Source organism: Chlorocebus sabaeus, chromosome 7 (genome assembly GCF_047675955.1).
Source record: "Chlorocebus sabaeus isolate Y175 chromosome 7, mChlSab1.0.hap1, whole genome shotgun sequence".
Classification (NCBI taxonomy): Eukaryota; Metazoa; Chordata; class Mammalia; order Primates; family Cercopithecidae; genus Chlorocebus; species Chlorocebus sabaeus.
In genome coordinates this window covers 71,376,074-71,520,252 of record NC_132910.1, presented here as the reverse complement: position 1 = coordinate 71,520,252, position 144,179 = coordinate 71,376,074, and the positions used below count along the sequence as shown (strand labels likewise).

Here is a 144,179-nt window from a genome sequence, read left to right as displayed (position 1 = left end):
GTGGAGAGAAACACTACATGTTATGTCCAAATTTCAACTTTTGTCTTCCCAGCTAGCAGGCATGAATCAAGCTTCCCTTTGTTTATCTTCTACAATCTTGTGTTCAGTTACTGTCACTATTAAAGATAAATTTTTATTTTAACTGTGGAGATTATCTTCTTCATTGTTATGGTTTTGTTCCTGTTCATAAAACTATGTTGTTATTAATTGAATGATTATTTTCATGCGACATTGACTTAGAACATAAATATTGAAGGACATCACCTCTCATTTCCATAGCAACAAATTAAAAGTAAATACTAGTCATTTAAGCATTTCTTTCTTTGATGCTTTGGCACATACTAACACAACATCTCTCTGATCTTCCCTGGGTAGAGTAAGAATCAAGAACAAATGTCCTTGTCTACAGAACAACTGGAAAAGCTGCTTGGTTGGAGCCCTTAGTAGGTTTGGGAAAGGAGTGAAGTGAGGTTATAAATTTGGTTGGAGCCAGATTTTGAAGGAGTTTAGTTTGTCAGTAGTAAGTAAACATTGGAGGATTTCGAGCATGGGAGTAACATGAGAGAATGATATTCATAGAAAATTCACCCAGCAGTTGTTTGCAGTACACAATTAGAAAAGTGAGAAAGGGATGTCTGGGAAGGTCCATCATTCTGCATGTATCTAGGTGAGGCAAAGGACAAGAATGTTACTTCAGTAAATAATTTAACAAATTCACTGGACTCTCCCAAATATTTATTTCTTACTTTTGAAAAAGTTCTCCAAACTCTAGACTTGAGTGTGACTTTACATTTTAAAAATCCATGACTTTTAATTTTTTTCATATTTATTACCAAAAATATGATCAAATCAAACAACATACAGTTATCTTACTGGAAAGTTTTGGTGACTTTTTGTTTTTTTAACTTACATAGTTAGGAAACATGTTTGGCGGGGGGAAATGCTGTTTCTAAAAGAAATTATTATTTCCATGTCCAAGAAGATAATCAATGCCTAAATATTTTAATGCATGTTATTCTTTAAGCTGTTAAAAGGCTCATCTAGAAGGACCCAAGGTTATATCTTATTTATCTATGCATCATCTGCACCCACATAGTTCTGAAACACAGAAGGCATACAATAAATAGTGTATACTGAATGAATGAAATAAATATGCCCATCTTGTAATGTCTCCAAATATCATTGATTTGGCAATTTGACAACCTATACCACACTCTGTAAATATGTGTAAAGATGTATATACGGCGTCACCCACATGACTTTAGGTATGGGGTTGGGCTTTAAGTTTCTATTGACTTCTAAGGCTTTACGAATTTATAATTCAAATTAACTATAATACTAGTGCATCATACAGGGCTTATATGGATCCACTATATATTATATTTTTCAATAATGAAACATGATTTTTAGAAAAGTTCACAAAAATACTTGAAGGAATAATTTCTGCTTTATATCATGGTATTCTATTCTTTTGGGAACGCTAAATGTTTTCCACAGGATACAAGATATTTTTTTAAAAGAAATAGTGACTTTTTGCATGTCAGAATGATTCAAATATTACCGAAATGAAATAGGACAAAAATGTGTCATTCATTTTATGTTATGTTAACTTCACATTAATTAAAGAATGCATGGTAGTTCACCAAGCAGGAGTCCCATTATAGAAGAACACAACAGTATTTTGACTGCTTCAAGAGCATCAATGAGACACACATGCATCCAAATAATGCTAAAATTAAAACTGGCATTCAAGGAAAACTAATTTAAAAAGCACAAAGACTTGGTTTAGTCCAACTCTGTTCAATTTTTCCATATGAAGAGACACAGGTCTGTTGTTTCTCCACTTTGAACAACTCACCACGATGGCTTTGCGTAATTAAATTGCTATATGGCAATTGTTTACTCTGACTTTCCTCTAAAATAAAACTGATGGGTTTTGTTTGAAGCGACCCAGATGCATGTTACTTGTGCTTATTCAGCTATACACATTCACATATGACTGCACTTAATGATGATGCCAGTTTGCTGAGTTTCTTCACAGAAAAGATGGTTTGCCAAATTACTGTTGTTAAAGACTTTACAATCAAACACTCAATTCTGCCTCTGCATATTAGAGTCTCCAAGCCCAGCTTTAGTCCTAATCTCATTAGAAACTATCATACTAAAAGGTCTTTCATAGTTCTGTTCATCACACACTTCTAGGGATAAAGAAAGTGTTCCAACTAACTTCTTATATTCAAAGGATATGATGCTTTAATGTCCTAGGCAGCATTTTCTTTTCTCACGGCAAAGTTTTTCTTCCTTTCCTCTTCCAGATTCTCTTCCTTCTCCTCCTATTCCAACCTTCCTTCCTCCTTTTCCCTCTCCTCTACATTCCCCTCCTTCACCTCCCTCTCTTCCTCGGTCTCCTCTTCTTTTACAACTTTTAAGAAATATTTTCACCTTTGTTTGGTACAGTGGAAGCACACCAATACATAGTTATCACTTCTCAACACAGCCCTGGAGAGACCCTGCACAGCGCAAGTCAAATCCTATCATACCTTTGCCTGAAAACCTCAGAGGCCCCTTCTTACTCTGAGAAAAGGCATGGTTTATGAAGCAGTCTAAAGGAACACTCTTTCCCTAGAGATTGATGATCCACTCTCTCAGGTCCTTCAGTTCTTTCTTTAATACTGCCTTTTTAGTAGAATATCCCCTGATAATGTTATTTAGAAATGCAGTCCTAGCAATGCTTCCTCATTTCTTTCCCCATGTAAATTTCTCTCTAACTCTAACCATAATTTAATCTGCTATATTCATATATCAATTATTTCATTTGTCTTTCCCCCTGATTTTGAATGTAATTTCCACAAGTATACAGTAAATATTTGAATTAATAAGTGCATTAATATTCACCCCAAAACAATAGAAAGAGTATAAAAATATTTTTCACATTTTAATCCTATCAAGTAAAGTATACATACCCTGATGTTGTGTTCGATACAACACCCCCCAACACACACACACACATACACACACACACACTCACTCACTCACATACACAATTTATCCACTTTGGGCCATTTAAGAGCTGCACCAATTTTGCCTTTTATATTATGTTTCTTATGTGCTGACTTTAGAATTTAGTCTCACATTAAATTGTCTCCACTATAATATGTTTCAACACCTAACAATCATTAAAAGAATGAAACAATTTAAATGCTTTCAATGTAAAAATTATAATGTGTGGTGCTCAATTTAAGTGCACTAATTTCAGAATCAGTAGTATTGGTAAGATTAGGAAGCAGTCATTATAGGGATAGTGTATCAAAATAAGTATGTATATGTATATATGAACATGTGCGTGCAAAATTGGGTCAAATTTAGTAAAAGTAACCTTATCGACAGCTTATACAAAAGAAATTGATTCTTTCATTTCCTGTGTCTCTTTGAGGGTAACTAAAGTTAATTCTTGAATTTTTAATAAGAAACTATAATGACAGGATCTATAATTCCCTTCTTTCTCTTTTACACAAACCTTATCAAGTCTCATGGCTTCAATTATCACCTCTATTTGTATAATTCCCCAATCTATTTCTTTAATCTTGACCGCTCTCATGAACTCCAGTAACACATTTCTAATTGCCTACAGGGCATTTCCATCTGGGAACCAGTGTATCACTGCAAACTTAGCAGAATCCATGCTTACCCCACACCTATCTCCTCCTCCATTTACTGAAAAAGAAAGAAAGGAAGAAAGAAAGGTGTGTCCTGATTTACTTACATTTATTTTGGACTGAAACATCTCTCTCCTTTACAAATACTTTTAAATTTCAACAAATTTTTCCTGAGTAATTATTCCTGTAGCTCTTATTCCCCTCTAACATTCATTTGTACATATTCTCATCCTTATCTTCTCTGCCTATATTGTTATAATCATTGGTAACTATTTTGCTTTTCTTCTCTTAACTACCACCAAAAGTTGAGTCCAATTTATTTTTTAAAAACGCATGGCTTTAATCATGCCAATTTTGTGATCAGAATTTACACAAATATATTCTTGGAAAAACTCTTGATTCTATGGGAAAAATTAAAAACGTTCCAAACTAATCGCTTTCTAGTATTAAACAAAAACTGTTTTTCCGGCCCGCGTGTTATTGATATTGTTCCCTGAGTATATCTAGTTATTGTACTTCCCGTTTTGCATTGCTTCTTTTATAAACTGCTTGGTTCCTACCCAACTTTCCAGGTTGTAATGAACCGTTATTTCTGCTGTGAAGTCTTCCCTGGTCATCCTGGCCCATGATAATCTCAATCTCTCAGGATAGCTGGGCCTAGTTCTGAATCTGTCATTGGCTATGTGACCTTCGATGTAACATTCTGCATATCTGCAGGAGAGAGAGAGTTGGGTTACATTATATCTCATTTTTTACCATACAAAATTAGACACATTTACTATATATTTTGTTTATTTAATTCTCTTGCATTTGACTATTTCTTGACCATTTCTGTTTGATATTTAATAATTTAATTTTCCCAAATTGTAAGTTCACTAGCGATAGAGATAACATAATTACATTTCTATCTTAGCACTGTAATTATACATGCAGAATTAAGGCAAATTTTTAAAAAGTTTTGAATTAGTACAATTTCAGAATGCCAGCTGCCATACTTGATAAGCTTCAATAACATTAGTTGATCATTAATTGACCTACTGATTCCATGATACTGAATCTACTGGGAGCCAGATCTCTGAAGCGCTTAATAGTTATGATTCCTGAGGCACAGATACTCGGGAAAAACTTTGCTGAATTACAGGGAAAGTTTGGCCAGGACAGAAAAGGGTAGTATTGGAAATGAAGTGGTTACTTTTTCCTTTATAACTTATTTTCTCAACATGACTAACCTACATATTCAACAGTTTGTCCATGTTGTCTCTCTCCCTTTTGTCAATTTCTTCATTCCCCTGCCTCTCATTCCTTCCTTTATTTACCTTTTCTGATTGCTACTTTTATGCACAGCTGTTTCTTTAAACTAGAGTTATTATAAGCTGTAAGTAGACTCATACTAGCCAGTATTTTGAGAAAGCTATTTCTTCTGCAGAATGATAGAACAGATAGATGCTTGCCAGCATTGTTGAATTACTGTAGTTTTAAGAAATTTATTCACTTAAATGTTCCTTTACTGAGCACGTACTACACACAGGGCAAGGTTTTAAAAGCACAAATATAATGATGCTTCAACCTTGTCCTCAGGGATCCTATCTGGTAGCGGAGTCCTCAGATCTATAGATCTATAGTCACTAGCTCTACAACAAGCAATACATCTATGTAAGCAGAGGCAAAATACCATGAGGTTTTAAAGGAGACAATGATTATAAACAAATGGGAACATTTTTAAAAGCCTTTATGAAAGACTGGTAGAATTTTGATGGGGCAAGGGAGTGGAAAGGTTGTTAGAAGTGGGAGGAAAAGCTCAGAGGAAAGGCAAGAGGAGGTTGACGTGACATATTGTAGGGAGCGTTGGATCTAGAATAGGCTGGAAATGCAATCGAATTTACAAAGACATTTTTAGCAGGGGTCACATCCTCAGTCATACTTTTGGTACTTTCTCTAGATTCTAAATCATTTTGAGATCGATGTTCATGCCAGGGTCTCACAGGTTATTTGCAGGAATTTATACTGTTTCCCTCTATGCCCCAACGAAATCATTCTTTCCAGTATAAGCTACTTTTTCGGCTTGTTTGGAGTTCTCACTAAGTATAAAGGAATTTCTGAGTTCACAAGCTAATGCTGTTTGCTGGGTTCTCTTTTTAAATTTTAAATAGTTTTGTTTAAAAACAAAGTGCATATAGTGAAGAAAACACAGAATAAGTTGAGGTTTTGTTTTCAGCTCCATCTGATTGCTACTGTCATCCCTATTTGCATCAACATGCTCTGTATGTCAGCTGGGGTGCTGGGAAAGAAACTTATTTAAAGTTAATACGCTTTAAAAGACAATAAAAGCCTCAGAGATGGGGGAAATAATGCTTTTTTGGTGTAAAGTATGATTCAATGTGTTCACAATTGTGTTAAAAAAGACAATTATAGGCATAAAATTTTCTTTGCAATCTCAGTTCTTAAAAAGAGAATGAAGTTAAAGGACGACTGATGTGTTCTTAGTGCATTTCTATAGCTGTATCTTAATTTTTGGAATGTCTCGCGAAGATTCATAAAACAGCTTCAGTGACATCATCGAAAGCTGCCCCTTTACAATTTTTCTGATCCTTTCCACATTGCCTCTAAAACCTATGATGAAAAGTTCTTCCTCTTTTTAGGGAATTTTGTTCACAGAATGCTATCTGGACACACATGGAAAAAAAATAGATGAGAAAGTCCCCCATCGTTTTTTGTTTGTTTGGTTTTTTTTTAATAAATTGCAATTTGATAATCCTTTACTTGTTTCTCTACCTGCTTTCTCATTAGCCAAGTAAAATGACAATACTTCTGCACTTTGGAAGTTTGTGGAAAGACTCTAATTCAGAATTTTTCTGTTTTAAAATGTATAGAAGGAGATAGTTATGTTAATTATCTTTGAAACATACTGATAATGAACATAATCTACCCATCACCAATACAGGAAGTCTCAAATGAGAATTAGATAGTGGATATTTCAAATTTAAACAATTCAGTGGACTCTTAACCTTCCTGATTTCATCTGAAAATCCTGCTTCCCATTGTGTTCTTAATTTGATCCCATTGCTTATGACATTTTTGGCTTCAAGTGTGGCTTTATGGTTTGGATGAGCTGCTAAACTTGGCACTGAATACGTTACAGAAATAAAGAGGAAAAATCTTTTTTTTCTCCTTTGGATCAAGGGAGTCTGAAAAAGCATAAATATATTATGGTAATATATGTGCGTAAATTTGTGAAAGAAAATATTTAATATTTATTTGTTTTCAATGTGTTTCTATGGAAAGGAGTAGAGACATCTCATTTTATTCATTTGCTTTGTTAATGTGGAGAAACACTGACCCAACAACAGCCGATATATAAAAATGGGAACATAAGGAGAAGAATGAAGCAAAGGTTTCACACTGCGTTTCATACCTATCTACCGAGCTGGCATTCCTCAGCTAATGTTCCATTTTAGAAAGCATACAGAGGAAGATGCATTTTCCCCTTTGAGTCATGATGGCAGAAGTCTTATCGGCCACTATGTGCTGCTTGACTCTTACTTAAACTGTAAGATGCTTTCCATTGTGTCCTGTTTAACTGTGTATAGATAGACTGAATGCCCAAAGAACATACACCGCAGAGTATAAGCTCTCTGTAAACGTATGTGCAAATTGTAGAATCACAGGATTGTTCTTCTCTGTGTGGAATCCCTGTGATGGGTATAGATATGTTCTATAAGCTCAATATAATGCGAACCTGAAGCAAGTTGATTCTTTCCTTCAATGAAAAGAATTTAAAAAATTCTTTGATAATGTAAGCAAATAAAACTTTAGGAGAATAAATAGTGAAAAATGTTTAAAATAAAATAGAAACTTTTGGGGGTATATTTCTATAATAAAAATGTTAAACACTACGTTACTCAACTATCTCTCTCCATAGGCAGATAATTTGATAGACGCACACATTATATGGAATATGAAATAACACTAATTTACTAAAGTTGCTTGTTTCCACTCCAATATACATTTTTGGGATCTGGCTAAGGAAAAGTTGAGTTGGCATATTTGGGTTCCGTTGGATGGGCTTATGTGGTTTGCAGTTACCTCTTTGTGGGTTATTTCTGTCAAGGTTTTACATGCTAGTAAGTGGTAGAGTTAAGATTTAAGTCTGTGTGTTTCAAGACGTTAACCTTACCCTTATGCTATACGACCTTTCATACTTTTGGTGCTCGATCCCCAGGGTTGAAATTTTTATTTATTTATTTATTCATTTATTTACTTTTAATTTACAAATAGTAATTTTATATTTGTGTGATGTAATGTGAAGTTTTGATATTTGTATACATTGTAGAGAGATTCAATCAATTGGATTCAATCCATCACCTTACCAATTTATCATTTTTGTGTGTGTGGTGATAATGTTAAAAATGTATCCTTTTAGCAATTTTGAAATACATAATACATTATTATTAACTGTGGTCATCATGCCTGATAATAGATCACTAGAACTTATTCCTCCACTATTACTGAAACTTTGTACCTTTTGATCAAGATCTCTCTTTCCCCATCCCTACTATATAGATAGATATATCATCCTACATCCCTACTATGTATATAGTTCATAACATAACGTAACAATCTTTATGTTAGCCACATCGTAACCACAAGGAAAAATATTACAGCAGATACACAAATGAGAAAGAGAAAAAAACAAAACAAACAAAACTTAGCAACACAGAAAACCACCAAACCATAGAAGATAAAACAAGAAAGGAGAAAATGGAAAAAAAAAAAAGTCTGCAAAACCACCAAAAAACAATTAACCAAAAGGTAGGAGTGAGTCCTAACTTATCAATAATAACCTTGTAGGTAAATGGATTAAATTATCTCATTAAAAGACAGAATGGCTAAAAAAGCAAACAAATTTAAAAAAAAATTGAGTGCTAACTATATGACTCACCTTACTGCTTACTGTTAAAGACAAACATAAATTGAAAGTGAAGGAATGAAAAAAGTTACTCCATGCAAACAGAAACCAAAAGCAAACAGGGGTAGCAACATATGCCTGATAAAATAGACTTTAAATAAACAATTGTAAAACGAGACAAAGAAGATTGTTATATAATCATAAAGGAATCAACTCAACAAGAGAATATAATAATTGTAAGTGTATATGCACCCAAACTGGAGCACCCATTATATAAGGCAAGTATTAATAGAGCTAAAGAGAGAGAGGTAGACTACAATACAATGATAGAAGGGAACTTCAACACCCCACTTTCAACAATGTACAGATCATCTAGACAGAAATTCAAAGAAACATTGAAGGCTGGGAGCAGTGGCTCACACCTGTAATCCCAGCACTTTGGGAGGTCCGAGGAGGCTGGATTACAAGGTTAGGAGTTTGAGACCAGCCTGACCAACATGGTGAAACCTCATCTCTACTAAAAATACAAAAATTAGCTGGGTGTGGTGGTGCAGGCCTGTAATCCCAGCTACTCAGGAGGCTGAGGCCGGAGAATCGCTTGAACCCAGGAGGCGGAGGTTGCAGTGAGCCGAGATCATGCCACCACACTCCAACCTGGGTGACAGAGCAAGACTCTGTTTCCAAGAAAAAAAAAAAAAGAAAAGAAACACGACTTAAACTGCACTTTATACCAAATGCAACCTAACAGACATCTACAGAACATTTCATCCGACAGCTGCAGAATACACATTCATCTCAACGGCACATTGGACACTCTCCAGGACAGAGAGAATGTCAGGCCACAAAATAAGTCTTAACAAATTTAAGAAGGTAGAGAATTACATTCAGTATTTTTTTAGACTACAATAGCATAAAACTAGAAATCAACAAGAAAAACTTTGGAAACCTTACAAATACATGGAAATTAAAAAACATGCTCCCAAGTCTATCAATTGGCCAATGAATAAATTTAAAGAGAAATTTAAAAATTCTTTAAGATGAATGAGAATGGAGACACATCATATCGAAAACTATGGAGCACAGCTCTAAGAGGGAAGTTCATAGCAATAAATGCTTGTATCAAAAAAGAAAGATTTCTAACAAACAACCTAACCATGCACCTCAAGAAAATTAAAAAAAATTAAATCCAAAATTGGTAGAAGAAAGGCAATAATAAAGCTCAGAGCAAAAATAAATGAGATGGAGACTGAAAAAAACAATTCAGAAGATCAACGAAATGAATAATTGGGTTTTAAAAACTGAACAAAATCAACAAACCTTTAGCTAGACTAAGGTTAAAGAGAAAAGACTCAAATAAATAAGAGATTAAGAAAAGATATACAACTGATATCACAGAAACTTATATATATACATATATATCTATATCAAATGCCTATGCTATATATAAATATATGTGCATATGTACATATGTATATATATTTATTTATATATGTATATATACATATATCTATATCAAATGCCTATTCTATATATAAATATATACATATGTATTTATGTATATATACACATACATATGTATGAATTAAAATCTAGGAATATGCTATATGTATATATTTATATATAGAATAGGCATTTATATATAGCACAGGCATTATATATAGCATAGGTATTTGATTTTTTTTAAGGCAGATATTCTATCCTTAGCCCTGTGACAGCATTTGACACTACTTTTCACCTCCATCTCTGGCTCCATCTCTGGCTCCAAAACTTTATTGAGCCTTACTGAGCTTGCTGCTCATTGTTGCCCTGGCTGTGCACTATACTCTGTAAATTCGACTGCCAGCCTTTGCTAGACAAGATCTTTGCTCATGCTCTTCTCTCAGTCTTAAATGGGTTTAACTACTCATGGTGGTACTGGTCTTTGCTAATCACTTCAGATTTGCCAAGAAGTACTGATATCAACAACAACAACCTAAAACTCTGAAAACAAGTTAAAAAGACTCATCTATTGAAAGAGTTTTAACAATTAGTTACAATACTTGAAAACTTGAAGTGCTCCCAACTCTTAACCTCTCCCATATGACAGAACTTTGAAAGATGTATTCCCAATTATGACAGCAATCCTAAATATTTACCTGTGACTGACAATAAAGAGTTGTGATGGTGTAGGAAACTTTACTAAATTATCAGTAATAAAACATAGTTTTTGATGAATTGTGCTATTATAAAAATGAAGTCTTTTAAACTCTTTACAGAAAAAGACATGAAAAATAATTGTCATGTGAAGAGGTAAAGAGTATGCAGGCAAAAAAATAAGAAAAAATATTAGAAAACACTGTTAGGTAATTAATTTAAATTGATGTATGTTAGTTTTCTGAACATGTCAGCTTTTAAAAATGGGTAAATGTGATATTTTATCATTCTAAAGAAAAATTTACTCTGTACCTGTTTACATTAATGTTACATATTCTGTTTCTCAAAGAGAGCTTTCAAAATTGCAATACGTTCTGACTCCACAAAATTTAGATCTGTCCTTAGATAGGTGCTGTTTTATCCACACTGCAGAGAGAAAGAGATAAATACAGAGTAATACTATGTAAAATAACTTTTCCAAGGTTATGCAGCTAGGAAGAGGCTGAGCAGAGACATATTTAACCCAATCAGTATGACTCTATATTCTGAGCTATAAACCAGGAATCCGAGACTTGTCAATTTTGACTGTACATTCAAATCTCTAGGGCAGCTTAAAAATACCAATGCCTGGGCCCCATCTCTGACCAATGAAATCATAATCTCTTGGGATCTGAACCTTGGTATTTTGTTAAAGCTCCCCAGGTGATTCTAATGTTTAGCCAAGTGTGAGACTCACTGCATTAAACCTATCTTATCAACAAAAGGTGTCGGCTTTTATGATGGAACTTTAAACATTTTTAAGGCAGTTATGCTATATGAGCAGTCTGACTGCAGAAAGCTGTGCCAACAAAATTTTCAAGGAATTTGTAATATCTTCCTTGGTTTGCGTCCCTATAGCCCTCTAATCCTCACAGCTGGCATTACTTAGTGTCCATATGCAAGCTCTGTTCCATCCAGGTTATGGGACCAACATTGTTCTCAGAAGCTAAAGAAACAGATCTTTGTCATTAGTCACATAGCATCCATTATCTGTAGCCAATCCACCTTTTACTCTCTGCCCTAGTAGTCTGTAATCACATTTAGTAATTATTTAGTTTTACATTTGCTTCCACTTGACCAACTTACCACAATTGTTGCTTACTATTTACTTTTTCAATATTACCTTTGATATTCATCAAATTATTTCATATGTCATCTTTATGTCATTTTACTTCCTGGATTCTTTATATAAATACGTAAGTGTATATCTCACAAGATAGTTTATCTTCAGTGTATGTGTTGTTTTTGTGTCAGTGTATGTGTTGTTTTTGTTGAATTATCTTGGAAATCAAAGATTAGAGTTCATTTTAGATTGAAAAGTAAAGATGAATATTTTAAATATGTGATGAAAAGCTAGTAAAAATATTGCAAAATTATTAGGAAGAAATGTGTGTTAACTTATAAAATATATGTCTTTTTCGTTTACAGATACAAGGGATTGCTCCTTGCTAGGTACCTATGTCCCTCTCTACTCTTTGCTGTAGTCAGCACTATGCTAAACATCTTTTTCGCTTTAGATGTGTAGATGTGATTGTGTTACACTATTTACAATATCCTACATAGAAGAGGAAGTGAAAAATTAAAAAAAAAAAAAACTTACCAGGATTTCAACCTTTTTTTTCTTCTCAGTAGTATTTAAAAACATGAATGAACAATCTTTGTGTCCTCATCAACAGCATAATGCTGAACACCTATTAGGATTTCAAAAGACATAGCTGAACTTGCCATAGTGGTCTGTGATCTTTCCTGTCACCTGGCCCAGTCAGAGGAACTTCTTGCCTCATGTCAGGAGCACATGTGGCATCACTGGAGACATTCACGGTAATTCCAGGGTGTGAATTGATATTTGCCAGGGTATCATATTCCTGCTGAGCTAGTACCTATTTACTTCTCTTTGCTTTTCTACTTGGTTCTGATCTCTATTTGACGCATTTATTTCATATTTCATATACACACAACACTGGATCATTAGTCTTAAAAGCCATGTACTTGAAATTCTTGCCAACTTCGATGTAGGTATACCACTAATGTGCTTCAGCACCGAGAGTACAACAAGCAAAGAGGAAGAGAAAACCCAGGAGTGTTATGCTAATTGAGCTCCTTGTCTTTGGAAGAAAACACCAGGAGGGGGGATAGAATATTTACTTGCAATAACAGACACATGACAAGTACTTAATTATTTTATTGATTATGAATTGCATTATAGCTGGCCTGATTGGTCACCAATTGACTTAACATCAAAGAGAGAAAAGCTGATGGCAAGTATGACTTTTAGGGCAAGATAATTAATTCGTTCTAGCTCTAAAGAATACTACAAAAACTGTAAGTGGAAAAAATAGTTATTTGGCCATGTTATTTTGTGTAATTCACTTGGACAACTGACTGATATTAGCTGTGTGACATTTATTAGCATCAGAGGTGAAATCAGATTTAGTGAAATCAGAGGAAAATTTATATCTTTTGTTTACTCTTTTTCTTGACATATATAACCTTAATAAAATATAACATTAAAAAATTATTTTAGTTTTCATTATTCCTGGAGTTCAGAAGAACAGGTAAAGATAGGGACTCTGGAGAAGTGGACTGGTCCTCAGGGCAGAGCAGGCTGGTGAGGCGGTTACTGATCATGGAACAGAGGATGATTAAAAAGAGAGATTCTGACATTAAGAGCCAATATGCAGTCTAACCAGCTTCTTCGCAACTGGCTAGAAAGGGGAACAGGATTTAGGTAGAAGGCAAAATGTCAGAGAAAGCATGAAAACCAACCAGAGGATGAGTATGAAAGCAGAAGGATGCAGATAGGGTACGTGCAGATTCCTGGGGCCTCTTGAGTCCAGCTGTGTCAGGAACCTGCCTATTCAGCTGTGAAATAGAACACTGAAGGGCGCCCAGTGAGCTTGAACTTCATGTCTGTGGAACAGATCCTTCTTATCATAGCCTTTTCTAGGTTAGAAAATGACAATTCAGGGAAGTTTGTTTGTTCTTCAGATCACATGGCTAGTTAATGGGAATTCTAGTATTCTAACTTAAGTCTCCAGATTTTCTCCTGAGATTTCACTGTGATTTGCATATGTCTGTTGTCTCGGTCTTAAGTGTTACTCTTCTTATTCCTCCACGTTGGCCTCAGACTTATTCTAAAAACCAGGACTGATCATAGTAATTCATAATTTAAAACAATTTATGGTTTCCCATAATAGAGTTTAAATTTCTTCACATAGCCCACAAAGTCTTCTGATGATCTGGCTTTTGCTACCTATGCAGCCTCCCTTCCTACACATGCCCCAGCTTGTCCTCTGTGATCAAGATCTCCATCTCTTTCATCTCTAGCACAGCACCCTGCTTGTTAATAAGGTCACGGAAAATACATGGCTGTATCTACTACTGCACTTATAGTGTTGAAGATAGATACTGCTTGGATGACATTCACTCATCTGAATATTATCTTTCCTTTACATCACAATCTCCAAGCACTTTGTGTAGATTATCAAAGCCTCACAAAATCCTATGGAGGTGTGTAGATATCCAACAAATAACTACTAAAATGAGTAAATAAAGAAGCGTAAACTTTATGTTCATTTTTTCTATGTATAATATTGTCTCATTGGAGAACATTCATCCTCAAAAGTAAGGACTTCAAGTGAGAGTTAATCTCTAAGTAATAAATACATTTTTATCGGGAGGGTTGTACCCCAAATACTCTACTTTGAACGTAATTCCTGTAAGATGCATTTTTCTCAAGGCAGATTATCGACTGCTTATATTTTCCCAGGACAAATGTGCTCTTAAGAGCCTATCTTAATTGAGCAATTGATTAATTAGCACTTTTCTACTTTCACCAGGGAGTGAGAATTTAGAGGGTATTACTGTGCTAATAAGCTCACACCTTTCCTATTTTAAACTGTTTTCAATTTTGGGAATACAAATCCCTAAGACAAGAAAAATAAATTTGAAATCTTTTCATCCATACAAAATGCAAAGTAGGTCACCCCACCTGTTTCTACTTGACTAGCACATTTGCTAAGGAGCAAGACATTTTCCTCTGATGTTTCTGTTTCAAATCTACCACGTGTTGAGTGGGGAATTTAATATCATAATATATAAAGTAGCAAAGAGCACCAAGTCACAGACAGATTAAAAAAGAGTTAAAAGGTCTATCTTAGTCCATTTTGTGCTGCTATGCCAGAACACCTGAGATTCTAATTTCTAATGAACAGGAATTTACTGGCTCACAGTTCTGCAAGCTGGGAAGTCTAAAGTGTAAGGTGAGGCGCTTGCAGTTTTGGTGTCTAGAGAGGCTGTTTCCCTCTTCCAAGAAGGCACCTTGCACACGCATTCCCATATGGCAGAAGGCAGAAAGGTAAGCGAGTCCACTCCTTAAAGCCCTTCTCTGCCTTCATGTCCTAGACACCTCCCACTAAAACCTACTTCCCTACACTGTTGCATTGGGTCTTAAGTTTCCAACACGTGAATTTGGGGAAACACATGTAAGCTATAGCAAGGCCCAAGTCTCTTTTCCTTGTTTGATAAATCTCTTTTAACTTCCTTATTTGACAATTCTCAAATGTATGTATGCTCATTAATAATAACAAATTGTTGTAATTTCTATTATGATTTTTAAAAATTTGTTCCAGATATCACTCTTCAAGATAACACTCTCTAGGAGAGCCCTGACTAGGGAAATGTTATGTTCGGGTGTGTGAGTCAGATGAGACATTACGAGGATGTGAACCCAAAATGTATAAAATAGAAGAAATTTGTTATTCACAGGTACCAGAGAGGTTACGGGTGTTTATGGGAGACTGAGGGGAAGTCTAGAAGTGACAGAGAGCTCAACCAGCAGGTGGGAAGAGAGACAGTCAGGACCTGTGGGACTATGCCTTTATTAAAGTCCATGGGTGTTATCCCTTAGACCGCCTGAAGGTTTGTGGATTGTATATATTTAGTATTCAAATAAATAAATATATATAAATGATATATAAAGAAAACACACATGAAGGGGAAACTTATGTACTGAGTCTTATGTTGACCATTGAGTTTCACTGTAGTCAGCAATTGTGGAGTGTGTTGGGTTTCAGGTGTGGGATGAGGAACAAATGGCATATCGCAAACAACCACAGAGAGAGGTAAAGTTTTAACTAAGCCAGAGATGATGGAGTATAACTGGGTTTCAAACCCCTTCTGTCAAGCTTAAAAATGGATGCCAAAAGCAGCAATTACATAAACAAATTTATGGCACCAATTGAAGTATAAGTGGTGAAAAGTTGCATGTTCATAGATAGCCAGTACACTTAAGAAAAATTTAGTGGAGATATTTTTTGCAAAATTAGTCTTCTGAAACTTGACATAAAACTTACAGAATGATAGAGAATGTATCTAACAGCACCAATGCTTCTTGGAAGAAAAGCCCTGCCATGGAGTAGGTTTCCTTTAATGGGTTTGTAATGAGCTGCAGGTGGTGGTCTAGGGCTATGCTGAATTATGAGGTTATTAATGATATTGGAAGGAAAAGCAAGTCATCAGCAACAGAGTTTAATATGCCTTTGACTTTAATGAATGTTTCCATATCTATAAAAAATAGAATTTTGTACATTTTAAACATAGAAAAGGTAAAACTGTGTTAAATACATTTAGTATACAAACAAATAAATACAGATAAATGATATTTTACTGTAATAGGTAAATAAATACATAGGGTATAAAATTGTGCTGCAAAACTGACATTTCATCTATGTTTATAAAACTCATTTTAAAGAGGTAAAAATAACATTCCCTAAAATATTCCCTTAAAAGAACTGTTTACAAGTCACAAAGTCTGCATTTAATACCTTACTTTTTGTTTTAAAGTTATTCAATTAGCTAACTTAAAGTTATATGTATTATTGATTGACACATATATATTACTTCCTTAGACTTCATATTTTTCTCAAAAATGAGTGGTTAGATACAATTGCCTACTAAAAAATTAATATTTTGCCCTCAAGTTCTGCATTACTTCTTTATGTTTACTCTGTAATACTGTAAGTGAAACTTTGGAATAAGAGAAGACTCCTCCCATAATTCTATGACATTAAGTAACAAACTAGCCACAAAAGGACTTATATCAGAAATCTGTGGAAGGTACCTAAATGACAGAGTACCATCCGGGTCAAAAGCTGGAAGAGCAGGGTGAGAAAATCTAATTACGGTATGTGTATCTGAAACAAAGATGTTATATATGTAAAGATACAATGTGCTTACTGCTGTACATGGTGCTCAGAAAAAAAAAAAGATAGTCATGGATCTAGAGTATACCATTTTAACCCAGCACTTTCAAGGGGAATATGTGCTAAATGCAGACAACTGAAGAGAACCATGTTCCATTTGAACGCAGAAGTCTCAAAATGACACTTGTAATTTCATGCCCATCAATAGGTCATTTCATGGTTCTTGTTGTGATTCCTTTCTCAACAAGGAGCCATCAGAGGAAGCAATTGCCTTCCTATGACTATTTCCCAAAGGAGTTTACTAAAATGGAAGTTTCTATGCCTAGGACTTTGGCATTTATTAGCGTCTATTAATTACCTTATACATTTATGTGTTTGTAAAGATATATACTGTGAATTTTAAAACTGGCTTTCTGGTTTATCTATCAGACTCATCTGGACTTGGTTAACATAAAGCAATCTTCTGAATCTACTCAACTCTGGGTGATCAAGGCACTCAAAATATGAGTTTGAAATGCTCCAGAAGTAATTATGTATCATGGTCAATTCATAACTCTTGTGCCACCCTGTAAAAAGCTGCCTGAGCAGCAGTCAACTCCCTAGATGATCTCTTTATCTCATTTTATTCTAGATGGAATAATCAAAACAAAATAACAGAGAGAAACTCCATCAATCATAATGTTTTAGAAAAATATTTCCACTCTGCTTTGGAAAGAAATAAAAAATTAGGTAAAATACGGTATACTAAAAATTATACTTAGAAGCAGTGGCTGTAACCTTCCCTACTGGAACCTGACCACAAAGTTGTATTAATATGCCCTGGCACCAGTTCTTATATCATGCATCCTTTCTTATTAGTTCTTAAAGCAATGATCATGGAGACATTAACAAGGAAACTTTGCAAAATGCACTATTTCTTTCCTATAATGAATGGGCATATTTTGAACGAATGGACCTTGAAAGAACTTATCAATAGAGCAGTCTAGTGCCTCCTAAAGAGGAAACATTCTTCTACCAGGTGACATTTGGCAACATCTGGAGGCATTTTTGGCTGTCACAGCTGGAATAAAGCATGCTATTAGCATCTCACTGGTAGAGGTCAGAGATGCTTTTAACTATCCTATGTGCAGGACAGCACCCACAGAAAAGAACTGTCTTGTCTAAAATATCAGCCAGGTTCCATAGCTTATGCCTGTAATCCCAGGACTTTGAGGGGCCGAGGTGGGCAAATCACCTGAAGTCAGGAGTTCGAGACCAGCCTGGCCAACATGATGAAACCTCATCTCTATTAAAAATAAAAAAATTAGCAGGGCATGGTGGCACATGCCTGTAATCCCAGCTACTTGGCATGCTGAGGCAGGAGAATCACTTGAACTTGGGAGGCAGTGGGTGCAGTGAACTGAGATCATGCCACTGCACTTCAGCCTGAGCGACAGAGTGGGACTCTGTCTCAAAAAAAAAAAAATAATAATAATAATATATACACACACACAAATATATATATACACACACACACACTATATATCTATCACTAAAGTTGAGAAGCTGTAGCTTAGATCATTGAATTATTTTAAATACAGTGGTAATTATTTAAAGACATAGAAATTAAATCAAAATAAGCTTATAGAACAACTTTTTCTTACTGCAGTGACTAAATGCAATATAAAAGATGATTTGAATCAATTTTATGAGTAGTTTTTTATAGTCATTCACTTAAAATGTTTTTATTGTTGCTATATTTTTATGTGTCAATTAATGAAAGCTTCAAAATGAAAGATTTCATGAAGCATTACTAACTAGTCAGACAGCTGAGAAATGTTCACACATAAATGTTAGATCTGGTTGATTATTCTGTAAATCTCATTTTCATGCCCCTTTTTCACCAGTGGAGCCAGTGAATGTTCTTGATGTTACTCAAGTATCTTCTCCCTTCTTTGTATAACTATTCCTGTTAATTAGACCCTGATTCCCAACCTGATTATGACATTATTTTGCTTCTCTTGTTAGTTACTATATTCAAGTGTCTAGTAATAAGAAAGCTTTAAAAAAAAGGCAGAACTCTTACACAGGAAGCCATCCTTAGGCGAGTTACAGTGTATAAACAGTCCAGCCGACTGCACAGTGTAATGGAGCAGCCTGTATTATCCCACATCATGCCGATAATAGCTCAGCTCCATATTCATGAGTTTCAAGCTATTCATATAGAAGATGCATGGCCCTTCCATTCAGAGAACATTATATGATTCAATGAGCAAAATGATTACTGAGCACACTGTATAATATGTGTATACTAACAGCTCAATTGTGCCATGCCCATAGACAAAAGTTAGTCTTCTCTGTTTTAGTCATTTGTTTGGCCATTTATTCAACAAGTAAATGGAAGTGCTATTTATTTATTGAGCATCTCCACAAAAGTAGTCACTTTCATTGACATTTCCTTTTTTAAATCGCATATTGCCCTGAGAGATATTTGTATTGATGTTTTATTGTAAACTAGGGCTTTAAGCTCAGGAATTTATAAATGTCCTCAAGGTGTAAAGCTAGGAGACTATTACACAACATTTTTTCTCCCAGATGTATCCTCCATATTTCTCTGCCTTGCTGTCTCCCCAGAGGATCTGAATTCTACAGATCCCATCACCCAGATTCTTTTTCCCTCTGGTTTCTGGTTGAATTCAGCCAATGGAATGCACCAGCAGATCAGAGGGTGGGAAGAGACACTGTGTAGGATATTTATTCCCTCTGCTTTCTCCCTGCTTTATAGTGCTTCTGGTCATTGTTGTGCTTCTCAACAATTACAGGTCTGGTTTGGGGTTCCTTTTCCAGCAGCCCAGGTTCTCTCAGGGTTCTGGTAATATCACTCACTTCCTCTCATCTCCTTTCCTGCTCTAAGGATAAAAATGATTTCCTGGCTGTTTTTCATTTCTGGTGCCTCAGAGTCTTCTGGCTCCCTTGATTCCGAACACACCTTTATGAATCACCTCCTCATTAAACTTTTTAGTGTCTGCTATGACCATACAGACAGAGGAGTAATGTCGTGGTTAAAACCCAGATCTCTCTGACTTCAACACCTGAGCTCTGTCTATTCCACCATGATGTTTACTTGTGCCAATGTGTAAAGATGGATTGGGAAAGTCAATACAACCCTTGCTCTCAAGTGGCTTCCAGTTTCTCTGAGCAGATCCACATTAAGCTACTACAAAAGAATATAGTAAATGCTATAATAAAGGAAGAAGGAAATCAACCAAAAATATCCTGTATTCCTGAAAATGAAGACTGGTAAATGTTACACATTGGTCTTTAAATACTGAATATTAAAATTTTACACAGCAGTGGGTCCTGAGAAACTACCAAGACTCACTTCCTTTCTTTATGGAAGGAAACTGAGACTCCCTACGGAGGTATAGGAACTGGGTAATTTCCACAAGGTGTATTAGTGGCGAAACTGGGACTGGTACCCAGCCCTCTTAATTGCTAGCTAAGTGTTCATTCCTCTCTACTAAATAATTCATATAGGCTCCTAAAAGAGTACCAAGAGAGCATCTCAGACATCAAGTGATATTCTATACACACTCTGCATATATTAATCAACCAACAGTAATTTCTCTACTTGAAGAATATCAGAATGCAAAAATGAAAATATAGCCATATATCCACCTCCCAAGAAACTCTTACAAAATAGAGAACATAAAAGAACACTAAATATGTGTAGAATTAAGTTAATCTAGCGAGAGCCCTAAAAATTGTAAACTCTTCCCAAGAAACTTTTTTCCATCTTAATCTAAATATTGACTGTTTTGAGATTTCTTTTCCTCATTTAAAAACAGTTAGAGCTAACACGTCTGCGTGATAGCAGAAAGAGATGCTATCAAATGCTCAGTGTGTCAGCATTTGTAATCTGCTTTTGGCCAGTGGGAGGTGAAGTGGTTTATTTCAAGTTGAGAACTTAGGTGAAAACCCTTTATGTTTGTTTTATTCAAAATAGCTTTCACACAGATACAAAGCCATCAAAGCACCAAGCAGTCCATTGCTGCTACATAATGTTATTTATTTTTTATGTAGAGTAGTTTTGATGTTAGGATTTAAATGTTTTAATGACGCTTAGTTCTTATGTATTCAAAAATTTCAGATAACATCAAATCATTTATTATAGATTTATTTAAGTTGAGATCATTTTAATAACTAACAAACAACACACAAAGTCTACTACAAGGGGAGTTTGAACAAGCCCTGTGGTCTAAATCAGAAGAAGTTTCTGTGCAATTTTATGCATACTAGCCTAGCCGGGGAGCAAAGTGCAAAAGCAGGATGGAGGAAGTTACTATTCCCTTAGTTTATTTTTCATTTTAAATTTTAAGTAAATCCAACCAAACAGATTTAGTTTCTGGCTTCTCGTTTTACACGGAAGTAATTTGTCATTGGAACAGAATTCAGGTGATCCAGAAATTCTCAGATGTGTCACGTTATTTTTTTTTTTCTTTCTATCCTTTCCTCGAAACTAAAACTTATGTCTTTACACAAGTGCATAGGAGATTTTTTTCAAAGACTATTTTCCACTGATGGTTTCCAGCCACACCAGAGGCCTAAGTGCCAAACTTTCTTAGGAAATGCTGCCCTTATGACATTTTTTGGCAGGGAGCTGAAAGGCAGGCAGTAGACGGCATACAGAAAATTTTGTTCTTCCATGATTTCCCTTATGATTCTAAATGGACAGAGATTTAAGATAAAAATCCAAACGATGTCCAGCATAGTTTTGCATTCGTATTCTTCATAAGTATCCTGGTTCATAGGCTTTTCCCAGCAGAAAATATCAATCGTGATGAATCAATTCACTCTGATAAGATGGATAAGTACCTAACAGGTGCCAGAGCTTGTGTGACTCACTGCACATAAAGAGACAAATAAAAGTGCCACTTGGCTTGAGAAGAGTCTAAAACAAGAGAGAGAAACATGTCCTGAGAATTAATGGGGAGAGAAAATGATAATAATGATGACAGCCAAATATACAAAAAGTGTTTCTGTGTTGTACAACATGCTAAGACTATTATGTGCATTACCTCATTTAATCATTGCTGTCTGAATTTTCCAGATAAGGAAGTTAAGGTTTAAGAAAGATTATTCAACTCACCCAATAAAATAATGGTATGAAAGAGTACAGCCAGAATTCAAATCTAGGAAAGCTTGATTACGTTCTCCAAACAAGGATACCTTCAAATATACTGCCATTCAATCATCCCAATCGGGAAAGTAACATTGATAAGATACTGTCATTCAATCCATAGACATATTTCATATTGCATCATCTACTCTAATAATGCCTCTTTTTTCCTCTCACAAATTTTTCAAATTCAAAAACTTAATCCTTAAAACCTGTATTCTTAAACTGTGAATGGATAAGTTGAGTCAGAGTAAAAATAGTTTTTTTAACTTGTTATATAATTTGAGGGCTAAATTATTTAAAAGATACTTAGAGTTTTAAAGAGATATCTGTACACCCATGTTCATAGTAATACTATTCATAGTAGACAAAAGATGAAAGCATCCCAAGTGCCTGTCAACAGATGGATGGATAAGCTACACATGGCATATACATACAATGGAATATTAGCCTTAAAAAAGAAGGAAATTCTAACACATCAAATTGCTTATTATAGAGTAATTTAAATTAAGATCATTTTAATAACTAACAAGCAAAAGACAATGTCTACCACAAGGGAAGTTTGAACAAGTCCCGTGGTCTAAATCATAAAGGTTTATCAATAGATGAACTTTGAGGACATTATACTAAGTGAAATAACCCAGTCACGCACAGGCAAATGCTGTATAACTCCATTTACATGAGGTATACATAGTAGTCAAACTCACAGAAACAGAAAGTAGAATGGTGGTTGGCAGGGGAGATGGCGAAGGAGAAAGGGGAAGTTGTTTAATGGATATAGAGTTTCAATTTTGCAAAATTAAAAAGTTCTGGAGATTGGTTGCCCAACAATGTGACTATCCTTAACTCTACTGAAAATGGTGAAAATGTGAAATTTCATTATATGTAATTTACCTCAATTAAAAAGGAAAAAATGTCAAAAAATTCTTAGAAATTAGGTCTAAGAAAAGATTAAAGGAAGATGAGTCCTTCTGGTAACGACAATAAAGGATGAACCAATTTGATCTTTTCCAATATTGCATAAAGATGTCATTATTGATACCTGTGACATGAGAATATTACCCCCACAGTGATTTATTAAAAGTCTGGTTGTAGTGATGCACAAGTTTAATACTTATAATTGGGCTCTTCCTTATTGCATTGATAAGACACAAACAACACAGACCCAGACATGTAACCCAGACATAAAGGAATAAAGTCAGAAATATACCCACCAATTATATGCATTACAAATATCTTCTCATTCTATAATCTTCTTATTCAGTATGAGTTCTAAAATAAATATAAGTTACAGAGTAAGGGAGTAAAAACATGTGAGCTATATGTTCAAAATAGGTGAAACTGATGGAAATGGTTCCTGCACCTAAACCAGCCTGCTGTACCACACCACTCTTTCCATATAGAACTTTTCCAAGTTACAGTAATATTTACTGTAGAGGAAACTATTAGACTTACATACACTTGTCTAAACAAACTGAGTCCTTTGTGTTGACCTCCTCTTCTCTCATCACTCTCTCCTCTGAGTAAACCATTGGAGTAAGGTTCATTGTTAAAGAGAGCAAATTTTAATAACAGGCTGCCTTGGTTATGCTAATGCCTGAACCAGAATATATTTCTATCTATTCTCCAGTATTTTTAGTGAGGTGAATTTTTGAAAGAGGTGAGACGATGAGGACATTAAACTACATGGCTTAGTGCTTGCATTGACTTTGACCAAGGTCATTGGAAGAACAGCAGGTAAGTGCTGTAACTAGACGTTCTCTCTAGCACACACACCCATGAGAATGTTACCTAATCTTTCTTCTGTGACATAAATCCTTCTCACCTTCTTTCTAGCCTTTCTACCAAATGGAGCTAATCAATTACTCTTTCTAATTACTCCAATTATGCTTCCTTTGATTTACATGTATTATTTTCGTGATAATCTCATTAGCATAACAGTGAGCATCTTATTTGCAGTATAACCAAAAATGGTACATATATATTTTCACTGTTAATGAGATGTTAACTCTATTTTGCTCAATTCTTACTATGTTTTCAGTTCATTTCATATTTGTGACTGCAAAAATATTAATATTCCACAGCTTCCACCTTCTTATTTGGCCTGTTTATTCTCAAGGTTTTATTTACTTGTATGTCTTCCTGAAATCAATGACTTCTCATATTCTATTTCCACTAAGAAATCTTGATGATGTATACTTCTTCAATATAAAGGATCACTCTTCTAATCAGGACTGTCCACTCATCTTATCAAATGATTTTCGACTTACGGATAGATGTACAGTCTTGAGAACTGCACAGAACTTGAAGACAGTAGACATCCTGAACATTATTACCTGCTACAGGCATTACAAATATTAGACAGAGTGAATCAGCAGAGGGGTAATAAAGAGTTTCCCAAAAGCCCATTTGTCTTTTAGCCAAATTATCCTTTTTGAAGTGCTTTACTACCTAGCATTTCTTCCTGTACAAATCGTCTACAATTAACACTGCCCCAAGCTATTTTCGTATAAGTTTATACATTCCCAAACAGTGATCCATTTGGTATACTAGCCACATTTATGGATGCATAAGCAAGTAATTGAAAACCCATAGAACTTTAAGCCAGGTTGTTTCTTTGAATAAAAAAAAATCAAGACCATGAACAGAAAATAATGTATATTTGTTCATATAGAAGCAGTCTTAAAATAATTAAATATAAATTAAATATAAATCATTCCATAATTTTGTCAAAGGATACATCTATCTCAGTTCTGACACTACTTAAAGTCACAAATTCCAAATTCCCCATGTCCTTTGGGATTTCCTTTGAAGATAAAATTTTTTTTAAGAACTGTTTTACAAAAAAGACTAGAATTTATTATATGAAAAAATATTTGTATTATCTTAAAGAAACAAGCTTGTTCAAGGCTTTGAATGCAAATCTGCTCTTAGTCTCTTAGCATGTAACCCAGAGGGACATAAATAGCAGTGGTGTATTTCATTTTCAGGCCCAGTCATGGCTCAGCCTCCTTAAGGTAATGCTCTGGACGTTGACAGGAGGCTTTAAATCTTTGGTTGGCTTATAAATTGCAACAGGGAACCTTTCATGATGTCCAGGATCCCAGAAGTGAGACGCCAGTAACTAATCCCTGAGTCACTGGGCTCCTTTAACCTGGTCTCTTCACACTTGTTTCCATATTTCATCTTCTCTGAGCTGAGTTTGCTTTATGATTTTGGTTAAGTGTGAGGAAATCAGTGTGGCAGATGGAAGGAACTCAAGCTGTTCTGTACCAAATGCTAAATTTCTACCAATATTTATTTTGTTTGCCATAGTAAAATCCCCAACATGCCGTTTTTTAGTGTGTTGAGTAAGCCTTATCGCTTGCCACTTTAAGTAACAGCAGATGCAGTATTCCCTTACAGAAGATGAAGAAAGGGTCTCCATGTTTGGTTTTTAATGTTAAGGACAACATAGTTTATGGCATACAGCAATCTGAAAGAGAAAGTACTTTAAACATAGTGCCTATTACAAAGGCCAGAGCTTTGCTTGTGCCTCCATGGTTAGAGACGTGGCTGAGACCCTTACACTGACCGCAGCTGTGAGTGATGTGAGGGGCACTGATATTGGAGTCAGAGATTCTCAGCTCCACTTCTGATTCTGCCAGCCTGTTACCCCAAATTACCAATAGCTTCTCACAACCTGAGTTGCTGCAATAGTAAAGTCAAAATAAGGCAAACCTCAAAGGAGTTAATTAGAAATAAGTAAGATTATGAATAAAGATATGTTTGCAGGCTAAAGAGCATCTTATTGTGGGTTATGATCTTTCTGTTACAAGGTTGTAATATTTTTTGGCCAATTTTGTTTACTTAACATTAGTAAATTATGTCATTTCTATCATATTGATTTTTAACTCTTTAACAGATTTTTTTTGTGTCTGACTTGATGCCAAAAATCCAACTGGGAACTAAAATATTTAGTTAATAATCTGGATTCACTTATATACAAAATAGCTACACTTCTGACAGATTTTTAAATTGCTGTTTAGCATTATGGAGAACCAGACTAAGAAGCTCTTTGTAAACTGTACCTTGTAACCTCAGCAATCTAGGAGCTAAGTTATCAGACATCAAAATTATGTGCAGTTTTATACCAGAGTCCTTTTTAAAAAGCTAAGCACAAATGGTTCAGAGTCTTTGTCCAAATAAATAGCCATCATTGTCTCTCTATACATGAATTTATATATAAATATACTACTAAGATAGAGAGAACTACAACTATAAATATAAAGTAATGAGATAATGATATGTACTGTAAAAATATGAACACATACACATATGTACTGAATATAGATGATTACATACACATATGCATTGTATACATATATATGAATATAGATACATATATAGTGTGTACACACACACACACACACACATCTGCATGAGACCAATGCCAGGTCTCTATTCCGGAACAATTGTGTTAGAATATATAGGGTGGAGCTGCAGCACTAGTGCATATTAAAAGCTCCCCATGTGATTTTCACAAGCACTAGGAACCACTGCTCCACATCTATATCTGAAGTCCTCTGTGTATCTTATATTCAGTATGAATTTATATTATGCTGGCCCATGTGTTTCCATCTAGACTCGAAGGACAATAGTAATGGTAACGTTAAAAGTCTTCATCTGCTGTGACTAATTCATTGAACTCCTTGCTTTCCACCTTGATTGTGAGGCCTCCCCAGTCACATGGAACTGTAAGTCCATTAAACGCTTTTTCCTGTATAAATTACCCAGTCTCAGGTAGGTCTTTTTCAGCAGCATGAAAATGGACTAATACAATAGGTCTAGGTGGGACCTGAGATTCTGTATTTTTAACCAGCTACCAGGTAATGCCAGTATTTAAGGCCGTGGACAGCTTTTGAGTGGCAAGGCTGCCAAAAAAAAAAAAAAAAGAAGTAGTAAATCAGAATTTATAACTTTCTGGAAAAAAAAATCTTGACTACACAGGCTTTCTAAAACAGAACACTTAAGAAATAATATACAGAGTATGAACTAGAAACTTAAAAAGCAGAGACAACGTAGCATCTGGCTTTTGAACAATGACCGTGTTTGCTTAATGGCATTCCAAAGTATTTTCATGTTCTTCTGTTGCCCTAACTACACTTCAGTAATTAGTAAATATTATATGCATGCTGAGATTTGCTGCCTGGTCCAGTAGTCAATCATTCAAGCATCTATAAGAAAAAACAAGAATGTTAATGCATTTTAATGCATTTCTGTGATTTGTAGTTTCATAAATGTTGTTCTAACCGTATTCCTCACAGTTAGCAAAACAGGAATGCAGTCATTCTTTTGTTTCAACATATAGTTCATCATTAATCTTGAGACTCTATTATAAAAGACTGCACCCCATGAAATTAATCAATATGCTCCACGTTTTTATTCTGCTTCTTTTTGCCCTGTGTCATGGCTAAATTCAAGAAACTGAAATACCCGTTTCTATAACAATCTGAAATTTTTTACTTTGACAGAACATGCAAAGTTAGGTTTTGCAGAGTTTTCTTTTACTCAAGTCAGAAAGACCCAACTATGCTGTACCTCTTCCCTTCTACCGCTTTGAAGCAGACTAATTTTATGGAACCGAAGATGTGGCATGAGAGGACCATTTAAGTCCCAGCTCTTTTATTTAGGGGTCTAGTCTGGCCTGAGCTAGTCACTGAAATGTCTCTGGGCCTCAGTTTCCTTATATAAAATGAGATAATTAATATTAATAATACCAACATTATTTATTATTACTATTATAACTATAGGATGTGAGCTAATACATACATTTGAGTCAGAAAACTTTTTAAGTGAAGTTATGAATCCTCATATGAGACACATATGTGGATCATTTCTTCTCCTTTCTTTCTCTAACTTAAATATGGGTTGGCAGCTGGGACTCTAGGTTGGATACAGGGATAAAAGTTTATAATTATTTCAGCCTCTGCCAATCAGTTTTACTCTTTGCATTTAGTTCACAAGACGGAACATCTCAGAAAGGCAGGAGCGATGTTATTTACCATGTGGTGACAGTGCTCAGCACACCTGGCATGTGGGAAGCCCCATGAACGCCAATTAAATACACAAATAAAAATCATTTGTCTATTATACATTTGGCTTTTTCTAAGTTTAAAAGATGCAAAACTCTGATCAGTAATTTGGAATTGAAACAGTATTTTTTAGTTTGAATTCTGCATGATGACAATAAACATGTTAACACATATTCAATCACAAATTCATTTTGGTCTTCCTATTAAAGCGGGAATCAGCATTCATTAGCAGTTCTAAATCTTTTACAATATAAAGGCAATGGAAACCTTAATTAGCTAATGCTGCGATGTTTACTTGGGAAAGAATCACATCTCACTCTGCCCTCTCCTTGCCCCCTCTCTCTTGCCCCATACTCCATCCACCTGTAACATATACCCCATCACTACCTTTCAGACCTCTGAAGCTTACACAGTCCCAGAGAGGTATGTGGGGTCATGGCTCACACAGGCTCCCTTGCACTCCAAAACTACTGAGAAGATCGGAACTTCTTAGGCAGCATGAGAAGATGATGATGAAGGCTTAGAGTCCCAGACACTAAAAATAAATACCTAAAACTGTCAGTCTAGAACTTGCAGAGGTCTAGTATGTGACTATGAGAAAGAACAGAGGTTCTGGAAAAGAAAACATGCGTAATTAAAGGATCTTATGCAACACAAACCCCCTGATCGCTGTCTTTCTACAATACCTCTGGCCTCAATTATTTCTGAATTAAGAATTAAGAAAGGAAAAGAAATCTTGTTTATGCTTGATGTTCTTTCGCCCCCCTCCAATTTGTTTGTTGGTTTTACTGATTTTAGAAAAGTTTCTTTCTATAAACACTTATCCTTAGGAATCTAATTAAATCACAAATTAAAGAATTAAAATGACTCAGCAGTGTATGTGACAATGAAATATTATCTATGAGTCAAGATATAATGTATCTTCATACATTCCACATATTGCTCTGACCTGTCTGAAATGTAAAAAGAAGGCTTTGAAAGAGATCAACAGGCAAAAGTATTGAAAATAATTTTGCCATCAGATAAAGTTAAATACTGTTAAAACTAAATAGTTTTAACTGTATAATGGGGCCAATTCTGACCCCAGGATAAGCTAGAAATCTTTGGAAACTCCGGTTTTTATTCCAGATAAGTGAAGTGTTTTATTCCCCTGTCTCCTCCAGGGCATATCTGGAGTGCTTGTAAGAATGGCTTATATCTAATCATTCTCTTGAAAATAGAAGTAAATAGAAATTTTAGACCACATACCTTATTAACTCTTAAAAATTACGAAATAGTTTGGCAAAGTCCATGAAAAGATGGTCAATGAGGGAGGACTGGTTTAACGTGCTAGATGTTGATACACAGAGACTTTAGATACACTTTAAGAGTCAAAAAGGCTCTTTTCCTAAATGGTTCTTTATGAATGTTCTCAAACGAAACTCCCTTTCTCAATACTCTGTATGGATCTTTTCTAAAAAAGATAAAACAAACAAACCATGAAAAACCAGCAGACATTTCTGTACACTGTCTAGTCAAATACACGAGTTTCATTCACATTGCTATAATAATCTCATTTTCTCTTTGTATTAAGCACTCATAAACGACAAGCTAAGAAAGGCTAATTGGGAATATTGACGAGTAGGAAATATGCCTAGAGGTCTGGGTCTCTAGGATGATATCTGATAACCAGAATACTTAAGCAACATACAGTGAAGTCATCAGCATGCAGAAAATTGAGAGCTACCTGGGAAAACGGTACTTGGGACAGGGGGCAAAACAGAGAGGCTCATTCAAGAGAACAGACTCTTAATGGTTATTATAAAAACTACCAACAAAAGCAGTTGATATAACATCATCTAAGAAATATTTTGGGATTCAACTTCATATATCAATCATTTATTCATTAATATTCTTGACTAAAATAAAGAGATAATTTTTTAAAATAAAAAAGGAGTACAGTGTTTGAATCAAAAGCTGGCCTTTGTTGCAGTATTAATGGAAGCCACCTACTGGCATCAGACAGTATCACCAGAGAATGAGACACAGTTACTGGGAGAGGTATCATGATGACACACTTATTGCAATGACAGTTGGAATTTTGTAAAACTTCTAGTCTTATAAGCTTTTTATGGACCTAAGCTTGGTCATATTTATCCTATTTTATTTGAGGGATTGATTAAATGCTAAAGAAATCAAAATAGCCACAAGGAACTTACAGTTTCTAAATAGTTTAGGTGACATTTTCATTATCTCATCATCTGTTCAAACAAAAACTTATTTTGAGAACATCACAGTGGATATTTTATGTACCCCACATGCCTTGAAATTTTCCCTTTTAGATACAGAATGTCAAATAGCATTATAAGCATGCAATTTGTACCATAATCTTTAAAATGAGTATAAGTATGTCCAACTGTAATTGGAAAAACCTAAGCAAGCAATAACACCAAGTTTCAACTTCTAAAAGTGATTTTGTAGGAACAGTATGGATTGTTCAAATTCTCTTGATTTCTTTTTAACAATTCAAATTGGCTTTTTCTTTCATATATCTTTTGTTCTGATCATTAGTTTGGAGTCAAACTACTTTAGCTCTAAACGTGACTCCACTGACTATTTACTATGTGATTTGACTTCATTGTGCCTCAGTTTTCACATCTGTAAAATAGGAATAGTATTGTTATCTGTTGGGAGACAGTTGTTTAGAAGTCTCTCATTTTTCTGCATATGTTCTGGAGAGAGGCACTGACTACCTCTGCTGTGGATCATATTTTTAAGGACATATGAATTGATAAGAGCCTTGGAAAAGAGAGATAGTGTGTTCCTCACAAGAAATAATGCTTATTGCCTGCTATAGAAGTTTTGATTTCCTTACACTCAGAGTTCCTATTCTGTAGTTCTACCCATTGTATTAACAAATATAACCTGATTATTTGACTTTATTCTATAGGAAGTGGAGCTGAGAGAGCTGAGACGAGAAAATGCAGATACTTTGGAAACTGCTACTACTATGTGAATTAAAACTATCCTTTGTTTCAGGAGTCTCATGAATGTATTCTGCTAACGTACATGAAGCTTCAGTAGGCTAATTTGTTAGCCCAAAATTAGGGTAAAATCTCAGACCTTTCGCAGTTCTTGCAGTATCTGTCTCATAATATTATCTTGAGGATTAAGATAAATAAAACACATAAAGTGTTTACAACAATATCTGGTATATACAACTCCAAGATTATATTAGTCAGTATAATTAACTACTTATAATTGGTCATCAACTGTTTCAAGATGTAAATCTGTTGGGCTACTGGAGAATTCCAATTTCAATAGTGCTGAGTGATGAAAGATACAGACTAAAGAATCACTAAAGTGTCTCATGATAGTGTGTATTTTCTTTCTGATTGCCCAAGAGGTGATTTATACAATTAAGAATTTTTGACCATCTTGGATACTCACTTTAAATATCCAAATTTTTATTCTATATCAAATTATATAAATGATTGCTGGAGATTATCATGTTCTACAAATGATTTGTCATATCACTATTTGTTTCTGCTGAAACCATTGCCTACTATTGATGGTCAGCATCATACTGGTGCCACTGCTTTCTTCATCACTGCAGCTCATCTCACTGTCCTGTGAAAATTGGTTTTGGTTGGTTGTTTTATCAAAGTGCCATAAAGCAAAGAATGGTGATTAGTGTTTATTTCTTTATTATGAAGGGTGTTATATAAACACATTCAAAGACATCTTTGCTCGTAAAGATTATTTAAATAATCTCACATGGCTCCTATCCAGCCTCAACCTGACTGGTAGAGTCAGGGGCATAAACAGATGCCTTTGGGGTTCTGTAAAATTAATCAAGTGATTTTATCAGATAAATCAATTGCAGAGTTTCTGTTGCATTCTAAGCCATCAATTGAAGCATATGTAAGTTAGATATGGCCTATGTATATACAGTTTTGCCAATTGCGTAAATAATTCAATGGATCACATAACTTAATTTTGGAGAATCCAATGAATGAAGTTGATGCTGGCTGATAGGGTCAAGGGCTAGATAGAAATTTACGGAAACTTTTCCACAGCTATTACCTAGGGAGGGTAAAAAGTATGAGATTACTTCCCCCACACATATTTTCCTCATTCTTATGTTTTAATGCTGTCTTAATATTTATTTTTATTTGTTCTGTATAAAAGAGAAATGGAAAAACATTTGACACGTGATGTATTCTTCCCTAAGTTTTATGCATCTTTGGGATAGCTCACGTGCCCCTACATTGTTTAGAGTTTAGAACTGAATGAAGGAAACAGGAAGCAGCCACAACAGTGTTAATTCCTCTGCAGAACAAATCAATTGTTTCCAAATCATTTAAAAACATGGAAATATTTTTAAAAATATAATCTTCCAGACCATCCATATGGGTCTGCCTATCCTACAGAGCATTCCAGTGTGCATTCCAGGGATCCCTAAGTATTTAAAATACCAGAGTTTGTGAGTCACTTCTTTAGGGCATTCTCTCCCCAAGGGTAAGTAGAGGTCTGCATTTATCTGCATGTCCAGCATGCTTCATGATGCACTGCTTTGTCATTTTCTTAGGTGGTAAAGGCATCATTTGACTGGTAGTTTCTCTGAACTCAAAGATGTTATCTTTTTGTTGCTATTGTTGTGGATGATTGTTTCACAATGTTGCTTCTACTTAGAGTTGCCACATAAAATATAGGATGGCCCGTTATGAATTTCAGGTGAACAATGAAGAGTTTCTTTTAGTATAAGTATGTCCCGAATATTGCACAGGACATACTTATATGACAAAATTTTTGGTTGTTTCTCTGAAATTCAAATTTAACTCACCATCCTATATTTTTATTTGCTTAATCTAGCAACCCTCCATGGGAAGATTTTAGGAAAAGTGACAGTTTATCTGGACCAATAATTATGGGCAACAGATTTAGAGAGAATATTTTAAGAGAAGAAAAAGGCAAGAACCTATATGAGAAATCAGATATGAATATGCATTTTCTAAGAGTAAAAACAGAATTCAAAACTACTGAATTATCTGTTTCTTCTTATAAGTCCATGTCCATCTAAATGTAAAAAAATTTCTACATTATTATTTAGGAGGATTACCAAGCTCACTTGAAGATGGTCTGTGGAGGTAGAGCCAAGGGACAAAGTGTGAGAAAGCAGAATATTCACTGGGTTTTCATAAGATAATTAATCTGCATCTTCAGAATGAGAAAACAATTTCACCATTTTCTTATCAGATCTACTCCAAATTTCTCCCTGCCTCATCTTTTAAAAAATATCAATATTCTGTTGTAGTTAAGAAAATAGTTTTTAATCAGGTAGAGTAGGAATTTAAATTCTATCTTCAATGTTTATTAGTCAAGTGAATTTAGTCAAATACTTACCTGCAAGTCACCTTTCTTGCCTGGAAAATAGAGTAAATAATACTAACTTCTATGGATAGTATTGAAGATAAATTGGCATGTACTTAAAACATCTAGTATAGTTAGTACCTAAAATATAGTAGGAGGTCAAATAAATGGTAGGAATAGTCTCTGGCCCTACCTAATAGATATCACATTTCCCCAAGATTATTCTGGATTTCTTTACATTTTTAAAGCTGCTTATTTTCCTAGGAATTCATCCAAAACAGTATTTTACCCATTTTTGTTTTTAGTCTTAATCAGAAATCCTAAAGTAATATTTCTGAATGAGAGTATGATTCCAAATATTAACCAACAACTGTCGTAGAAGAAGTAATCTATCAGATTACATACAGAGGTAATGAGATTGGTTGTCAGTAGTAATCACATGACACAGGTGTGCCTCCACTGGCTGAATCACAACCATATTCCTGGAACAGAGAAGGCAAAATATCAGATACTAGATTTTCATAAAACATGGTAAGATCCAAACTAAAGCCCTTACATTAAAAAAAATTTATTTCTTGAGAATGATTAGAGTTGAGATGAAATTTTAATCTTAATAAAAAGTCTGATACCAACAGAAGCTTAATGTTTAATGACATATATGAGAAAGATAGGAGTAATAGCAGAAAGAATAATACTCTGTTGATTATCCACTATTGCCATGAACTCTGCTGAACACTACATTCACTTGCTAATTTAAATCTATCAAGAACTGTTTTCTGTCAATTTCATCTTATTAATATGATTCTATTTTGAGATTAGATTCATCTCTATGTTACAAATAAGACTGACAGAGATTGAGATTATTGTTTAACTTGTCCAGGTCACACACAGTTGGTAGTGGAAGATTCAGCCTTTTAAATTTATGTCTGACAATCTCCAAAAGCCATGTTCTCACACTCTATGCTGTGCTGCCTTTCACTGCAATGTTATAAAGCAAAAATAAAAGGTCACATTTCAATCAAAATTATGTTAACAATAAAAAATAGTATTAACCTGTTTGATAAACACCACCAGAATGATGCAAAGGTACTGTTGCAAATGAATTTTATTTAATGCATATTACCAATCCAACAATAAAGCTTCAGAGAATGTTTTTGGGGAAAAAATCCCAAGCAGAAATATTGGAATGGTTTTGATTCTTTTCCCAAACACAGTACAAATAAACATGTGTCTGTTTAACCAGATGTAAAGAGAAAGAAAAAATTGTAAACTAAGCACACTTTGCACCTGGATATTCCTGTGACAGTAGCCATATTGTCTCTGGGATACATTTTCTTTGCACCAGCCTTTTTCAAGTGCTGTATAATTCTTTTGATTACTATTTTTATCCCTATTCAAGAGTATATGTGCCTGCTTTTGGATTCCAGATGTATTAGTCAGTTTTCATACTGCTATAAAGAACTGCCCAAGACTGAGTAATTTAAAAAGGAAAGAGGTTTAATAGACTCAGTTCAGCATGGCTAGGGAGGCCTCAGGAAACTTACAATCATGGTGGAAAGTAAAGGGGAAGCAAAGCACCTCTTCACAAGGAGGCAGGAAGGAGAAGTGCCAAGCAAAGGGAGAAGAGTCCCTTATAAAACCATCAGATCTCATGAGAATTCACTCATTATCATGGGAACAACATGGGGGAATTGTCCCTGTGATTCAACTACCTCTACTTGGTCTCTCCCTTGACATGTAGGGATTATGGGGATTATAATCCAAGATTATATGTGGGGACACAAAGCCTAACTGCATTATTCTGCACCTGGCCGCTCCCAAATCTTAAGTCCCTTTCACATTTCAAAACCAATCATGCCTTCCCAACAGTTCCCTAAAGTCTTAATTTATTCCAGCATTCACCCAAAAGTCTAAGTCCAAAGTCTCATCTGAGACAAAGCATGTCCCTTTCGCCTATGAGCCTGTATGATCAAAAGCAAGAAAGTTACTTCCTAGGTACAATGGAGGTACAAGGATTGGGTAAGTACATCCACTCCAAATGTGAGAGATTGGCCAAAACAAAGGAGTTATAGGTCCCATGTAAATCCAAAACCTAGGGAGGCAGTTAAATATCAGAGCTCTAAAACAATCTCCTTTGACTCCATATCTCACATCCAGGTCACATTGATGCAAGAGGTGGGTTCCCATGGTCTTGGGCAACTTCACCCCTGTGGCTTTGCAGGGTACATCCCACCTTGTGGCTGCTTTCATGGGCTGGCCTTGAGTGTCTGCAGTTTTTCCAGGTCCATGGTGCAAGTGGTTGGTGGATATACCATTCTGGGGTCTAGAGAGCAGTGGCCCTCTTCTCATAGCTCCACTTAGCAGTGCCCAAGTGGGGACTCTGCGTGGGGGCTTTGACCCCACATTTCCCTTACATACTACCCCAGCAGAGGTTCTCCATGAAGGCTCCAGCCCTGCAGCAAACTTCTGCCTGAACATCCAGTCATTTCCATACATCCTCTGAAATCTAGGTGGAGGTTCCCAAACCTTAGTTCCTGACTTCTGTGCACCCACAGACCCAGCACCACAGGTAAGCTGCCAAGGCTTGGGGTTTGCACCCTCTGAAGCAACGGCCTGAGCTGTATGTTGGCCCCTTTTAGCCATGGTTGGAGTGCAGAGCACCAAGTTTCAAGATTGTACAAGCAGCAAGGCCCTGGGCCCAGCCCAAGAAATCATTTTTTTCCCCCTGGGCCTCAAGGCCTGTGATGGGAGGGTCTGCCATGAAGACTTCTGACATGAGCTGGAGACATTTTCTTCATTGTCTTGGTGATTAACATTTGGTCCCTCATTACTTATGCAAATTTCTGAAGCAGGTTTGAATTTCTCCTCAGAAAATGGGTTTTTCTTTTGTATCACATTGTAAGGCTGCAAATTTTCTGAACTTTTATGCTCTGCTTCCCATTTAAACATAAGTTTCAATTCCAAACCATCTCTTTGTGAATGTGTAAAACTGAACACTTTTAAGAACACCCATATTACCTCTTGAACGCATTACTGCTTAGAAATTTTTTTTTTGCCAGATACCCTAAATCATTTCTTTCAAGGTCAATGTTCCATAGATCTCTAGGGCAACAGCAAAATATCACCAGTCTCTTTTCTAAAGCATAGCAAGAGTCACGCTTATTCCAGTTCCCAACAAGTTCCTCATCTCATCTGAGACCACCTCAGCCTGGACTTCATTGTTCATATCACTATCAGCATTTTGGTCAAAGCCATTCAACAAGTCTCCAGAAAGTTCCAAACTTTCCCACATTTTCCTGTCTACTTCTGACCCTTCCAAACAGTTCCAACCTCTGCCTGTTAAATAGTTCCAAGGTCACTTCCACATTTTGGGGTATCATTACAGCAGCATCCCACTCTCTGTGATAGCAATTTACTGTATTAATCTGTTTTCATACTGCTAAAAAGGACTATCTGAGACTGGGTGATTTATAAAGGAAAGAGGTTTCATAGACTCACAGTTCAGTATGGCTGTGGAGGCCTCAGGAAACTTACACCCATGGTGGAAGGAGAAGGGGAAGCAAGGCACCTTCTTCACAAGGCAGCAGGAAGGAGAAGTGCTGAGCCTAGGGAGAAGAGTTCCTTATAAAACCACCAGATCTCATGAGAACTCACTATCATGAGAACAGCACAGGAGAAACCATCCCCAGGATTTAATTACCTTCACCTGGTCTCTCCCTTGACACACGGGGATTATGGGGCTTATAATTCAGATGAGATTTGTGTGGGTGGGGATACCAAGCCTAACCATATCACTGGTTTAATCTGTATTTAAAAGTATATACACAACCATGATTTCAACTAGCTGAATCAGCATACGGATTGAGTTTGTTACTTTACTGACTTGGTCTTGTGAGAAATTCTAGCATCACCTCAACCAAATCTCTAACACCAACCAGGATTGTATATAACCCAACTCTCACAGGGCAGCAGAGAGAACCAGAAATATCCAGGAGAACATGGATATTCTGTATGTGGAGTTTAAGGACTGGTAGCTTGAGCACTGTGTTCAGAGGGTCCCTAGAGACAAAGGTGTCATCATGCAGGCAAGAGAGAGGCACTGAATAAAGGGACTTCATATCCTTTAGTTTACTCCAACCACAGAAGCTCCACCTTTTGACTTATGTATAGTTGGTTTTACATAATAAAATTTTTATGAAGAAAGTTTTATGGCTAAAAATATTTGAAAACTACAAAATTTTTAGAGATATATGAAGGAAAGATGTGACAGAGACTGCTAGTTGCCCACTCAAAATCCATTTACTCCATATCTTAATTAACAAAATTTATATATTGTTCAGAGCAGCAGCAAAGTACTTAACTAAAATGTTATTCCCCAGCCTCCATTTCAGCCCCTTATCTTCCTTCTTTGTTCCCTCAATGCAGATATGATTGCTGGTGCTGCTGTGTCTACCCTGTAACTCATAAGGCATTTTGAGAATGGAAACCAAGTTCTACGGGTGGCAGAGTTAAAAAATAGGGAGTCTGGGGTCTATAGTGACAGTGCACATCAATTATACTTGCCCTGGATTGCCTCTCTGTACTATTTTTCACATCAGAAAAAAGGGAAAACCTAATTTACATAGGCCACTGTTTTAAGATCTATGTGCAGCCAGAAATAATTAGTAATTAATACAAGAAGTAATAGTTACCTTTTCATTTTTATTTATTCATTTATGTGTGTGTGTGTGTGTGTGTGTGTGTGTGTAAGTAAAGCTGACTCTGACACAATATTAATGTGAGCTGAAAAACAGATAAACTAAACCATGGTTGGTATTTACTAAACACATGAAATGTTAAGTATATGCAAATTTGCAGGTTCTATTTAGATTCCTAAGGTTTTTAAATAATTAGAAAAATAGTTACATGGTCTTTAGTAAGAAATAGTATACTTTCTAAAATGTAAATGCGTAATATTGTTGCTTTAGCTCTATCCTTTGGCCAGATCTGACACCCTGTGCCAACTTGTCTGTTATCTCTCTCAATGCTTCCTCTTCTCCCCTGTTAAGAGCTATTAAGATCTCTTCTTTAGTAAGGTAGGTATTTGTATTGGGAAGAGTTTGGGATAAGGAACGGAGATACAAAATAGGCCCTCAGATTTCTATACAGTCTCCATTTAAAATTTTTGAAATCCTTCATAAAATCTACAAAAAAATGATTTTCAAATTTTAATAAAATGAGCATATAGTAAGTTCATAGACATAAGTACAATTAAAATAATTAGGCAAATTAAAACATAAAATAAATAAATAATAATACAAGATAGCAAGGTATAAATAAAGTATAACAATGAGCATACCTGTATGAACCTTGCCCCTTAATAGTTTGCTAGGAACTGTTTAGAAAAAAAACTCTTATATACTACTCTGTAACCTTACTAAGTGTATATGAATATGAATAGATCTACAATCAGTTGTGTTTTATTCACTAAAACAGGTGCACTTGTACTTTATGTATTTGAATAACACATTACTTGAAATAATTTATAAGCAAGCAAGAGTAAATTTTTTAAAAGCCCAACTGAAGTAAGTACATATATTAGGAAGACATTTTTCCTAGGTGATATATTTTTGACAATACAATTTCTACAGTTTGAGAAAATGATCTTTTTCAATTAAACATGTAACTAGGCAAATCAGCAAAACTGACAAAAGCAGTGGGATAGCAGACATTGCAAATAGATTAACCACAAATTTAACATGTTAAAGAGAACTTTCATATTTCATTGTGGAAAAAGATTGGCTTAAGATACCTGTTTTTTTTCTTATTTTGAAACCAGTGATAAGAACAGCACGCATTCAATTTGAAGGCAAGGATGGTGCGACTAACCATTAATTCTCACTTAAATCTGCTGAAGAGTTGTTAACACCATGTGTTCATATAACACTTTATGTGATTTTCCTAAAAACAGTGGGCCTCAAACTATTTTTTGAGAAAATCTGGAATTAGACAATGATAGATCAACTGTTTTGACTATAGGATTGAAATTTTATTTTTGTATGATTATTTGAAAGAAAACATATCAATAGGTAGAATTTTCTTAATTTAATTTTTTCCATAAATGTGTCAGAAGTTTTTCCTTTCTACTTCTGCTTAATTATCAATATTATCACACTACAAATAAACTAAAAAAATAATAATTATTACCTAATAAGTTGAAAGTGTAATTAAAACATTTATACAAGATTGTTTTTAACATGTGGAAGACTACATATATTATTCTCTGTAAATTTTTTGGTACCCATTAACCTTCCCCACCTTCCCTCCAGTCCACCGTTACTCTTTTAAACCTCTGGCAACAATTCTTCTACTCTCTATGTCCATAAGTTTAATTGTTCTATTTTTAGATCCCACAAATAAGTGGGATGCAATGTTTGTCTTTCTGTGCCTAGCTTATTTTACTTAACATAATGATCTCCAGTTCTGTCCATGTCATTGCAGCTGGCTAGATCTAATTCTTTTCATGGCTGAATAATACTTTATTGTGTATATAAACTGCATTTTCTTTATTAATTCATTTGTTGATGAATACGTAGTTGCGTTCAAATCTTAGCTATTGTAAACAGTGCTGCAAGAAATAGAAGAGTGCAGCTATCTCTTTGATATACTGATTTCCTTTCTTTTGGGTATATACCCAGGAGTGGGATTGCTGTACCATATGGTAGCTCAACTTTTAGCTTTTTGAGGAAACTCCAAACTCTTCTCTAGACTGTTTGTAGTAATTTACACTCCCATCAATGGTGTGCAAGGGTTCCCTTTTCTCCACATCCTTGCTAGCATTTGTTATTGTTTGTCTGTATTAGTTTGTTTTCACACTGCTATAAATACATACCCAAGACTGGGTAATTTATTTAAAAAGGAAGTTTAATGGACTCACAGTGCTGCAGGGCTAGTGAGGCCTCAGGAAACTTACAATCATGGGGAAAGCAAAGGAGAGGAAAGGACCTTCTTCACATGGTGGCAGGAGAGAGAAGAGTGAGTAGTAAAGGGGGAAGAGTCCCTTATAAAACCATCAGATTTCATGAGAACTCACTTCCTGTCACGAGAACAGCATGGGGAAACCTTACCATGATCCAATTACCTCTGCCTGGTTTCTCTTTTCACGCACGGGGATAATGGGGCTAATTCAAGATGAGATTTGGTCTTTTGGGTATAAGCCATTTTAACTGGGGTGAGATGATATATAATTGAAGTTTTGATTTACATTTCTCTGGTGACCAGTGATGTTGAGCACCTTTTTATATGCCTGCTTACCATTTGTATGTCTTCTTTTGAGAAATGTGTATTTAAATCTTTGGCCCATTTTTTTTTATCAGATTATTAGATTTTTCCCATAGAGTTGTTTGAGCTCCTTATATATTCTGGCCATTAATCCCTTGTCAGATGGGGTAGTTTGCAAATATTTTCTCACATTCTGCAGGTTGTCTCTTCACTTTGCTGACTGTAACCTTTGTTGTGCAGAAGCTTTATAACTAGATGCGACCCCATTTGTCCATTTTTGCTTTAGTTGCCTGTACTTGCAAGGTATTGCTGAAGAAGTTTTTGCCCAGGCCAATATCCTGGAGATTCCCCACAATGTTTTCTTGTAGCAGTTTCATAATCTGAGGTCTTAGGTTTAAATCTATAATTCATTTTGATTTTTGTCTATGATGAGAGATAGGGGTCTGCTTTCATTCTTCTGCATATGGATATGCAGCTTTCCCAACATCATTTATTGAAAAGACTCTGTTTTCCCCAGTGTATGTTCTTGACACCTTTGTCAAAAATGAGTTCACTGTAGGTATGTGAATTTGTTTCTGGGTTCTCTATTCTGTTCCATTGGTCTATGTATCTGTTTTTATTTCAGTACCATGCCATTTTGGTTACTATAGCAATGTAATATCATTTGAAATTAGGTAATGTGATTTTTCCAGTTTTGTTCTTTTTGCTTAGGATATATTTGGCTATTCTGGGTATATTGTGATTTCATATAAGTTTAAGGATAGCTTTCTTTTCTACTTCTCTGAAGAATGTCATTGGTATTTTGATAGGGATTGCATTGAATCTGTACATTGCTTTGAGTAGCACGGATATTTTAAAAATATTGATTCTTCCAATGCATGAACATTTTTTTTTACTTTTTGTTGTTGTCTTCAATTTCTTTCATCAGTATTTTATAATTTTCACTATGGAGATCTTTCACTTCTTTGGTTAATTCCTAGGTATTTAATTTTCTGTGTGGCTACTCTAAATGGGATTACTTTTTTTCTCACATTGTTCACTGTTGGCGTGTAGAAATGCTACTGATTTTTGCATGTTGACTTTGCATCCTGAAACTTTACTTAATTTATCCGTTTTAATAGTTTTCTTGTGGAGTCTCTAGGTTTTTCCAAATATAAGATCATATTATCTGCAAACAAGTATAATTTTACCTCTTCCTCTCCAATTTGGATGCCCTAGATATGTTGGTGTTATAGTGGTGAGCATAGCTGCCTTCCAATTTGCATGCCCTTATATATCTTTCTATTGTTTGATTGCTCTAGCTAAGACTTCCAGGACTATGTTGAATAACAGTGGTGACAACAGACATCCTTATTGTATTCCAGGTCTTAGAGAAAAGACATTCAGCATTTCCCCATTCAGTATGTTACTACTTGTCGGTGTCATATATGGCTTTTATTATGTTGTGGTATGTATGTTCTTTCTTTCTGCAGTTTTTTGAGTTTGCTTATCATGAAGGGATGTTGTATTTTATCAAATGCTTTTTTGGCATCAATTGAAATGTTCATGTGTTTTTTTCCCTTTATTCTGCTGTTATGCTCTATTACATATTTTGATTTGCATATGTTGAACCATCCTTGCATCCTTGAGATAAATCCCACTTGGTTATGATGAATGGTCTTTCTAATGTATTGTTAAATTTGGTTTGCTGGTGTTTTGTTGAGGATTTTTGCATCAATATTCGTCAGAGATATTTGCCTGTAGTTTTCTTTTTCTTTGATGTGTCTTCATCTTGTTTCGGTATCAGGGTATTACTGGTCTTGTAGAATGACTTTGAAAGTACTCTCTCCTCCTCTGTTTTTTGGAATAGTTTGAGTAGAATTGGTATTAATTATTTAAATGTTTGGGGGAATTCATCAGTGAAACAATCAGATCCTGCCTTTTCTATACTGGGAGATTTTTATATGGCTTAAATCTGGTTACTTGTTATTGGTTTGTTCAGGTTCTGGATTTGTTCCCAGTCCAATTTTGCTATGTTGTATGTATCTATGAATTTGTCTATTTCTTCTAGATATTCCATTTTATTGGCATATACTTCTTCATAGTAGCCACTAATGATCATTTAAGTTTCTGCAGTATTAGTCACAGTGTCTCCTTTTTCATTTCCAATTTTATTTATTTGAATCTTCTCTCTTTTTTGTTAGCCTTGCAAGCAGTTTTTCAACTTTGGTTAGCTTCAAAAAACTACTATTTTTTTCATTTATCTTTTGTACTTTTTCATTTCAATTTCATTTATTTCTTCTTTGATTTTTATTATTTCTTTTCTTCCACTAATTTTGGGTTTGGTTTGCTCTTGCTTTTCTAGTTCTTTAAGATGCATCATTAGATTGTTCATTTGAAGTTTTTCCTCTTTTCTGGTGTAGACACTTATAGCTATAAACTTCCCTCTTAGTATTGCTTTTGCTGTATCCCATAGGTTTTGGTATAATGTATTTTTGTTATCATTTGCTTCAAGAAATTTTTCAATTTACTTGTTAAATTCTTCATTGACCCACTGGTCATTCAGGAGAATATTGTTTAATTTCCATTTATTTGTGTAGTTTCCAGAATTCCTCTTGTAACCAATTTCTAGTTTTATTCCAACGTGTTCACAGATGCTTGATATTAATTCAGTGTTTTTGAATATTTTTATACTTGCTTTATGACATTACATATGGTCTGTCCTTGAGAATGTTCCTTATGTTGAGGAGAAGAATGTGTATTCTTCTGCTGTTGGATAAAGTGTTTTGTGTATATCTACTAGATATACACATTTGGTCTATACTGTAGATTAAGCCTGATATTTCTTTGTGGATTTTCTATCTGGATGATTAATCCAGTGCTGAAAGTGGGGTGTTGAAATCCAGCTATTATTGTATTGGGACCTATCTATCTGTTTAGCTCTAACAATATTTGCTTTATATATCTGAGTGCTCAAGTGTTGGGTGCATATATATTTATAATTGTTACATCCTTTTGCTGAACTGATCAGTTTATCATTATATGGTAGCCCTTTTTTTGTCTCTTTCTGTAATTTTTGCCTTGAAATCTATTTAGTTTGATCTAAGTATACTCCTGCTCTTTTTTGGTTTCCATTGGCATGGAATATCTTTTTCCATCCCTTTATTTTCAGTCTGTGTGTGTCTTTATAGGTTATATGTGTTTCTTCTAGGCAACATATCAATGGACCTTTTTTGTTTTTGTCTATTCAGCCAGTCTATGTCTTTTGATTGGAGAGTTTAGCCCATTTACATCCAGTGTTATTATTTATCAGTAAGGACCTACTTCTATCATTTTAAAATTTGTTATCTGTTTGTTTTATGGTCTTATCTTTCTGCCTTCCACTAGTGAAGGTGATTTTCTCTAGTGATACAATTTAGTATCTTGTTTTTATTTTTTGTGTATCCATTGTACACTTTTTGGTTTGATATTAACATGAGGCTTGAAAATACTATCTTATAACCCATTGTTATAACCTGATAACACTATTGACATAAACAAACAGAAAGAAAACTAGTAAGAACTCTATTCTTAACTCTAAGGTTAAGAATACCTTAACTTAGCCCTCCTTCTTTTTAATCTTTTATTGTTTCTATTTATATCTTATTGTACTTACTTTGTCTTGAAAAGTTGTAGTTATTATTTTTGATTGGTTCATCATTTAGTCTTCCTACTTAGGATAAGAGTACACATTACAGTTACAGTGTTATAATATTCTGTTTTTCTGTGTACTTACTATTACCAGTGAGTTTTGTACCTTCATATGTTTACTTATTGCTCATTAATGTCCTTTTCTTTCTGATTGAAGTATTCCCTTTAGCATTTCTTATAGGATAGTGCTGGTGTTTATGAAGCAACCTTTGTCTGGTAAAATTTTTATTTCTCCTTCATATTTTCACAAGGTACCCTATACTAGGGTAAGAAGGCTTTTTTCCTTCATCACTTTTTGTCATGCCACTCTCTCCTGGCCTGTAAGATTTCCACTGAAAAGCCTTCTGCCAGATGTATTGAAGCTTCATTGTATTTGTTTGCTTTATCTTGCTCCTTTTAGAGTCCTTTCTTTATCCTAGACTTTTGGGAGTTTGATTATTAAATGACTTCAAGTAGTCTTCTTTGGGTTAAATCTGTTTGGTGTTCTATAACCTTATTGTACCTAGATATTGATATCTCTCTCTAAGTTTGGGAAGTTCTCTGTTATTATCTCTTTGAATATACTTTCTACCTCTATTTCTCTACCTTCTTTTAAGGACAATAACTCTTGGATTTGCCCATTCGAGGCTATTTTCTAGGTCCTGTAGGTGTGCTTCATTGTTTTTTATTCTTTTGTCTCCTCTAACAGGGCATTTTTAAATAGCCTGTCTTTCAGCTCACTAATTTATTTTTCTGCTTGATCCATTCTGCTACTAAAGAACTCAGATGCATTCTTCAGTAGGCCTACTGCATTTTTCAGCTCCAGAATTTTTGCTTTATTATTTTAAATTATTTCAAATTCTTGCTAAATTTATCTGATAGAATTCTGAATTTCTTGTCCGTGTTATCTTGAATTGCTTTAAGTTTCCTCATTACAGCTATTTTGAATTCTCTGTCTGAAAAGTCACCTATCTCTGTTTCTCCAGGATTGGTCCCTGGTACCTTATTTAGTTCATTTGGTGAGGTCATGTTTTTCTGGATGGTGTTGATGCTTGTAGATACACCGAATGATTAGGTATTTATTGTAGTCTTTGCTGTTTGGGCTTATTTGTGCTTTCTTGGGAAATCTTTTCAGATATTTGAAAGGACTTTGGTGTTGTGATATTAATTTAAGCCGTATTTGCTTTAGGGGGAACCCCAAGCCCAGTAATTCTGTGGTTCTTATAGACTCATAGATATACTGCTTTGATGGTCTTGGACCAGATCCATGAGAATTCTCTGGATTACCTGGAGGACTCTTGGTCTCTTTCCTAACTTCTTTTCAAACAGTCTCTCTCTCTTTCTCTGTCTCTCTCTCTTTCTCTTTCCTCTATCTCTTTCTTTCTCTCTGTTCTGAACCACCTAAAACTTGAGGGGGAGTGACACAAGCAACTCTGTGGCCACTACTACTGTGACTGTGCTGGGTCAGACTTGAAGCTAATACAGCACTGGGTCTCAACCATGGCCTGCTGTAATTACTCACTGGCTGCTGCCTATGTTCACTCAAGGCTGTAGGTCTCTACAATCAGCAGGTGTCAAAGGTAGCGAGGCCTGTGTCCTTCCCTTTAGGGCAGTGAGGTCCCTCAGGCCCCATGTGTGTCCAGAAGTGCTGTCCAGGAGTCAGGGACTAAAGTCAAAAACTTTGTAAGTCTACCAGGTATTACATCATATTGCGACTGAACTTGCATTCATGCCATAAGATGCAGCCCTTCTCACTCTTCTCTTCCTTTCCAAAGGCAGAGGAGTCTCACTCTGTGGCCACCGCCACCCCAGGCCACAAGGAGTACTGCCAGACTACCACAGATGTTACTTTAAGGTCAAAGTCTCTTAAGTGAGCTTGTGGTGAATGCTACCTTGCCTGGGATTCACCCATCAGGGCAATGGGCTCCCCTATGACCCAGGCAGGTTCAGAAATACTGTCCAAGAGTCAATATCTGAAATCATGGACCCCCAAGAGCCCAACTGGTACTCTCCCCCACTGTGGCAATGTTGGTACCTAATGCTCAAGACAAAGTTCCCTTTACTTTTCCCTCTGCTTTTCTTAAGCAGAAGTTTTGCCCAGTAGCCACCAGAGCTGGTAATGTGCTGAGTCTCACGGGAAGGCAGTAAGTCTTCAAGGCCTACCCAAAGGACTCAATGTAGTACCTGGGTATCACTGCTGGTTATTCAGGGACCAAGGGCTCTTCAATTAGCAGGTGATGAATGCCATCAGGACTGGATCCTTTCCTTCTGGTCCAGGATATGTTTAGAAATGTCATCTGTGAGCTGGGGCCTGCAATAGGGACCTCATGACTCTGACCAGGGCTCTATCCTGTTGTGGCTGAGCTGGTATCCTAGATACAAGGCAAAGTTCTTTCCACTCTTCCCTCTCCTTTCCTCAAGCAGAAGGAAGGGTTCTCTTATGGAGCCTTCAGCTGTGCAGCCTGGGGTTGAGGGAGGGGTGATGCCAGCACTCCCATAGCTGCCCCAGGTGGTGTCTCAGTGTGTAACATACCCCCATCAGTCCACTATCTCTGGGCCTAGTTTAGCACTAGGACTTGCCTAAGAGTTGCAGTCCTTATGGCCTAGACTGCCTTTTAAGTTTACTTGGAGACACAGAGTGATGTGGCCCTTGGTGGCGAGGTTTGCAGGAACTCAAGTGCGGACCACTGGCATTTGCAATTCCCTTCTGGCTCCCTCCTTGGGCAGGCATCAGCTAGTTTGGTCTGGGTTTCCTTTCTACTCTAGAGCTGCTGTTGGGGGTGGGGAAAGCAAGGTGGGTTGGTATTGGTGATTCAGGGCTATTTTTTCTCTCTTTAGTGCCTTTTTCAGTGATATGAAGTTAAAACCAAGTACTGTGAGTGCTTACCTGATGAAGCTTATGAAGGTGTTTTTATTTTCTGTGTAGGTTAACTTGGTGTCCTCACGGCAGGGAGTGGGTGTGAGGAGTAAGATTGATGCAGCCTTCTAATCTACCATCTTGCTTTGCCTCCCTTTCACATGGTATGATTTAATAATGAGGCTCCTGGTCAGGCACAGAGGCTCAGGCCTGTAATCCCAGCACTTAGAGGGACCAAGGCAGAAGATCACTTGAAGCCAAGAGTTTGAAACCAGCCTGGGCAACAAAGTGAGACCCTATATCTACAAAGTAAATAAATAAGTAGATAAATAAATCAAATGACTCCTAAGCTCTTTTCAGAAGTCTTATCCTAAAACATTTTGAAAAGTATCTCTGGAGATGATCACTTAAAATTCAAATTCCAGGGTCAGGCCTGGTGGCTCATGCTTGTAATCCCAGCACTTTAGGAGAATGAGGTGGACGGATCACAAAGTCAGGAGTTTGAGACCAGCCTGACCAACATGGTGAAACCCGGTCTCTACTAAAAATACAAAAATTAGCCAAGCATGGTGGTATGTAATCCCAGCTTCTCAGGAGGCTGAGGCAGGATAATCACTTCAACCTGGGAGGCGGAGGTTGCAGTGAGCCGAGATGGTGCCACTGCACTCCAGCCTGGGTGACAGAGTGAGACTCCATCTCAAAAAAAAAAAAAAAAAAAGAAAAGAAAAGAAAAGGAAAAAGAAAAAGAAATTCAAATTTCATCTATTCTCTTTGACTCATCTTTTTACTTGTATTCATCATAAATTTCTAGGGGTGATTAATTCCTTATTTTATTCCACAAAACTGTAAATAAACAGGTTGTACGGAATTGGAACATTGGTTAGATGATGCTGATGGACATTTCTTGAACTCTGTCTCCAGTGCTCCAGCCATGTCACCATCAGCTGGCACGAGGACTCACAAAACAGTCTCTTAACTGGTCTCTCTAGCCCCACAGTTTCTTCCCCACAATCTCTATGCAAACACTGTAGCCAGAACATTTTTAATGCACAAATCTGATCAATCTCTCTCTCTCTCTCAAACCCACACACACTTTGTTTCTAAAGTTTATTTAATCTCCATGGCTCTTCTGTAAGAAGCTAAGACCCTGGCAGAGACTTCAGAGTCTTTCTTTTCCCTCACTATATACCAGATACTTTCTGACTCCCTTAGTGGACACCAGCCACACTTTCTAGTTACAGAAAGGTCTAGTCCCTCCTTGCCACGGTGCCTATGAGTATGATAATTACTCTGCCTGGAGTTCTTTGTACCTGCTGATTGACTTGATATCATTAATTCCCAAATCTCTGCAAAACTGTTGCTTCCTTAGGAAAGACTTCCCTGATTTGCCTGACTATAGCAAATCTCCTTTTTACATAATTTTATGATTTTGAATAGTAGCTATTCATGTAATACTTTTATATTTGTTTATGCAATATTTGATGAATAGATTTCTTGTCCTGTAGGCTGTAAGCTCCATGAGGTCCGGAACCATGTCAGCTTTTGTTCATCATTGCTTATCCAGTACTTTTCTCATAGCAGCTCTTTCACAGACAGGTGTTGAAGGAATAATATTATCAGCACTAAAAATTTGATTTGGTATAAACAATCAACTTTTAAAATATTCTAGCAACACAAATAATAAACAAACACACAAATAATCATTGTTTTCAGAACTAAGTTATTTTTGATGGTCTTGCTTTGAGTTAAAATGAATTATTACTTTTTATTGCCATTCTCAACCCATCATGTAACCCAAACAACATCTATTAAACACTGAGAATTACTGGTTCTTCTTTTTTTTTTTTTTTTTGGACGGAGTTTCACTCTTGTTGCCCAGGCTGGAGTGCAATGACGCCATCTTGGCTCACCGCAACCTCCACCTCGGGTTCATGTAATTCTCCTGCCTCAGCTTCCCGAGTAGCTGGGATTACAACCATGAGCCACCACGCCTAGCTAATTTTGTATTTTTAGTAGAGACAGGGTTTCTCCATGTTGATCAGGCTGCTTTCAAATTCTTGACCTCAGGAGTTCCGCTTGCCTCGTCCTCCCAAAGTGCTGGGATTATAGGCGCAAGCCCCCGCACTCAGCCGAATTACTAGTTCTTATCGAATCATATAGTCTTAAAAGTGCATTACAGGAATAAAAGTACATTTTCCTGATGTTAATTTGCATTTTGGAATATACACACACATGCTCACACATATGAACACCACATACACAAACACATACACACACACAATGGCAGAACATCACTTAATATTGAAGAAATTTTACTAATAGGATTATCAGGCACCCTGTGGATAAGAACAATCTTAATGTTTGTAATATTTCGTTTTCAGTTTTAGAAAATACTAATTTTAAAAACTCCTTTTGCTCCCGAAAAGACTCACTGCATTTTGTTTCCAGGGTCTCAATCCTTACTTATCTTTATTTCTATTATATCCTTCTTCCTGTGGTCCTGGCATTTGTTTTGTGTTTTTACCCCTGATTTCTTGACTTATCGCTTCATTTATTTTAGTTATTTCTTGAACAAAAATGCAAACATTTAAGGCCATACATTTTTCCCAGTTCATGTCCCCTCCCCTGACCCCCAGTGTCACTCTCTTGTACTCTCACTGTTATTTTCTAACTAGCCTTCAATTTCCATGACATCCTTTCACATCCTTTTGAACCCAGGGGTTCTTTTGCAACATGTTTTTATTCTTTAGAAAAAATTTTAAATAGTTGTGTTATTACTGTTATTTTCCTTGTGAAAACATTTATTATGCTAATTCCTAATTTTACTGTATTAATTTCTCAGGGAATGTGGCCTATGCTATTACTAGTATGAAAATTTGTTAACGTTTTAATGATGTACTAAATGAAGTTTTTAAAAAATTATAGCTATATTGTGGATATTTGAAAATAAGCCATATTCTTTGTTGAGAATCTATTGAATCATTCTTTTATGGCATTTGATGTCCTCTAATTTATTTTGCATATTTAGTTAGTTGATAATTGACCCACATGATGTTTGATATTGTCATTGTGTTCTTGGCAATTGTCCTTCTATTTTAATCTTTTTTTTTTTTTTTAATAATGGATTGTGATCTATACTATTTAGTAGGTGGCAGTATTAACTATCTTATTTTGAACAGGATACTTTGTGACATAAAATTCCCCTTTGTTTCAGATAAACTTCTTTTCCTCTAGTTTTTCTTTTTTGAGTATTAACATTATCACCTTAGTTTGTTGTAGTTATTTTATATAGTAATGTTCAACACTTTATACTCAGTCTTTCTGTGTAATTTTAGTTTAATTGTATCTACTATAGAGATTGTACTTGGATATGGGTGGCATGGAGTAATTTCTGATGCTTCCTTTATTTACCTACCTTCACAGAAAGAAGAATATCTTGTAGGAATGGTTAATGCATGGTGACAAGCAGGTCAGCCATGGCCCCTTTTCTTTGGAATCTGCTTGCCTGCCTAGTGTGTACTCTTTTCTGCTCTTAGCCATGCTGTCAGTGGCGAGGCTAAGGTTCTTCCACAGCAACAGAAGCCGGCAGTCCTCCTTCACTGCCTGGTGATTAAACACTCCTAATTCAGGGACTCAGTGTTTGGAAGCTATTGTTGCTTCCAAACAATAAATTATTATAACATTAAAAAGGAAGAAGTTCTAATATAAGTTTGGGAATCACTTGTGATACAGATTAAGAATGAGATCATGAAGCAAACATATGATGTGTATACATTGATTAAATTGCCTTCTACAGGAGAAATGAGTCCTACTAGTTGCCTGCTTTGTCTTTTCTTTTGCTAACCCCAGTAAGCGTCAATGTTAAACTGCAAACTGTGTAGTAATATAGCCAAGTTGCCTGGTCCCTGCAGTTGCCTCTCTGCTTGAAAGGAAATCCCAGAAATGAACCAGGGCTAGGAATGTGTAGATACTCTTTCCTCTTCTGGTTGTGTAGAAGTATAATGAATTCTGGCAGCCTGTTGCTTGGCCATCTCTCCTTTCTTTTTTGTTTGTTCTCACCACAGAGTGCTGGACCCACCACAGAGCAGGGTGTGGGACAGGGAGTCCACCTTGCTGGTACATAAGAGACATCCAGCAGACAGTTGCCTCCTTCCCTCATTCCTCCCCCAGCCTTCCCCTCCTGTAACCATGATATAGCCACTTCCTCCCACCTCACATCTTCCTCAGAGACAACTGAATTTTTTGATGAACATGCTTTTATTCAGTATGTTGTTGCGTTTTGCTGTTCACTTGCCCCAGGAACAACATGTGGAAATGCAGGGATTTGTCTGCTACACATGATGACATTTTAGACATTTTGTAATGTCAGCTAACAATTCAGCGAAGTTTTTAGTAAGCAGGCTTTGACAGGTGAGCTTCCCCAGGTTAAGGCTGGGAAGCTTATGAATACCACATAGCCTTACTTTCTTTTGAAACATTGGTTTGCTGAAGGCCCAGCAGTACTTTAAAGGGATCTAAATCTCTTGCAGCTGTGAAACACTCTCATCCTCTGTAGATCTGCAGACCTCCCGAAGGAATGGTGCAGCTATGAACAGCCAGCTGTAAGAGTAAACATAAATCTCTTGGAGACATATATACTGTCATATTTTGCTAAGGCTTAGAAAGACTGAACAATTTTAATCGTTTATCTCCATCTATCAAAATACTCCAGCCCAACAAACTTCAAACCAATTTCAGCTGTGAGCCTGCCTTGCTGTAGAGGAAACTGACCACGGAGTACTTTGGTGTCTTTGTGATAAACCTGTACATTTGTAAAAGAGCTCCTTGGTCATATAAAACCTTTTATTAGTTATTGATCATTGAAACAAACAAATAATCAAAAGCTACTTTGTAGCTGATATTTTAGTGTATATATGAATGTATTAAATATGTGCATGTGTGTATACATATATACACACATACACACATATATACGTTCACACCCACACACATATATGTAATCTCAAATATCACATGAAGTGCTTTGCTAAAAAGTCACCGGTATTTCCATTATAACCTTATTTTTAGCTATTTATAAGAATATAAAACTCTGAACCATGAAAGCATAGATGTCTTCAATAATGACTTTCTCCTTTTTTATACTATTTTTAAATGTAGAGAACACCACATTCCTAATTTTAAAAAAATTAAAACGTAAGTAAATAATATTCTATCTCACTCAAACATCTTGGAAACTAGTAAAAATAAGTATTTAATTTAAAAAATGAATCTTAAAATTAAATATGTCATTCAGAAGTGGTTAGTGTTTTTTTTTTGGTGTATTTTCTGTTTGTCACTATAATTGAAGTTAGAAGACTTTTACCTGTGTTCAGAGGCCAGAGAAGAAGGAGAAACATGGAGCTCCTTCCTTTTGCGTGATCCCTAGACTAAACTTGGGAGAAGGGAGTGTGTCAATGAGATGGTCTTGCTCCCTATACCACAGTTCCCAATCTGAGTCAGGCTGCCGGAAGAAGACAGGCACCCCATCAACCAGACCCAACACACCTCCTTCTTGCTTTAAGTGTACCTGAGTCAAAGGTAAAGAGATTGCCTCTAGCATGAATTATTTTGTGAAACACCTCATTGATCTTAGATGCTAGGAAGAAACATTCATGCATTTACTTAGAGCATATATAAAAGTGGTGCTCTGGTGGGCATCATTCATGGCTTTAAACAGCAGATTTCTCTTGGTAAATGCTGCACAGCTGTAAAACTTGCTCAGAAAAGCAGTATGTTGTGGTCTTTGAGGAAACTCAAATATGCTATGTATTTGGAAGTATATATAAGACATGAAAGGACAGAATAGCAATTTTTTTTTATTTAAAAAATTTCTATGGAAATAAAACGACAGAAAATAGTTTCTTCTCAAAAGCAGAGACATTCATGGCTATTGAAGCATAGATGTACCGCATGGAATGAACATGGAGAGATAAGAAAAGTTAGGAACAGATGTGCCCTCTGGAAGGATGAGGATTTTTCGCCACTAATCCCCATGATAAAGTAGATTAATAGAGTGGTTGTGGCTAGGTCACAGGAAGGCCATTGAATGATCAGAAAGTTGCCTGTGTATGCTTTTTTTCATTGTCAAGTTGCCCTGAAGTCCCAGATTAAGATGGTGTTCTATGGTGTATTTCAGAAAAAAAAAAAAACTATTGGTTAATAGCAGAATTCAGGGTGAGCTCTTCCCAAAGCACCTTGGAATAAAGCTAGAATTAGATTTCTTAGAGTTAAATATTTGGGATCAGACAACTATTTGGTTATTATCAAGTTTTTATATTGTGCTTACATAGAATTGTTTCTGACTCAGTTACAACATTTTTAGCATGATAAGCTAATACTAGTACTTAAATGTGTTAAAATATAGTTCTATTTTTTCCGAGAAAAAAACTTACTTGAAGACCCATTTTTCATACCTCTATAGTACACCATGCATAGAGAAAACTGAATGGTTCTCTCTAGAAGATAAATCCAAGTAAAACGCCTAAAATTATAGTGTCTCTGTCCCACAGATCTGTCTGGGTAGAAGTTGATGATAGGAAATAAATATGCTCATTGTTGTGAGTTTTTATGACCAAACACATGTATCACCATTTGTGACATGGCAAAGATCATGTACTTTGGAGTCAGATATACAATCGACTTCCAGGTTCCCCTGTTACTATCTGAATAAACTAGCACTGCTTACATAAAGTCTCTAGGCCTAAATTTTCTCATTTTTCCAATGGGATTAATAATATCTACAGAATATTGTAAGAATGAATGATTTTATATTTTAAGTATTTATATTAGTGGTCAATTAAAATAATAGTCTGAAATAATAACATCATGTTCATTTTTCAAGAACCATGTCAATTTAGACATAACAATTCACAAACCATTCATTCATTCACTCATGTTTAACACACATTGTTGAATATCACTAGGCATTAGGGATAAAAAATATGAATAGGACATGATGAGTTCAAAGTTCTTCATAAAATATACAGAACTTTATAAGGAAATTTGTGAATTTTTAAAATGAAAGTTTTATCTTTTTAAAATATTTTGTCTCTACAGGACAGGTACTTGCTAAGAGGATAAAATATAGGGTCACTCTGCCCAAGGTCAAAACATTTCATTCTTATTGATTCAACATAAGGAAGACCTGGAAATGTTAGCTATTACTTAGAAGTAAGATGAAAGATAAATAAAGCTTCGTTCACTCTAAATTCTGTGTTAAAGTGGAAAAAATGGGATTCATTGAAGTGAAAATGAGAAAATGTCCATCAAGCTGACAAAAATGGAAAACCAAATATAATATGCAGCGTTGTAGAGGGTGTGATGGGATATACACAATCTCACTTAGTAACTTCTGTGTGTATCTAAGTCTGAGATTAACTGTGGTTGACCAAAGATGAAAAACTAAGCTAAACTAAACTAAAAGTTTCTGGGCAGTAGCTTATTCTGCCTGTAAGACAACTACTAAATCCCAGGTGAAAAGTGTAATAGATGGATAGAAAATTCCAAAAATTTTCTGTGAATTTTTTACATCTATTTTTCTGAGTTTCTAATCTTGATAGCATTAAAGATTTAAGAAGTAATAAATTCACAGCATAAGGTGATACAACTGTTAACATAGAGTCAGCTGCAATATATAATACATATGTGAAGAGAGGCTTCCAAAGCAGAACACGGAATTGCCTCTCTTTCTAAGACCAATGCTGTTCCAGTACTGTGGAGTCTCCCCAGGTTCCTCATATTATCAATTTTTCTTTCTCTACTTGACATTAATTTGCTCCTTATAGTAAATAATAGGCTTAAACAAATATCTTGATCTGAAGTCAATACATAAATAATTAAGGACCCATATAATGCTCCAGACACTGTGTTTCCCCTCCTCTGTTCCTAACTAAATTTCTTCTACCAGTTATCTCTATGCACTATTTTCTCAACTCTCACTCACTTCCCAGTAATACCAATTGGACTTCTCTTTTTACCTCTCCTGAAGTGCTATGCAACTAGGTCATCAGTAATATTCATAGTTTTAAATTCTGTTTTCATTTTCCATCATCTTTTTTCACCTCTTTATAGTCTTTATTACTCAGAACACTTTTGTCATTTTCTTTTCCTCCTCTTTCTCCATCTTCTATACTAGTCTTTTCTTCTTTATTCAGTCGGTAATTGTTGGATGTCCTCAAGATTCAAGCCAAGATTCTCTTCATATGTCCCTTTCTATTCAGTCCTTGGGCAATCTCATCAACTCCCATAGACTCAATCACTGTCTGTACACCTAACACTCCCACACAAATCTATCTCTAGTCCAATCCTCTCCCCTGAGCCCCAGACTGTTCCTGTCATACATTACCTACTTAACAATAGATGTCATTCTATATTCCATATTTGAGTCATTGCATTATTATCCATCTAATTCCATAAAGTAAAATTCCAGTCATCAACATTGATATCTCCTTCTCCCTCACTTCCCATATCCTGTCTTTCACCTTGTTTTGTCAATTTGCTTTTTAAATATGAATCAAATACATTCACTATGAATTGGTGTCCACATCTGTCATTCTAAACTTTCCCCAAAGTAGTTTGCATTGCAGCAGGAGAAAGCATTTTGAAATACCATTCTCATATGTTGAATGCCCCAAGACATCAGCTTAAAATTCATAATGGACTTCCTGTTACTTTTAGAATAAAGAACAAAACCCTTAACATGGTCCAGAAGCCACTGCACGATCTGGTTTCCATGCATCTCTCTAGACATACATCATAACACTCTGCATGCTTCTTTCTGAGCAACTCTCACTCAACCCTCTTTCAGCTTCTCAAAAAACCATGGTTCATTCTGCCACAGGACCTTGTACACACTGGAAGAACATCTGTGTAAGTCCTAAATTCTTTTCATTATTTGCTCTTGAAAAACATTATTTTGCATCAGAGTGATCATTTTCTTTGTAAATATATATTGAGTAATAAGGTTATTTGATTACTATCTCTTTGAAAACAAGAAATTAAGAAGAAGAAGAAGAAGAGGAGGAGGAGGAGGACGAAGAAGAAGAAAAAGAAGAAGAAGGAGAAGAAGAAGGAAGAGGAGGAGGAGGAGGAGGAAGAGGAAACTGTTTGATCTAGTAATTCCACTTACAGTAGTTTATCCTAGCACATAACTAGGAATGTATATCTCAGAATCTCACTAAAATTCCATTGAATTGTTTGTAAAAATGTTGAAAAACTAGGGATAATATATTTTTCCAATGTGTATTTTTTTAAGTATATATATATATATATACACACAATCTAAATTTCAAATATATAATTATTAAACAAAAATGTGAATATACTTTGGGATGAATCAACTGTTTTTATTTTATTTATTATTTATTTATTATTATTATTATTTTGGGATGGAATCTCATTCTGTCACCCAGGCTGGAGTGCAATGACATAATCTTGACTCACTGCAACCTCCATCTCCCAGGTTCAAGCGATTCTGCTGCCTCAGCTTCCCGAATAGCTGGGGTTACGGGTGCCAGCCACTACCCTCGGCTAATTTGGTAGTTTTAGTAGAGACAGGGTTTTACCATGTTGGCCTGGCTGGTCTCAAACTCCTGACCTTGAGTGATCTGCCCACCTTGGCCTCCCAAAGTGCTGGGATTACAGGAGTGAGCCACCACAACTGGTCCAATTTTTAAATTTAACAATACAATGTGAAGATATTTTCATGTAAATAAATACTCTAAATATTATTTTAAACAGACTTCATGAATATCAAATTATAGATGTCATAATTCAGTTAATGATCCATTTTCTTACTCATTAAATTATTCATTCAAAAGACATTTATTCTGTGCCTATGGAAAACCAGGTGCTTAATGAGTCTAACACTTAAGCAAAAGTTGAGACCATGTAACAGAATACACTCTGGAAATCATATTCCTGTTCAGCATATTCAATGTTTAGACAGTGTTACTGTTACTGAGACATTGACAGATTCTCTCTCTTCTACTCCCCTTTTTCATACTCCATGCTGACCTGCTAGTCACAGTGGCTTCCTCTAGTAAAGGTGCAGTGTAAACCATTGGTTATCAGTTTCAAAACAATCTTAAGACATTAAATGTTCTTGATTTAATTTTACAGTAATCTCAAACTCTTCAATCATTCATTAACACAGCCTTCTTTATTAATTGAACAAACAGTGAGTACTAGCTATTATATATCAATGAAATTAATTTGATCTTTAAAGGTGATGTTGTCCCTCGGGATTTGGCATGTGAGACAATTTTGTCTACTTAAGTATCTAAAGCACTTCTGACAGGGAAATATTTTGAAACTAAGTAAAAACTATATTTTATCTGGCAGAGAAATTCTTATAGTTTTCATAGACCCATAAGGTTCTTATATCCGGCTGTGGTAGGGAATTATAAATTACGGGTTGATATCTTTTTCCCATTGTATTAATCTAACCAGCTTGGGTTGAATTCAGGGCTATGCTGGTGCAGAAGAATCAGGAGAACAACCTCTTCATTCCAGTGTCCCCACCTCGCTTCACCTCTTTCATCCACCACTGCTTTAGTCAATGGATCCTAGTTGCCTCTTCCTCTGAGGTTTCTGCCTAAGTTTGTCGAAAAAGAAAAATCCCTTTCAATCTGTGATGGAATAAAATGAGGAGTTTAGCATCATCCATATTTAAAAAGTGAAATAAGACACAAAATTGAAAATACGGTAGAACAAATAACTAAGATCTGCCTGTCTACACACACACACACACACACAAACATCTGTCTTTAATTTTTTTCTATAAAGGATGTTAGTATGTATAAACAAATGACTCCTTTTAAGTACTTTACACTAAAATAATCACATCATTATTACTACTATTTTAATGAACTCATATTCAGAAAAGTGATAGTAATGTATTAGTCTGTTCTCATGCTGCTAATAAAGGCATACCCAAGACTGGGTAATTTATAAAGGAAAAAGGTTTAATTGACTCACAGTTCCACATGGCTCAGGAGGCCTCACAATCATAGCAGAAGGCAAATGAGGAGCAAAATCACATCTTACATAGTGACAGGCAAGAGAGCTTGTGCAGGGGAACTCCCATTTATAAAACCATCAGTTCTTGTGAGACTTATTTACTACCATGAGAACAGTATGGGAGAAATCGCCCCTATGATTCAATTATCTCCATCTGGCACTGCCTTTGGTACACTGGGATTATTACAGTTCAAGGTGAGATTTGGGTGGGGACACAGTCAAACCATATCAGTAACTGTGGCAAAATTTACATGTAAAAATACACAGGCAATTGATTATTTGATGTTGAAACATCTACCTCATCAACTACTTCATATTCTTCCCAAGATTTACCTGTCTAGCCACCCCTGGGTTGAAAGACATAAAAAATAGAATAGCAGTGGGAGGATGTAATAAAGCAATGATCCAAGTGAGAGAAGAACAATAGGGATCATCAGGGATAGAGAAAGGGAAGAGAAATTTTAGTGAGAATTTTAAAAACGTGAATACATAAGGTATAAAATTTAACATGTTCTACTAAATTTGGAGTGGGTTAAAAATAATTTAGAAGAAGCTAAGGAAAAAAGATATGAAGAAATAATAAAGATGCAAAGAAATTCAAAATCAACATTTTGAATCTCTATTGCATTGATAACTCTCTAGCATACAGAAAAGAATATAGCCATGTTCTAGCCTTCTAAAAGAGCTTGCCATTTTATTGGGAAATAATTTCACTTAATGAGTGGTAACTATGTACTAGATACATAATCAAGCACTTGAAAATCAGTGCAAATGAGAACATAATGATGAACTGTATATCATGATAATGAGTGCAAAAATGCACCGACTTGTTTTTGAGACAGTCTCACTCTGCTGGTTTGGCTGGAGTGCAGTGGCACAATCATGGCTCACTGCAGCCTCAAGCTCCTGGGCTCAAGAAATTCTCTCACCTCAGCTTCTCAGTTAGCTGGGACTATAGGCGCATGACACCTTGCCCCACTATTTAAAAAAATTTCTTTGTGGGGACAGTCTTGTTACACTGCCCAGACTCCTCTTGAACTCTTGACCTCAAGCAATCCTCTTACCTTGATTGGCCTCCCAAAGTATCGGGATTACCTGCATGAGCCATGACACCTGGCAGCACCAACATTTTTGATTCACTAGTAGATATGATTTGGCTGGGTCCCCAACCCAAATCTCACCTTGAATTGTAATAATCCCCATGTGTCAAAGGTGGGGCCAGGTGGAGATAATTGAATCATGGGGGGGCAGTTTCCCTCATACTGTTCTTGTGGTAGTGAATAAGTCTCATGAAATCTGATGGTTTTATAAATGGGAGTTCACCTGCACAAGCTCTCTTAGCCAGCCACCATGTAAGATGTGACTTTGCTCCTCCTTTGCTTTCTGTCATGTTTGTGAGGCCTCCTCAGTCATGTGGAAGTGTGAGTCAATTAAACCTCTTTCCTTTATAAATTACCCAGTCTCACATATGTCTTTATTAGCAGTGTGAGAACCGATCAATACACTAGCTGTGAAGTAGGATACAGAAATAGGCACTTTCAACAAATACCACAATGCTGATACAGCTTGTCCTTATGCAAAAATGTGAGAAACATCAAAAATGTCAAAAATTGCTGTGAATGATCATAAAAGCAGAGAATTATTCACATTGACATTTTGGGGGAATGATCCATGGCAAGGTAAAAAATGGAAAGTTTGAAAATGTTTTTTTATGCTTGTTAATTATGATTTTTATGTGTTTTAAAAACCCTTTAATTATAAATTTGGTCATCTTTGTAGAATTCCTAACTTTCTAAATGATGTTCTTTTGAAATATTTACATTTTAATTTTACATATGTTTAAAAACATATATGAAAAATCCTAATATCATCTGTTTTTTCCCCAAATATTAGTAAACTCTTGAGAGGAGTCATGAAATCACTTTTCCTGAAAGTTTTATACAGAATCTCAATTCCCTGGCATTGGTTATGGTCCTGCCTGAAAGTGAGATTTTTAAATCATAACATCTTCAGTCCTATAGTTCTATGATTGTGATATTGTTATATCCTACACACCACAGTTCCATTGATTGCACAGACTAATAAACTTTAGATAATGTATTAGTCATGGTTCTCCAGAGAGACAGAACCAATACACACACATACACACATAAACATGCACATAATTTCACCCTATCAACAGTTTTGCTTTCTGTGATTTCAATTATCTGAGGTAGAGTACAACAAGATATTTTGAGAGGGAGAGACTACATTCACAACTTTCATTACACTATATTGTTGTAATGTTTCTATTTTATTATTTGTTAATGTTAATATTTTACTATGACTATAAATTAAATTTTATCATAGGTATGATTTATAGGGAAAAAAAGGTGGTATATATAGAATTTGATACTGTTTGGGGTCTCAGGCATCCACTAGTGGTCTTGGAACATATTCTCTTGGAATAAGGAGGGACTACTGCATAGATATATAAGAGGATATTTATTAAGAAAGTTGGCTCATTTGATTGTAGAGGCTGAGACATCCCACAACAGTCTGTCTGCAAGTTGCAGGCCCTAGGATGTTGGTAGTGTGGCTCAGTCTCAGTCTAAAGACCTCAGAATCAGGGAAAGTGATGGTGTAATTCTCAGTTTAAGGTCAAAGGCCTGAGAAACTGGAGGTCCTCTGGTGTCAGTCCTGGAGTACCAAGGCCAGAGAGCCTAGAGTTCTGATGTCCAAGGGAAGAAGGAGGAGAGTTTTCCATCTCCAGCAGACAGAGAGAGAGAGAGAGAAATCCTTTCTCTCCGTTTTGTTCTACCTACTGTCCCAGCTGACTGAACGGTGCCCACTCATTTTGAGTGAGGATCTTCCCCACTCAGTTCACTGACTCACATGCCAACCTTCTCTGGAAACACTCTCACAGACACACTCAGAAGTAATTATTTATCAGTTCTCTAGGTCTTCCTTAATCTACTCAAGTTGATGGATATTTTGGATGGTTTGGATGTGTGTTCCTGCCGAATCTCATGTTGAAATGTGATCCTCAATGTTGAAGGTGGGCCAAGTGGGAGGTGTTTGAGTCATGAAGGCGGATCCCTCATTAATGACTTGGTGCTCCACTCATGGTAATGAGTTACTGGAAGATCTGGTTGTTAAAAACAGTCTGGGACCTCCCCGCTCACTCTCCTGCTCCCTCCCTCACCATGTGCCATGCCTGCTCCCCCTTCACCTTCCACCATGAATAAAAGGTAGCTGTGGCCTCACCAGACACTGAGCAGTTGTGGGTGCTATGCTTGTACAGCCTGCAGAACCATAAGCCAAATAAACCTTTCTTCTTTATATATTACCCAGCCTCAGGTATTCCTTTATAGTAATGCAAAATTGACCAACACATCGACATCTAAAATTAACTATTACAAGTAATAACTAGAAAAGTCTGAAGATCATGGAGGTAATCTTACACAGTGTGGTGTCTGGCAGACAGGTTGTTTTCCTAAAGGTTGTTAAGTGAAAGAATGGCATTCAACACCATGAATCTAACTCAGCTTCCTAGGAAATTGAGGCTGAAGTAGAAAAGGTAGAAGCAGCTAGCAAAGAATATAGCTTAAAAGCATAGGAGGCATAGCCAAGAAAAACAACTGTTTACCTCAGCAATATTCAAATAGTTATAATTATATCCTAAAAGAAAATAATTTAAAACATTTTCCAAATTTGAGGATTCAATGACAGTCTGTTTTGGTGGAAAATTTCATCCATACTACAAAAACTCGGCTACTGCAGCAATTATGAGGGTGAACAAGATAAGCAGCTACATATTTTTCTATTTTTAGTTGGCGAAAGGATGTTTATGTGCTATTGTCAATAAACGTTGGACTTTAGTTGACTCAGAAAATGGTAAATTAGTTTGTAAGAATAATATTTCATCTATGACTTTACTTCTTAAAATCTGTGTAAATGAAGCAAGAGAAGAGAAAAACTGAAAGTGGGGAAAAAACTGAAAGATATTAAACATATTTCTTGGTCATACAGAAATTCAACTTTTAAAATAAATTTGGCATTGAGATTTATATAGTTCATTTATTCAAAGAAGACTTCAGATTTTGCATTCCACTCATTTGGGGACTAGTTGATACACTAAAATCCAAATATTACAAAATAAAATGAATCGAAGCATGCAGTTAACAGCATACAGATTTACATAATTTTACTACTTAATAATAATAATAGTTGATTCTTAAAGCCTACTACTGACCAAAAACAATGCAAATTATTTATTATGGGCTACCTACTTACTCCTCAAAAACAAAAATTCCTAAGCAGTACTTAAATTTTTAACTTTATTTTACAGATGAGGACCTGCAGCTTAAAGAGGTTAAGCAAACATTCAAGATTATACACAGCATATAGCTAAGCCAGGAATTTCAACCTAACATATGGAGCCACCATATTATAATACTTTATTTCACAAAACTGAAGTCTCTTCAACTATAACTTCAGAATGCATGTATTCATGCATTAAATGTTTATTCAGTGCCTTCTAATGAAGACACCATCCTAGGCAGCATGTCTACTTGATAGTGCTCCCTTCTATAACTGATATTTTTGAAAATTAATTGCTTTAGAACTAAATGCAAATTGAATAAACACTGAATCCTCAGATGACTTTTAGTTGCTGTTTCAATTCAAGGTGAATTAATCCAAATGGAAAATGTCCCAGACACACTACTTAAATAGTAAGTAAGTTACACTTACTATTTAATTCTCTAACATCTTTATGGTTCCCTTAGTTTTGATAAAGAAAGTGAGGTTTAAAAAATTAAAAAAAAAAAGAGAGAAAGAGCAACAAAAACTTGTGGTAACTCAAAGCACAGGAGTCAGTGCTAGATATTTCTAAATAAAAAAATATATATATAATGTTCAAAAGTAACTTTTTTCATCTCTACCAATGGGATTGAATATTTGTATATGCATAGTAAGATGGTGTATTAGTCTGTTCTGACGCTGCTAATAAAGACGTACCTGAGACTGGGTAATTTATAGAGGAGAGAGGTTTAATGGACTGGTAGTTCTACATGGCTAGGGAGGCCTCACAATCATGGTGGAAGGTGAAGGAGGAGCAAAGTCACATCTTACATGGTGTCAGGCAACAGAGTATGTGTAGGGGAGCCCCCTTTATAAAACCATCAGATCTTATGATACTTATTCACTACCCTGAGAACATTGTGGGGGAAACTGCCCCTGTAATTCAATTATATCCACCTGGTCCCACCCTTGACACATGGAGATTATTACAATTCGAGGTGAGATTTGGGTGGGGATACAGCCAAACCATATTAAATGGTTTCTAGTTTGTTTAAAAAATGTAATTGCCTACAAACTAATTCATTGGTATAATAAATCTATTATTATTTCTTACATTTCTTTTTTAAACAGTTGAATGTGTTGGTGTAGTGGTCATATGATCAGTCTCTGAATTCAGAGTAAGATTTCAACTCTTATTCTGTTACTTAATGGAAGAATGACATGAAGCAAATTATTTGTCTTTTCTTTGTTTGTTTGTCTGCTCATCAAAAAAATAGGAATATGGGAGTATTTATTCATAAGATTGTTCTGATAACTAAATGAGATAAATATTTATGTAAAGTGTATAGAAAGTTCCTGGCTGTGATAAGTTCAAATATTTTATGTTTCAAAGAAATTCATTTGAAATGTCTGTTTCAAACTACTGACAATCTTATTGCTAAGAAATTTGCATATATGAGACGAAATCTGATAAGTATGGTTGTGTACTAAGGTCCTGCACTTCTGTCTTATGTTTAGTTTTCCTTTGATGGGGTATGACATACCCTAGTTGATGTTTGATAGGTATTTCCAAGTTCCCACAGTCTTCTATTTGAATTTCAGTTTGGAAGAAAATTAGAGAGAAAAAGAAGAAAGTTTAAATGCCATTTGCCTCCATAGAGTTCAAATGCCATCCCTTACACTGGGATCTATTTAGATATCAAAATTTTCCTAAATAAATACATAGAATAAATTCTGAGAAGAAGCTATATCTTCTTGGAGACTTCTAAGCTTCTAGGAGACTTCTAAGATGGCTGAAACTTACACTGGGAGAATATCAGGATTTGATGTGCAATCATAATAATTGAGAAATAATTATGGTAGCAAGACTTCAACTAGTCACACATATAATTATCTCAGGTAATTCTCAGTATAGCCTCATTTACATATTAAAACAACTAAATTTCAAAGAGATAAGTGGTTGCACTGGGAGGGAATGTGCTTTGTCACTAGAAGCCGTTGTAAATGGGTAGGCATTTTTTTCACAGTATTCTCATGCTTTTAAACATTTTTATTATGGAATAAATTAATAGTTTATTATACTAATCATGACTTTATGATCATATACTTAGAACATGATTTTTCTTCATTTAATAGTAAATATGCCATTTATCTAAACAGACCCAAAACAGCAGTTCTATACTATCAACAAAAAGTTTTTAAAAAATCATACTACAATAAGCTACACTAAACCTTTCGGACAAAGTTCAGACAACATTAGAGATTTAGCAATAGTTGCATGGGTTAGCACTGTCTTCCAACATAACCGTAAAGACACGCCAGATAGAAAATGTATCCTTTTTAAAGTACAACAGACTTTACTTTAAAGTAAAGGGAGAGGGAAGGAGTAATATATAAACTCAAAGAGTGTAAAGTTAAATAAAAAATGCTATATTAAAAAGTCATAACATAGTTTAATTTATGCTACTTATATTAAAAACAATTAGAAAAAGAAATATGGAGAAATTTACTCAAATAAATATCAGCTAAATTTTGCTGGTTTTTCAGATATAGTTGGATAAAAATAATTTTAATCACCTTAATTTTGAAACTTGAAGAACATAAATATGAGCATTTTTTGTAAGTCTAGTTAGAAGATTAAAAACATTAGAGTTATTATTCATGATGAAAGAATATTAAAGTACCATGAATTTCATTAGATGAATAAACGCTTAAATAAACACAGTCTACATGAAAAAAGTAAAATCTAAGGCTATTTTTGTGCTTTGAGAATTATGGCTAGATGTTGATTACCAACTTCACCATGAATTTACTTCCCAAACCTCTACCAAATTAGCAATGCTAACATTTGTATGAGTGGATTCTATATTTATACCATATAAATACTGTATGTATTCTATATCTCTGTATATATTCCATAGTATTCCAACAGAATGAACTGGTACTATAGTCAGACACTTTAAAATGTTATTAGATATGACAACAAATAAATTAAATTCATTAATCATTGGTAGATTAATAATTACATTTAAACACTTACAGATTTTAATGGGAACTGGAAGTTCTTTATTATAATGAAAAGATCATAAAGCTGCTTTATTTTGATTATTCAATTAAAGGAAGGTTATTTAAAATGTTAAATAATTCCATTAATGATTTATTAACCATATTTATCCACTCAGCATTTTGCAGAGCAGAATTTCTGAATACTCCTTAGATGTGACCTGCTACAGGAATTCAAGAGGTAATTATCAGAAATTCAGACTTGGGGGCCTGACACCAAAACTACTGGCCAAGCATCTTTAGGACTGGGGCCCGGCATCAGCTTTTATAAGAAGCTGATTTGGCTGATGTTTGGGCTCAGGAGTTTGAGAACTAATATAGTTTGGCTGTGTCCACACACAAATCTCATCGTGAATTGTAGTGAGTTCTCACAAGATCTGATGGTTTTATAAGGGGCTTTTCCCCTTTTCCTCGGCACTTCTGTTTGCTTCCATTATGTGAAGAAGGATGTGTTTGCTTCCCCTTCTGCCATGATTGTAAGTTTCCTGAGATCTGCCAAGCTATGCTAAACTGTGAGTCCATTAAAATTCTTTCCTTTATAAATTACCCAGTCTCCGGCAGTCCTTTACAGCAACGTGAGAATGAACTCCTACAATAAACTGGTGCTGGTAGAGTGTGATGTTGCTATAAGGATACCCAAAAGTGTGGAAACAACTTTGGAACTTCGTAACAAGCAGAGGTTGGAAAAGTTTGGAGGGCTCAGAAGAAGACAGGAAAATGTGGGAATGTTTGGAACTTCCTAGAGACTTGTTGAATGGCTTTTATCAAAATGCTGATAGTGATATGGACAATGAAGTCCAGGCTGAAAGGGTCTCAGAGGGAAGTGAGGAATTTGTTGGGAACTGGAACAAAAGTGACTCTTGTTATGCTTTAGCAAAGAGACTGGCAGCATTTTGCCCCTGCCCTAGGGATCTGTGGAACTTTGATCTTGAGAGAGATGATTTACGGTATCTGGTGGAAGAAATTTCTAAGCAGAAAGGTGTTCAAGAGCAACCAGAGTGTAAAAGTTTGGAAAATTTCCAACCTGACAATGCAACAGAAAAGAAAAACTCATTTTCTTGGGAGAAATTTAAGCCTGCTGCAGAAAATATGCACAAATAAGGAGCAGCTGAATGTTAATTACCAATACAGTGGGAAAAATATCTCCAAGGCATGTCGGAGACCTACGTGGCAGTCCCTCTTATCACAGGCATGGAGGCCTAGGAGAAAAAAAATGGTTTTGTGGGCCAGGCCCAGGGCCCTCCTACTTTGTGCAGCATAGGGACTTGGAGCCCTGGGTCCTAGCCACTCCAGTCATGGCTAAATGGGGTCAAGGTACAGCTCAGGCCATGGCTTCAGAGTGTGCAAGCCCTAAGCCTTGGCAGCTACCATGTGGTGTGAGATTGCTGGTGCACAGAAGTCAAGAATCAAGGTTTGAGATCCTCCGCTAGATATCAGAGGATGTATGGAAATGCCTGAATGTCCAGGAAGAAGTTTGATGCAGGGGCAGGGTCCTCAAGGAGAACCTCTGCTAGTGCAGTGCAGAAGGGAAATGTGGGGTCGGAGCTCCCACACAGAGTCCCCACAGGGGCACTGCCTAATGGAGCTGTGAGAGGAGGGCCAAAGTACTCTAGACCCAAGAATGGTAGATCCACTGACAACTTGCACTGTGCACCTGCAAAAACCACAGGCATTCAACACCAGCCTTTGAAAGCAGCCTGAAGCAGGGGCTATACCCTGCAAGGACACAGGGGTGGAGCTGCCCAAGGCTGCATCAGTGTGACCTGGATGTGAGACAAGGAGTCAAAGGGGATCATTTTGGAACTTTAAGGTTTAATGACTGCCCTATTGGGTTTCGGACTTGCATGGGGCCTGTAGCCTCTTTATTTTGGCCGATGTCTCCCATTTGAAATGGGTGTATTTACGCAATGCTTGCGTCCCCACTGTATCTACGAAGTAACTAATTTGCTTTTGATTTTATTGGCTCATAAGTGGAAGAGATTTGCCTTGTCTCAAATGAGATTTTGGACTTGAACTTTTGTGATAATGCTGGAATGAGTTAAGACTTTGGAGGACTGTTGGTAGGGCATGATTGTGTTTTGAAATGTGAGGACATGAGATTTGGGAGGAGCCAGGGTCAGAATAATATGGTTTGGCTGTGTCCCCACCCAAATCTCATCTTGAATTATAGTTCCTATAATCCCCACATGTCATGGGAGAGACCTGGGGGTGGTTATCTCCATGCTGTTCTAGTGATAGTGAGTGAGTTCTCAAGAGATCTGATAGTTTTATGAGGAGTTTTTCCTCCTGCTAGGCACTTCTTGTTTCTGCCATGTGAAGAAGAATGTGTTTTCTTCCCTTTCTGCCATGATTGTAAGGTTCCTGAGGCCCCCCCAGCCATGTGGAACTGTCAGACAATTAAACCTTTTTCCTTTATGAATTACCCAGTCTTGGGTATTTCTTCATAGCAGCATCAGAACAGAGTAATAAAAGAACTAGGGATGTAACTCATGTGTGTGCATGCAGATGGTGCAAGGGTGAATAACATAATCCCTTCCCTCATGAGTCCTCCTTTGAATAATGTGTTGTCTTTATAAAATTAGACATAATTAAACACATAATTGCTCTTAATAAAAGGAGTTGAGCTGGGCACAGTGACTCATGCTTGTCATCTCAGCACTTTGGGAGGCTGAGGCGAGTGGATTACTTGAGGTCAGGAGTTTGAGACCAGCCTGACCAACACGGTGAAATCCCATTTCTACTAAAAACACAAAAATGAGTCAGGGGTGGTGGTGCACACCACCCATGTTGTAGTCCCAGCTACTCAGGAAACTGGAGACTGAGGCACAAGAATTGCTGGAACCTGGGAGGCAGAGGTTGCACTGAGCCAATATCATACCACTGCACTCCAGCCTGGGTGACCAAACAAGACTCTGTCTAAAAGAAAAAAAAAAAAGGAGAAAAAGGAGTTGGCATTTCTTCTGTTTCAGTGTAATGTGTTGAAATGTCTTTTATACGTTCATTTTAAAGTGATTCTTGATTTCTCCTATGCACTACCAGCATTTAAAGGAAATTCAAAATCTGCTTCAGGGTACACCACAGTACCTCAATTTCTCTGGATTTTGAGACTCTTCTAATCATGTATCAGGTGTGTCACATCTTAACATTTCCTTGTAAGTTATACCAATCATTTGGATCATATGTATCTATAATAGAGTAATTTAAAAATGTATGGTTCTCTTTCCTTCTGTCCATGTGAAAGTTGATATAAAAGAGCAAGCATTATGTCATTCGATTGACAAATCAGTTCACGTCAAACATGGATAGCAGTACAGTTCAAAGCAATATTTAAAGTAAAGCTTATACTTATATTTTCAGGTTTTCTTTAACGATGCTTTTCTAAAGACAACACCAATCCAATCTTTATGCTCAGGTCAATATCAAATGCTAAAAAATCTTCTAAATATTTCAACCTGATTTTCATTTCCCAAAGTAAAACAACATTTCTTTCCAAATCTGTAACTATACAGGGCTGCTGACTAACATTTTAGTCACACACAGCAAAAGTAGTACTTAGTATTTTCAGAAAAAAGAAATAATGTGGTGGGTGTATAAAGAATATATCTTCTTTATACAAACCTTGCATGAAGGCTGTTAAGGAATGAAACAAAGAGTAGACAGAGTTAAGCAGGCGCAGAGAAATAGGCCTAGGTAACACAGGCCAGCACCATCCTCAGGGGAACAGTAGGAGTCCACAACGTGCTGTGAGGGCTGAGCCTCAGGGAGGTTGGCCATTGATAAAGACACTTTCATATATCAGAAGACTGGTGAGAGGTGAGGCGAAGGTGTTTTCAAAGAACAGCAGTGCTTGGCATAGAGTAGGCATGAAAATAATAACTACCGAATGAATGAACAAGTGACAGCTGCAGCTGTGCTCAGTGTTGGGATGCAGGGCGGGGCTTCCATATCCACACCAATCAGGGAATGTCGATACATTCCTTTAAGTCTTATCCAGTGTATTAGGGATCTAAAGAGAAAACTGCATACCTGTTAGAAGGAGACCGCCAGGATTTGATAGAAATATGTCCAAATGGTCTTCGGACTTGGGATTAAAAAAACTTAAAGATGCAGAGGCAAATGGGGTGTGGGTGCCCGAGTGAATAGCATCAGAATGGAATCACCAGAACTTAGAGCAAGACTGCCATTGATGAATCACTCAATAACGCTGTGTTGATGATTCTGAAGACCAGAGATACCTGTGGTTGTGTGATTATTTGAAGTACTTCGAATACATTTCACTGTGAGCAAGTCAAGTCATTTTAATGTCTATGGGACTCTATCTTTACTCATGTTCTTCCTGTCTCTCTATTCCTTTCTTTTTGTTTTCTGCATCGACCCTAATTCCCTCACCTCAATCCTCCCTTTACCAACATCAATTTATATTTAACACTTTGGGATGCTGTGCTAGGCAGTGGCGAATTAGAAATGAATAGGAAATAGTTCTTGTCATTATCAGAGTGGAGGATGAAGGAGAAGTTAAGTGTGGACCCAGGTCCCACCACTACAACTGGCTCCCTTCTCTAAGTTTGAATGTGGTTCCCTGACTCTCCACAATGTCCCAATGTCTTGGTGATAATGGGAGCTATAGCAAGCATAGGACCACAGCCACTGCTTATGCGACTGTGCAGATTCCTCAACCAGTGGAGCATCCTAGCATGGGGAATGCCCAGAGAAAGAGGTACACTTTTCTACTCTGTGCAATAGCTCATGCTACTTCCCAAACTTTACGTCCATGGGGTCATCTGACCAAAAGGGGACGCCTTTGTGAAAAATTTACCCATAGAAGGTAGCTTTTCTACTGACTAAAGAATGCCTCTAGTCATTGTGCTAGAGGCAGACCCAGATGGTCTTGACTGCTAGAATTTTGGAGGAATATGAGATCTCCTGAAATTACAGATGTGGGGGTTTCAGCTCTGAAAAATTAGACCACATAACATACTTGTTCCCCTGTAGCCCACATTCTAATCATGGGAGACAGACAATAGCCAAGGAAAAAAAATGAGTCAAATAACTTCAGGTAGTACTTACTACGGTGAAAAAAAGCAAGAAGAGTAATGGAATAGAAGTGCTGGATGCAGGGGTTGCTATTTGAGGTGTCCAGGGGTTTCTGGGCTGTGGATGACGGACAGCAGTGAGCAAAGAAAAGCTCTAGAGAAGCAACTTTCAAGGCAGAGGAAAACCCTGCAGTGAGACCAACTCAAATGATGAATAAAAGTCCATTATTCTGTTTATTTGGGCACAGTGATGAGTCACAAATTCATCAATTAATTTAAAAAAACCAAGCGAACCTCAGATTGCTGTGTTCTGAAGGGACCCAACACTACCACACAAAACTGTTCTTTCAGCCTCCACCTTCCCCCAAGTCAGACCTCCGAGAGCTATTCCCAAGTGTATCGAGATAAATGATTAAGCCTGAGGAAGGTTCTAGTGTATTTTGGATTAAATCCTATACATTGTCACATATTTACATTGCATTTGCATAATAAAAAGGATAGCTGATTAAACAGCTTCCTGCAGTAGACCAGCTGGTGAGCCCAGGTGGTTGTCCAGTGCAGGTAATGGATAGATGACAGAGAGCAGAAGTAGCCAAATCACTGGCTTCTTTGTTTTTCTTTGAAACATAACTGGTCATTCTTTTTATCTTTCTTTCGGGTAACCAAAAAGAAAAAAACAAGCTAGCATCACCTTTTCCTATTATGTAGGTTGTCTAATAGATATAACCTAAAACTATATATGAAATTGAAATTTTATACTTATTTTTGACAATATTTTGTTGAGGCTTAATGAAGGTATTCATAATAAATAATAATTAGATATATCTTCCCTAAATGTCATGTCATTTCAGAAAAGAACGAAATGAATTAAAAGATATTTCTATGTCTGGGTATGTTGTATAAACATTTAGGGAAGTCAGTTATGTAATGTGCGAATTCGGCAAACAATAGAAAAAGAAAAATAAGGATCTAAGTGGCATTTTTATTGGGAATAATATTAGAAAGAATTTGCTTACCCAGAAGTCAACAGAAACTCTGATTTTTCAAAATCCATCAATATACAGATTTATCTTTTAGCATTTAGCATAACTTTTAGCATTCTTGGGATATTGCTGCAGGAACACTGGTGATCACACACTTAGGGAAATAATAAGGCTGTGAGTTGAAGAATGTAATATCCATGCAAATACATATGTCTCTTTCCTTGGTAAACAAATACGTTGGATAGTAAATACACCATATTTATTATTTGTTTAGCATACTTCTACATTTCCAGTACGACCTGACATTTCACCTCTTTATTTCCTTGTGTTGAAGATTTTATATATTTCATTAATTGCATCAACCATGGGAAAAGCAAGTATGTCTCTACCTTTACTTTGAAAAATGACAGGGAAATGTATAGCGTATGATAACTGGCAAATTAACTTATTTTAAATAAAGTAGCCATGCCTTGATCATTCTGACCACTGAAAGAGTTATTGATATTTGAATCATTGGATCTCCCTCCACCTTTATGTACAAAGAGATCCAGCTTTATAATCAGATACGACTATTGAGACTATCAACACCATCATGAAGCTGGAATAAAAGGTATTTGTAGTATCTGTTCAGAATTTGCAGGAAACAATTGAGTAACAAGTGTCAAAAACCACAGCTCAGTGTAGATTCAACAAATAGGGGAGTCATATGCTCCCTTATCTCTTATCTGGAAAGTCCTGTGATAGGATGGCTTTCAACTTGGATCCAGTGGCTCAATAGTAGAATACTATGGTTTTTCTGAATATCAGTTAGAGAATCTGAAATAAAGTGCAAGCTGTAGTTGAGGTCCAATGGTCACTTCCCCATAATATCAATATTTTACATTTTCTTATTATCTACTTATACTTTTATAATTTGTTGGATACAGGCTTCTGGCTTTGTGTTTGAACATATCAACTGTGACTTCTTTTGACCTTTAAATTAATCGGTCTGAAACATTAGAAAAGATTTGAAATAGCAACTCGACAAATATTAAATGCCAATCATCTTTCCGGAATTTTAAAATTAATATTTAAATATCATGTGTCTTACTGAAATCAGAAACACTTTTAAATTTTCTTTTCTTTTCTTTTTACTTTTTTATTGTTCCATTTCAAGTGTTTGCCTTCTCAGTATATACCATTCCAACCTACTCCACCTGCATGACTCATGTACTCACATGAGGCAACAATGATTTTACTCCATCTACCTAATCTGCACAGTTGCTTACAAGCTTTTAGAGACAAACGTAAACGCATGTGCCACTACACATAAGAACTGGGTGAGACAAAGACATGCATAAAAATTGGCGTTAAAAAAGACTTTGGTGAAATGTATACTGGGGAAGTATACATTTATTAATAAATGTATACTCATTTATTAATAAAAACAAACTATGATATTCTGATTCAATTAATACTATTAAGCTTTTAATACTTTTTGCTGGTTTCATTCTATTTGTAATTTGTTTGAGTTCATCTGCTACACCATCACTAATTCGTGTTTTTAAAACCAAAATGATTATTTCAGTGTAATATTTAAGGGAGTTCAAGAAATATTGAAGGGTTTTGCCATTTGCTGTGATAAACTTCAAATCAATTAGTTCCATATTTAAATCATGCAATATAATACCTGGGACTAAGTAAGTATTTAGTAAATATTTATCTCCATTCTTCCTCTTCTGTAATCTAGTTTTAATAAATATTCTCCTTTCTTTCCTTCATTCCTCCCTCTTTTATTCTCTCTTCTTCTTTTTCATGAGTCTTTCAATAGTTAATGCCTTATAGCAGTGCCCAATGCTTAATTACCTTCAACAGTAGTTTTCACCCATGGCTGCACATTAGAATCACTAGTAAAGCCTTTAAAACTTTCTGAAGATTCTGATTTCAATGATGTGGAATGACAGCTGCTCATTGGTATTTCTTAAAATTTCCTAGGATATTCTAATGGGTACAGAATCAGGAGACAAGCAAGTAAACAATTATGACATAGTCATAGATCAATAAGGAAAAAGTCAGTAGGCATTGGGGTGAGCACATTACCCCAATCTCAGGATGTATGGTAGGGTAACTCTTCCTAGGAGAAATGATCCTTGAGATGGACAGGAAAGGAAGGACACTTGAACAGTTGGCAGAGGCAGGGAGAAGGAGGAGAAGGAAGAGCTTTTATTGAAAGAGGAAAGGATACATGGAAATATGCAGTTAGGAATTACCCTAGCTAGGTGAACACATTGGAACCTAATGGAAAAAGAGACTAAAAAAATAAGTAGAGGCTGAACTTGGTGTGCCAAGCTAAGTATTTAAATTTTATCTTATGAGATTTAACAGGAGATTAACAAGATATGATAGACATTTTGAAAATATCACCCTGAGAAAATTATGATGGTTGAATTGAAGGGCATCTAGAATGACATCAAGGAGGCCAGTCAGAATGTTCTTGCAGTAATCCATGGAAAAAATAAAGAAATAGGTATGAGAAGAAGGATAGGACACATGGTTTCAAAAAAGAGCAAGAGATTGGGAGTTATCAACTATGTCTTCACAATTTATGGCTTGAGCAATTAGTAAGATGGTGGATCCGTTCAGTGGATAGAAAATATGGCCTGAGAACAGACTTTGGAAAGAAGCTGGCGATATCCATTTGTACAAATTGTATTTCAGATGTCTGTAGGATACCCAAGTGGAAAGATAGGTTTAGCAAGCAGTGGATTTATAGATCTCCATCTCCAGAAAATTCTTAGCCAGAAAGGATACAGACTATTTTATTTAGGAGATTAATCAATTTCTCTTTCTTGGGGAAGAGCATGCAGACAGAAATGGAAAAATAATCAAAGGCAGAGACCAGTGTAACACCAATATTTAGTTGCTTACACTCACATATGTGCATTTCTCTTTCTGTGTCACTGGGAAGTGAGTGTCTAGCCAGAGATTACATTTCCTATGCACTTAGGAGTGGCTGCATGACTAGTTTTCATTCACGGAATGTGAGTAGAAGTTACATGTGCCATGTCTAAATCAAGGTTTTTAAGAAGTCTATGTCTCTTTTTGTAGGTGCTTCCCCCCCCTCCTTATTCTGCCTATTTCAAACAATTATAAGGTCCTAAAGGATAGCAGAGCAATAAGTGAAAGACCCCTTAGTCTCTGCATAACCACAGAGTGGAAAGCAACTAAGAACACCAACTTTGTACTGTGATATGAGAGCAAGAAGCAAACTTTTCCCTGCTAAGCCACTGAAATTTCTTGGCACTATATTGCTCATCACATCTAGTCTCCTCTTTCTACCCTTTTCATCCAATCCTCCTTTAAAGTCTAGTTCAATTTCTTCCCTTATATAAATTCAACCTGGGTTTGAACCTTAGTGATGGTTCCTTCATCACTTATTTAGCAAATAATAACACTTTTTGACATTTATTATAATTTTTGTGGGATTTTCATGTATTTTGGTTTATCTTTTTACCTATGATAGACAGGCTTGTATTCAGTATATTTATTGTATTTTTAAAAGGATTAAAATGTTTTTCTTTTCTCCATAAGAAAAGACAATTTCTAAACTAAACTTCGAAATAAACTAGCAAGTGGGAGAATTTTGAATTTCAATGTTGATTAAACAACTATGTAAAAGTTACTTTATTGGCAAGGAAACTAAGTTTGTCTGTGTGATTTGAATAATAAGAATTATATTCTAGAGAACAATAAACTATGAAACCAATTAGATTTCTGTGTTTCTTAATCAGTCATCCAAACACTTACCTTCACATTTAATCATAAAACCCAGCAAACACGTGAAAATTATGGCATTCAGTTTTTTATTTATAAACATTAACTGAATTAGCAAATAATTTACATTGCTTTGTATTATATATTTTTCATGGGCTTATTGTATATTTTTTAGCTAATTTCATTTTCTTATAATAAGATGATTATGAAGTTTGCCATCATATGCAACATTCATTTTATCTTTTAAAACCAATCAAACATATGTTTTGTGGTATAATACCAGATTAGATTTATCAGTTCTGGGTTATTGGTGTGATTTAGGGGTGGAAGACAGAGAATTCTATCCCTTTGGACATAGAAGTAGACATTTCAATACCAGGTCTCCCCTCATCCTATAAGCTATCATCTCTGAAAACTCTTGGCCTGTAGCCCAACCAGTGTTTCATTCCCAAGTTTGCAGCTAAAATAAATGACTCTACATCTTTATTTCCCATTGATCAACCGTATGGTAGACCACAGAGTTAATTTGTCATTCTACTCTTTGGGGGGTGAGGGGGATGTTATAAATGGTTTGATTAGATTTCTTTTTTGGAAGGAATCATTTCTGCAAATGTGAAGCTTTGGAAATCATGCCTAAGGGACAGAATTAGGAAAGGAAAATATTTGTCTAGTAAAGGCATGAAAGTGTTATGGCCATAGCCCAAGGATGATGAGACAGGAAGAGTGTGGGTGATTTAAGACCACACTGCTGCAAAGACTTTTATTCCATCATAACCATTTTGGTGAAAAAGAATAACAGCTCAGAAGATATATTTAGAATGCTTTGCTGCTTCTATTGCAGTGTTAAAACTTTATTTGTCTTTGTTATTTGTCATACAGAAGTCTGTACTTCAAAAGAAAAATGGCGTGACTTCAAATGGATCTTACTGAACATATATTCTCCCCAGAAAAGCTACAGTATGTTTGTAATCAGGGTGTAGCATTGCTGGGCCTCCTTGCTCTGATACCTTAGTGTGGAAAGAGAAGGCAAGAAGTGAAGAAGAGGCAGCCATGGTATTTCTAGTTTCTACATCCACAGCATCTGAAATTTAGTGTTATGTCAACTAGAAATAATGACTAGAGCTAGAGAATTTTAGACCAATATCCCTGATGAACACCAATGCAAAAATCCTCAATAAAATACTGGCAAACCAAATCCAGCAGCACATCAAAAAGCTTATCCACCATGATCAAGTGGGCTTCATCTCCAAGATGCAAGGCTGGTTCAACATATGTAAATCAATAAATGTAATCCAGCACATAAACAGAGCCAAAGACAAAAACCACATAATTATCACAATAGAAGAATAAAAGGCCTTTGACAAAATTCAACAGCCCTTCATGCTAAAAACTCTCAGCAAACTAGGTATTGATGGGATGTATCTCAAAATAATAAGAGCTACTTATGACAAACCCACAGCCAATATAATACTGAATGGGCAAAAACTGGAAGCATTCCCTTTGAAAACTGGCACAAGGCAGGGATGCCCTCTCTCACCACTCCTATTCAACATAGTGTTGGAAGTTCTGGCCGGGGTAATGAGGCAGGAGAAAGAAATAAAGGGTATTCAATTAGGAAAAGAAGAAGTCAAATTCTCCCTGTTTGCAGATAACATATTTAGAAAACCCCACCGTCTCAGCCCAAAATCTCCTTAAGCTGATAAGCAACTTCAGTAAAGTCTCAGAATACAAAATCAATGTGCAAAAATCACAGGCATTCTTATACACCAATAACAGACAAACAGAGAGCCAAATCATGAGTGAACTCACATTCATAATTGCTTCAAAGAGAATACAATACCTAGGAATCCAACTTACATGGGATGTGAAGGACCTCTTCAAGGAGAACTACACACCACTGCTCAACGAAATAAAAGAGGACACAAACAAATGGAAGAACATACCATGCTCATGGATAGGAAGAATCAATATCGTGAAAATGGCCATACTGCCCAAGGTAATTTATATACTCAATGTCATCCCCATCAAGCTACCAATGACTTTCTTCACAGAATTGGAAAAAACTACTTTAAAGTTCACATGGAACCAAAAACGAGCCTACACTGCCAAGATAATCCTAAGCCAAAATAACAAAGCTGGAGGCATCACGCTACCCGACTTCAAACTATACTACAAGGCTAGAGTAACCAAAACATCATGGTACTGGTACCCAAACAGAGATAAAGACCAATGGGACAGAACAGAGTCCTCAGAAATAATACCACACATCTACAACCATCTGATCTTTGACAAAGCTAACAAAAACAAGAAATGGGGAAAGGATTCTCTATTTAATAAATGGTACTGGGAAAAATGGCTAGCCATATGTAGAAAGCTCAAACTGGGTCCCTCTCTTACATCTTATACAAAAATTAATTCAAGATGCATTAAAGACTTAAATGTTAGACCTAAAACCATCAAAACCCTAGAAGAAAACCTAGGCCATACCATTCAGGACATAGGCATGGGCAAGGACTTCATGTCTAAAACACCAAAAGCAATGGCAACAAAACCAAAATTGACAAATGGGATCTAATTAAACTAAAAAGCTTCTGCACAGCCAAAGAAACTACCAACCTACAGAATGGGAGAAAATTTTTGCAATCTACTCATCTAATATCCAGAACCTACAAAGAACTCAAACAAATTTACAAGAAAAAACAAACCACCCCATCAAAAAGTGGGCAAAGGATATTAACAGACACTTCTCAAAAGAAGACATTTATGCAACCAACAGACACATAAAAAAATGCTCATCATCACTGGCCATCAGAGAAATGCAAATCAAAACCACAGTGAGATACCGTCTCACACCAGTTAGAATGGCGATCATCAAAAAGTCAGGAAACAAGAGGTGCTGGAGAGGATGTGGAGAAATAGAAACACTTTTACACTGTTGGTGAGACTGTAAACTAGTTCAACCATTGTGGAAGACAGTGTGGCGATTCCTCAAGGATCTAGAACTAGAAATATCATATGACCCAGCCATCCCATTACTGGGTATATACCCAAAGGAGTATAAACCATGCTGCTATAAAGACACATGCACATGTATGTTTATTGCGGCAGTATTCACAATAGCAAAGACTTGGAATCAACCCAAATGTCCATCAGTGACAGACTGGATTAAGAAAATGTGGCACATATACACCATGGAATACTATGCAGCCATAAAAAAGGATGAGTTCGTGTCCTTTGTAGGGACATGGATGCAGCTGGAAACCATCATTCTCAGTAAACTATCACAAGAACAGAAAACCAAATACTGCATGTTCTCACTCATAGGCGGGAACTGAACAATGAGAACACTTGGACACAGGAAGGGGAACATCACACACTGGGACCTGTTGTGGCGTGGGGGGAGGGATAGCATTAGGAGACATACCTAATGTAAATGACGAGTTAATGTGTGCAGCACACCAACATGACACATGTATACATATGTAACAAACCTGCAAGTTGTGTACATGTACCCTAGAACTTAAAGTATAATAAAAAAAGGAAAAAAAAAACTGAGAAAATGCATTGATAGATAAATGCTTTATATTGACAGTTTTTTATAGTTTTTTAAAATTTATAGTTTCTGAATTTTTGTAATACAAAACAATTTGAACTTGCATGTACCTAAAAGTGTCACCTAGATGATGGCATGATATTTTAATAGCTTATGACTGTGAGCCACAATTGCCACATTTGGTTTACTGAAAATCAGTTGTTTATCTTCTAAGTGTAAATGGAGAATAGGGTTTCCATGATGCAAAGCATACAGATCTCTCTTTTAAGACGAACCTCTAGGCTTAGATTTGAATAAAGTTCATAGTAACTGAAATTTTGAGTTTTTTCTAATGGAAGTGAGGAAGTATTGGAAATTGGTTGTTAAAATGAGTGATTAAAATGAGTTTAATGCTGGTCATTAAATAGCATTTAAAACCACATTGTAAGTGACTGATTAGTAATTACAGTCTATTTCATTCCAGTTGCTGTGAAAACTTAATATCCTTTAATCATCCAATAAGAAAATATATTGTTAACTTAAATCAGTGTTTCTGAAACTTTCAGAATTCATAGACCACTCAATGGATGATGATGTACATACAGACCACAAATTTAAATAAAATAAAACTAGGTCTGTATTAGTCTATTTTCATGCTGCTGAAGACATACCTGAGACTGGGCAATTTACAAGAGAAAGAGGTTTAATGGACTGACAGTTCCACCTGGCTGGGGAGGCCTCACAATCATGGTGGAAGGTGAAAGACATGTCTCACATGGCGTGACGGCAGAAAACAGGAGTGAGAGCCAAATGAAAGGGGTTTTCCCTCATAAAACCATCAGATCTTGTGAGACTTATTCACTACCACCAGAACAGTATGGGGGAAACTGCCGCCATGGATTCAATTATCTCCCACTGGTTCCTCCCACAACATGTGGGAATTATGGGAGCTACAATTCAAGATGAGATTTGGGTGGGGACGCAGCCCCAAACCATGTCATTCCATCCCTGGCCCCTCCCAAGTCTCATGTTCTCACATTTCAAAACCAGTCATGCCTTTCTAACAGTCCCCCAAAGTCTTAACTCATTTCAGCATTAACTCAAAAGTCCACAGTCCAAAGTCTCATCTGAGACAAGGCAAGTTTCTTCTGCCTATGAGCCTGTAAAATCAAAAGCACGTTAGTTACCTCCTAGATGCAATGAGGGTACAGGCATTGGGTAAATACGGCCATTCCAAATGGGAGAAATTGGCCAAAACAAAGGGACCACAGGCTCCATGCAAACCTGAAATCTAATAGAACAGTCATTAAACCTTAAAATCCCAAAATGATCTCTTTTGACTCCATATTTCATAGCCAGGTCACAATGATGCAAGAGGTGGGCTCCCACAGCCTTGGGGAACTTCACCCCTATGGCTTTGCAGGGTATAGGCTCCCTCCTGGCTACTCTGAGTGGCTGGCATTGAGTGTCTGTGGCTTTTCCAGGTGCATGGTGCAAGCTGTCAGTGGATCTACCAGTTTAGGGGCTGGAGAACGGTGGCCGTCTTCTCATAGCTCCACTAGGTGGTGCCCCAGTAGGAACTCTGTGTGGGGGCTCTGATCCCACATTTCCCTTCCACACTATCCTAGCAGAGGTTCTCCATGAGGGCCCTGCCCCTGTAGCAAACTTCTGCCTGGGCATCCAGGTGTTCCCATATGTCCTCTGAAATCTAGGCGGAGGTTTCCAAATGTCACTTCCTAACTTCGGTGCACCTGCAGGCTCAACACCACATGGAAGCTACCAAGGCTTGGGGCTTGCACCCTCTGAAGCCATGCCCTGAGCTCTATGTTGACCCTTTTCAGCCATGGCTGAAGCATTTGGGACACAGGGCACCAAGTCCCTAGGCTGCACACAGCATGGGGACCCTGGGCCCAGCCCACGACACCATCTTTTCCTCCTAGGCCTCCAGTGCTGTGATGGGAGGGTCTGCTGTGAAGACCTCTGACATACCCTGGAGACATTTTCCCCATTATCGTGGGGATTAACATTTGACTCCTAGTTACTTATGCAAATTTCTGCAGCCAGCTTGGATTTCTCCTCAGAAAATGGGTTTTTCTTTTCTATCAAATCTTCAGGTTGCAAATCTTTATGCTCTGTTTCCCTTATAAAATTGAATGCCTTTAACAGTACCCTAGTCACATCTTGATTGCTTTGCTCCTTAGAAAATACCCTAAATCATCTCTCTCAAGTTCAAAGTTCCACAGATCTCTAGGGCAGGGGCAAAATGCCACCAGTTTCTTTGCTGAAACATAACATGTGTCACCTTTGCTCCAGTTCCCAATAAGTTCCTCATTTCCATCTGAGACCACCTCAGTCTGGACTTCATTGTCCATATCACTATTAGCATTTGGGTCAAAGACATTCAACAAGTCTCTAGGAAGTTCCAAACTTTCCCCCATTTTCCTGTCTTCTTCTGAGCCCTCCAACTTGTTCCAACCTCTGCCTGTTACCCAGTTCCAAAGCTACTTTCACATTTTTGGGTATCTGCAGCAGCACCCCACTCTTACCAGTACCAATTTACTGTTTTAGTCTGTTTTCACACTGTTGATAAAGGCATACCTGTGAGTCAATGAATTCTCTTTTCTTCATAATTACTCAGTCTCAGGTATGTTTTTATAGCAGTGTGAAAATGAACTAATATAGTTGGGATAGTATAATTTACAAAAGAAAAAAGTTTAGAGGACTTATGGTTCCACATGGCTAGGGAGGCCTCACAATCATGGTGGAAGGTGAAAGGAATGTCTTACATGGCAGCAGACAGGAGAAGAGTGAGAGCCGAATGAAAGGGGTCTTCCCCTATAAAACCATCAGATCTCATGAGACTGTTTCACTACCACGAGAACAGTATGGGGGAAACTGCCACCATGATTCAATTATCTCCCACTGGGTCTCTCCTACAACATGTGGGAATTATGGGAGATACAATTCAAGGTGATATTTGGGTGGGGACACAGCGCCAAACCATATCAAGATCCATCATAGCTTTTAATATAAGAATTAAACAATTTGAAAGTAAAAGTAGTAGCTCTTTTAAGTCATGAGAGCGGTTACAAACCTTTCATCAAGATATTTGTTTCAGACTTACTAATGTACTTTGGACCAAAAATCAAGTTTCATATACTATCTAAGCATCAAAAAGTGGTTTTTAAATTCCTCTTTACTTCTACTAAGTTAGAAAATTCAAAGTCAAAATGATAGGTCAGGAATGAAAGTAAGCATTGATTGAGAGGGTATTAGGCATAATGTTTGAGATTGGAGCCCAGTATCAAGGGGATACTGATTGAATCCTGGTTCTGTCACTAATGGGCTGTGTGACCTTGAGACAGTTTCTTGACCCCTCTGTGTTTGTCTCTTCAGCTGTACAGTGAGGAAAATAGTGCCTGATTCTTAGGGTTTTGGTGAAAATTAAAGCAATTAATGTAAACAAAGTTGTCAAAAGTGTGCACACCAGCACATAGTAAGTGTACAGGAAATTTATTAGCTTTCGTTATTTGTTGATTCTGTTATATCAGGACCAATTAGCCTGGGCACAACAAGGTGGACACATCACCTTGGAACATGGGTTAAGTGGTTATTAACCCATGTTCATTCTAATTGGTCACAGCTCACTGCAGCGTCAACCTCCTAGGCCCAAGCAATCCTCCTGCCTCTGTCTCCTGAATAGCTGGGACTGTAAGTGTGCACTACCACACCCAGCTAATTTTTCATTTTTTATTTTGGAGAAATAGGGGTCCCACTATTTTGCCCAAGCTGGTCCTGAACTCCTGGGCTCAAGTGATCTTCCCTCCTCGACCTCTGAAAATATTGAGATTACAGGCATGAGCCACCACATCTGGCCTGAATATTTTGAAAATCATCCTAGGCAAATTCCTATATAATCACATGGAGCACGGATATAAATATTATGGAAAGATTCCTCATTGAGTACTGTTCTTTGGCACTCTAATGACACTAGGTATATAAGCACTTAAATGCCAGATGTTTGTCAGTTTTTAAATCAGAGGAGGCATTAAATTGTTTCCTGATTTACTGGTCTAATAAATTCTTCTTTACCAAATAATTCTTCATGTTCACTTGATAAATTTAAATGTACTTAAATATATATATTTAATTAAATTTAATGTATATGTATTTGAATATGTGTATATATATTCAAAGAACTTTTTTTTCTAACAAGTGAATAAAATCATTTATTCAGAGAAAATTTTACTCTAACCAGTTGCTCTAGAGTCTGCCTTTTAAAGAATTACAAAATATTATTCTGAGCATTAAAAATCAAGATATTTTATTCCTGAGTGTTGGGTTCAGGCTATTTCTGATAGTAAAAGTTCCCTTATCTACATAACTAAATGAGTAAGCCATTTGAAATTCAAAATCTACAGGTATCTTTCCCAGAATTAAGATAGTAAGAAATATTTTTCTCCCCCATGTTTTTAAAGTTTATTTCTCTTTTTAAAAAATGTATTAGTAATAGTATTTTTGATTGACGATTCATAGTTGTATACATTTAAGGGGTACAATGTAATGCTTTGATATATGTATACAATGTAGAATGATTAAATCAAGCTGACTAGCAGATCTATCACCTCACTTACATATCATTTTTTATGGTAAGACATTTGAAATTTACTTTTTTAGTTATTTGGAAATATACCTGCTGTGCAATAGATCTCAAAACCTCTATCTCCTGTCTAACTTTTCGCCCTTTAATCAACAACTCCCCATTTCTTACCTCCCACTCCCAGCCTCTGGTAACCATTATTCTACTCTCTACTTCTATGAGTCCAATTTTATTAGAATCCACAGGTAAGTGACATCATGCAGTATGTGTCTTTCTGTGTACGTCTTAGTTCACTTAACCTAATGCCCCCCATATTTATCCATACTTTCGCAAATGGCAGGATCTCCATCCCCGCTTTTTAAGGCTGAATAGTATCCCATTTTATATACATATCAATTTTTTAAGAAAAAAAAATTTAAATTTAAATTTATATTCATCTATTAATTGAAAAACTCATAGGCACAATAGGATATTTCTGTGCTAGAAGATCTATTAATATAACTCAGCATATAAATATCTTATTATTAATAATAGCTAACTTGTACTGAGCACTCACCATAAGCACAATGTATGTGTTAATGAATTTAATTCTCATAGTAACTCAATAGGTCCTGTATTATCCTCATTTTATAGAGCCACATAAAAAGTGACTTGCTCACAACTATTAGCAGAGTCAGTAGTAAAACTCAGGAAACTGTCTCCAGAGATAACATTCTTGAATACAACAATAAATAACCTCTTAAAACAGAAAACATATGATTATTTTCAAGACCCATTCTTTTTTTTTTTTTTTTTTTTTTTTTTTTTGAGATGGGGTCTTGTTCTGTTGCCAGGCTGGAATGCAGTGGCACGATCTTGGCTTACTGCAACTTCTGCCTCCCAGATTCAAGCAATCCTCCTATCTCAGCCTCCTGAATAGCGAGGATTACAGGCAAATGCCACATGCCCAGCTAATTTTTGTATTTTTAGTAGAGAGGGAGTTTCACCATGTTGGCCAGGATGGTCTCTATCTCTTGACCTTGTGATCTGCCAACCTTGGCCTCCCAAAGTGCTGGGATTATAGGTGTGAGCCACCGTACCCAGCCTCAAGGCCCATTCTTAATGAAAACTCAAAAAAATGAAGGGATGGATACATTTTCATTGTTTTTTATGTGTGTGTGTGTGTGTGTGTGTGTGTGTGTGAATGTGTAAAATATGGTACGCAAAAGAGAAACACTTAAGTTAGGAAAAAGCTAAGTTACTATTTGTAATGAGTAAAACTGAAAAGTTAAATTAATCATTATTTGCAGATGATATGTTTATTTACTTAGAAAGAAAAAAATAAACTAAAAGACTATTTTAAAGATCTATTCAGGTGGGTAGGCAAGATTTCAAGACGACCCCAAGATTCCCACCCTTTGGTGTACACCTCCTGTGCAATCCTTTCCTCTCGAGAGTGAGGGAATGTTTGAATATGGTAGAAAATCACTCATGTAATTAGATTACTAATGTGTTGACTTTACATTAATCAAAAGGGAGATCATCTTGAGTGGGCTAAACTTAAACCAGAGGAGCCTTTACGAGAAGGAGATGCATCAGAGAAAAGTACCTCTGCTTGCTTAGAAGTAAGCAAACTTTCAGGTGGGCTGTGTTGTGAACTGCATATGGGGGCCACATAGCAAGCAATGCACTTGTATGTTGCCCTTGCCCCTGCCTTTTATATGTTGCTTCCAGTAGGGAGGATAGGAAGATCCCACAGCAGAGAAAAAAAAAAGTGATCTCATTTATGAAAGAAATGATCACTCCTCATCTGGAACTAGTTAAGATAAACTGAAGAGACTACAACATGACCACATCAATGGAGACAAAAGGCAACATGGTTGGCAGGGCTCACTGGCATTATGGAGCAACACTTAGAAAGCCTTGTAGAATGATCAACCTCTGGGATACCGATAGTTTACCAGCAAGGTTAAAGTCATCACGATTCAGATTGAATCAGCACACCTACACCTTTCTCGTTGCCAAATTTCACACAATCTCAAGACAGAAATATCATGCAGGCCCGTAGGAGCCCTCCTAGAATTGAACTGATTGTGAAAAAGCATACCCAATTCTTTATTTCTCAAACTGAAGAACCTTGAAAAAATAATCAACTTATTAATAACAATATCATCTTCTGCTAATTTTAGAGACTTTGAGTACACTGTAATACAATATTGAAATCTGAACACCTTCATATGGATATTTTTTGAATGTATGAATAGTTATATTGATAGCTTTTCTTTTAGAATAGCATAAAAAGAGTAACAGTGAGAAAAAATATTTGAAGAGGAATAAAATTAATCAAAACGACATCTTTTCACTGGTGTGGCATAATTGCTATGCTCTTTGAAATGGCCAGATTACTAACAGGAAGTGAAGACAAGATTTTGGCTTTGCCCAATTAAAAGTCCTTGACCTTCTGAAATCTAAAATCCTGGCTAAAGAATTTGAAGGGAGTCTTCTTTAAGTAACTTCCTAGGGTTTCTGCGGCAATAAAAAAATAATTTTAATAGTTAGGCAGGAAAAGGTATACTACATGTACACTTTGCTCTTCTCTGATTGGCTGTAACATGGATAGATTTGATATTGCAAATCTAATCTCTCTTAATTTAAAGTAAATTAATGAAAGATTCATGTTTCAGCTAAGCAAATCATTGTGTGAAACTAATTGGTAACAGATGTCATTAGCAGCAAACAAACAACAAAAAAGTATAACTAGATTCAATAAGAACCTAGCCATGCAAATGACAGCCCAATTAGATTCAGATCCTAATAGGTGCATGTGGAAAGCATTTATGTGCAACGTGATGCATCTCCACTCATCATCTCCACTCAGCATCTTCCTTACCCCCTTGAGTGACTCAGGATGAATACTGGGAATGGAGAAGGCTCCATGTTGAGACTGATTACTGGAAACATGGTTAATGCGTTTCTTCCTTTTTAACCAGAAATTGTATGGAACTTACTGTCTCAAAAAGGCTAAAAAATACTTATAGTAATCAATTTGGATTCATGGAAGATTTCAGTGGTTTCCAGGTAAGTCAGAGACACTTAAATATCATCTTCCAAATTTTATAAAACATATTTGAATGAGATCAAGTCTTCTCAGCTAAGGATTTTTTTGCATCAGCAAAATTTGAGGGAAATAGGAAATCACTACTTTGAACCAAAGCACAACAAACATGTAGTATCGTGTCCTAGCTTAAGTAAGCAGTGAACAAATAAAACCAGTTCTCTTACCCTCTAATGCCACCTTAAAAGTATGTCTGGAATATACAGGTAATGTCAACATATACTCCTACGAATTCTGCATGAGAGTCCTAGTTGTTCTGTATCTTTGCTGACATTTGTTGTTGTCAGTTTGGGTTTTTTGTTTGTTTGTTTTCTTGTTTTTGTTTCCTTAGTTTTAGCTTTTCTGGTGGGCATGAGGTGATACCTTACTGTGGTTTTAATTTGCATCTCCCTTGAAGTATAATGATACTGCGTAATCTTTTCATGCAATAATTTTTTTTGGTAATTTGTTATTTACATGTTTGCCTACTTTCTTCTTACTAAGTGATGAATTGCTAGAGGGTAGAAGGTTCATTGTTGCTTATTCTTTTTTGAGAAAAACCGTTATCTTCCTATATAACCTATTCTTCTCATCTTTCTTAGCTATGCTTCTCTTTACCTCTCATAACCTTCCTTTTCCAGGATCCTGTGGGAGGCGGTAAGAGAACTGCCTAGGCTGGGTGCAGAATTACCATCTTTAACTCCTAGGATAACTTTTCTTCTCTTATCTATTACTTCCAGATTTTACCTAACAAGCAAAAAAAAAAAAAAAAAAAAAAAAAAAAAAATCAACGGAACAATAAAATGCATCAACAAGCCTTGTGATATTTATTTATTTAAACAATGTAAAAATATTTAATGTTATGATTGGCTTTTTTAAATTCTCAGAAATTACTTTATGGGAAACTGAAACAAATCATTATGCTGCCTGTATGGGCTTTTTCGCTTTTTCATTGTTATAGGTCTTAATATTATAAGTTATCTCAATATACTTGGAGCAAAATTCTGAAGTTTAACATAAAGCCATGTATAATGAAATTAGCTCTTCAAGTCTTGATACTTTTATGACAACAGGCAAGAAATAGAGGCAGTGTAATCCTACTTACAAGATAGTAAGATGTTTTAAAATGTTGCTTCTGCACTAGGACATTCAAATAAAAATATCTTCTAAATAATTTGTGTAAAATAATTGATATTTTTCTGCCAAAATGTTTTATCAGAGTCACTTTTCCATTAGGCTTTTGTGTGCACCAAATGGATTGCTAAGCTATTAAAAAGATGATATCTCTCATTTGTCCTAAGTGTTGTGAGGATTAGAGATGGTGAAGAACTTTGATTTCTGAAAGCAAACAGAAATGCTAAACAATGTTGGTAAATCACCCAGACCAGAGGAAGCAAAGCAATCACTCCAGATGTCCTTCTGGAATATTGCTAATGCCACCTCACATTTTATTTTTTGCCTTTTAACTCCTTTATTTTTGCCTTAAAATTCTGCATTATCGACATGCTTTGAAACGTAAACCTCATCATAGTATGTTAATACAGCTTAATTTTTCAGTCATTCATTTAACAATTCTTCCTTCATTCCATAAGCTGTAAAAAAATTCCATCAGCTTTGATAGTAGGGAAATTTGATGGTGGGCATATGATAGCTCACCAGTAGTTTATTTGTTAGTGACTTACTATGAAAAAAAATACAAACAAAAGAAAGGAAGGAAAGAAGCAGCTGGTACCTGTGGTTTAGGATCACTATGTTAAGGGTATCCCTTGTTATCACATTAATCCTCATGGAAAGCTTGATGTCATGATCGTATCTCAGTTTTCCCTAGGAGGTTTAAGCAAGATTAAGAAACTTGTTTAAGGCATAAGACATAGTTAGTGTTGAAGGATAAAAAACCACATCATGTCACCCTGAAGCTACCAAGCTTTCTACTACATGACTTCAGCAGCCAAAGAGCCATCAACTTTTCTCTGGTTACCTGAACATATTTAGTGACATCTAATTCTTTTCTCCCTATAATCCTACTAAAAAGAAGTTCAATTCTAAAATAACTTAGAGCTATTTTTATAATACTAGGCACATGAAATACTATAGGTTTACCAAGCACTTTATTCTATAGTCATTAAAAAAGCCATCTGTTCTGTTTGTTGCCTCAGTTATGTGGATCAGGTCACAAGGAGACATGGTAGATGAAAGCTGAAAAGTGCTCTCCGATCCTGGCAGTATGTATTTTTATGTATTTGCACTTCATCCCTCCATCAGTCAGTACATTTTCAAATAACGAAAGGCCATGAAAAACTTTTCTAAGACATGTTTTCCCTTTCCTTCCACCACATAAGCAATTATAGATACTCAAAGGTATTGTTGATAAGTAATTTGTATAAAAAACAATTCATCTCAATGGACTTTTTCAATTTTTTTGTATGTACAATATGCAATACTATTATTAACTGCGGAAAGTTAATCAAATATCTGGTATCAAAAATATACATTACATTATTAAAATATAAGAACATGATAAATAACATTATAAATTATAAATTCTTAATGGAATCACAGATCTTTAGATTATGTACATAAAGCAGCCTTAGTTATTATTTAGCTCACTCCTTAATTTCTTCAATGGAGAGATAAAATGACTAAGTCAATATTTATCAGTTTTGGAAAAAGTTACCATTTTAAAAATATACTATAAAAGGTTTATACAAACATCTAGTGAGCTAAAATCAATTAAGCTTTCTTTTAATCTTAATTAATTTTAAATTATAGAAAATTTGCAGAGGTGATGGAAATTTTATTGCTGTAGTTTACAAAGATTAGTAGGATGATCTAGGGGGCAAATACTGGAAAATTTCTCTCAGTACATATTATCTCTTCTTCCTATGGTAATAGAGAACTCCTTAATTTTAGCAATTCATGCCCACCTCGAACAATGTCTGTATTTTAAAAAATTTCCCTACAGTTAAGTGCAATTCTACATTTTGCTAACGGGTTCTAAGTGGACATGAAATGGTGACATGATGGCAGGGGTGATAGTAGCCATAAAGTATATGAAATAAAAATAAGTTGTTGGCCACGCACAGTGGCTCATGCCTGTAATCCCAGCACTTTGAGAGGTTGATGTGGGCAAATCACGAGGTCAGGAGATCAAGACCATCCTGGCCAAAATGATGAAACCCTGTCTCTACTAAGAATACAAAACTTAGCTGGGCGTGGTGGCAGGTACCTGTAATCCCAGCCACTAGGGAGGCTGAAGCAGGAGAATTGCTTGAATCTGGGAGGCGGAGGTTGCAGTGGGCCGAGATTGTGGCACTGCACTCCAGTCTGGTGACAGAGCAAGACTCTATCTTAAACAAAACAAAACAAAACAAAAAAATAGGTTGTTGAGGAAGGCAAGCAGAACAACATGTGAGAAGATCCTAGATGATTATGTAGCTATCACATCTTCCCTGGACTACATATCCAGATGTTTGGAGGAGATAGAAATATATTTTGGGGAGAGAAACATATTTGCACCTTGTTTAAGCCACTATTTCACTACTATCTGTATTCTGAATAACAAAGACCTTTATATTCCTCTTCTTATGTAGCAGTTGTTTCTTTACACCCCATGAAACCCAGAAAACTGGTCATTTTTTTTGTGAAAAAGACTGGGGAACTCTTTAATCCCCCTCATGTCCCCCAACTAACTGGTAGATTGTTTAGCCTTGTTGACATATGAGTCAAGCATTCATAAATATATGTTAGAGGCTAAGACATTCCAATCTTAGCCTCAGTTTTTCTGGCTTCATTGAGTTTTCAATGTGAAAAAAAACATTTAATCAAACTTTCAGCTAATAAATTGTATTTTTATTCAAAATTCTGATATCCAAGTATAGAAAAAGAATATAAAAGTCAGGTTTTCTTTGTTCTTTATTAAAAGAATTGACATACATTTCTCTTTTTTTCTTTCTTTCTTTTCCTTTTTTGTAAAACTACATGTCTTTCAAAATCAGTGTCTATTGGGAATATGTTTTAAATCAATGCCAGGTTTGCCCTTTTGCCTACCAAAAGACTATAGCAGTAATGACATCACTTCCTTGCTCCTGAAAAACTGCTTCAAATTCAGTAGTAAACATTGAAAACTCATTTGTTATCTTTTGTTTATAAAAGCAGAAGTGACAGAATTATTCTTGCAAATTGCTTTGATAAATGTTATTCCTTTGGGATTAAACATTCCTGAACTCTTTTCTGCTTTACTGATCTCTTTCATGCAATCCCTTTGATAAAGCCTAGTTTCAGTTGTGTGTTGGATTTCTTTCCACTGTTTAGAGATTCTGGTTAAATTGTCTGCTCACTCTCCAAGTATGCTCCACTCCTTAGGGCTTTGCCTCTTCTTCGCTAAAGGATAATAAGTATTAATGTAGATGAAGAACACAGCATTATTGCAAAATCACATGGAGAGTACATAATAATATATCTCAGATTTTATTATTTTATAATATAACTACCCGTATAAATAATCCTTCCTTTTCAGATGAATTTTCTTTAACAATAAATATTAATTATGGCTATGTTTTAAAAGAAACTTAACAGTTTTACATGTTTACAATCCTGGGTTTTCCTTGAATATTTAAAACACAATAAACCACATTCTTTCTTCTGGTTTCTAGTAGAGGGCAAGGCATGAGCCAGCATACTGAGATGATTCTGGACATAACCTTTCAGTCCTCAATATGATGAATATCAAACATGTATTCCAGCTGCATCCATGTCCCTACAAAGGACACAAACTCATCCTTTTTTATGGCTGCATAGTATTCCATGGTGTATATGTGCCACATTTTCTTAATCCAGTCTATCACTGATGGACATTTGGGTTGATTCCAAGTCTTTGCTATTGTGAATAGTGCCGCAATAAACATACCTGTGCATGTGTCTTTATAGCAGCATAATTTATAATCCTTTGGGTATATACCCAGTAATGGGATGGCTGGGTCATATGGTACATCTAGTTCTAGATCCTTGAGGAATCGCCATACTGTTTTCCATAATGGTTGAACTAGTTTACAATCCCCCCAACAGTGTAAAAGTGTTCCTATTTCTCCACATCCTCTCCAGCACCTGTTGAAACCATCATTCTTAGCAAACTATCACAAGAACAGAAAACCAAACACCGCATGTTCTCACTCATAGGTGGGAACTGAACAATGAGATCACTTGGACTCGGGAAGGGGAACATCACACACCGGGGCCTATCATGGGGAGGGGGGAGTGGGGAGGGATTGCATTGGGAGTTATACCTGATGTAAATGACGAGTTGATGGGTGCAGCACACCAACATGGCACAAGTATACATATGTAACAAACCTGCACGTTATGCACATGTACCCTACAACTTAAAGTATAATAATAATAAATAAATTTAAAAAAAAAACAAAAAACATGTATTCCTCTATCTCTTAGCCTTTCTTTGCTCAATTAGTTCATGACTCATTTTTTAAAAATCAAGTACATTCTATGCTTCATTTTAAACATGAACATAGAAACCTCTATACATTTTAATTTGGATTTTAAAGTACCCCATTCAGATTTCTGAGGTGGTTTGAAGTAATGTAACGGTTACATTTTTATTATTTCAACTAATCAAAACTTCATTGATCAAGACTAACGTATCTATTTCATTGTACCAACAGAACAAGTAGGATGATTTGGCCCCTGGCCAATAGGTAGAGTGGAAGAGCCATGAAGACACACTATTTGTCCAATTTAGTCTATTGTTTCTGGGCCTCTGAGTTAAGAAACAAAATATACATGGAGAAATATATAAGAGGGAAGAAAGTAAAGAAACACCACTTATCTAAATTACTAAATAGCAGAATTTGCATTATGCTTGATAAGTCTCAATAAAATGGGACCTTATTTGAACATGAATTAAAGAAGTGTTGCAAGAATATTTCAAAATTTTAAAAAGACTACAATTTAACCCCCAAATCCAAGAGACAAGCTCAAAACAAATCTTTTTTGCTTTGAAGACACAGATAGATTGCCCCAGGTGGGAGCGAACAAACACTTGCTTTCCAGAAAGCTCATAATGCAGAGGGTTTTTTTTTTCTGCCCACTATATTCTCACAATTTGGTTGTGTGAACCCAACATTTACATTGACCCATCCCTTGCTTCCCTTCTGCCTTCTGCCATGATTGTTAAGTTTCCTGAGGGCTCCCCAGCCATGCAGAACTGTGAGTCAATTAACTCGCTTTTCTTCATAATTACCCAGTATCAGGTATGTCTTTATAGCAGTGTGAAAATGAACTAATATAGTTGGGATAGTATAATTATTTAATAAGGTTTTTGTGAAAGAGGTTGAAAGTTGATTGTTTTAGTGACATGCTACAATGTGCCTCCATTGTTGGAAGTGGGACATTCAAAATTAGTCATTCTTGTTTTCTTTTGCAACTAAAAAATAGTGAAGACATGTTGGTGTAAAAATAATTATAACATTCACAATAAAGTGATATTAATTCTTATACCTCAAGATGTAATAGATGGTATAATATAACAAGATGTTATAAAACCTTCTTGTTGATTGACATATTTAATGGTACCTATAGCTATAAAATAATGCCATGAGTAAAACTTTTTGAGAAGCATTAAAAGGTAGGGGAATTCATGTGTGGACTATGAAATAGTTTTCTAATAACCCAATGGATACAGAAAACTGTAAAGTGTAACAATGATAATTTATGTATAATATGTTGACTCAGAAAAAACCTAACGCTGAAACTCTACATGAACTTGAAGACATTTCCTATAAGGATTATGTCAAAAATCATGAATGTTAAATAGCAATAGCAAGAAGTTGAAATTTCTGATAATCAATCAAGAGAAATTAGTCAAGGCAACAGAATTTAAAGATAATTGTAAGAAAGAATGAAACTTGTTATTTTATCCATGGACTGGAAACAAAAGAACAAAGCACAGTAGAAAATGCCAAATACACTAAGGTCAATAAGGCACAAATAAAAACAAGGAGAAAAAAAAAATGATGATTTGTTTTTTTGTTTGCTTTATTTTTTATTATTTATTTATTTTTTAAATTTTTTTAAAATTATACTTTAAGTTCTAGGGTACATGTGCATAACATGCAGGTTTGTTACATATGTATACATGTGCCATGTTGGTGTGCTGCACCCATTAACTCGTCATTTACATTAGGTATATCTCCTGATGCTATCCCTCCCCTTTGCCCCCTCCCCACAATAGGACATGGTGTGTGATGTTTCCCTTCCTGTGTCCAAGTGATCTCATTGTTCAATTCCCACCTATGAGTGAGAACATGTGGTGTTTGGTTTTCTGTTCTTGTGATAGTTTGCTGAAAATGATGGTTTCCAGTTGCATCCATGTCCTTACAAAGGACATGAATTCATCCTTTTTTATGGCTGCATAGTATTCCATGGTGTATATGTGCCACATTTTCCTAATCCAGTATGTCACTGATGAACATTTGGGTTGATTCCAAGTCTTTGCTATTGTGAATAGTGCTGCAATAAACATACATGTGCATGGATGATTTGTTACCTTGACATCAGTGGTAAGCCTCTTATAGAATTCACCTTCAAGGTCAAGGAGTCAATCAGGCATAGTAAGTAGAAATTTTGAGAATTTTAAGGATTTGGTATGATGCAAAAGAATATCTTAATGATCTCTTTCATCTCATTGATACTGCTTTGGCTCAAAATACAACATTTATTAAATAAATATTCAATGAGAACTATGTACCAAGCAAATTCCAGCCCTCATGAACCTTACATTTTAGTTTGGGGGAGATTGTTTATGGACAGATCAGGAAATTAATACTTTAATTTTAAGTGGTAAAGAGCACACTTGGATTTAGGTCATACTGAAAAGTTAAAATGAGTAGGTCTTAATAATGGATTAGTTGTAAGGTTTGCAGGACAGGAGTCAAGAATAACTTAAACATATATACACAAACCTATATCCAAATTAATCAGCCTAGATTGAAGGTTTTTATAAGTATGCTGGCTCTGAGAGTAGTGATCAAAGAGAGATTTTAGATAGGTTTTCACATCCTTTGCCTAATGAACAGACATTTCTCAAAAGAACACATTTATACAGCCAACAGACACATGAAAAAATGCTCATCATCACTGGCCATCAGAGAAATGCAAATCAAAACCACAATTAGATACCATCTCACACCAGTTAGAATGGCGATCATTAAAAAGTCAGGAAACAACAGGTGCTGGAGAGGATGTGGAGAAATAGGAACACTTTTACACTGTTGGTGGGATTGTAAACTAGTTCAACCATTATGAAAAACAGTATGGCAATTCCTCAAGGATCTAGAACTAGAAGTACCATATGACCCAGCCATCCCATTACTGGGTATATATATACCCAAACGATTATAAATCATGCTGCTATAAAGACACATGCACACGTATGTTTATTGCGACACTATTCACAATAGCAAAGACTTGGAATCAACCCAAATGTCCATCAGTGACAGACTGGATTAAGAAAATGTGGCACATATACACCATGGAATACTATGCAGCCATAAAAAAGGATGAGTCTGTGTCCTTTGTAGGGACATGGGTGCAGCTGGAAACCATCATTCTCAGCAAACTATCGCAAGAACAGAAAACCAAACACCGCATGTTCTCACTCATAGGTGGGAACTGAACAATGAGATCACTTGGACTCGGGAAGGGGAACATCACACACCGGGGCCTATCATGGGGAGGGGGGAGGGATTGCATTGGGAGTTATACCTGATGTAAATGACGAGTTGATGGGTGCTGACGAGTTGATGGGTGCAGCACACCAACATGGCACAAGTATACATATGTAACAAACCTGCACATTATGCACATGTACCCTAGAATTTAAAGTATAATAATTTTTTTAAAAAGATAGGTTTTCAGTAGTTGCTGTAAATGACTTATTTGAAAATCACCTATTATTCACTTAAATGTACAAGTAACTTGATAAAAAATAACCACACATATAATTTTAAGTTCAGCAATATTACGTCACTGTCAGAGATAAATACTACCAAATAGAGTCACACAAGCATATGTGACCCATGAGGTCCTCCAAAACCAGAGAATGAATGAGTAAATGTAGCAGCTTAGTTACTGATCCCTGCTTCCAGGTCTTCATGAACAATTTCTACTCGGGCCATAGATTCCTTAAGGAACAAATAGATAATTTGCATGCTTGGAGCAGTGGTAGACTGTAGGTCCCTGGCGTTACATGCAGGTTTTGGAAGAGAACCATGAATCTATATGTACCAAGCATTATCTGTAGACTAAACAAATGAATAATTATTGCACAAATTTGTATTCTCTGAAAATATATGGAAATCCATTGTAATTAAAGGAACATTTATTTCAATGCATTACTTAATAATTAGTAGCTCTCTGCCACGTAATACTCAAAGAGCAAATACCACAAACAGCAACATCTGGACATTTTGTTAGGATGTTTGGGTCCTTTGGTAGTTTCCTAAAATTATACCTAAAAAATCGCTACAGAAATCCCCTCTCTCTCTTTATGTTTTCATCAGAAAATAGAAAAAGCTACTGGCTTATTCAGGAACTACATTCAAGAACTAAGCTAAAAAGCAAGTTTGAGCTTGAATATATCAAAAGTTTTTAATATTTTAATATTTTTAGTATTGGCAAAAACTAACAGATATCAGCTAAAAACAAAGCAATAAGCAGGAAGTATACAAATATAAAATAGGCTATGAGGAGAGATGAACATTATTACCTAGATATAAAATGCAGATTCTGAAAGTAGTCAGACCTACGTATGAATAGAAATTACCAACTTGTGTAAATTCAGCTAAGTTACTTAAGCCCTCTGTGCCTTCATTTCTTTATCTTAAAATAGGTATAATAATACCTCTTTTTTGTAATGTTTCAAAGATTAAAATAGATCTGTGTGTGTGGTTTTTAACAGAATGACACAGAATAAGTCTCACTAAATAGAATTTTTAAATTGAAAAAAAGTTATAAGAAAGATAACTTGTTAAGAATAATGATCTACAGCAAAACGGATGTTTGGAAAGAATAAAGGTTTAAAGGACAAAGTGAGAAGTAACTGATACAAAATAATATTCTAATTTTGTATAAGTATATACAACAGTATAAACAGACTCAATTAGGAAAAGTCAAAGAAAAATGTTAACAAGGCAGCAATGTATATTTAAGAATTTAATCAATTTTTGCTAAGACAAACAGGATTATTTGAGCAGCATTTGTCAAAAAAAAAAAAAAAAAAAAATTAGTAGACCTCTAATTTAGGAGCCTTTCCAATAAAATCCCAGGATTTCTGGCCAGATGTCTGCCAGGAAAACTAAGGGCATGCAGCAAAACCTTCAGCATCTTGCTTTTTATTTCATACTCTGGGTTCCCTGTGTGCTTAAGTAATGAAGGCCAAGGCCTAAATCAAACACCTGCTGGACAGCATTTATTCCCCTCCCTGGCAGTCCCACACCATCCCATTCACTGATGGCTAGCAACCCTTTTATAAGCCAACACGCATGTAATGTCAAACACAATATTGTGTTTGCTGCTGAGTCTCATTATTTTTCTGGTTTGATCTTCCCTGCTTTTTTTCTATGTCAATTTGCAAATTATCTTGCCAGGTTTAGAGCATTTGATATTCTGTAAACTGTGTTCTACTAGTTTCAAACCCCTGGAAACACATTTAATAGAAACTTCACATTTAATTTCAGCTGTAACATTTAAAGTGCTTTTACTTCAGCGACCAATGACTCTTGCATTTCTCTATCTCCTTACATTTTACTCTGAGTATAGAGAATAATAAGGAAATGGAGACTTCCCAAACTTCAATCTGCATTTAATAAGGACATATGGTTGACATAAGATAATTATTAGATTAAACACACACATACACGCACACGCGCGTGCACACACACACACACACGTTCCAACTGAATTTCCTAGCACCAAGGACAGTCTAGTTTTAAATTTTTATTTCAGTTTGTCTATGTCCAAGATATGCAGATACTTTAAACTTTAGGTATAGAAGGAGTCAAGCTCTCAATAAAGCAAAGAATGGCCTCACTGTGGTTTTACTCAAAATCTAAGTTTCCCCAGTTCTTCAGGAAAAATATCACATGTTGACTATGGAAAGACTAAATGGCAAGTCTCTTGTCAAAGGGCAGATTGATGCGATATGAACTGGGAGAGAGAGAAACATTAGCTAAATTGTAAGCCTCCCGAGACAAAAGAATTGAATAAAACTCAAACAGACTTTGAAGTTTATGCATTATTTAAGGATTTTTTTTCCATGAGCTTGTCTCCCTCTATCTTTTATCCAAAATATCTATATATTTTCCCACAGAGAGATAAGAAAAAAATGCACTTTGTTTTTTGAAAGTATTGGTTCCTAAGCCCCTAACTGATATAAAGTGCCTCTATAAGATGTCTTTTTTCTTTTTTTTTTTTTTTTTTTTTTTTTTTGTCAAAATAGAGGCCTCACCATTGGAAGTGTGGAAAGCTCTATTACCCATTGCCAGAGTCCCCTAAAATTACTTTCAATTGTAAAGTGTATCAGTTTAAGAAACTAGAAAAATATATAGAACTCCTCTCTCTCCACTAGAGCAACTTTGTCCAAAAGAGCATATACATTTCTTACTTAAAATGCAGACTGTCAATAGATGTTTGTAAAACAGTTGGTAAAATTTAAACAGGTTTCTTTTTTGCACATATTTTCAGAATCTTTGTTAAGCTAACATGCAGGGGAGTAGGTCTAGAGAAAGGTGTGTAATACGTATGGATGGTTTCTGACTTAAGGTAGTCTGATTATGATGATGCAAAAATGACAGGCATGCAGCAGGAAGTGTATATCCAATTTTGAATTTTCATCTTTTCCCAGGCTAGCAATATGTGGTACGATACTCTTTCATGGTGTCAGGCAGCTGCAGAGAGCCACAGCTCCCAGTCAGCCACATGATCAGGAGGGTAAATAACCCATACTTGATATCTTCCTGCAGAACAATATGCCTGCTAAACCATCAAGTGTTGATGCCCAGTGCCTTCTATACCAGTTATTCTCAAGCCTCATCAGAAGAGATATTGAGGACTTGGCCTCTGCAGCTTTCCAAGCAACCAGCAATTAATTTTGGTTAAATGCTTCACATCCTTCAGTCGCAGTGATCTTTCAATGGTGTATGTTAATGGTGAGAGCCCACACAACCATCTTGTTGGTCACTTTCAGTACAGTATTAAATATGTTACATGAGATATTCAACAATTTCTTATAAAATAGGCTCTGTGTTAGGTGAGTTTGCCCAACTGTAGGCTATTATAAGTGTCCTGAACATGTTTAAGGTAGGATAGGCTAAGCTACGACGTTTGATAGGTTAGGTGTATTAACTGCAGTTTTGTCTTATAGTATGTGCAACTTACTATGGGTTTATTGGAACATAGCCCCATTGTAAGCTGAGGTGCTTACTATGTTGGCTTTCCCAGGCTTATTTGCTCATCGAAGACTTTGCTCTTTTCCTTGCCATTTGAGTCACTTGTCTCCCAGAACATTGATCTCAATACCTCAAGACAGGGAAGGGTCAATCTGTGTGAAGCAAAGGCATAGTTTAAAAAAAAGAGTAGCGAAAAGACTAGAAAAGACTAGTTAAATAAATGAAGTCTGGAAGAGAAAGAAGAAACTTCCCACAGGTCTAAAATTAAGACACCAAGAAATCAGGGCCATTTCTTTATTAAAATTATTAAACTTACAATGTGAGGCAAATACCTGTTTCTTGTGCTGAGAATGTCCCTGCTACCATTGGTTAGACTCATCCTTTTACTATTTGTAGCAAGATGATATTGAGATATGCTGGTTAATCGTGCTTTTTGTGCCTGCAATGTTGTTGCCCTTCTCCTTCTCCTTCTCCTTCTTCATCTTCTTCTTCTCAAGCTATGTGAGCCTTTCCCATTCAAAATAGAGCAAAAAATCTTATTATCTCAGCTGATGGTTGACATACCAGAATTAGTCAGGAAAAAGATTAAAATACTTGGCTTTCTAGTTTCAATAAAATACTTGGAAGGATTTGGACCATCTGAGCTGATTTTCCTTACTCAGGGATACTAGACAGGTTGGAGATAGAGGGATGAATCAGAGGGGAAGTGAGAGGTTTAAATGATGGAGAGTTCTTCAAAAGGGCCCAGTGTTCAATTTTTCTCTAGCTTCCAAGCCAATAGAACATCGTATAGGTTTGAGGGTATAAAAGAAGAAAGATTCTAGGTGCCCTCTTTTCCCTGGATAATCTTCAGGAAAGCTACAAGCTCCCCAGAGTGTCCCAGGCATCATAGGATGCAGGGGCAATTGTATGAAAATGGCTACAGATGTGTTTAGAAAAACGTTTCTAAGATAATCTATGTTTCCTGGAGTTGAGAAAGATGAGGTCGAGATGTAGCCAAGTTAGAGAAACCATGAGGTAAGACTGAGAAGGAAGCACCTGCTTGCATCAGAACTGAGAACAGATGGATGGGAGCTCAGTTGTTGCCATGTGGCTGGATAACTATAGCTGGAGTCTAAGAGGGAATGTCCCTTCCCTTCACTCACCCTTATAATTTGGTATTATTTTACCTATTTGCAGGAGAGAGAACCAAGGAATGCAGAGATTATACATCCTGGTAAAGTTCACATAGATAATAAATTGCAGAGCTGAAACTCAAACCCAAGGCTTCTAAATCCAGATTGGAAGCTCCTTGCATTACTCCGCAACAAGTGGGAACACATTTGGCTTATGGAAGAAAATGATTCACTTATTTTAAAAACTGTTTCCTTTGAAATCTCATCCAGAAATTTAGCAGTTGGAAATTAAAGCCTTAATTTCAGAGATGAAGGGACAGAGAGAAAAGTCACAGTTTTGGCCACAGGAATAGGAGAATATAGTGAAGGAAAATATTGGAAATGGCAAACATAAGGGGCACTAAGGACAGGATCTTGTGGGAATGTCCGTATGTAGGCAGCCTCAGGGAAAAGAGCCAAACTTGAAAGAGAAAAGGGGGAAGAATTTGAGGGTGATCCTACAGTTAAAGAAAGTTTCAGGAAGAAGGTGTCTCCTACTTTCAGCTATAAAGTTAATTAAGAGTGAATTATGACTGTCCTCTAGGCCTAATGTCAAAAGGACAAACATTAAATTTTGAGCAGTTAACCCAAAGGAAAACAAATCATGTTCTCACTAAGAGTTTCTTTGCTCTTACTGTCCAATTGCTACAAGCACAGTTATAGATTTTTCCAGTAGTCCAAAAATGAGTTGGAGTAGCAAATTAGGAGGAGTAGGAAATATTCTGTAATTAAAATATAAAACATAGGCATAAATAACATGTGAAATCATGTCTACAATAAGAAATGCAGAAAACTATCCAAAAGGAGATAAAAACCTAAAAAGAAAATAATAGTGTTTCATAAGGGTACGTAAACAACTTTATATACTCCAAAAGTTCTGAATCCATTACCTAGAAAACAACATTTAAACATCAAAAACGTTCCTAGTGCTGTTTTAGAATCTTTGTAAAAAACTTCTAATTAATGAACTCTGGCAAAGGAGTCAGGAAAGTATGCAATTTCTTTGCGAATAAATATTCATCAAAAGTGTTGGTTACTTTATGGAATACGTTAATGTAACGGGAACATTTATTTATGTGGAACAGTTTGATACTGAAGTAATTATTCATTTCCCTAGCACTTCAGCAATAAACATTCTTCTTTAGGTGATAACAGTGTAAATAAACGTATCTGACAATAAATCAGGACAGTTTAGAGGCTTAGGGCTTGGCCTCTGGAGCCAGATAGCTTGGGCTAGATCCTTTTAACTATAGGGCTTTGTGCAAATTTCCCAACATTTCTCTGCCTCAGTTTACTCCACTAAAACAGGAATACTAAGCATATTATTTTGTTGGAATTCATGGAAAGTATTTAAAATTGTACCTGGGACCACACCACATGCTATATCCCTTTGTTGTAATTACACACACAATATGATTCTATTAATTATAGTTTTGTGATATAATCAGGAAATGTAAAGAATAAAATAACCATGAATAAATTTAATGAAAATATCCAAAACTTATTTCCCTTTACAACAGTTTATTTTGTAGATTATCTTTCCATTTGCTTTAGTATGACTACTTTTACATAAACTTAAGAAAAATAATCCTGAATATTATAATTAGAGAGAGAAAAAAGAAAGGCTAGACTATTCTAAAGACCATATTTGGTGATTTTAGATAAATATCTCTTAAACTTCTCTTTCAAATTTGAATGCCTCCCTTAGGAAGACCAAATTTTTTACACATTTACCATGTAACTGTGGGAACTCCTGGACATATGTACAAAACTTTACAATATAAATTTGAGTTGTCTTAAACATAAGTAAAATAATCCTATTGTAGACTGAGATGGAGACAGATGGAAAGCACAACTAATGTAGGAAGGTTTGAATGACTGCGCTCCCATCTGGGGAGACAGATTGCCAGGCCTGCAGAAAATGGACCCAACAGTCATTTTTAACATCATACATATTTCCTTCTGGAAGCAATATACCAATCTGCAAATAATCTTATACTCTTTTTCAGTTGTTGGAATTTAAACAACTTCAGTTTTCTAACTTGACAAAGATTGCTTTCCTATGGAACTGGTTTATGGAAAATTTTTATTTTCTTTCCTTCTGACTCTCCTTCCTGAAAATGCATGCTGGTGTTAGATACAGATATAGACACAGATCTGGATATATACATTCATGAATTGATTATTTTTTGGTTTTGCTAGCATTATCTTTTAATTTAATTCTAGCTTATATAAAAGTTTTGAAAATATTCTCTTCAAAGTTTCAAAATGTAAATTGTCCTCCAAATAATCAAATAGAAAAATATCAATAATAGTTTAGCATTAGACTATAACTTCTGAAATTTAGCTAGAACACATATTTTGACTTTTCTAAAATTAAGCAACAGTAGTTTTCTTCTCTATGAGTTTTATGTATGTTTGCCTTTGGATGTAAAACTTTAAATCTAAAGGGTAACTAATGATTTCCTGTCCTTTTCTCTGTCTTGTGTCTCTGAGCTGATACAACTTTCGGGTAATCTGAGATTCATTTTTCTTTGAAGGGCATTTCTTCTATATTAAAGACATTCTTGAAAGAGATGCCTTAGGTAGTCACATAGGCTAGTGATTCTTGGAACTGACACTTTCTGGAGTCAGTGTGCTTTTCCAGTTAAAAGCAGGGGTTTTGGAATAAGACTGACCTGGTTTTGAATATCAGCTGTGCCACATATTAACCCAGTAGGCACTGGAAAGATATTTTACTTTTATACATTTCAGAAATGTTCAAAATGTAAAAAAAGTTAAGGATAATGATGCCTTCTGTAAATACCTCTCCTATGGGTTAAATGATATTCATTCATTCTTTCTTTAAATATCTACCGAGCGCCTACCTATTAAATGGTAGAGGTTGTCTCAGAGGATAGAACTCATATCCTTGGTGAGAGAAGTGGGGATCAATAACTATATACACAAATAAAAAATAAGAAACTGTCAATGATACGTGTCACGAAGAAAACTGTTTACTGTGGTAGAGACTGGATAACTTTAAATGAGGTGCTCAGGAAAGCCCCCTGAGAAGGCAATATCTAGGTTCAGATCTAAGAAACAAAAGGAGCAAGTCAAAAACAAAACTTGAGTAGGAACTTTCGGAGCACAGGAAACAGTACATGAAAAAGCTTGAGATGGGAATAAAATCAGTATTTTCAGGGAACAGAATGAAGTCCAGGATATCAGGCATTCAGTGATCAAGAAAGAGTAGTGATATGGAGGTTACATGAGACATACAAATTAAGCACTGGTGCTGTGAGTCACACAAACTTGAGTTCAAATCCTATTTGTACCACTTGCCAGATCTCAGACTAAGCAAAGAATTTGAACTACTGGAGACTTGATTTCCCCATCTGTAAATTTATATATTATTGAGTTGATTTTATAATTTTATTTAATGTACAGAACACATAAAAATGCCTAATAAATGGTTGCAGTCATAATAATAATTATTATTGTTTTATTACCATTGCTAATGTAGCCAGTTCATTTACCACTAAAGGCATAGATGTATGATCCAAACACAATTCCATGTGAAGTAACTATTTCAGTATGTGCCTGGGTAACACAATATTTCAAATCCATTTAGGATGAAAAGTTTTCTTAAAAAAAAAAAAAAAATCCTTTCTCCAGTCTTTCTACAGTTCCAAGAGCTTTGTGCTTTAAAGCATTATTTTTTTACCACACAGGCATAGCAAGATTAGATGCTGATTGGTGAAGGGCAAAGTGATTTATAAAGTTATTTTCATTTTTCATTGGTTTTTCTTTCCAATCACATGTGAGGAAATGTCATTGGGAATGTCAGCTGGGAATAAACTAAAATATTTCAGTCGCTTGTGGGTTCACTTACTTATTGTCTGTATCCTGTACTTTGACATTTGATCAAAAGCCACATAAATCTTGGTTTGTTTCCCCCAAACCAAGTTTATTCTTCTGTATCCTGAATTTGATCCTTCTCTTTCACATTGTGTTTCTTTATCGCTTCTGTCATTGCTGGTTCTTCTAATGATCCATGTTCCTCCACAGCTGTATTTCCACTGGAATCATTCTTACTTTCAATCCTTTTCTGAACCCCTTATTAGTCTCTCAACATTTGGTTCCTCGATTTATATATACATTGAAGATATTTCAAAAAAAGCTTGTAGTGGCCATGTGTTTTGAAAGGTACCAGTTATCATTATTATAAGACTAGGAATATGTAGAAGAACCATTACAAATGTAAATGATAAAGCAAGAGCTGATGTCCAAATCATAGCTATTTTCATTACATTTGGAAAAGTCAAATATGTGAATATATCTAAATATGTGGAATACCACCACAATTAGATAAAGCATATGAAAACGTGGCTTAATTTCTCATTTTTTATTCCGACATATTTTATTATAGCATGGATATTGTTGGATTGCACTTTATGATTTATTAAGCAAAGGAACTTTTGTGTGACATAAGGAAATATTAGCTGAGCCTCAACTTTTTAAACTGGCAGGCTATTTTGTTTTGTTTTGTTTTAAAATGGTGTTTTTCAGAATGTACCTAAAACCCATTAGAATTATAGAAATATTTGTCTATAATGAAGAAAAACAGAAAGAAGAAAATTCAAACTATCCCTAGACTTGGGTACTTTCCATGCATATGTTCTCTGGAGGTGGCCAGGCATGTGGTGAGCCATTCAAGAAAGTCTAACTGTGTGAGTTTGTTCAGGCTGCCATAACAAAATAACACAGCCTGGTTGGCTTCAAGAACAAAAATTTGTTTTCTCAGAGTTCTAGAGGCTGGAGGCCCAAGATCAAGGTGCCAGCAGATTTGCTTCTTCCCGAGGTCTCTTCTCTGTCCTTGGCTTGCAGGCGGCTGCCAGTTTGCTGTGCCCTGACAAGATCTTTCCTCCGTGTTTGTGTATGCATCCCTGGTGTCTCCCTGTGTGTCCAAATTTCTTCTTCAGAACAGCAGTCAGATTGGATTAAACCCTACCCTAACAGCCTCATTTTAATTCAATGATCTCATTAAAGGCCCTATGTCCAAGTAAAGTCATTAGCTGAGCCACTAGGGGTTCAGGCTTCAACATATGGATTTTTGGGAGACAGAATTCATCTCATAACACCCATTGACTTCCCACTTTTTGCTTCTAGGGTAATCAGGCCCTTAGGGATTGGCTACTAACAAAACGGAGTATCAGAATGCTCATTGTTTAATTATGATGACAACTAGGAATGTCACTCAGATTACAAATTCTACAATTGACGTTACAGTAAATGATCCATGCACTTTAACTACTCAGAAATATGCATAACAAATACTGGTTAATTCCACGTTTTGTTTAATATGTTTTCTTTACATTTGTATATATATGTAGTTGTCTGACTCTCAGACAACAATTAGTTTCTCTTTGTTCTGTTGGCCACTGAGGACTAGCACAGTACAGCACAGACTAGAAAGGGTGAGGGGGTGTAAAGGGGGTGAATGGTGAGAAATTATTTAATGGGTACAACATGTGTTATTTGGGTAATGTATACACTAAAAGCCTTGACTTCACACTATGCAATCTATGCATGTAACAAAATTAGACTTGTACCCCATAAATTTATACAAATAATAACAAGATCCACTAGAGTTTGCTATCTTGCTTGTTCACACATGCGAATAAAGTCTGAATGTTTCCCATGACATTAACTATTATATTATCATTGATTAATCTATTGGTTAAAATTGCTCTGTCAAAGAATGTAGCATATTTTAGTTTGATACACATTACACAAACTACACTATACAAGGATAGCACTAATTTATACTTCCAGTAGCAGTGTTACAAAGCTGTTTCTCCACACTTACTATTTATGAGTAGTTGGGTGAAATATTGTTACTTAAAAACTATTTTCCATTTTGGCATGTGAAGAAAATACCATTATTTTAATATGCATTTCAGTAACTACTTAGGTAACTTGGTTTTATGTGTGTTTAGTGTACTAGTTTTTGAATTGCGTAGTCATGTCTTTTGTTCGTTTTGCCACTGAATTATTCATCTTTTTACTGATTTATATGAGATATTTGTATATCCATTATATTAACCGTTTGCCCTAAATTATTTTAAATACACCTGTTTTTGAATGTGATATCTTATTTTTGAGCCAAAAAATTTATTTTTGTGTATTCAAAAATCAATAGGTTTCCTTTAAAAAATTCTCAGATTCTTCCTTTCTAAACAGAAATTGCATAATTCTTTATAGACATTTTGTACTGTCTTTTCAAACAAAACCCCCTTTATTTTCTCAATTAATAGTATATTCTGCACAAAGTCTAAAATTTCTCTAAATTAAACACCTGAAAACTTACCAATTAGTTGGTTGTTACCAGAGACCATGTGGTGTGGAATATGAAGCTATGACCCCGGGCAAAATTACTTGTCTTCACAGCAACTTATTTTCTTCAAAATGAGGATAATAATGTCTACCTCACAGGGTTCATGTGAGGATAAAACTATATAACATATGTGAAAACACCTAGGTGGTATTCAATAAATGTTAGTGACTTTCACTCTCCTAGACCTGTTTTTGTTGAACGTCAATATTATTTGCATTTTATTGGTGAGCTTACTGTGCTTGGTTTACCTGTATCTTCAACATGATGCAGCCCACTCTGTGAAGTATTGTAAAATTTTTCATACACGAATATACTAACATCATAGCATAATTATTTGTATACTCCTATTGCACCTCTCACGCTTAGAATGCATAGTTAACATTAGTTACCACTACATTTTCTGCTAGCTCTGTATCTCTCTATAGGATATGCCCATATTGCCAAGGGGATTGAATATTAAATTCCACAAATTACTTCAGCAACATAAGAAATATTATCAGATGTCAAAATAAATATTTCATTTTCATTTCTGCGAAAACATCAATTTTTAAATTAGGTTATTTTCAGTAATGAGTTACATTTTTCAGTAAATTGTAACAGTAATACAATTGGAAAAAATTTAAATAATAAAAGGGATTTATTAGTTTTTGAAGTAAGGATGTCTAAAGATGTTGGCTAGCCTCAGGACTCAATAATTTAGGCAGAAAGAAATGCCTTGCTCTTCCTCACGGTCTCCCCACAACTCTACCACTGACCAGTTGTTTGTCTCTATCCATGTTCCAGGGAATAGGCTCTCCTGACTTAAGGTCACTTTTGTTCATCATTGAATAAGGTCGAGTGAATACCATTTCACCATCAGCCACTCAGAAATGTATCAGAGAGGAATCTAACTGGTCTCAATCACTATGTGGGCTTTATGCTTAGCCTGACGTCCATCACTGTGTCCTTGCAGATTCGGAAATTATAGCTGGCCCAGCTGGGGGCACAAGATCAATCCCATGACCAGCAGGAAGGGCACTGCGATGGGGGCACTATCAAGACTACAAAATTAAGGAAGAAATACTTCCCCAAAGTAAATGGAATGTGTTGTTATAGAGAAGGTGAATGGAAAAACCTGCTTTGTAGGACCAAAATGGCTGCTACTTCAACAAAGTGTTTATTTTATCAAATCAAATCAGTATTTTTAGAAGATGGTAAAACTTGTACAAGAAAAATTTGTTTAATTTATCTATATACCCAGCTATGCTGACTTCATACTATTTTTAGTCACATAACACTGGGCATAAGATACAGGATTATCATTCAAAGTGTATACCCAGATTTGATGGTCCCATACAAAGGCATAAAAAAGGACAATTATCATAGTTTAAACATATTTGGCACAAAGGTTAATATGAGGAGTATAGATGTTAACTCTCACTTTCTCAAACAATTTTACTTTAGCTCCTGGAGGTTTTTTTTTTTTTCTTTTTTTTCAGTGTTTATAAGTATCTTGCAAATTTCAGAGTGAATGATCCATTTGTATGTTATGTTGATGGCCTAAATTACTAATAATTGCATTCATTGCATTCATAATTATCTTTACTTTAGTATGGCATTCCGAGCCTCATGAATTCAAAAACATCCAGCCATGAAAAGAGACCTTTAGTGGCATGCAATACAATCTAATTTCTTCCCACCAAAGGGCAATTTAGCAATATTGACCATCTAAGGGGCCAAATCAAACAAGATAATGAGGGATAATTCTCTTTTCTCTTTCTGGTTTACCGTTCCAGATTTGGACAATATGGACAACAGAACAATGCCACCATAATTATTATTTGGCTTTCAGAGCTACACAAATGAATAATCTTTTTCAATGTTGCTTCCAAAAAAAGTTCTAACATTGTTATATAACCACATTTTCCCCTGCCTTGGCTATTTTGGTCTTGTTAAAATGTTGTTTTTGATCAAATAGCCCATACACGATTAGCTGTAGTATTGTAAAATAAATGAATCACAGCTGCACTGACAAATACATAAGGAGGAACAGAGAATGATACATGCAGAAACAATTCTATCTGTAGTTGAAAGTATCCTGACAGCAATAATTATAGAATGCAATAGACCCAGTTTGTCCATCACAATTTAATTTGACTCCAGTCAAAATTGCTGACAAAAATGCAAAGAACAATTTTATTTCTTCAACTACATTGACTTCAGGTATCTGCTTCTGGATACTCGAAGCACAAGAAATATCTAATATATGAGAGGTTGTCACATTTGAACATGGTTGTAGGTGGTGGAGTTCCTAAATAAAATCATAAGAAACACCAGAGATCTGGAGAACAAAGGTAATTTAGAATTCTGGGTAACTGGTGCTAACCCCTAAATGTACAAGGTAGGTTTCTCTTTGCTCTAAGGTGTAAATAAGTTTTTATGTGTGCGTGGTTTCTTGTTGATTTCATATTATGTCTTTCTCTTTTGTAAGACCATATTGCTTTCTAACATTCAGAGAGAGAGAGAGAGAGAGAGAGAGGTATTCCTAGTTACTCCACCAGGGATATACTCAATTCATCCCCATATGTACTAAGTATAATTTTCTACATCAAAATGTACTACATCAAAATGTACAAAATTATACTATAACTAAGTATAATTTACTACATCAAAATGGAGCCTAATTATAAGGTTAAAAGACAACAGGATGAAAGTAAATTTGAGGCTGTTGAGATAAGAAAAATCTTCAACAAGAACAAAAGTAACAGATTTTAAATATACAATGAAGAAAATAGCAAGCAGAATTGATAATTTGAAAACCTGACTCAGTAATGTGAATGGTAAATTGATCTAGTCCCTCTGAACTTGAAAAGAAAAAGGTACCCTCCTATACAAAAGTAAATAAGAGAACAGATGAAAATTCAGAGGATAGGAAATAGAGACCCCACATGCAGTGATCCTATGAAAGGTACAAGATCACATGCAGTAACTACAGATAAGTTCTCAAGTAAATGCTTAATTATTTAGTATGGACGTAAGTCAAAACACCTAGGTTCAAATTCTGGCTCTGCTTCTTCCAAGCTGGGGCACCTGGAGCAAGTTACTGGCCCTTTCTGTGGCTCAACTTTCTGATTTCTAAAATGCATATAATACCTTCCATGTGAGGGCATGATGTTTTACTTACACCAATCCGACATGCAGAGGACCCTCAATAAATGTTAGCAATTATTACAGTAAAACTCAAAACGTATTTGTGTTATTCATTCCTGCTTTCTCACTGCCCACCATGCTCTGTGGAGGAAGTGAAAAATCAAAGACAGAATAGAAGAAAACATTTCCAGGCTTATTTAAAAACAAACAAACAAACAAACCCCGTACACACAGAATAAAAGAGTTCTTCATTTTCTAAGGAAAAAAAAAATTTTAAAAAGAGAGACCCAAAACTAGACATACTCTACCTTGATTTTGAAATTGCATATGTAATCTCTACAGTTACAAAGTCATTCAAGGCAGAAATACTTAAAACCCACACATTCAGACCTTTCTTTCACATTTGACAATTTATGTAATTACTCTCTTATCTGCTTTTTAAAACTTGCTATATCCTAGAAACGTTTCCATGTCACTGGATGCTTAAATACCTCATTTTTTAAAACATCCATAATAGAATTTGCTACAGTTTATTTAAACATTACCATTCATTACCCTTACAAGGCTGAAAACATTTTAGTTTTTTAAATGAAGACTTGATTATGATCTGTTTTCTTAGAATACAATTTAAAATTGCACTTCTTATCTTTTGTCTTTATTGCATATTGTTTAACTATTTGTACTTGTTATTGATCAATGTTGGAGAATGGTCTGGAATTTGGGCATAGAGTTCTTAGTCATTAAAAAAGAATTAGCTTAATTGCTCCAAGATGTATGTCATTTTGTTTGCAAATTGCATTGCACTTGTCAATGTCATCCAAAAATTGGGAGGCCATATGGCCCTCACTTCAACATTATAACAACTATTTAAGAAAAGGGCACCTTTTGTAAAACACACACACACTCTCTCTCTCACAAACACACACAGAAGGATTAAGGCTTTAGTAAATTTAAGCAGAGAAAGTTCAGTCTTTTGAGTGAGAAAGAATAGTGATGAGATTGTGCATGCATTAAGAAAAAAAATAGAATTCAGAAACAGCTAATATCTCATGATGAGCTGTCAGTGCATATCTTGATCTCTTTTTTCAATTGCTCTTTTCTGCTAAAATCTAGGAATTCTAGGATTTGTTCCAGTGGAAAATATTTCTCTCTTACTGGACAATCTACAAATTGTTGTCAAGATTTGTACTAGTAGACTGATTTATGGACCTGACTTTTAAAAATCTTTACTGGCATATACACTACTTTTTGAAATTTTACTATATACCTGTATTAATAATAGCAGACAGTTATTGAATGCATACTGTGTGTTCAGAGCTGTGTTAAGTTCTTTTTTTTTTTTTTTTTGTGAAGTTGTGAGTTGTTTTTTTTTTTTTAATTTATTTATTATTATTAAACTTCAAGTTGTAGGGTACATGTGCACAACGTGCAGGTTTGCTACATATGTATACTTGTGCCATGTTGGTGTGCTGCACCCATCAACTCGTCATTTACATCAGGTATAACTCCCAATGCAATCCCTCCCCCCTCCCCCCTCCCCATGATAGGCCCCGGTGTGTGATGTTCCCCTTCCCGAGTCCAAGTGATCTCATTGTTCAGTTCCCACCTACGAGTGAGAACATGCGGTGTTTGGTTTTCTGTTCTTGTGATAGTTTGCTAAGAATGATGGTTTCCAGCTGCATCCATGTCCCTACAAAGGACACAAACTCATCCTTTTTTATGGCTGCATAAAATGATAAAGGGGATATCACCACCGACCCCACAGAAATACAAACTACCATCAGAGAATACTATAAACACCTCTACACAAATAAACTGGAAAATCTAGAAGAAATGGATAATTTCCTGGACACTTACACTCTTCCAAGACTAAACCAGGAAGAAGTTGAATCCCTGAATAGACCAATAGTAGGCTCTGAAATTGAGGCAATAATTAATAGCCTACCAACCAAAAAAAGTCCAGGACCAGATGGATTCACAGCTGAATTCTACCAGAGGTACAAGGAGGAGCTGGTACCATTCCTTCTGAAACTATTCCAATCAATAGAAAAAGAGGGAATCCTCCCTAACTCATTTTATGAGGCCAACATCATCCTGATACCAAAGCCTGGCAGAGACACAACAAAAAAAGAGAATTTTAGACCAATATCCCTGATGAACATCGATGCAAAAATCCTCAATAAAATACTGGCAAACCGGATTCAGCAGCACATCAAAAAGCTTATCCACCATGATCAAGTGGGCTTCATCCCTGGGATGCAAGGCTGGTTCAACATTCGCAAATCAATAAACATAATCCAGCATATAAACAGAACCAAGGACAAGAACCACATCATTATCTCAATAGATGCAGAAAAGGCTTTTGACAAAATTCAACAGCCCTTCATGCTAAAAACGCTCAATAAATTCGGTATTGATGGAACGTACCTCAAAATAATAAGAGCTATTTATGACAAACCCACAGCCAATATCATACTGAATGGGCAAAAACTGGAAAAATTCCCTTTGAAAACTGGCACAAGACAGGGATGCCCTCTCTCACCACTCCTATTCAACATAGGGTTGGAAGTTCTGGCTAGGGCAATCAGGCAAGAGAAAGAAATCAAGGGGATTCAGTTAGGAAAAGAAGAAGTCAAATTGTCCCTGTTTGCAGACGACATGATTGTATATTTAGAAAACCCCATCGTCTCAGCCCAAAATCTCCTTAAGCTGATCAGCAACTTCAGCAAAGTCTCAGGATACAAAATTAATGTGCAAAAATCACAAGCATTCTTATACACCAGTGACAGTCAAACAGAGAGCCAAATCAGGAATGAACTTCCATTCACAATTGCTTCAAAGAGAATAAAATACCTAGGAATCCAACTTACAAGGGATGTAAAGGACCTCTTCAAGGAGAACTACAAACCACTGCTCAGTGAAATCAAAGAGGACACAAACAAATGGAAGAACATACCATGCTCATGGATAGGAAGAATCAATATCATGAAAATGGCCATACTGCCCAAGGTAATTTATAGATTCAATGCCATCCCCATCAAGCAACCAATGAGCTTCTTCACAGAATTGGAAAAAACTGCTTTAAAGTTCATATGGAACCAAAAAAGAGCCCGCATCTCCAAGACAATCCTAAGTGTTAAGTTCTTTACTTGCTGTCAGTGTCTCTCCTCTCAACGTACGCAGAAAGACAAGAGACCCAAATAAAATTGTCTCCCAACAGTTTCAAAGAGGATTATCCAGGCTCTTAATAATTTCATTCCTGATCATAATGCTTTTTGCACTCTTAAAACATTGCTGTATGTATAGTCAGTGTACTTCTCCTTCAATCTTATGCTTTAAGGCATTAAGGTATACTGGAAGGAGCATGGAAATTGTTACTAGACAGATGTGATTTCTAATCTCAATCTATCAATAGGTTTAGAGAGATAGTTGAATTGATTTTCATATATTTTTTAAAATGGCTATTTTCACTTGTAGAATTTGGGATAAGCCTAATTTTTTATTTTAGTTTTCTGCATCAATGGTATGTTTAAATAATAAGCATATATTATCCTAGCAAAGCAACGAACTGTTGTTAAACACATACATTAGTCCAACTTTTAGATAGCAATTTATCTACCTTTTAAAATCTCTTTTATTTATGTAGTAATTCATCTAACAGTTTGATAATCATTGTTTTGGTCAGGAACTGAGATGTAACCCAAAATGGCTTCAAATGAACAAAATGACTTTAGAATAACATCAAATCAATTCCCTAGGAAATACTGTGGTGACAAAATTCTATCACTGTCACTTGTAATAATCAAGTTACATGCCTGGTGGGAACGAAATGCTAAGCCTTTTAAAATGATAATCAATAGCTAAGTGAAACTGTATACTAGACCCAAATAAAATGTTTGATTTCACTATTTCAAAAGGTAAGTTTTCAGATTTAAAAAATGTACTGTTTTACATGCCTTTCTACTGGTTTGAGTTCTTTTTTTGAAGTTATTTAAAGATAGGTCTCCAGTTATATCTTCAATCGCCAGGGTCATGATTTTCCTGGAATTTTACAGTAGAATGTGCTTATACCATGTCATATAGGGATAAAATGCTAAAAATATAAATTTCAAAGACCTAGAAAATCCCTGGCCTCTTAGACAGAATATGGTACTATACTACCTTGGCTAAAGAATTGCATTATTTCAAAAGAGTCAACAGGATACTATTGCAAAAAAAAAAAAAAAAAAAGATAATGCACAGTGACAAATGAGACCAAAATTACTAGGATACTCTGCAGATGTATTTTGATTTGATTGAAAAAACTCGTTAAGTGTAGTGACCACAACATTCCTCACAAAGCAATGCATTCATCTTAAGAAATACTTCTCTACCATAATAGATTTGATGTCCACAGTATCTTCTGGCAAATATGTTTACTTTGGTGACATACACAGTATGTAAGTCAAAGAGCACATATAATTTTCAGTAGGAGCAGAATGAATATGAAACACCAGGAATTTAAAGTATTTTCTGAAATGTGACAAGCTATATAATTCATTCATTCAAGAAATAGTTGTCAAGATTCAAGGGCCAATAGTGGGTCAGGAGTTTGACAGATACTAGGAATTCAAGTGGTAAAATAATGAACAGTGTCCCTGCCATTATTAAGCACACAGTCTGTTCTTTATTATGGGTAAAGCATATAAGATGAGGGATACTAACATTTATTTTACCATAACAGTAAAAATAATGGGGAAATATAATTTGATTCTGTACTGGAAAATGAATTTGGTTGACAACACGGCCCTTTACTGAGAAAAAAATAAAGCTAAGTAGAAGATGAGATAACTCTTATTTTCAGGTTTGCAACCTTAAATTATTTTCCTATAACATTCAAAAAAAGTATGATTCAGGTGACTAAAATGAAAGTAATCATAGGAAGAAATAGTCTTCATCTCGAAAATTATTGAAAAATTGAATAAAATTAGGAAGAGTTTTAGAACATGCCATTCCAAAATATGCCACTTTGTCATATTGATCATTTTGAGCTGAATGCACTTGAAAAACAGATGTAGGAAGGGATCTCTGATCTCCTCCTTTCTACATAAAAGCAGATCATAAAATTTCCCAGGAGAAATGTTCCTTCCCTATAGCAGGAAGAGAATATTCTCATCACTAGAGGCTGGGAGTCCACACAAAAGACTTGTTCAAACAAACCTACTAAAATAACCCTTAACTTCCATCGGTCTCCCCCATACATTTCCTAATCTCTTTCCCATAATTTATTGCCCCTAGCCCAAGCTGCTTTGTCTTGTCACATCCCCACAATTTGTTATTCTTAGTGTAAAAGGTATGTAAGCATTTGGGCCTGACGGTTTCTTCGGATCTTCATTTTCCTTCTGAAGTCTCCTACGCACATGTAAAAATATTACGTAAATACATTTGTATGCTTTTCTCCTGTTAATCTGTTACACATTAGTTTAGTTCTTAGGTCAGCCACAGAACCTAAGAAGGCAGAAGGAAGTCTTTCCTCCCCAACAATTACTATATTTTAGTCCTCCCTTTTAACCTTATGACTTACTAATGAGCACAAGGTTTAAATAAAACAGACTCATTTCACTACTATTAGTTTCATATTCTGCTATGAAAATACGGAGAAAGTACAAGGAGTTTATGTAACTTCAGGAATTCTTCTGATGTTTTGAAGATAATAGAAAATATATTTAATAATATTAAAGAGACACCAATATGGGTAAAATAAAACTTTGCTCAGCCTTTGGCAACCTCCAGACTGATATAGACTGTTAAGCACTATTAATGTCCCAGAAAAATTATTTCACAGGCAATCCTTCAGGGCACCAAGGAGAATTTTTATGTAAATTAGATAAACTGTGCCATATTGTCTACAATTTAAGATGGGTCCACTCTAAAAGTCAAATGAGAAAATGACTGTCTATAAGTAATTCATGGTGCTTAGCTCATCTTTATAGAGTCACCACTCTGAAAATATGGCCCTGAATAAACATGCTGTAGTCTAGCCAGTATATGTTGTTGAGAGGATTCTCATGAACCAAATTCCTGTTGCCTTCACGTTCTGTGGAAAGGAGACGTATCAGGCAGAGTGAGAGGGCCTCACTCATTGCACCTTTACTCCACTTCTCCATCCCGCCTGCGCTGGCACCTGCCAATACTCTAAAAAATCTTCCTCCCACCAGCCAGTACTCTAAAAAGTTACATTTCTGGTTCAGATGAGCCACAGAAATATTACTTAAGAACGTGTATTTCGTATATCTAAATAACACTTTCCACGGTAGGGCTTTATTCTCTATTCAATTATACTTTGATTTTTTTTTTTTTAATGATTCAAATAATCTTACATCTCTTTCTTAGTCTGCCTCTAGGTTTAGGTAAGATCTAAGAGAACAAAGACTTTGTCTATTTATGTACTAGTGTACACACACAGAGAGACACACTCTGAAAACCACATAAGACAACAATAACAAGAGTACTAGTGAAAACAAAATGACATAAAGTAAAATTATCTCAGAGAGTTCACCAAACTGAGATATTTATCAAGGCAGTAATCCAGATTTCAGAAAGGCTGTTTGGTTGCTGACTCTGAGACCAATAGGGCAGCATTGTGGTTATTACTACACACATCACACTTACATTCAACTGGATGAGAAAAAATGATGAACAAGGCACACTAAGGATCTGTATCTGTTTTAACATACACTGAATGTATGAACAGGGGCAAGAGTTTTAATTTCTCTAACCCTGCTTCACTATCCAAAAAAATGAGATTATAATATTTCTTATTTACATGTCTATAGTGAATATTATGTTAAACAACATAAGTAAAAATGCTTAGCACAGTACCTGTGACTATTCATTAAATATTAATTCAATTAATATTCACTATATTCATTATTATCAATGATTATAAATTTACATACCTTTCAATTACTAGAGTTCCAATAGTTACTAGTTTTTTGTATTATGTTTACTTATTTAAGTGATAAAAAAATGGGTAGAGGTAGCAGAAAAAAAGACTTTTTAAAAGCTATCATAGGTATCAGAGATGTCATTCTTATAAACAATTCATTTGCTCTCTATTCTACAGACTTTCACTGGGTGAAATGATCTACTTCTATGTTTTCAACTGCCACTGCAATTGTTGTTCAAAGGTCATCTTCAGAGCCATTTGACTTCAAATCCTGTCAAAACTATATCTTTAATCTTTATCAAAGAAGCTCACTCCTCTTAATCTCCGACACTATACCACCACTTCAGTTCAGGTCCGGATCCTCTGTACGCGGGACTGCAATAGCTTTCTAACACACTCCCCTGCCTCCATTCATCGCTCTAAAGTAATCCTTTGAAATTTCAAAAGTGATTATTAAATTTCATCAAAGATTCCCCATCACCTTCAGGATAAAATCTGAAGTCCTTAGAATGGCATACAAAACCTTTCATCATTTAGGTTCTTTTCTATCTCCAGCTTCAGCTCTTGCTTCTTTCTTCCCATACCAAGCTACTTCCACTGCCTGGAATGTCCCAGCTCCCTTTTTTTTTTTTTTTTTTAATCTAGCTAATTTCTAACTGGCCATCAAACTTGGCTTTGATGCTTTCACCTTCAGACAGCTTTCCCTAGACTTTCTCCCTATGCGTGCACCTGGCTCTCAGTGCTTGCCCCTAATTATACCTATCACTTTGTATGGGATGATATTTTTGCTTGTCTTTATCCCAAATTAAGTCTGAATTCCTTGATGGCAAGAAAAGTGACTTGAATCCCAGTATGCAAATCTGTATGTAAACAAATCATCGTTAGATATCTCAACCAAATGATGAATAATTCCCAACACTCCATGCATGCAGAAATGGCCATGTAGAAGGTGTAGTAGGCTAGGTAGACTTAAATAAATGACACAACAACGTTATTGAAATATGATTTTGTGTCTCTTTTATCTCTGCCTCTGTGCTCCCCATCTTCTCCCAAAATATACTCCAGACTAGAAGTCTATATGGGCTAAAGATAATAGAAGAGAGCAAGCTTCTCTATGAAGATTGTGTTTGCCAAACTCACTCTCATTAACAGCTGCTGACTTGAGGAATGTGTTGCAAAATATAAACTAGTTATTTTCTACTCTCCTAATATGGGCCCTGTCCATTAGCAAATGCGATCATTTGTACTCATATTGAAGATAGTTAAATTCATAGATATGATGTATATCTAATATATATTTTTATATATTAGACACTTATTTAACTATATTATATATTTCTAATATATGTAAATTAGAAAAAAACACCTTCAGATTATTGAAATTAGAGTTGCCTCAACTTAACAATTGAGTTTTCTAAAGAATTACTTTTTCTTAGGTTTATATGCAGTTTTAGAGTGATACTAACTAATGCTAGAGACGAAGTGTCCTTAACCTTTAAGGTCTCCTGAAATACTTTATTAGTGGAACAATTGTTACCTTGGCTGACACATGGATGTCAGGCTTTGGATGGGGTCAGCAATTTAGACTGAGCATCATGACTTCAGAACATCAAGTTAGTTTTCTTCTTTAATGAATCATAATGATTAAAACATCTAGGATCACAACAAAATGTAACTGATTAGAAGATATTTTCAGAGTGTTTTCCTTTATCACTTAAGTACAAGGTGTGCATTAATTTAGGTCATGGGCTTAATTAGAATGTGTATTAGCAAAATATGTACTACAAACAAATTAAACTAATTTCTTTAAAGCTTAACATCCCTGAAAACACACAATTCCTGAGCAATGAAATGAAATCATATTGCTTACTGGATTTGCAATGAAATGAAATCATATTGCTTGCTGGATTTGTGTATTCCTTCTGTGAATATTTGATACTGTTGACTTATCAGTTTTGTAAACCACGGAGCCCTCTGTCAGTGAGCCATCATCCCAGCAGGCTCAGTTCTGAGGGCATCCATTAACTTTGCTAACACTGTGAGGATTCTCAAACATTAGTATTCTAATGAGACACTGTGTTTCTCCATCTATATTAAGAGCATCTCTACACTAAAACTGCTGCTTCTATATCTAAACCAAATCATGGATTAAAGAAAAATTGACCTGAAAACAGAAGTATGCTTTTTGTTAACCTTTAAAAAAATTTACCATTTATAATATTCAATGCCACTTACAATGGAAGTTAAGCGATTAGTCATCAATGAGGGACCACAATACAAGTCTACTCTATTTACAAACAAGTACATTCTGATAAAATAGATGCCTATTTTACTTGCTTATTTGAAGAGAAAGAAATATGTAGCTCTACTTCATGTCAGGAATTTTGAACCACAAGGTTTTAATGGTAAAATAATGAAACATTCTTGACTCCCAGCTCAGGGAAAGGTGAGCCAAGTTGTTCGGTGAATACCAAACCTTGGGCAGATTTCCACCAAGAGGATCAAATTGCTTTTCTTTCTTTGAAGGATGCATATTGTTCATGAAGAGCTGTGAAACTAGGTGGTGGGGCTGGGGGGAGGGGGAAATGAAGAGGAAACATTAAATATCTTGGGGAGGAAAAGATGTAGTATAATATATACATTGCAAATCAGTTTGAAATTTGGCTCCAAAGTTCTAAAGCAATTAAAAAGCTCTGAAAAAAATAGTCATACTTTCCCTGCCAAAAGTTACTTAATACCACCTCTTTATTTTATATACCACTTTCCCTCCTGGTTTGCTAAAAATTGGTACTCATCTATGTCATTTGTAGAAATTGGTTCAGCATTTATAAATGCCAATATTCATCATATTCCTTGCAAATGTACATATTTAAATTTGCAGTTCATCTTATTCTTGTAAAACTTTGACAGAATTGACATAACTATACACAGAACAACAGTGTTAAAACAATTTACATACCTTAAGATCTGATATTTGTGGCAAGCCTAAAATAATTACAAGATTTTGGAATAAAATAATAATGACCTTTTGGAATGTAAGAAGAGAATCTCATGTTAGGCTGGGCTTATAAATGAGTGCTGAGGTTTTTGGATCCCTGCAATACAAGAAGCAGAACTGTAATCCATCTGGCATGCCCCTCGGTTCCCATCCTGAGCTTCCAGACTGTGCTTAGAAACTCTAACTTTAGCTATAATTTTGGGGTTCCCCCTTCTAGATCTTTGGTTAGTTAGGAATATTATTTGGAGAAATGTCTTCTGACTCACACACAATGCTTTCTCCTTTGTCATCAGGGCTGACATCATGGAGGAGGGTTAACTGTGCCAAATGTATGCTGCTTTCAGATGCTGCTGCTTCTCCATCATTGGGGATCCTAGAATAAACTCTGTTAAACAAATTTTTAAAACTGCATCAAATTTTTTGCAGCAAAAGGGAAAATATCCAGTTAACATTTATGCTTAGGTATTCAAAAATATCTGCATCAATTTATATAGATAGTAATGGTTTCATTAAACATTGATTGAGTGCCCAGCACACTCAAATACACCCACTTAGGAACTGTATATAAGGCATGCGACCTGCCACTGGAAACTTTGTGGTGTCAGATCAGGAGATAACCAGGCTCAAAATAAACCCAACAACGTGATACAGGAACCAGAATTCTGGTAATGAGTATGTACATTCATGCTGCTGAAAAATTCCACAATACAAAAATTGAGAAAACAAATGTTTCCTTTCATAAAGCTAGAAAGTCTAAATTCTAGTTTCAAATATGTTTTCTATAGTATATATATGTGTATATATATATCACAATATATCAATAATATCTACAACTGGTGAGTCTGAGCTAACAAAGCTCAATTTGAAACTCAGAAAAAAAAATGTTACTTATAATGTGTATTATTTTATTTCCGAGGTCTTTGTTACATAAATAATCTTAAAGGTCACAATATCAACTTCAAGGTTGAATAATAAATTGTAAGTATATATTGAGAAAAGAAAGAGTTTTAGTTCAGCCAGAAAATGTAGAGACAGAGACAGAATGATACATATCAGAATGCACACGCACACACACACAATAGGCATTTTGAATAGCATACCACAATATAATTTCATTCATATTTTGAATATTTGTGAAACATAATGGTAATTTTAAATTAAAAAGCTACAGATATTTTTAAAGTTTTATATGTGGCTTTTAAAATGAAATATTAAATGATTAAAATGGATTTCTCCTATTTCATGCTGCAACTGTGATTATATGTAAATTTCTTTCCAATTAGAGAAAATGAGTGAAAAGCTATCAAAATTGCTCCACATTGGTTTATGAAATGAGTCTGGATTTTATCCAGTGCAGACCATTTGATTATATATGCAGACACTTATCTTTCCATGTTTGAATAATGCATAGGAATTATAAGATGTTTATCTTGAGATATCAAAATGAACAGTGACTATGCTCAGGAAAGAAAGCATTTTGTTTGTTAATTAATTTATTGATTTTAAATGTCTCTGTGTCCTAGGAGCCCCTTGCAGGAGAGTTTCAGATCTCCAAAGAGACTCCTGATGTATATCTGCTATTATATTTCAACAAATTCGACTTTGAATGATCATTCACATTAAATTGCTTAAGAAAATGTTCTGGGTGTAGATCAGTTAAAGACTTTTGAATGTTTAAATATTTAAAACTTAAAATTTAAAACTAAAACAAATAATCAAATACTAAAGGCAAATTGTAACCCGGGGAATAGGTGAATAAAGTATGACCAAAAAACTGACACCCATAATACATAAAATGTGACAACAAATATAATGTGCTACTACTGTATCAACAGATATAAAGATAATGAAAATAAGCAGACTCTATCAAAAATAATAAAAATTATAATACAATAACTAAGAAATGTATGGGAAAAATTTCAACTTCACTAGAATCAGAAGAGAATGTATGTTCATACCGACTGAACAAAGGTCAAAGAATAAGGGGCACACCTGGTTTATCAGAAAGATTTAATGCAGATCTATGTACTTTAAGATCATATTTGTGGCAAGCTTGAAAAAATTATGAGATTTTGGAATAAAATAATAATGAACTTTGGGATGTCAGAAGAGAGTATTATGTTAGGCTGGAGTTATAAACATGAGTACAGAGGTTAGAGCAACAGAAATTAGATTAAAAACCATTCACATGTCCTGTAGCTCCTCAGGTATTAATAACTTTGTATCGCAAAGTATTTAAATATCATTTGGGATAAGTTTAACAAAGCGCCATTTTTTACTAACAAGAAAATTATTTTGACTGTTTGTACAACTAGTAAGATAATTTAAAAATCTAAATCTATCATTTAATGATAGATTTCTATACCTTTCAAGGCGCTTAATAACTTTTTCTACCACAGGAGTTTCAGGATTCAATATTCAGAGGACAAGGAACAAAAAGTCTATTCAGTGACATGCCCAAGTGAGGTTTGAGCCCAACTCATCTGATTCTGCACGTGCCTGTGAGGCACAGACAGGGAGGGAGGTTGTGGGCCGAGGATTTGTTCCAAAATTTCTGAGCACATTTTCTTTAGAATCATTTTCATATGAAAATGCTCTGAAATAGTTTCTATTCCTCCTAAAATAATTATCTTAATCGTCTTAGTGCCAGAGCTGGCACATAGCAAGCACCCAGAGATGGCAGTATTCGCTTTCCATCTCAAAGAACTAAAGTATTTAAATAAAATTGTCACTTCTTTCAGTGAACAAAGTATAGACTTAAGAAACATCATTGTAGAGCAATACTGTGGATGCTGCATTACTCCTGACTGTTGAAATAGGAAAAACAAAAACAGAAACAAAAAACAATCTTTATCTAACATTTAAAAATAGTTCATTACAGGCCGGGTGCGGTGGCTCAAGCCTGTAATCCCAGCACTTTGGGAGGCTGAGGCAGGTGGATCACCTGAGGTCAGGAGTTCAAGACCAGCCTGGCCAACATGGTGAAACTCCGTCTCTACTAAAAATACAAAACTTAGCCAGGTGCGGTGGCAGGTCCCTGTAATCCCAGCTACTAGGGAGGCTGAGGCAGAAGAATCACTTGAACCCAGGAGGAGGAGGTTGCAGTGAGCCAAGATCATACGACTGTACTCTAGCCTGGGCGACAGAGTAAGACCTTGTCTTAAAAAAAGGAAAAAAAATTAAAAAAAAAGTTCATTACACAATTTAAAAAGGATTGGATTATTAAAGCTGTCACTGGCACATCTAGTTTTCAGCTTGTTTATTTATATAGTAATCTTAAAGTATTACTCTGGTGAGAACCAAAAAGTTAAATAGAAGACATTTTAGATACTCCATTTAGATGAAAGAATTTTCTGAAAGGTGATGCTGTGTTTAACTCTTCTGGAATTCAGACAGGAAGATTCTGAGTGATATTTGTCTCAGGAAAGAGTTGAGGAGGGAATCAAATGTGTTATTTGAACAATTTATATACACTAAGTAGACAGTGTTAGAGCTGACCCCAAGTCAGCTGTTTCTGAGATGTGTCTCCCACCTTTCCTGTGTTGATCCCTCACAGCTCCATTTTCCAGGCTGTTCCTTGCCCTCTGCTGCCCACGGTCCTCACAGCCATGCTTCGTATCTCAGATTTGTCCCTTCTCCAGATGCAAACTTTTGATTCAAATTTCTTTAGTCTCTGCTTCATGATTATTTCAACACACACACACACACACACACACACACGGACTGAATAAGTCTTGCCTCATGTGAAAACAGCATAATGCATTATCTATTTTAGGGAATACATGACTATTTTAACCTCTGCCCACATTTAATGCAAAAAAAAAAAAAAAATGCTTCTAACAGTGAAAATTCAGGCACTGGGTGAAGTCACTGTTAGAAATAAGTACATGGAAAGCTTTAGATGTGCAATTCACAGTGAAGAAGGCTGAGCCTGAAAAGTAAGCCAAGTAAGCCAAACCTAAAAGTAATAAAGTAATAAAGATACTTAAACCACATAATCGCCACAGTGTCTTGAAATAAGATGATCCGTTTCGCCTTCTCACTTTCATACCATCCCCACTCTCAGAAGCCATGTCCGTGCTTCTCCCATACCGGTGTACCAGGGGATCTGGTAAAATGAGGCTCTGGTTCAGTAGATGTAGGTGCTATCTAAGGCTCTACACTTTTGCTTTGTTTTAACTTTTTACATAAATGCTTAGGATACAGATTGACATTCTTTTGCAAATGACGATTTTACTTTTCCTGAAATAGGACATATATGTACCCTGATAAAACAGAATGAAAAGTCTGAATTCACTGGAATTCCTGTACAAGGTGCCAAAGCTCCACACAGCAGCTTCTTTCAGCTATTTTATTATAGGAATAGTGTTCTGTGGGGCAAGAAATACACTGGTCCTAACTGATTTTCAATCCCCTTTCTCCAGTGGGATAAAACACTTTCACAAAGAGCTTTCCTATGGAGAACCTCCAGTTTTCTAGCTTGCAACAAAGTGACTAGAGACAAATAGGGGAAAAAAAGGAGGAAAACTAACACTGAAGCAATCATACTTCTCATGTTTCTGAATAGAGAAGTATGGGGAACCTTTAGTCACAGGAAATTAAAAATATCCAAGTTAATTACATACTTCATTCACTATTAGATAGATTTTTTTCGTTTAAGATTTTAACCCCTTTCCAAATCAACAATTGTCTCAATCCAGCCATGCATACTAATAAGTGAAATGCACGGACATCCCAGGCATATATTTCATTGAGTCTCTGCATTCGGTACCCGGCAGTGAAAAAGCATGCTTTCCCAGCAAGTCAGTACTGAAGACTGAGAATGAAAACTGCAACTAAAGAAGGATACTCTGTTACCCTGGAAATGCATTATCCACACTTTCCCTACCCTCACATTAGAATACAGATATCCTCCCAACTTTTCATCTCCTGTGTTATCTTTTCCTGGGAGATCTATGGTTTGATCTTTTACTACAAGGGTAGAATATAGGTTAAGATCACCAAAATTCAATTTTACGTGTGGTACAAGGAAAATAGAATGCTATAAAATTAAACCTCATCACCCTGGTAAGGATGCTGGTGCTTTTATGCAGAGAGTCTTTACTGCCAATAAGTGATGCTGTCTCTCAAGGAACAGCTCTACAGAAAGTTTTTGGGTTAGTATTTCCCCCAGCTTATTTCTGCAACAGAGAAAGGCAATTCCATACCAAAACAAAAAAACAAACAAACCTGGAAAAGATGTTAACCGATACTTTAATACCAACAACACAGATATCTAAGGAGGCAAGATGAAAGAAAAAGAGTTCATGAACAGCCCAATAAAGTCCAAATTCACAAATGGAGATTTTAAAGCTCACTGAGTAAAATTTCTGGATCCAAACAAGTACCACAATACTTTTCAGTTCTCAACTCACAGAATTAAGAGCCCTTAAACTGTTAATTTTGTCCTGTCTCCCTATTTAGAAAAATTTCCCTCTAGAATCTACATAAAAGTAACTGACACACCTGCAGTATGTGACATGAGAGATGTTCTCAACTCTTTTAAAAAGTGAAAGTCACTTTTTATAACCAAAAATGAAAAAGGCGCCATAGAGAGAAATAAAATTTCACAAAAGTACAAAAGCAGAGACTGGCTGAAATCTGTAACTTTATAAGTAAGAATAACCCAGTCTATAATTAACTCCTCCACAGTGAACAATCTGCTACACATTCCCCGATGAGGAGTGACCCTAGCTTACCACAGTGAAACCTGCCACAACTGCAAGGCCAGAGTTCTGTCCCTTCTCTAGTTCCGTGTGGGCGAGATAATGCCACCTACTCCAAAGCAGCTAGAGAGACAGGTGTGCTCGTGGGAGTTTCTCTCACCAACCTGCTAACTCAGCAGGAGTAAGTTCACCCAGATGAGCTCTGGTCTCCAATGTGTATCTGCGCTTAATTTTATGAAGTATCTAAGTATCATTCATTAGTTAATAAAAAAGAATAGAGAACTCTAGACCAAGTAAACTGTGAACTAAAAACGTGAGGAGGGATACCAATTACATTAACAACACTTTCTTTAAAAAATAGAATTGCTTTCTTTTGAAATCAATTACAGTGGTGAGACGTGTTTTCTTTTCAGGTGCCCCACAATGGTACATAGCTTTACCCGGCAAATCCTGCCCACTTCCAAGTCCCAGGATACTGACCAGAATACTGCACATAGGACAGCATTATCTCCCAACGGTGTGGAGAAGAGCACATGTCACCACTGGGTGATGAGAAAGTTGACAGAGACTCTAGGCTTCACAATGCCAGATATGGTTGGAGAGCTTTCCTTGTTCTATTAGAAAAGTTCATGAGGAAGCTGTGAATATGATCAGTCCAGAGAAGTAATACTCTTATTTTCACTGTCAAAACTTCAGAAACCCTCCCTGTAGACTTGCCTCTTGAGTGCACTGCACATGAACACTTCCATAGGGCGAACATTCAGCTCTTTCAGGGTCACATTCCCCTTTCCTGTGGTCTGTCCATAAAGCTCAAATATCTCACGGAGTTTTTCTGCATTGATTGTATCTGTTCTGTCAATTTTGTTAGCCAAGATAAGGATTGGCACATTGGATATTGTTTCATCAGTCATTAAAGCATTAAGCTCAACCTTGGATTCCATAAGGTAAGAATGATCTGCACAGTCCACCAGAAAGACAATCCCATTTGTTGCTGGGAGACAATTTTTCCAAACCCGGCATGCTTGCTCGTGCCGACCAAGGTGAAAAGTTGTAAAAGTCATTCCAGCAATTGTTAGCTTTTCTGATGTCGGATGTAGTGTTGGAATATGTTGGCCCAATCTGTCATCTTTGATCATGTGAAGAAGAATTGTTTTTCCTGTACTGTTTAAACCTAAGAACACAAGTTTTCCAGATTTCTTGTCAAGTCCTAGGAACTGGGGCACACTGCTGAAGCCTCGGTAGATCCACTCAAAGATGGAAGACATTGTAAATGTTTACTACGGCCCAAGGGGCTCCTCCAGCAAAATGGCAGGTGACTCAGACCCTCACTCAGAGCATACAGACCAGCTACTTGCTGAATGTACGGGTCCTACATTTTTAACTAGCTCCCAAGTGATAAGATACTAATAGTCTCTCGACCACATTTTGGTGGCAAGATACCATGAGACATCAGAATGTTTTATGCTTGGGAATTAGACATCTAGGGCTTATCTAAATCAGTGTAACAGGCGGTGATGGGTGCTTTGCCCTCCAAGAATGAAGAAGAAAATATGTTATATGAAAGATTTTTTAAATCTATTGTTAATTTTTTTCTACTTTACCCCTCTTCCCCAAAATATTTCATCATGACTAGATAAACTCCTCATTTGGAATAGAAGGTTCTCCATGGCTAGCCAAACAATCACAAACTACTAACTTCATTCTCACCATATAAAACTGTGCTCATTTGCTAAAACATTCATTTTTTAAATAATTCAGTATTTTTAATTTAAACAGTATAGTTCAGTATAGTCCAGGTCTCTGCCTGGACTTTGCTAACCCTGACTTGCCTTTTCTGCTCCTTCTGAAAAACTGCCTTTGAGAATTAGATCATCTGCAGTCACTGTATGCCATATGATCTGGTGTAGCATAAATTAATCACCTAACATTAAGGGACTTATTCTTTTATCACAACCCAAACATTAGCAGAAATTTTTAGAGGAAAAATTATACCATTGCAAAAAGTAAAACCTGTTATTATCTTGTTCATTAACAACTTCAGAGCAGCTAAGCTCTTGGCTGTCAATTAGGCTTTCTTTCTGTACGTTGAAAAATATCTTCTCGATATTGTATATAGAATTGTGGTTAAGAGGAACTGATCTACCCTCACCTTGCCTTGGGTGACATCAGTCGTCCATGGCTGCAGCCGCTGACATCATGCAGTCAGGTGAATGCAAAGGAGCATCTGCTTCATTGTGGAGTCACTGGGGCCAAGTCCTTGATGCCAATTCTGGCACCAAAGCCAAGGGCATTCAGAAAACACACCCCACACCCTTTGTCAACTTTCCCATGAAATTCTTAGCAAATCTCAAAAACAAATGTAAATTTTCAACCATGTTAGAAGCTAGGACTATTGATCAAAGATATGCCAGATTTCAGGAGTAATTTTTAAGCACAAAGTACAGATGAAGCCTTGAGGCAGAGTAGCAGGACAAGAGATATTAGGAAAATGATATGTCTGTCTTCAACAGTGCCCCACACACATGGACACTCCACAAGCAGAAGGAGGCAGCCATCACTCAATTCAAGAAAACAGATTTATTAGGTAGCCAGAGGCATATTTTTCCCACCCCATGACTTAACCCCTAATAGTCCTCTGAGAATACGGCAAGCCATATCAGTTGCCTGCCTAACAGCAATTTCCTTCTCTCACCATGATAAATGTTAAAAATGTGAATCACTCTCTTTCCCAGGCTCTCTTGCAGCTAAGGGTAATCATGTGAACCTGATTTGACCAATGAGACAGAAGGTATCTTCCAAGGAAAGCTTTCTATGTGAGAATGGGGGCAGCATTACCTCTCCACTACTCTTTCCTTTCTGTCTTTGTAAACAACTCTGTGAAGCTGAAAGCAACCTGCTGAGGACGCTGAGCAAAAGAAAAAGAGATTGAGCTGCTGATCAGCCTCTTCTTCCTCTAAGTGCTCCCTGGGTATTGTGTTTATTACAGCTGAAAGAAGTGATGGCGATATAAAATAGCTTGAAAGAGTAGGAGAGGGATTATGATAGTGTACATAATATAGCTTGAAAGAGTGAGTGATGATGTGACTTATGCATACTTGATCCACTTTTGCTTATAGACAAAAGGATTCCAGCAATATGGTTCCTGGAAAATCACCCTCTTCTGCTTTCAAACAAATTAATCCTGAGTCAACATTTTTGGCACCTCTATGTAGTGCTAGGCAACTGTGATGCTAGACTGGGTGGGGCTCCAGATATAGGTGAAAATAATGGATTTTATTTTGGCTCTATTGGAGTGGAAAAACCTAAGGTTAGCATCAAGAAGCCTAGGCCAAAGGCCAGAGAGTGGTGGATTCTGAAAGGAGATTTCTGGACACCTTAAGAAGGTAGTTTTTGGTTCTGCATGAGTGTACTGCTTCACTCTGCCCCATAAGAGGCCAAAGGATTTGTGCCTTGGAGATCTATAAAATCTCAAGAAGCCACTTAAAGAAGCCCAGGGGAGCCCAGTAAAAAATATGAAGATGAAGGCAATGAATAAAAATGCACAACTAGTAAAACAACTGCTGAAGGAGACAGATGACATTTTGATTATAAAAATAATAAAAAATAGAACACTTACGAAGATTTCAGTGAAGCTCTAAAGAGACATCCTGGGGTAAAAATAATAATTTCCTAAATAAATAATTCAGTAGTAAAGTGAGGAAGAGTGACCTGTATACGGAACTAAATTAGTAGGCTTTGCAGATCAAGTGCAAATGTATATTTAAATGAATATAATTTTAGACACAAATCATGAAGGAAAGCATAGAAGATTTAAGTAGTGATAGAAGCGCCACAAGGTAAAAAGGGAACATATTAGGGGAAGAAAATAGGAACCACAAAAAACGCTTACCTAGGCTTATGAAAGACCTGAGTCTACAGGTAAAGAGGATGTTAGAGTTCAAGACTGATAAGAAGACATGCATACCCAATGTATCCAGGTACAATGCCTGAGCTCCTAGGTTTATGCAAAAACTTAAATGTTGCTGTGGTTTGGATGTGATTACCCCCACTCCCTGTCAAAACTCATGTTGAAATCTGATTCTCACTTTGGTAGTGTTAGGAGGCGTGGCCTAATGGGAGGTGTCTGGTTGATGGGGGCACTGCCTTCATGAATGCTTTCTCCAGTGAGTAAGTGAGTTCTCTTGTGGGAATTGGTTAGTGTCTCCTGAGTGTCTTTTTGCATGTGCTCACTCCCTCTTGCATTTTCTGCCTGAGTTAAAGCAGCACAAGACACTCACCAGATGGGCTGCTCAATCTTGAACTTCACAGCCTCCAGAATTGTGAGCCAAATTGAGCCAGAATTGTGAGCCAAATAAACTATTATCTTTATAAATAACAATAAATTATTATATTTATAAATGACCCAGTGTCAGGTATTCTGTTATAGCAACACAAAATCAACTAAGACAAGTGTTAAAAAATATTTTCCCCCGAAAGAAGAAGAATTACACTTCTCATTCACATGACTAGAAACTTTAAGACAGTAGATGAGGACTACTGGTAACCAAGAGGAAAGACTGTACCTAAGGAATCCTGTCCTTAATTAAAACATCATGCACATTACAAGGCATAGGACAACATCTAATGACGTGCAAGAATTTTAAAAACATGTTGGCAATGTATCTCAACTGAGGGCAACACCTGAGAAAGAATTAATCAAACAATAAATGAAACTGAGCAGAATCCTCAAGATTGAGAAAGTGGAAAGGATACAGTGAGATTGAAACTGGGTTTCTGCTTATCTATACAGCACATTTGAGTGTGGAAATAAAGACCACCAGAGTCAGCACACGTGAAGACTATTTATTCAGCACTTCCTACAGCAAGGGAGTCAACTACCATCATTTGTGTTTGACAGAAACTCAAAAGCAGGCAGAGGAGTGGGAGAACTTTATAGTGGAGAAAAGAAAAAGGGAAAGGTTCAGGTATGCCCTTATTGGAGGCTGTTCAAATGGGAAGCCGTAGGCAGGCTAATTAGAAGTGCTGCATCCTATATAATTGGTTAGGGAAGCATATTTGACTTCCCTTGGTTGACCTTAAGTTTCCAGTGGGACAGAGGAATTAGAAAAGCTTTCAGCTATTGACGAAGTCCTGGCCATTTTGGGCCAACTGCTACAGGGGCTATGCTTTGGTTTCCTGAACTGGTTGTTGCAGACAGCATGTCATGCTAATTGAAAGAAGTCAGGCACAAAAAGTCACAATTGTATGATTTAGTTTATATGAAATATCCAGAACAGATAAATCCACAGATACAGAATGCAGATTAGTAGCTTCCAGAACCTGAGTGGGGGAAGAGGGTAGAGATACGAATGAAGGTTGATTGCTTAATGGGTAAAAGGATTCTTTTGGGAGGATGAAAATGTTTCATAACTGGATAGAAGTGGTCATTACACATCATTGTGGATGTACTAAATGCCACTGAATTTCCACTTTAAAATGATTATCTTATGTGATTATTATCCCTGGAAAAAAAAAGCTTCAGAGATAATATTCTAATCACCAGGAAATTGAGGAACATTCTCCTAACACTCATATCAAAAGTAAAATTATAATCTATTGAAATGCAATAGAAATTAAATTATTTCATTATTAGAGAGAAAAAAGACATAAATTAAGAAATTAAGTACATAGTACCTAAATAACTTACATTAAAAAGTACAATGTAAACCAAAGAAATGAGGAAGGCAGTAATTAATGAAGATAAAGGATGAAATTAAATAGAAGACAAAAGCTGGTTTGATGGAAAGAAAAAACAGATCAAATGTTTGAGATCTTTATTAAAGACAATATAAATATACATGATTTGAAATGATAAAGGAGATGTGTCAAGTACTTGGAAGAGGTTTCAAGCAATCCCTCTTCTGAGTATACACTCAAAGGAAATGAAATCACCACCTGATAAAGATGTTTATGCCCTCACGCCCATTGAAGCATTATTTGCAATAGCCAAGGTACAGATATGGAAACAACCTAAGTAATTGTTGACAGATGAATGGATATAGAAAACGTGATATACATCCACTATATATGTGTGTGTGCATGTGTGTGTATGAGTGTGTGTGTGTATATCTATATAGACATTATTCACCCATTGAAAACAATAGAGATTGTGCCATTTTTGACAACATAGATGAAACTGGAGGACATTATGCTAAGTGAAATAAGCCAGATGCAGAAAGGAAAAACGCTGCATGATTTCACTTACATGTGGAATTTAAAACAAACTAATAAACAAAACTCCAATAAATAGAAATAGAGAGTAGAATGGTGGTTACCAGCAACAGGGACATAAGGGTGGGGAATGGGGAAATGTAGGTAAGAGGGCATAAACTTGCGGTTATGTAGGATGAGTAAGTCCAGAGAGCTAATGTGCAGCATAAGGACTGTAGCTAACAATATTGTATGATACACTGGCAATTTGCTAAGAGTAGATTTGTAAGTACTTTTACCACAAAAAATAACCATGTGAAATGATAAAAATATTAATTTGTTTGACTGTAGTAATCATTTCACTATGTAATGTGTATATCAAAACATGCTGTTCACCTTAAATATATATCATTTTTGAGTGCTACTTTATACCATAAAAAATAATTTTAAAACAGAGTGCTACTTCAACAACTAACAAAAAGAGAGAAAGATAGAAACAGATCATTGCCTAGGAATGATTATTTTCTAGCACAATAACTCAAGGCAAAATAGAAAACTTAATAGACTAGTTGCAGAGAAAAGATTCTTTGGTTTGCTCATTCAATGCATATTTATTTAGCACCTATGCTATTACAAGCATTGCTGTACAGCGCAAAAGAGATAAAAATTTGGAAAAATCATAGAAGATCTACCACTGACAAAAAAATTTCAAGATTAATTGAGTCTGACTTTAAGGGAATGATATTGATAATGTTTAAATTAGTACACCCCTAGAAAAATTATCCCTAATTTACTTAGCAAAGCAAAAATAAATTTTGATAAATATCAATAAAGATGTTACAAAATAAGTAATTCAGTTCTCAAATAAGCTAAATATCAATCTTTCTTGCGGTTACATATACAAAAATTTATACATACAATATTAACCAACAAAATTCAGTTCTGCAGAAAAGAATAATGTGTTTTCCTCCCTAAAATAATAAATGCAGATTCATTGAAATTACCTAGGAATCTTTTCAATGTAATTGTATTCAAAAATGAGGGAGGCCTGGTATGAAACAGCTGGTGGAAACACAATTTCATACGGAAATAAAAATGACTTTTATGGATATGGGTATAAGACTGAATACAAATCTCAACACAATTGTAAAAGGGAAATTTTAATAAGAACTGTTGTTGAAGGCACAAAAGCAGAGTAAAATGTTATCATTTTCTCATCTAATTTAGGGAAATCGAGAGACTTTCATTAACTGATGATACTAATATTGAGAGAATTTAAGTTGACATATGATATTAAAACATACTGAGGTAAGCACTGCACTCGGAAAATAAATGTAGAACTTATACTATCTTGCTTTTAAAAGGAGCGGGGAGGAAAATAGAACAATCTGCCCTGCCAGTGATTGAATTCATGATCTGGGTCTGGTCTGTGAAGAAGTGGCAACCCGAGTCAGCCTCTTGACTTCGGAACAGGGACGGAGAATGCCTGGTATAAGCCTCTCATGTTTGAGAATACAGAAGAAGTAAATCAAAATGTAAGATCAGAAATGAGAAATTTAGGAAATGTAAAACAATAGAACTGGTAGGCTTTGAAAGAAAAAAGGATCATGTCTGTTTAGTCATTAAAAGAGACACAGAAAAAACTTGAAATGAGAAAGGAGATAAAATAATCCATAAGAAGGGTAAAAAATGTGATATATTTCACGCTACTATGCAAATTTCTTTTCGTAATCCTTTCAGTTAGATATTCTTATTTTGAGTAACTTGTCTAGGGTCACACAACAAATCAAGACCGCAGCCTGGAATTAATGTTGGCTGGATGGCCATAGAGTTATATTCTAAGCAGCTTTGACAGTTTTTCTTTATTTTGTGAGATGTTAAAACTGTGATGTAAAAATGGAGATGCATTCTATAATGAATGAGTTTGGGGAACGTTGTATATTCTATTATCCTTTTAGAGACTGATATTGTTGATTAGCAGATTAAAGGTTCAGTGTCATAAAATAAAGAAAATTGTGCAATTTGGCAAAACTGTATTTCCAGGAACTTTCAGTTATGCTGTACTTTATAAGAGGAACGTCATCACAAAACAATTGTCATAGCATAATGGAAATACATTTTCAAATACTCAGCTATTTAAAAAGACATGGTTCTCAAGAGTCTTATGGGCGATTTCCTTCAAACTTCCAAGTAACATGTAGTATTCATATAAATAAACCATTCCAGAGCATAGAAAGAATTTAAATGAACCGTCTCAGTGAACTTAGCCAAGCTTTTTAATCAAAAACTGACAAAGACTGTTCTATAAAAGAAAAGTATAGACAAATCTCGCTTATAAATAAACGGATAAAAATTTAAATCAAATACCAGCTAACTTAATCCAACAGTGTATAAAATAGACTATACCATGAGTAAATCTACATGTTAAAAAACTACTATTAGAAAAATTTGATAACCTACATCATCATATTAATAAACCAAATGCCAAAGAGTTTTGATAAAATTTCATACCACATCTTTAAAAAATATTTTAGTAGCATAAAAATAGGTACATATTTCTTCAAAATGATAAGAATATGTATATATATGAAACCAAAGCCTACACTAAATTTAATTATAAACTTCAGACAGAGTCTATTTAATTCAGGGTTCAAGAATTACTAAAGCAATTATTGTGATTCAATATGATTCTGTTCTATTAAATAAAATTAGGAGAGCAATTTTAATTTTATTTAATTAGAACAAAAGAATAATGCCATCAGAATATATAAACAAATATTTTATTTTTATGTAGGTAAAAGTTGGAAAGAACTTCAGTGTCCATCAAATAAAGATTGGTTTGGTGAATTACAACGCAATCTCATAGCCATTAAAAATAATTTTTTTAAATACTAAAACTCTTCTTGATATTCTTGAAATTTCTTGATAACATATTGCAATGCAAAAATGTTAGTTATGAATTCACTCATTGAACAGACATGTGCCAAGCCCTGTCTTACACAATGGAGATAGAAGAGTTAAAAAAAAAATTCTCTGTCCTCAGGGAGTTTATGTTCTAGTGAGGAAATGCAGAAACACAGATAAAAAAGGTAAATATATCTTTCTATTTATTTTCATATTTATTTAACCTCTCAGAGAATAATATGCCTAAATATCTAAAATATTATGGTCAGTTTGATCTTGATTTTCATCATTAATTATTTAACATAGAAATATATAAAAGATCAGAAGCATAAACATCAAAATATAAAGTGTGGTTATCTCTGAACATTATAATTATAAATGATTTCATAGTTGACATGTCTTTCCTGTTTTTCAAAAATAATTTCTACAATGCATGTGTATCCCTGCAGAAATATAAAATTTAAAGTCCAACATAAGTCATCACAATTTTTCATTCTTTTTTGATTTATTTATAACACAGAATGCTCATAATCAAATGGCCTGTGTTAGACCAAAATGGCAATAAAGACCAATTGTAGTGTGATTTATCTGTATTATGTTGTGAGGAAAGCCATACCAAAGTTAAATTTGAAATTTGTGCTGTTCTGCAATTAAAATAAATTATATATAATCAAAAACAGTAAAGATTAAGATCAACTGCTAGTTACAATGGTATCCAAACCATACCCTGCCCCCAAACACCATGTTGTAATTTGCTAAGCTGAAAGAACAAACATATATTATTTGTAGAGCCAGACATATCATTATCTGGATAAAAGTATGTGCACCAACCCTGTAAGGTATAATCCAATACATTGCTACATAGCTGAAAAGCCAAATTCAACTCATTCTTATCTCTCTGACTCTTGTTAAGGTATAATCCAATACATTGCTACATAGCTGAAAAGCCAAATTCAACTCATTCTTATCTCTCTGACTCTTGTTTATGAGCAAATTCCATTAAGAATGTTGTGTAACCATAACCTTGGAAAGAATATATGATGCCTTTATTACTCATTTGCAAAGAGTTCTATCCAAGTGCAGTTGTTCTCTCTGTTGTATATTCTAATATTTTGAAATGTTACAGAGAATAACAACAGCAGTGTTTCATAAGAAAGATGGAAATGTATGTGCCCTGTGCCACAGTAAAATACAGTAGTTACATGGTAAATGAAGAAGGAAGAGTGGGTTGGCACCTGTAGGGAGAGAAAAAATTCAATAACATTTTCTAATGGTTCCTTCTATCAGCAAAATAAAGGCAATTATCTTGACAAATCACATGAAAGAAGTTGCATTCTCTGAGAGCAGAGGTAGACCAGCTAACTGTTGAACATGTCTCAGGTTTAGATTTGTGCTTCACATGGAATTAACTCCTTCTTTCCCCACTCGCTCCCTATTTCCATTCCTCTCTTCAGCATTGATTTATTGAGAACATACTATGACAGACAAGCACTTACTGAGCACTCACAATGGCAAACAGGTTCAGGTTCCACATACAAAGATTAAAAGAGTATTGCCCTTGCCTTCAAGTAATTCACATTCTAGTTGGGAAGCTAGTATTAGAAAAAAATATTTCAATAATTATATATTTTAAAATGTTTGTGGGTATTAAATAGAAAAAAGAAGGTAGAAATTAACAGTATCTGGGGGTCGGGGAAAGTTTGATACAGAGGTTGCTACCAGTCTGTGATTTCCACTGTTCTGACCTTTGAAAGAGCACAGATAAATCAATGCCTTTCTTTGACAGGACAGACATGGCATATATGAACAGGTAGCACTGTGTTTTTATCTTTTTTTATGTCTTTATCTGGTGGCATGGTTCCTGGCACTTCCTCATCTGGGAAGTCCTCCTCCAGCTTCACCCAAATCAATCCATGTAAATACCCATTCAGTATTAACTGTCTAACATGCTGGTCATTGTTCTGGTCCCCAGGGAGCAATATGCTTTCAAGCAGATTCCATTCCATTGAGAAGGACAATAAAAGAATAAATTAAAGAAGCTAAAATGAGAGTGACTTCAGTGTGGGAGAAATGACATTAGATCAAGGGAATGTCTCTTAGAGTAGGAGTTGGCAAATGCTGGCCTGCCACCTGTTTTTGTGAATAGAATTTACTTGAAACCCAGCCACGCTCATTCATTTACTTATTGTCTCCTGATGATTTCATGCTGTAATGGCAGATTGGGTAGTTGTGGTAGAAGCTGTATGACTCACAAAGCCTAACATTTTTACTATATGGCCTTTATCAAAAAAGTTTGCTGACTCCATTTGAGAGGAGAGTAATGGATGTTAGATCTGAAGCCCAAGTGAAAAGAACAAGGGTATTAGTCATCTATGACCACATAAGAGATTACCTCAAGACTTAGTGGCGTGAAACAACAAACCATTTATATTTTATTGTTTCTGTGGGTCAGAACCCAGGTGTGGTTTAGTCAGTCAGGTCCACTGGCCTGAGGTCTGCCACAAGAATACAAGCAACATATCAGCCAGTGAGCTGTCATTCTCTCCAGGCTCAGCGAGAAGAGGAAATGTTTAGACTCCCTCACAGGCTGTTGACAGGCATCAGAGCCTCCCTGCCTATGGGGTAGAGACATCATTTCCTTGCCACATGGGCTACTCACAACAGAGCAGCTGACTTCCCTCAGACTGAAGGATTGGAAAATGTGGGAGTGAAAAGCAGACAGAACCCCAAACAGAAGTCACCTACACTCAAAAGGGACTTCTCACCAATTTTGCCACATTCTATTCACTAGAAGTTGAGTTAATAGGTATAGCTGATGCACAAGAGGAGGAGTTACACATAGACGTGGATACCAGAAATGAGGACCATGGGAAATCCTACTAAAGGCTGACAACCACAAAAAGTCATTCGAGGAGGTAGAGCTTGGTTCAAGTGGCAGAAGTAAGTCTTCCAGGAACATTAAAGCTAGTGTCACTGGACCCTGTGGAAGGGAAGGCAGATATCAGGGAGATAGGTCTGAGAGGTTAGACCTCAATTACGTGGGGATGAATAAATCATGGAAAAGAGTTCGGACTTTATTCCAAGTGTAATAGAAGGCCATAGAAGACTTTAATCTGGACAGGTAACATGCTTAGGTTTATGTCTTTAAATATTTATTTGATTGAATCAACATAAAATAAACTTTACATATTTCTACATACTAACGACAATATTAAGACACTTTTTCCAGGGTAAATAGAATTGTGCAGAAAAAAAGAATAGAGAAGATGTATTTTGAAAATTCAACTGAAAGTTTTTAATGATCAGTTTTGAGTCAGAAGAAATATTCACTTCTTCCGTGAGCTATTTTCTGTTCACCTTTGTAATACCCGCAATTTTCTAAAAAGCATATCACTCTTTGCCTGTTGCTCACCCAACTGAGCAAATATTTTCTCCATAGTACAAAAGCTGTGGGAATTGTAGGTATGTTTAACTTAATGTTCACTCAGACGTGTTCGCTCAACACTATGCATGAGCATAATATGTGGCTAATGCAAGTCCACTGTCTCTTTTCTAGCTTGTACTGTTATATCCTGTTTACACTAATTTTTGGACCTCTATGGAACCTCCAGTCTAATTGAATTATTACCTTTTCACTGTCCTCAACTTCCTTGTTACTTTACCTAAATTCTTTAGTCCCTCCTTATAGTCACGTCCCACCCTCAATGTTCTTGCCCCGGTCTTCATTGTCTCTCAAACTCTCCTGGTTGAATCCAACTTTCAGACTTTTCTCCATCTGCAGCAGGTGGATACGATTGCAGAAAAATGCATCACTTTGCTAACATCTCATTTGAACTTCATGACCACAAACATCACAGCTACTCAGCAATCCTCCCATTTTTCATTGTTCCATTATCTCTCCCACTCTTTGAAAGGACTAGTTTACCCATTCCCTTCTCTCCTCCAACAGCCAAAACACCCTCCTTGCCCATCAATCTCAGCTGATTAGCTTGCATTATTTTTTTGCATAAATAGGTGCAAAGAAAAGCGAGCATACATATCCACCCCCAAATCACCCCTCCTCGTAAGGTCAGTCCTTTCATTTGTGCATTATACCCCATATGATCTTTTCTATTCATGGCCTTTGCTTTTGCAGTCATCTATTCACTCTATTACATCATCAATTACATCCAGTTTTAGACAATTCCCATTAACAACTTCCCTTGTCCCAGTGTCCTCTTCTAGTATTTTTCTGTTCTTTACGGCAAAGTTCATCAAAAAGGTTTATGCTATTCTCCACCTAGTTCCTTTGAATCTATTCTATCGCTTTACGAAAAAATGCTCTTTTCACAGTCACCATGACCTTTATATTTTCAAATTCTATAATCAGTGCTCAGTCATTTTCTCTTTCAGTCCTTCAGAAGCATTTGTTTCTTTTTTATTTATTTATTTATTTATTATTATTATTATACTTTAAGTTCTAGGGTACATGTGCATAATGTGCAGGTTTGTTACATATGTATACTTGTGCCATGTAGGTGTGCTGCACCCATCAACTCGTCAGCACCCATCAACTTGTCATTTACATCAGGTATAACTCCCAGTGCAATCCCTCCCCCCTCCCCCCTCCCCATGATAGGCCCCGGTGTGTGATGTCTCCCTTCCCGAGTCCAAGTGATCTCATTGTTCAGTTCCCACCTATGAGTGAGAACATGCGGTGTTTGGTTTTCTGTTCTTGTGATAGTTTGCTAAGAATGATGGTTTCCAGCTGCATCCATGTCCTTACAAAGGACACAAACTCATCCTTTTTTATGGCCACATAGTATTCCATGGTGTATATGTGCCACATTTTCTTAATCCAGTCTGTCACTGATGGACATTTGGGTTGACTCCAAGTCTTTGCTATTGTGAATAGTGCTGCAATAAACATACGTGTGCATGTGTCTTTATAGCAGCATGATTTATAACCCTTTGGGTATATACCCAGTAATGGGATGGCTGGGTCATATGGTACATCTAGTTCTAGATCCTTGAGGAATTGCCATACTGTTTTCCATAATGGTTGAACTAGTTTACAATCCCAGCAACAGTGTAAAAGTGTTCCTATTTCTCCACATCCTCTCCAGCACCTGTTGTTTCCTGACTTTTGAATGATCGCCATTCTAACTGGTGTGAGATGGTATCTCATTGTGGTTTTGATTTGCATTTCTCTGATGGCCAGTGATGATGAGCATTTTTTCATGTGTCTGTTGGCTGTATGAATGTCTTCTTTTGAGAAATATCTGTTCATATCCTTTGCCCACTTTTTGATGGGGTTGTTTGTTTTTTTCTTGTAAATTTGTTTGAGTTCTTTGTAGGTTCTGGATATTAGCCCTTTGTCAGATGAGTAGATTGCAAAATTTTTCTTCCATTCTATAGGTTGCCTGTTCACTCTGATGGTAGTTTCTTTTGCTGTGCAGAAGCTCTTTAGTTTAATGAGATCCCATTTGTCCATTTTGGCTTTTGCTACCGTTGCTTTTGGTGTTTTAGACATGAAGTCTTTGCCCATGCCTATGTCCTGAATGGTACTACCTAGGGTTTCCTCTAGGGTTTTTATGGTATTAGGTCTAACATTTAAGTCTCTAATCCATCTTGAATTAATTTTCGTATAAGGAGTAAGGAAAGGATCCAGTTTCAGCTTTCTACTTATGGCTAGCCAATTTTCCCAGCACCATTTATTAAATAGGGAATCCTTTCCCCATTTCTTGTTCCTCTCAGGTTTGTCAAAGATCAGATGGCTGTAGATGTGTGGTATTATTTCTGAGGACTCGGTTCTGTTCCATTGGTCTATATCTCTGTTTTGGTACCAGTACCATGCTGTTTTGGTTACTGTAGCCTTGCAGTATAGTTTGAGGTCAGGTAGCATGATGCCTCCAGCTTTGTTCTTTTGACTTAGGATTGTCTTGGAGATGCGGGATCTTTTTTGGTTCCATATGAACTTTAAAGCAGTTTTTTCCAATTCTGTGAAGAAACTCATTGGTAGCTTGATGGGGATGGCATTGAATCCATAAATAACCTTGGGCAGTATGGCCATTTTCACGATATTGATTATTCCTATCCATGAGCATGGTATGCTCTTCCATTTGTTTGTGTCCTCTTTTATTTCACTGAGAAGTGGTTTGTAGTTCTCCTTGAAGAGGTCCTTTATATCCCTTGTAAGTTAGATTCCTAGGTATTTTATTCTCTTTGAAGCAATTGTGAATGGAAGTTCATTCATGATTTGGCTCTCTGTCTGTTACTGGTGTATAAAAATGCTTGTGAATTTTGCACATGAATTTTGTATCCTGAGACTTTGCTGAAGTTACTTATCAGCTTAAGGAGATTTTGGGCTGAGACAATGGGGTTTTCTAAATATACAATCATGTCGTCTGCAAACAGGGACAATTTGACTTCTTCTTTTCCTAACTGAATACCCTTGACTTCTTTCTCTTGCCTGATTGCCCTAGCCAGAACTTCCAACCCTATGTTGAATAGGAGTGGTGAGAGAGGACATCCCTGTCTTGTGTCAGTTTTCAAAGGGAATTTTTCCAGTTTTTGCCCATTCAGTATGACATTGGCTGTGGGTTTGTCATAAATAGCTCTTATTATTTTGAGGTACGTTCCATCAATACCGAATTTATTGAGCGTTTTTAGCATGAAGGGCTGTTGAATTTTGTCAAAAGCCTTTTCTGCATCTATTGAGATAATCATGTTGTTCTTGTCTTTGGTTCTGTTTATATGCTGGATTATGTTTATTGATTTGTGAATGTTGAACTAGCCTTGCATCCCAGGGATGAAGCCCACTTGATCATGGTGGATAAGCTTTTTGATGTGCTGCTGAATCCGGTTTGCCAGTATTTTATTGAGGACTTTTGCATCGATGTTCATCAGGGATATTGGTCTAAAATTCTCTTTTTTTGTTGTGTCTCTGCCAGGCTTTGGTATCAGGATGATGTTGGCCTCATAAAATGAGTTAGGGAGGATTCCCTCTTTTTCTATTGATTGGAATAGTTTCAGAAGGAATGGTACCAGCTCCTCCTTGTACCTCTGGTAGAATTCAGCTGTGAATCCATCTGGTCCTGGACTTTTTTTGGTTGGTAGGCTATTAATTATTGCCTCAATTTCAGAGCCTGCTATTGGTCTATTCAGGGATTCAACCTCTTCCTGGTTTAGACTTGGAAGAGTGTAAGTGTCCAGGAAATTATCCATTTCTTCTAGATTTTCCAGTTTATTTGCGTAGAGGTGTTTATAGTATTCTCTGATGGTAGTTTGTATTTCTGTGGGGTCAGTGGTGATATCCCCTTTATCATTTTTTATTGCATCTATTTGATTCTTCTCTCTTTTCTTCTTTATTAGTCTTGCTAGCGGTCTGTCAATTTTGTTGATCTTTTCAAAAAACCAACTCCTGGATTCATTGATTTTTTGGAGAGTTTTTTGTGCCTCTATCTCCTTCAGTTCTGCTCTGATCTTAGTTATTTCTTGCCTTCTGCTAGCTTTCAAATGTGTTTGCTCTTGCTTCTCTAGTTCTTTTAATTGTGATGTTAGAGTGTCAATTTTAGATCTTTCCTGCTTTCTCTTGTGGGCATTTAGTACTATAAATTTCCCTCTACACACTGCTTTAAATGTGTCCCAGAGATTCTGGTATGTTGTATCTTTGTTCTCATTGGTTTCAAAGAACATCTTTATTTCTGCCTTCATTTTGTTATGTACCCAGTAGTCATTCAGGAGAAGGTTGTTCAGTTTCCATGTAGTTGAGCGGTTTTGATTGAGTTTCTTAGTCCTGAGTTCTAGTTTGATTGCACTGTGGTCTGAGAGACAGTTTGTTATAATTTCTGTTCTTGTATATTTGCTGAGGAGTGCTTTACTTCCAATTATGTGGTCAATTTTGGAATAAGTGCGATGTGGTGCTGAGAAGAATGTATATTCTGTTGATTTCGGGTGGAGAGTTCTATAGATGTCTATTAGGTCTGCTTGCTGCAGAGATGAGTTCAATTCCTGGATATCTTTGTTAACTTTCTGTCTCGTTGATCTGTCTAATGTTGACAGTGGAGTGTTGAAGTCTCCCATTATTATTGTATGGGAGTCTAAGTCTCTTTGTAAGTCTCTAAGGACTTGCTTTATGAATCTGGGTACTCCTATATTGGGTGCATATATATTTAGGATAGTTAGCTCTTCCTGTTGAATTGATCCCTTTACCATTTTGTAATGGCCTTCTTTGTCTCTTTTGATCTTTGATGGTTTAAAGTCTGTCTTATCAGAGACTAGTATTGCAACCCCTGCTTTTTTTTGTTCTCCATTTGCTTGGTAAATCTTCCTCCATCTCTTTATTTTGAGCCTATGTATGTCTCTGCGTGTGAGATGGGTCTCCTGAATACAGCAGACTGATGGGTCTTGACTCTTTATCCAGTTTGCCAGTCTGTGTCTTTAATTGGAGTATTTAGTCCATTTACATTTAAGGTTAATATTGTTATGTGTGAACTTGATCTTGTCATTATGATATTAACTGGTTATTTTGCTCGTTAGTTGATGCAGTTTCTTCCTAGCCTCAATGGTCTTTACATTTTAGCATGTTTTTGCAATGGCTGGTACCGGTTGTTCCTTTCCATGTTTAGTGCTTCCTTCAGGGTGTCTTGTAAGGCAGGCCTAGTGGTGACAAAATCTCTAAGCATTTGCTTATCTGTAAAGGATTTTATTTCTCCTTCACTTATGAAACTTAGTTTGGCTGGATATGAAATTCAGGGTTGAAAATTCTTTTCTTTAAGAATGTTGAATATTGGCCCCCACTCTCTTCTGGCTTGTAGAGTTTCTGCTGAGAGATCTGCTGTTAGTCTGATGGGCTTCCCTTTGTGTATAACCCGACCTTTCTCTCTGGCTGCCCTTAAGATTTTTTTCCTTCATTTCAACTTTGGTGAATCTGGCAATTATGTGTCTTGGAGTTGCTCTTCTCGAGGAGTATCTTTGTGGCGTTCTCTGTATTTCCTGGATTTGAATGTTGGCCTGCCCTACTAGGTTGGGGAAGTTCTCCTGGATGATATCCTGAAGAGTGTTTTCCAACTTGGCTCCATTTTCCCCCTCACTTTCAGGCACCCCAATCAGACGTATATTTGGTCTTTTTACATAATCCCATACTTCTTGCAGGCTTTGTTCATTTCTTTTTCTTCTTTTTTCTTTTGGTTTCTCTTCTCGCTTCATTTTTTTCATTTGATCCTCAATCGCTGATACTCTTTCTTCCAGTTGATCGAGTCGGTTACTGAAGCTTGTGCATTTGTCACATATTTCTCGTGTCATGATTTTCATCTCTTTCATTTCATTTATGACCTTCTCTGCATTAATTACTCTAGCTATCAATTCTTCCACTTTTTTTTCAAGATTTTTAGTTTCTTTGTGCTGGGTACGTAATTCCTCCTTTAGCTCTGAGAAGTTTAATGGACTGAAGCCTTCTTCTCTCATCTCGTCAAAGTCATTCTCCATCAAGCTTTGATCCGTTGCTGGCGATGAGCTGCGCTCCTTTGCCAGGGGAGATGCGCTTTTATTTTTTGAATTTCCTGCTTTTCTGCCCTGCTTTTTCCCAATCTTTGTGGTTTTATCTGCCTCTGATCTTTGATGATGGTGATGTACTGATGGGGTTTTGGTGTAGGTGTCCTTCCTGTTTGATAGTTTTCCTTCTAACAGT

General features: G+C 35.9%; 1 long non-coding RNA gene and 1 pseudogene across 2 annotated transcripts; both read right to left on the bottom strand.

Annotated features, from left to right (window-relative positions):
- Positions 1–51,306: 51,306 nt before the first annotated feature.
- On the bottom strand, positions 51,307–120,091 carry LOC140712098 (uncharacterized). 2 transcript variants are annotated; one of them, XR_012093548.1, is made up of 4 exons: positions 119,978–120,091; positions 119,739–119,808; positions 118,251–119,282; positions 51,307–51,885 (listed from the first exon to the last, which is right to left on the bottom strand). It is a non-coding gene; the product is annotated as an uncharacterized lncRNA (long non-coding RNA). The 2 variants fall into 2 exon arrangements; XR_012093547.1 differs by having other exon boundaries at positions 118,251–118,366; positions 119,190–120,091.
- Positions 120,092–126,016: 5,925 nt separating this feature from the next.
- LOC119621700 (small COPII coat GTPase SAR1A pseudogene) lies at positions 126,017–126,681 on the bottom strand (annotated as a pseudogene).
- Between the last annotated feature and the right edge of the window lie 17,498 nt (positions 126,682–144,179).